The sequence below is a fragment of the Colletotrichum spaethianum genome, assembly GCF_022836535.1.
Source record: "Colletotrichum spaethianum MAFF 239500 DNA, contig01, whole genome shotgun sequence".
NCBI classification, from domain to species: Eukaryota; Fungi; Ascomycota; class Sordariomycetes; order Glomerellales; family Glomerellaceae; genus Colletotrichum; species Colletotrichum spaethianum.
This window is the reverse complement of record NW_026054771.1, coordinates 1-138,028: the sequence shown is the minus strand read 5'-3', so window position 1 is coordinate 138,028 and position 138,028 is coordinate 1. Positions and strand designations below refer to the sequence as shown.

The window sequence follows — 138,028 nt, the reverse complement described above, 5'->3', positions numbered from 1 at the left end:
CAGACCGATCAGTGTCCATGACATCCAAACCATTGCGGTACTAAGAGCCATCTTCCTGGTCACGAAAAGACCCTTGACATGGTCGACCAGCTCGTTCAGCACGAACTTGACTGTGTGTCTGTCTTGCCCTGCGTTCTTCATCTCACCGCATGCCGCGAGCTTTTCTTCCGTAAGCGAGCACTCTCTTCCATACTTTTGCGCTATCTGCTGATAGTTCCGCACGAGATCAGCATCTCGGCCGACACTGAGGAGGTATTTCGGCGTCTCCTTCAACCGCATGATCGTCACTCGCGCGACGGAGGTGACAAAGACTAAAGCGCCGGCCGTGAACGAGACGTATCTCCAACCGGCGTTGTTCGACCAGTTGCAATTTTGTCCTTCGGTGCAGTTCCATCGGGTTTGGGCTATGTCATTATTAGTATCTCACCGGCAAGCGATTGTTGAAAGATGTGTTCTACTCAAGAATCCCCAGGCAATGAATCCTGTCAATGCTTGTCCGAAGCCCCACCAAAGCGCGAGAGCTGTTACCGTCCACTGCTTGCTGCTGGGCAGAAATTCAAGAAAGACCGTCGGGTCGAGCACCAAGTTGCCACCGGCGCCGAATCCTGAGAGCGCGATGAAGAAACTCCACGATACGATATTGGGGCTTGCACCCGACACGATTGTCGCGAGGGAGGTGATCAATAGCGTTACATTGAACGCGATCCTCCTCCCAATGATATCGGCACCGAACCCCCAAAAGATTGCACCGACCAGTAGTCCGACGTACAGCGAGACAGTACCCGCATTGCGATATGTCGAGGACGTCGCTAGCTCCAGGAAAGCTCCTGTATTGGTGACGGACTGGACGAGCGCAATGAGGGAATCGACGGCGTAGCCGAAGCCGTTCAAGACGAAGAGCTTCCAGTGAAATGGCGTCCAGCCGATTTGGTCATTGGCCTTCAATATGTTAGCCCCATTTTTCTTCGTGTCAATAGAGCACACATGAGCGGAGAGGCGCCCGCCATTTTGTGTTCGAGCAACGCTCCCAGAGTTTTCTCATACGTCATTGACGAGGTGCATTTTCCTCGCCAGCACGGGGTCCTCGCCCTCATTTTCCAAGATGTCCTTGGCCGAGCTGATGGAGCTGTCTTCGATGTCGGACACCGGCACCAGCCCGTCGATGTCGACCGGTTTCTTCTGCGTCGTCGGGTCCAACATGGTCGGGTCTGGTTTTTGATGCATTGTATGCAAGTTGATGTTTGAGGAAGAGGAGATGAGATTGCAGCTCGTGTGCCGTACTTGTAGGAAGAACAACTCAGATGAAAGGTCCGAGTAATCCCTCTGTGAACTGTGGGGGGCGAAGATAATGTACCTCAATTAATGTCGCATTCGAGCAGGCATTGGCGCACACGTGCCCACTATCGTACATGTTGGTTTTCGTCACTGATGCTATCTCTTTTGTCCTCTGCTGGGCAGTCTGTCTTAGCCGTCCATAGCGCGATGAAGCTGCATACCAACCACATAGGTTGCCTGTGGTTTCTGGTTCCCGTCCGCCACAGGCTTTACAGCGTTTAATCTCTCCAACTATTATGGAACCAGACACCCAAAAGCCCCACACAAGATACAGGGGAAACGTCTAAATTGCCCTGGAAGTAAGCGGTATCGACGTGGTCTCATTGGACGTTAGATGGGCGAGGCACCGCCAACACCACTTCCGATGAAACGTTTCCGTAATCTGCTTGGACCGAGAATGTTTGCTCACCAATGACGTGCACCCAAGAACAGCCCACGTGCAAGGGGCCAATTTGCGTGAATCGGGGTGGGGATCGGCGGGTGAGTTTGTCGACCGCATTAACGCTCTGGGCGCCGCGCCGCTGCTTGCCAGTCAAACGTACACTACTCGGGACAGGAAAATCCACGGGCCGAATAGATAAGGTTTGAAAATGGATTTAGCGGTGGTGAAGAATCATGTGATTTAGAACGGCTTTCCGGTGCTAGTCCGAGCATTTTTTAAATGTTCGGACGGGCCGATGAGGGTAGGGTTTCGAGCCATAATTCCGGCCTCGGGCCTCGGCTTCCTGTCTCCACTTTTGGTACGGCGCTCCGAATGAAGTCCATCCCGTTCCGTCTCAGATCACTCTAAGTACTTCCGGAATTACCGATGAAGCGCCAGCCGCACCACGAGCAGTAGTTAGCAATCTCCCAACCTAAGTTCAGTTGAATTTTGATGAATGAGGGACTTGTTTAAGCTCTAGCACACGCCATCTTCGTCACCTAGCAGCGTCAAAACGTTGTTTAAACGGCCCAAGTTTGGAGGATGACCAGTCTCAGCGACACAGAAATCTTTCGAACAATTTTTCGCATTCGCACATTCCAGCCTTTTTGTCTTTTGAGAATATCGCTTTTCTCACCTCTAGAGTTTGGTACGTGTGGAGAAATTTTCTAGATGATCCATGAGATTGCAATCTTTGGGGGTTTAGATAAGTATTTGTACGTTCATTAATGTCCTATCTAGTTCTCACAAAACTAAAAGAGGTAGTGTACACAACAATTTCAAATCGTCAATGTCTTGGTTCCGCATCCTATGACACGTCGTCTCGTGACTGCGTTTAGCGCGTCGACCTCGGTTTATCCTGACGGGTACGTAACATCTTATGGCAGTTAGTCACTTGAAGGTGCGAAACACCTTTCATTGAATATGATTAAATTTTTTTTATCTATCGTGAGAAGTCACTCACGGTCATTGATGGTCTCAGACTCGGAGATCGAGCACACTACTTCGACACTGCCGTGCCACGATCCAAATAGGCTGACCCAACAATTCCGTGTCGACGTGTGCTACGCTTCTATCTGATGAGTGTTGGACTAATTTGGACTTTGTGCTTTGAAAAAAAATCGCGCATCAAACATGATTTTTTTGCAGCCGCTGGCTAATGTAGTTAACGTGGCTTGCGTGACGGGGCTTCCGTAACGAAGTTGCTGAGATGTCTCCGCATGCGTCACTGTCTTTGTATCAGCGATTAACGTATGGAAATGGCCGTTGCGACCAAGTCCTAGTACGTGATAAGTCCCAATGGCTAATGAGTTCCTACTTTAAAGACGGCATCCCTCGGGCGACTGTGCTTAGTGTGCGGAGAGGCGTTTGCAGGAATGGCCAAATCCTTTACAACGAGTATTATATCTTATCTTAGACTTCTTCACTAAATAGGGTTAGTGGTAAATGTCCGTTAAAAATAAAGTGTGAAGAGCACAGAACATGGTCTGGTCTTTTCGCCGAAAGAAGGTGTCTCTTGCGTCTACGAAATCGATCGGTTGACTAGGTACAGAGTGTCAGGAGACCAAAGCATTTTCGTAGCCTACGATGGAAAGTATCATGATCTCGCATGCAGCTAATACCACCCTCCCTTTCTTTTAGTCAATAGAACAAGGGCACAACAATGAGCGTACTACCGACTGAAGACTGCGTAGGGTCCACCTATTCCATCACCTTACTTAACACGAGGGTTGCGGGCACGGGAAGCGGCCACCAACACAGATAGCATCAAACCTTCTTTCAATCAACCCAAGAATCGGATACTTCCCAAGCTTGAAAACGCTTTGTGTGTTTCATTTTCATTTCCTAAGCGAAAGGTGCTGCCGCACCGCGCCATAATGTCTTAGTGTTGGTGGTCGCGATCAATGCCACCGGGGATTCGGACACCATGCGGGCAATGCCGGAGGGAAACATCAATGCCAGGATCTAGGCAGCCAGGCAACAGGGCCAGCGATGGTCAGATCCCAATTGTTAAAATCTCAAATGAAGGACGACCTTCCCGGGCTTATTCGGATGAGTAAGACAGCCTGCAGAGACAGCCCCCAACGTCCATGGCTACATATAGTATTGGTCTGTTGTTGTCGGCCTGGCGCTGCACGTAATCTTGCTGCAGACCGCCGTCACAAGAGCGCAAGACAGATGCAGCATCAGGCCACACCGAAATGAAAGCAATGCAACCACAGCACTGATTCAATTTTCGCTGTCCCAACGGGGCTTAGGTAAAGCTCGTGCGCTTTTCGGGGACTGGCGGCATGCGGAGACGGACGGAGTCGACCCAAGTGCCCTGACAGAGAAGAATCTGGCAGGAACCCTGCCTCTACCTATTGGTGGGCTGGGTCAAGGCTGTCTGGACCAATTCTGCCATCCGATGGTGCGGAATTTGAAGGGGGCGCTAGGACGCATGAAGACCAAAGCATTTTGGGTTCGAGCGGAATCGCAAGCGCGCGAGCCAACCTCCAGGGTTGGGTTTAGGCCGAACTCAAGCAAACGCCCTTGGAGGCAGGAAAGCCACAAGAGATTTGCCGAGACAGAGACGCAGACCCCGTTGTGAGCCGTTGAGCAGGGGCTTTGCATCGAGTCAACAGTTATCGATGATCAACGGGTCCATGAAGAGTCGTCTGGATCGAGTCAACGATTCACAAAGATATCCAAATCATTTGGAAAAACAGGAAATCGCGCCTTCTTCGACACTAAACAAGAAGTCAGCTCGACCTTCAACTGGAAAACAAAGCTTTTCATTAAAATACCCATTTCCGCGGTACGAAAGCGAGCTGTGACTGGCGCTTGGCTCCATGGGTCTCCCCATGCATCCCCATGCGGGGAAGTGGGATCTCGACGTCCTGCTTAGAGACCCCGACAGCCCGAGAAGAACTCGTCACAACAGACCGGGCTCCCTTGGCCCTCTTCCCTTGTTGGCTGTTGGGAGGGAGCTTCTTACCGTTCCCCCGGACGATCGCGCGAATCATACATCAGCGTAGACCACAGTCCCGGATCATCAATGACCTTTTTCAAAACTTAGCTGCATGCAGCTCGGCAACCATCATCTTTCAAAAATGCCCATTGCCCGCCCTTCTTTTGCCCGTCTTTCGCGTACTCCTCGCCTCTACTAGTGCTCCCTCTTGCGTCTCCCTGCAGTTGCCCGTCGCTTTGCCAGACCATATAACGCGGTGCACGCAAGCGTTTGAAGGAGAGCTACACTAGAATTAAGGCGTCTTGGCGAAGGCTGGGGGCGGTGGCAGCTGACTCAGAATCCCGTCCCTTCGACCCTTTCTCCCTTTCACTCCTCCTTCCGGCTCTTTCAGCGTCCATTCTTGGATCCTGCGCGCCCTTGCTCTTAAAACTGCTGGCGTTGCCCTGTCCATCAGTTCGTCCCATCTGCGGTTTCTTTTTTCCCCACACCCCGCGACGCCAAACCGTTCAAACGCGCAGAATCCACATTGAACGACAAGTTCGAGGTCCTGGGCCGAGCCGTTTTCAGCCAAGGGGCAGCAGCAGCAAGGTGCTTTCAAAGGCCGCCGAGACTATTTGGAGCCAATACCACAAGCAACAGATTCAAAGAACAGTGCCACATTGGAAGAGGGAGGCAGAGCATCAACAACATACAAGACCACCATGTCGACACCAGCATAACGGCCTTCGTTGCCGCCACTGAGCAGCCCAACAACAACAACACCACTATCAACGAACATCATGTCAGCAGACGTAACCTTCGACATCGTCACGGCCAGCATCTGCGCCGCCATTGTTCTCGTTCGCTGCGGATACCGCCTGTTCTGGCGATGTAGAGTTCACGAATCCTGCCACCGGACATGGCACGTAGACGATGCCTACATGGCCTTTGCTCTCATACCGCTAATCGGCCGCACAACTTGCATCTCGGTTTCCTTCATTCTCAACCCAACACACACATACGGACCCGCCACTGACGAGGCAGCGGCTGCGCGCAATCTCACCATTGAGAAGCTTGCCGAGTATTACGTCATCTCACATAAGTTGCTTATCCCGGCGCGGATATTCTATGCTCTGTTGTACGTTGCTTACGTCTGCACTCATCGGGACTCGCTGCGGCGATTCGTCAATTTCGCGCTCCCCTTTATTTATGCCGTGTGCTGACTCACTTTCCGTCTTAGCCTATGGTCTCTAAAGCTCTGCTTGCTCAACTTCTACTCCCGCTTCGTGGATGTTTTTCATTGGGGCAAAGTCGCCACCACTACTCTCTGGTGGTTTATCGTCGTTACTTTCTTCGTTATCCTGATACCCACTCTCGCGGAATGCCGGCCACTTCATTTGTAGGTTGTTCATTTATCTTGCAGGATGTACTTCTCTAATACCTTCACAGGATGTGGTCTCCCGATCTCTCTGGGACCAGTACGTTGAAGTCGAGATGCTCATACGTTACGTTGAAAACTAACTCAATTAATCAGATACCTGCCATCGAGCGCTCGGGAACCTGATTACTATGGCTGTTTTCAACGCCATCACCGATATTGCACTTATCGCTTTCCCATTTCCTATTCTGCGACACGTCAAGCTTGAGGGCAAAGTGTATGTTAATCCTCATGAAGGGGGGTTCAGCCTGAATACTAACGCGCCCACAGAAAGGCGCAACTCATCCTTTTGTTCAGCATCGCAGGCCTCATTGTTGTTATTACTATCTTACGAATACCCATGATACTGAACCAGGCAGTATCGCAGAGATCCCGCTCTATGGTAGGCAGCACCTAAGTGCCACTACAGCAACCGAGGACTAATGATTCGTTAGTGGGCATCTATTGAAATACTCTGCGCTTGTATCGTCGCAAACACAGCATTTTTTTACGCGTTATTGAAGGATTATCAGCGAGGACACGACACTCGTATCGGGGGCTTGAGCTACGCCCAACAACCCGACTATTATTTGCAAGCGATCCCTTCGCCTGACGCGCGCAGGGTTTCTTCCCGGTCCGACACCCTAGAAGTGCCGGATTATTGGTCGCGAGACAGCAGGTCTAGTAGATCTAGCAGTATACCCATGATTCCATGAATACGAATATCATATGGACTGTGAATTGCCGAGCGTCTCAATATACTCCTCTGGTGATACCATTTAAATAATTGTGTCGGCCTTTCACCTAGCTTTCTCCACTCTTGCAGATTTGTTTATGTTGCGTTTCTTAGTGCTGACGCGGATATTAGCAGCAGGATTACCCCTTGCTTATCCGTTCTTCTGCAAACCACCTTCCGCGCGTTGCTTGTGTGGATCCGCCGCCTTAACTCACACATCGCTGTACGGGTTGCAGTCCGCTGGACATTGCTGACTGATGAAAGTGGACGGTCTTCGGAATCTAAAGCCACTTCGGTGCACTCAGCGAACATAAATGCTAGTCGATCATCATCTGCTGCTCAATACATGTAACATGTAACGAAGCTGCCCGAGAGTCCCAACATCCAACTCGTTGCAAAGCTTGGCTGGGACAGTGGTGCTTCTTCCGAATCGACTAAGACTCGTAGTAGCGTTTCGTTATGCAGACAACCGCTCCAGTCATCGCCCTCAGATTTATCGCGGAACTGATTGTGTTGAGAGAGAGAGTTTTGGTGTGTCCAGAAGTGCGGCTACCATTCTCGAGAGTCATGACTGCCGAGGTTTGAGAGCACATCGAAGTAGAACCAGCTTTTGCCCTTTTATAGTGGATTGATCTTTCTTAGTGCTGTATTTAGTCTGTTAGTAAACATGGAGTCCACGCAACGCTTTGGGTTATCTACATACTTCATATCAGATTAAACCTGGTCCCTTTTCCATAACGAGCTCTTGAAGTTTGCCTGCATAGAAGTGGTTTGATACTGGAACGGGGCAGGGTTTCCTGCTCCCATTGAGATGGTCTTTGCGTTTGGTTTCTATGATTCCTTAGCTAAGCAGGGTCTGATCAGGGGTATAGAAACCTCTATAACAAGGAGAGATATAAGGGACACACCAACAATCAACACACACTTTCAGACTTTTCTGAGCCCAAGGGAGCATCCTTTCTGTCTTTCGTGATGACCAACACCCTGATCACACCTACACAAGAACCTTGGGAGTCTCTACTTTATTCATCGCGCTGTGGCCAAGCCTGATGAGGGCACATCTGACCTGATCAGGACAGCTGATTCGCTACTGGTTAAAGGCATCTTGCGGAGCTATAGGGGAGGTTGTGGTTGTCCACCGCACCGCACCGCTCTCTATAGACCTGATCACCCTGCACGCTTTCAATAGTGAAGCTGTTAGTAAATTCGTAAGTGCTATAGTAAAAGGTATCTTGTTTTTATACGTCCTGCCTTTTGCATCGCTCTGATAGCGTCATCCTTTTCCTTGATCAGCCCGGCAATGCATGACCCAGGATCATGATCCTGATCAATTTATTCCTGCATGTGAGTGTCAATAAGGATAAAGGCGCTGACGACATGAGCCATATGACTCTAGCCCTAGTTGAGTTGGAACTTATAGAACTTGCTCAAAATAACTCATTACTACATCTACCTGAGTCTCTTGTAGAAAATCAGATGGGAATAAATGGGAACCATTGTCCTGAGCTCTAGATAAAGCTGGCTACCGCAGCCTCAGATACACCAGTTTCTGTAGCGTTGAGTTTCCGCACTCATCTTTTCACTAACTTCTTCCATCTCCCCACCTCCATTCATCATGTCAGCACTTGTGTGTGTGCCGGCGACCTTCAGCAATTTGACCTTATTCGGGGCAGAGATTCTATCTTTGGATACAAGCCTCATCACCAACTATAGCAGTTCCGTACCTTCGGCGGTTAGATTCACTCAGCCGTCAGTAGAAGTGCAGAATGTTAGCTTTTGCAACATCACTGTAACTTACACACACCCGGGGCAAAGTGACACCGTTATTGTCGAAGCCTGGCTTCCGGCAGACGGCTGGAACGGACGGCTTCAGGCCGTCGGAGGCGGTGGCTGGGTCGCGGGGCGCTCTGTACCCTTCTACAGTGCTATGAGCGGAGCGATTGGCGATGGCTACGCGACAATAACCACCGACGCCGGGCTCGGTGACGCCCCAGACGCAAGTACTTGGGCGTTGCTTAGCCCCGGAAACGTGAATTTGTACGGGCTACAAAACCTCGCGTCAGTGTCCCTGGAAGACGAGGCGAGTGCCAAGACCTCCTGCCCCCATGAATGACGTCTGTTTCTCATTATCAATACAGGCAGTCATTGGAAAGCTGCTCATTAAGTATTACTACGGCCGCGGACCGGAGTATTCGTACTTCAATGGCTGCTCGCAGGGCGGTCGACAGGGACTTATGCTCGCCCAACGCTATCCGACAGCCTACGACGGAATCGCGGCCGGCGCCCCTGGCATACAATGGACCGATTTCTTCCCTAGCATGCTGTGGCCACAGCAATTCATGAACATGCTGGGCGAGTACCCCCACGCATGCGAGCTGCACGCCATCACGGCAGCTGCAGTCTCGACCTGCGACAGGCTGGACGGCGTGGCTGATGGTGTCATTAGCGAGGTTGATGACTGTCTTGCTAGCTTTAATCCTTTTGGCATGGTCGGCCGGGCTGTCAACTGTTCTCAGGCACCCGAGGTCACCTCAGCGGCAGCAGCCGTAGTTAACGCGACATGGCAGGGGATAAGGGACTCTTTGGGCGTGCAGACGTGGCCGGGTCTGAACCCGGGTACTGACCTTACTGTTGGCGTCGCGACAACGAACTGCACCGCTATATCATGCGAGGGTGTGCCTCTGCCCATCGCCCTCCAGTGGCTATCGCTGTTCGTCGCGAGGGACGCAGACCTGAACCTGTCTGACCTGAGCCATGTTGAGTTCGACTGGCTGGCCCACCAGGGTCGGCAGAGATACAGGTCCATCATCGGGACTGACGACCCCGACCTTTCTGCCTTTAGTGACGCCGGTGGCAAGCTCGTCACCTTTCACGGTCTTGTAAGTTCATTCCTCTTGCTAAGTGTGCTATCATTTTGCGGCGTCCAGCACGATATCTGACGCTTGAACAGGTCGACGAGCTACTCCCCTCGAAGGGCACTGTCAAGTACCACGACGGAGTCTTGGCCCTCATCCCGGATGTCCGTAGCTTCTACCGCCACTTCGAGGTGCCTGGCATGGGTCACTGCGCCGGAGGAGCGAGCGGAGGGCCGACCAGCCTTTTCGACCAGCTGCGCGCATGGGTCGAGAACGGTACCGCGCCTGATCAAACACCGGTCACCGTCACGGATCTGGAGGGGGCCGTGCAAAGTCGTATCTTGTGCCCGTATCCACAAAAGGCTGCTTTCGATCGGGACTGCGGTACCACAGCCGAAGCCCGGTGCTGGTCGTGCAGCGGCTGAACCTGTCTCAATGATGAACGCGTACCAGTAGCCGTTTTTCTCCTACCTAGGTTGAGAGATATGTTCAGTGTACATGGTTATAATACAGACCCTGCCAATGGTCACTTTATTGGAGCCCGTCGCGTTATTAGTACGGACTCAAAGTTGGCCGGCCCCATCGATCCATTCAGCACATGGTGGAAGAGAAACGGGATTCAGTCTCCTAATTTCAATGAGCTTGGCTGTGGCTTGGTAATTGTGCGCGGTATTTTTGAAGTCGAGAAATCCTCTTTGAAACTTGAAATGCTGATGTAGTTAGAAAGATCGAGTGATGACGATTAGTGGGTAGTGAGTAATGAGGGAGAGACGGGAACGAGCTTCAGCATTGAGCGGGGGTTGTCAATGAATATTTAAGTTGTTCCGCCGTACGTGTGTTACTTGGACCAGCAACTATCTTGTCTTCGTTGTCTGTAGCGCCACCTGGGGAATCACGAGCCAGGCGCGCGTTGAAGGGCGGTCGATCTTCCTCTCCACTGCGGCTTTGAGCCTCTGGCGGGTGTGCGTTCTGTCCTACGATGCTGTTCTTGACCAGCTCAATATGATTTTCTCGAAGGCCGTCCCCTTGTCCTCGTGCTGCTCAAGAACCCATCATCTGGGTTGAGAATGATATTCTCTAAGCGAGGTCCCATGAAAGCCCCCTATTTTGAGTGACATGCCTTAACTTAGTTTCAAAACTAGCAAATGCCACGCTGGAAAACTCAGTACTTCCAAGACAGTGCTGGCTTGGTTGGCAGAGATCAGCATCTAATTGCTTTTACGGTTGCGGATGGAGCACGGATGCCTCCATGCAACCACAACGAAATAAACGAAGACAGATCTCTTGATGCACGAGTATCTGGACTTGGCAGTTAGATCATTCCAGTGTGAGAAGAACTTTATGCAGCCAAGAAGTGATTACAAGCTAGGAGATACAGAAACAAGTCTATGCCATGTGGCTCCCATGATGATGGAAGGACGAGCTGCATGATCAGCTTATCAAACACTCCTCAGCTGTCCCCGCTAAGACTACAGTGAGGGAGTTAAGGTTTAGTATCCCGGGAGTCGGTTATACAGTCTAATGACTTTGGCCGTCGATCAGGGTCATCTCGGTAGTTAGGACACCGCCATGCAGCATGCTGGCTGTCTTTGGCTGCCTCGTCGTATGAACAGGGTTATGTCGCAGCGGGTCTAGTCAGACAACATGCCAGCCTACCTCTGAGTCCAGAGCCTTGGGCACAGGGGGGTGTACACAGGCCTGCGAAAAAGCTTGATCTCAAAGGTCCGGTTGATTTCGGAGTGCATATAACAGTCAACCACTTGCACACCTACCTTCCTATCATGACAGGATACTCCGACAACATCTCTATTTGAACCAAACTTGTACACAAACACGATCTTTTGAAAAGATATGGAATATTTTGACATTATGAACCACTTCAGTGACAAAAGTCTAAGGGCGCTCCCAGCATAACGAGGCTCAGTATTTATGTCGAACACTGGACGGAAGTTCGTTCCAGATCCAATACCTCCCAGGTAATTGAGCCAGCAAGTGTCGATGACTCTATCACCAAGTCGACGACTCAGCCTAATGCGAGAGTCTGGTTCCTGGAAGCTTGGAAACCGTGACGTTAGCCTGTGCACTTCCGCGTTCAAGACTGGGATCTCGCGCGTGGGAATAACCGTTTTTCATGGCTCCGGCGGCTAACCAAGGATCTCACCCGAGACTGCAGTCTAGGTGGACCTAATCCAGAGAATTTGGAGAAGAGGAGAAAGCGGGGCAGGGCCCATCCAGGCACGTCTGGATACTTGGTAAAGCAGGCCAGATCTTCGTGCTCGGTCATATTCCGAGTTGAAATAAAAGAGGAGACGCGGGGCGGTGTGGAGGAGACGACTCCAGAACTGCTCCGGAATCTTCCCCCAGGTATCCGTATTATTTCTTATGAGGAGGCGGGCTCTGGATACGCGGGATTGGCCGGGTGAAGAGTGGACATCATTGACATTGCGGTCGGTCTCGTAAGGTAAACGTGGCGGGGATTACGGAAGTACTGACATGGTGTTGGAGAGCCCATAGTCCGGCGTTTGTCACTGTTGTTCTCTTTTTCTCTCTCTATCATTTGTTGTCATTGTTTCAGTTGGGGAAATTTTCCCAATTCCTTTCCCCTTGTCATCCTGCCCCAATAGGAGATCATCGCCGTATTCCCATCAATGACGATGGGATAGTAACATCACGCAACTCATACTACTTACGGGCAAGCAAGTATACATGGACCAACGCTTGAAGGACCGAGTTCATTGTGGCATTAATCGATTCTACTCACATGATCATTGCTAGATCTTTCAACGCGCACGAGTCTCAAATTGTGCGGCTAGTAGGTATCTTTAATTACAAATGTAATACGCTCTTTTCATGGGTATCAAATAACCGCGGAATATCCATTATATATAATTCATAGCACTCAGACAAGGTATCTGAAGCCCTTGCCCATCATGCGAGCAGCCTCAATCTCGTCGCCATTAGTGACATCGGCGGTCTGGTGGGCAACGTCCCCGTGGACCTCCCAGGCGCGCTCGCCAGCCTCGAGCTTCTTGTTTAGGTTATCGAGGATGACCTTGAAGATGTAGCAACCGACGATGGTGGCGCCGAACATGGCGGTGACAATACCGTAACTCTTGCGGAATCCGTTGTCTGAGAGACTCCAAACGTAGGATCCGGCGATATTGCCCAGCTGGGAGAAGGCATTTATCATAGCGATCGCGACGGCACGCTTGGCAGGAGGACGAGGAAAGGAAGAGGATATCCAGGAGTAAAAGACAATAAAGCCGGCGTACGAGCTGGCCTGGAGGAAGAGGGCGACGTAGCGGGCGGCGACGTTCAGGGTTGACATGGAGATGACGAAACCGACGAGACCGACGCAGATGGGGCCGACAATGTGCCAGAACTGAAACAAGTTAGCATTACGTTCTTCAATTTCAGAGGCTTAGAGTAACTTACTCTCTCCTGCTGACGATCAGCATGCCAGGCGTTGATGAGGGAGACGATGCAGGAGAAGGCCCAGGGAGGCGAGCTCATGAGCAGAGTCGGGACATAGCTGAAGCCAAGAGTACCGGTGAGAGTGGGCTTGGAGAAAGTTAGCGAGGCCTGTTTTCAATATTTGGGATAGCAGTACTTACGAAGAAGGCGTTGAATGACAGGCCAACGACGTAAGCAGTAAAGGTAATCATCATAACGTAGATCTTGACATCCTTGACAGCCATGTACAATCCATCCATTGGGCCCATCTCATCCGAGTCAACATCAGCCTCACCGACATCTTCAGTCATACGAAGCTGCGCAACGTATAGCTCCTCCTCAGTAAAACCTTTGGAGTTGGTAGGGAGATCAGGAAGGATGAACGCGGCGGAGATGGCGACGGCCATGGTGATGGCACCCTCGATCCAGAAAAGCCAGCGCCAAGCAGCGTGGCCGAGGACACCCTGCATGTTGGATAGGACACCGGCACCAATCAAGGCTGAGAAGGCGTTGGAGATGAGGTTACCGCAGAACAGGATGGCGTTGCGGGTGCTGAGCTCGCGGCGGGTGTACCACTTGGATAGAATAAGCAGGGCACCGGGCAGGAAGGCGGCCTCGACAAAACCAAGGCAGAAACGCGTAGCGACCATGCCACCGAAGTTGGTGGTGACGCCGGACAGGGTTGAGATGAGACCCCAGACCAGCATAGCAGCGGAGATGTACCAAGACGGACGTGAGATCTTGTTGATGACCATGTTGGAAGGGACCTGCATGAGAATGTAGCCGACATACAGAATACTCAAGCAAGTGGCGTATTGGGTGTTGTTCAAGTTGAGGTCACTTTGCAGACCGCGAAGACGGGCGGCTGCGATGTTGTTTCTGTCGAGGTAGTCTGTAGTTTCTCGTGTTAGTGCATCGGCCGAGCGCAGCAAGGGCGCGAGTGAGCGAAGGCATACTCATGATGTAGATGAGCACGAATAGCGAGCATCGCGTGTCAATCTTGCGTTTCAAGCTCTTCTCAACAGCCACGCGACGCTCTGGACTCATGGTCCGCGGCGCGTTAGGATCCGCAGGAACCTGGTTCTCGACATTGTCAACGTCGGCGCCCTTGCTGTCGAGACCCTGTGTGATTTTCATCTGGTCGTTGAGCTGCGCGGAGTCCATCTTTGCGGTCGTGTCTTGTCGGCTCTCTTGCACAACTACGAGATGGTTGAGAGCTTGAGCTGCGAGACAGGGAGAATGGAGAAGAAAATCAGAGGACGTCTGGATTGTCTCGAGATAGACTCTGGGAGAATTCACAAATGGTGGGAAGTCAAAAGTTATAAAGGGTGGCGGCACGCTTCGGTCAAGTCCCGTGGTTCCCGCGGGGGGAAACAATTAACCACCCCCCTCTCCCAACAACCATTTTTTTATGTGGGGTGAGACCTGATGCACCACATATCGAACAATTCCTACTGCGTGCGCGAGCGTGAGAAGTAAGGGTTTGAGTAAGCCGGGATCCGGAATGAAAGGCTCCAGTCTGTTGCAGTCCTCGTCCGACCCAAGTACGCGACCAACAACAGTTGAGGATTCGCACCTGCAATGGAGCTTCTTCGGCCCCATCAGGATGACGTGGGGAACAAGCCCGCTTATCCACGGGGAAGCAGGACGGGGTTAATCGGGGGTCGGGGTAGAGGAAAAGAGACCTCGAGACCTGTGGTTAGACAAGGCACGGAGCAGTTCAAGCTTGTGCTTGCATCCGCGGCGGGGAACGTCACCTTGCATCCCGGGGGCGATAAACCATCGAACCAGTTTCCGTTGCCCCATTGCCCCAGAGTCGGGGTTTGAAACGACACTGATCGGTCATCGGAGTCCTGGAGGGCCCCTTGACTTCCCAAGTTCAAACTTCCCCGAGGGGATCCCGCAATTCCTGTTAAGACTGAGGAGAAAAACACGCACTACTGGGACAGATGGGGAGAATTTGTCGGTTGGGGATAGGACCAGTGTTTTGACCGGAGTGATCCCACTAGCTGAGCGCCAATCCGCGTCAAGTGCCGGATGGGATCCGTCGTCTTGCATCTAGGTAGTCGCGATGAAAAAGACTCAAGCATCTTTTGTCTCCGCAGGCTTGTGGTGTGGGAACCGGGACAAAAAAACTATAGAGGCCAGCGTGGGGTAGCCAGCCATCCAATAAGCTTCTTACCGAATAGGCGAGGCTTGTCTCATTGGGGATAAGATCAACGGCGCTCATCTCCCAAACCGGGACGTGTCGCCGACATAGGACGGCTTTGACCAACCGCAAGGCGCGGAGTCTTGCGGAGTTTAAACAACTGTGACGTGAATGAACTCGTTTCGAAATCTCCTGCCTTTCCCGAGGATTATCTTCCTAGAGACCGCTGGCCAAGACCAACTGTGCCTACAGGAACGCCAGTAACCACCAGCTCACGTGGCTGTACCATCCTACACACTCTGGGGCGGATGACGTTTCTGTATAGACTTCCGTGACACCACAAAACGTGGCTTTCGACCGATTGCTTGGTTGAGATGCTCGGCGCAGCATCCGGCCATACCGTCTTGCTGGCGTCAGATTTTATGCATATCTTGCATGCCAAGAGTCCGACGTCGCCCAAGGGCTGCGACGAAGTGGACATTGCGCCAAGTTCAGAGTCATTTGAAGACGTCTGTACGTATGGGCTAAAGACATGAAAATCCATGTTCGCCATGCTTGGCGTCCCGCTGTGAGTTTTTTCATCGTAAGGGCCATCCTCACGCTTATAAATCCGCCTGCTTCCTCCAAGAACCTTTAGGCTTGGGTAGGCCTGCTTCTCAGAGCAAGTCAGCCATTGACGCCAGGCCTCTTACTGCATCTGGTCTTCATCCGGACTCTGGTTGGTGGCTTTAGGGTCCGATATAGTTTGGGTCACAACCTTAGACGGTTGCCACGCCGGGGAATACGCCTATGCGGCGGACAGAACTCCTCTTATGATCTATCAAAGAGGCCGTATTCCCCTCTCAACTTGTGTTGCGAGAGGGCTCAGTAAGTACTATTTATGAAGATCTAGAGGCGGGCATCATCAACTTTTGCGAACACATGACCAACGAACTTGCGCAGCAGGAGATGTATCGTTTGTGGAAGTATTCACAAACTACTAGGAGCTAACAAGACATACATCGGTTCCCCAAGCCATGGACCATAAAAGCTCGAGCATGCCCTACATTCAAAGCCGGGTCAAGAACCTTGCTGTTGCAAAACCGCGTCCTCTCTTATCAATCTACAAACGTTTCGAGAAGCGAGAAGTACTTCTAGAGGTCAAGTCCAGCAGGTGTTTCAATCACGGATCACTCTTGCCGAGAAGAAACCGCCAGTTGTGTTCGGTGAAGTGTGCATAGTGGTTTAACGGACGTCCTTGTGTGGTATTCAGGGATCGACGATGCCCATAGCCTTTATTTTCTCGTGCCTCTGAATGATTCGAAAGGGTCCCTTCATATCATAACCGTGGTGCAACAAGATTAGGCCTTGGCTTTAAGGTGCATCATATTGAAGGTTGACAGATAGGATGTCATCCCGACTTCGTCAGACTTCAGCAACGTCGTGCACAGGAGACCGGCGAAGCCATTCTAGATGCTCTCTGCCAACTTGACGGGGTAGGAGACTCTCATGACATCGTTGCTCCTGAGTCTCCGCTCATTAAGAGCTTCTCAGCGGCCGCTTCGTCATCTTCGTCGTCAGTGTCTTCGTCGTCGTCTCCTCCCATCAGGTCGATGACGAGGACTGATCCTGAGCTCAGAGTATCCAGTTGGAAACCTGCTTGTAAGACTTCAGGAGCATCGAATATGCAACCAGCTACATCGAGGCTTATGTCTGCGTCTTTCAACGCCAGGCAGACAAGGCGGAAATGATCATGATGCGCATCAACCGCATCTGCACCGTCCTTTTCTCCATCGAATATCAAGACGACGTTGCGGTGGCTGAAGCAGAAAGTGTCGTTGACCTCAGGACGAGCCGCATCTTTAAGCGCTGCCGCGAGTTTGGATGGCTCGGTCTGAGTGTTAGCCGTGAGTCGTGTAAAGATGCGACCCTTCAGCAGGGCCTCTGCCGTGCTCGGTTTCGCGGGGGAGAAGATGGTGACGTTAGGAGGTAACGCTGGGGCGCTAGAGACTTGCGCGGTTGACGAGCCTTTCGCGTTCATATTGTGGGTTGAAGATGTTTTCTTACAATCCTGATGAGTGACAGTTCAGCTTCCAGAATTCATGGTTGGCACTCCGAGGCGCAAAGTTTTTGTGCTGACTAACACATCGGTGGGGTTTTGCGGAGGTGATCGGGGCCGATGAGGCCCGAAATATGGTCGAGTGGGCCCCAACCACGCCGGGAAAGCACTGAAATGGTAGTTACTGTGATCATTGAGGCCATGGCCGTAAGTTTCAGTCTACTTTTCTCATTTGTTTTGAAGCCTCGCCTTATCATTCGCGAATCTCGAAATTCTGTTGCATGCAACAAGAGGCCTAGGTTTGAGATGGCGTTTAGACTGGCCTTTCGGTAGTCATCAGCGAATGATTGACACTCAGACGATAAGATACTACAATCTTCACGAGCAGAAGAGGCCATCACCCAGATTTCTTTCCGGTTCAGTGCTCATCGCTAGTATGTGAATCTGCTGGCATCAGCTCCGCAGCCATCCTCATTGCTGTCCTTGAAGCGAATCAAAACTGCAATGATTTTCCTTGTCAGCATGTCCTCTTGAGTCTAAGGCAGACTTGGCCTGCATGGTGATGCAAGAAGGGTCCCAAGTAGCTCGGGGTCCGCTGATCCGGCTGATTGAGCAATCGCGATTGGACTGCGCCGTAGGGAGTAAACCCAAGCTTTATGAAGTTCCCACCACTACACTTCGAAAATCTTCTCGTGGAGCGTCATCCAAAGTGGCGCATGATGGCCTAATTCATTCAATGGAGGAAGTTTGGCTACATGCGAGTGAGTTTGATTGTGAACACGAACACCATTGGCGATGGCGATGGTTGATCTTCAATCTGCTGATATTCGGAACTGAACGTGCCTTTTGCGAATATGGCAATGATGGTCACGATAGCCTCATCGAGATGAGCTTGTATGACGTGGATTTATACTACTCTCATTCATCCAAGGTCGAATATATGGCATTTGTGCAAGACGAAACTCAAGGTCGAGGTCTATATAAGCTACCCGAGGCTCCCCTTCGAAAAATGCTGTTACTCTTCACAGCAAACCAAACAGACAACACGCACATCAAACACGCAACCATTTATTTTGGCAAATACCGTAACTCCACATCGTTTTCTCAATTCGACGAAAATAATGGCTCCCAAGTGAGTTTCCCGACTAGAAGAAAACCTTCGAGAGTCCGGGAACAGCCTAATTAACACGAACTCAACCGTCGAAGCTCCAACAGACGTTTCTCATTCACTCTCTCGCCAGCTTCTAAAGCTACGAAGCGTGTGATGGCACAACGAACCGATAATCGTCGCTCCTTTGATTCCCAAGCTAGTTCATCCACGCTTGGCGCTATGCCTGTCGTCGAAGTCGAAAGCTATTTGACAGCCCCGGCAGCCTGTTGGTCGACCGCGAATCGAATCTAGATCCTTTGTGGCATGGATCCCCCTCGCAATGTCATATAAGTAGAGAATGATATCTATTTGCGTTGTAGGAATCAGGTCGCAGCGATACTCTCGTTCTGATTTTCAGTTTAGTGAATACCCTGATCGGAAAGGACGTGCTTTGGATGATGTTTTAATAAAAGCTCATGTCAAATAACAAAACACAAACAATATCATAAATGTATCAAGAAAATGCCATTAAGAAGATATCGTATTGAGAATCACATGGTTTGTGAGGCGGTGTAGCATGTCGCAGAAGATATAACAACCTGGCGCTCCCCATCCAACTAATTGATTGCGAGTTCAAACGCCACTCCAACTTCAGAGAGATACTTTGAAGAACCTGGCAACACAGGGTACTCCAGCCTCATTCATAGAAAAAAGCATATAGTACCCAGGGACTGCGACCCCGTAGTCATTAGGGACATTGACAGTAAACTCTTTGCCATCTCCACTATCTTGTCCCTCCAGGGGAATCCGTCGCTGATCCGTGTTAACTGTGTGCGTAGTGGCGCTGACTCGAATCATGCTAAATTTGTAGGTGCCGGCATCCTGCATGGTGATAGTGATCGGAGCTCCTGCCTTTACAGTGGTTTCTGACAGGCTTTGGATCACTGGTCGCTGGGCTGGAGTCTTCCCATCGGCCTGGAACAGGTATGGCGGTGACCAGAACTGTCCGTCAAAATGGTTCTCCTTGCAGTTCGCGCCACAAAGACCGCCCCCGCCGGACCAGATCGTAGCATCCGCCATCAAAAGCGCTGTGGAGTGGTAGTTACGCGGGACGGTATGCGGCGTCGTGGGAGTAAAGTTGCCTGTCGCTGGGTCAAACAGCTCTGGGGTGAGTTGGGGAGTGTTATCTGAAAAGAGTTGCATTTGTTGCATTCCACCAACGATCCAAATTTTGCCGTCGGGCAACACAACGGCGTTGGAAAAGCCGCGGTTATACTTGCCATTCTGTAGCTTTTGTACCTGCACGGCCTGTCCGGGCTCGCCAAGAGTCAGGATATGGGCGTTGCTGCTCGACGTAACGCCGGTATAAGCCTTGCCACCACCATAACTATGGACACGAGTTAGATCCACCGAAACAGAACAAGGGGCGAGTTGAGCTGTTCCATGGCTTACGTGAAGATTTTCCCTGCCACCGCGTCGTACATCACAGAGACGCCGCACATAGAATCGTCATCAATACCTCGCAAACCGGCGGGCGTGTTTGCGCCGGTACCCTTGGTATCGTACCAGTTCATCTGCTTGGCGGGGCCGGCTTGAAGAACGTATCCATTCTTCCATGACCACAACCAAGCGTGGCTGTCGGGGAACATACCCCTCTGCATAACCAGCGGTTTAACAGGGCATCCGGCCAGCTTCGTCCAAGTGTTGGCTTTGGGATCATAGATCTCGCCATCTCGTTTGCCCGCTCCGGAAAAGGAGCCACCAATCACGAATATCTTACCTTCAGAACTTATAAAGGTTATCATCAGTGTCTCTTCCAATCCTGAATGGGCGCTGCGTAATCTTACGTTGTACAACTCGATTGGTACCCCCTTGAAATTTGCATGTTGGATAACGGCGTCCATGAAGAGGACTCGCCCTTTTTAAAGTCAAGGACGCTAGTTTTTGAGGCGCTGGAGCCTCCCGTTACTATGATGCGTCCATCTGCATCCATAGATGTGCCGGGACAGAACATGTCGTGCTGTGTGTTCTATGCCATAAATCTGTATTAGGATATTGGGTTTTTCTTGAGCGATACGTAGATCTGTAAACTGACCAGCTCAGAGAGAGCTGGTGAAAGGTACTACTAATGTTACTTACCTGGATAAGTGCATCGCTAATCTTGCCAGTTTTAACGTCATAAGTTGATGTGTAGGTTTTTCCATTGCCGGCGGTTGTCCAGCGATTACTATTAGATATTCGATGTCAGAGTTTTATCTCTTTTGCCGTCGACGAAGCATTCCATAACGCCAAATTTCAATTATGGGACATGAGGAAGAAGGGATTGTCTTACGGCCAACCACTGGACCAAACTAGCAGGTTACCCGTCTCGGGCAACAATGCCACAGAGACAGGCACCACCGGAAACTTGACCATGGGCCCCCATTGTCCGAAGTTCTGCGCTTCCGAGGCTGCGGCAAATGCGAGTAGCGCTGCAGGCAAGTTGCGGAGCGCGGAGTAAAACGTAACCATAATGAAAAGGTTCTTGTAATTGAAAACGAGTGATTTACTATAAAGTGTCGGCAGCGGCTGATGATGATCACTCAACAGAGGTATGGGGCGAGTAAACGTACTCGTTCTTATAAGCTACCCCTATGATTGTTCTCCAGAATGTCCACCTGGTGTGAAGGGGCACTTCCTCTTGGCTTCCTTCAAGTGCAAGAGCTATATGTTTCAGGCAGCTCTTGAAGCACAAACTCAATTTTTAACGTCAATCAAGCTACGGTGATTCGACAAGTTTGATAGATCGTTTGGATATGACTGGAGACCTGGAAAGGTTCTAGCCGTCATGTTCCGGTAGGTGGTAGGCAGGACGCGGCGCGGAGTCTAAAACGCGAGGCAAATACCGTTGCGACTTGGAGTGGCTCTCAACTTTCCCCTGAGCTAAGTATGGTGCTGTGACTATTTTTGTGTCATGCTTTACTTTTCGATTGAAGACTAGGGCCACAACACAGGATTTGGTCTCTTGGCGCCAGGAGGGGCTAGCCATTGTAGCGCGCCATTCGCCATTGTTCACCTAAGGTAGAGCCGTGCGTAAATTGACAGTCCTATGCTAGGCCTTCATGGACCCTTACCGCAAAGGGAAGCCGCTCACTGTAACGTTTGCTGTCATCGTATGCCTTTAAGCCTTCAGCGTTCAAGTAGTCACCTCATCCTCATTGATCACTGTTTCGGTCAGAGACACTGCTTAGTGTTTACTTGGCAGTAGTTTAGCACAACCGCCCAGAGAGTTCTTAGCCCTGAAGTAAAGAGTAGCGCGCTGTCCCATGTGTCCGAGCACATGCAAGAGGGCGCTAGGTGTGCTGACCTTTGCGCTTATTTTACCTACCATCGACAAAGTTGTAAAAAGAATGCCAAATACAGTCTCGGGATTTTTGCTGAAAATCTCGGGCAGTGAGCTGTAGTAGAACATGGTCATTATTAAAACCCTCGCATTCCTTCTCTCCAATGACCATCTAAGACTTATCACATTCCCACTTCATCACCATCGGTATCACTAGCACTATGTCATTTTTTCAAAAAGTCACCGTTATACTTGCAGTTCTTCTATTGGTTGCCACAAGATGCAATGCAAGATCCTGCCCCTCAGTCTGGACTAAGGTCGCAGCAGACCTGAAAGGTTCCTTTGCAGGCTGCCCTAGCGAGGCGAGACAGGCAATGCGCGCCGCGTTCCATGATTGTTTTCCAGGATCTTGCGACGGTTCTTTGATCCTGGCTAACGAATGCTTCGACAGAGAAGAAAACATGCAGATTCAGCCCATTTGCGACATACTGAGCCAAAAGGCCGTCGCCTATAATGTCAGCACCGCCGACATGATACAAGCGGCAGCAGGTTAGTGGCGTAATTGTAGCCACTTGAAATAAGAGTGTGCATTGAAATTTGCTAACGCAAAACATAGCATTTGGTGTTGCAGCCTGTGGTGGACCCAAAATTCACTTCCTTGTGGGGAGAAAGGATTCCGCTGTACCCAGCGCCGAGGGCGTCTTGCCCACACAAGACTCCGACGCAGCATCTCAGATCAATGCCTTCAAGAAAAAGGGGTTCACGGCTACAGATCTCGTGGCCCTTGTGGGAGCGCATAGCGCGGGACAGAGTGTACAGGAGCTGTCCTTCGATTCGACTCCTGACAAGCTGGACAGCACCGTCTATTACCCACAGACGCTAGAGGAGACGACGCCAACATCCCTAGGCAGCGATGTTGCTCTCGGAAACGCCAGGGAGACCAAAAACATATGGAAGGGCTTTGGGGCAAGCCAGGCACGTTGGAATTCTGCATTCAAGCTAGCGTAAGTGTTTGGCCACTTCCTTGGACTACCTCTAACGTCTACGCTAACCTTATGGGCAGTATGGGGAAGATGAGCATCATGGGAACTGACCTGGGGACACTTGCAGACTGCTCAAAGTTGGTGACCTAAGTGTTAAAGTAAAAAATATCTATGTTACGTGTTAAGATAACGACAAAGACCGTCCACGTATTGCGCCTACCAAGTGATACTCTAAGAATATTCGGATACGATTTGTTGGATCTGTTAAAAAAGATATGGACACGCTGACGGATTTCAAAGCGAGACCCATACGGCATTCTTTCCTTTAACTTTCTCATATGTGGATGAAGAAGAGTTCCGGCCAAGGCTTCGTGTGTAAGCCGCTAGATGTATGATTACATCTCAGCAACAGTAACAAAGTCTGAGGCTTCAAGCGCCCTTTGATCCAAGATCCTTCCCATGTGAGTCTTGTCTGTTGACTGGCAATTCCTCCTTATCTTCATCATGAGAATTCGGATAAACTGACGTAGATCTGAAGCTTCAGTATCAGTAATTTCTGTATAACACTCGTGATGGTCTGACTCAGAGTTCTCTTGATCAGTAGATCGTAGGCCTAAGAAGCGACTAATGCTTATGTACTTGTCCATAGATTTCATGTATAACTGGCCGGAGAACAAATTAAGCTCATTCTCGAAATTATCTGGCAGAAATCTTGTTGAAGGCTGAATTGGTATTGTGTAAAGGTCCAAGGTGTCCAATGGGCGGTATCCTATGTTTGGACGTGGAGCGTAGAGAAGGAGAGAAACAACTTTGGACTTCTCTATCGCTGGAAAAAGCTCTTGCGCCTCATAGGGACTGACGATTATGGCTGTTTCAACGGAACTTGCGCTTGATGGGCTCGTCAGGATCCATTGTACTGGTCTCTGAAACAGGTCTGATGTGTAGTCTCTGCCCAGTGAGACGATAGTCCGGGTAAAGTCTGCTGTGACTAGGAGAACGGGAGGAAACCTAGTCACGTCATAATGCCGGGCAGCGCTGGTGTCAGCAAGCGCTTGAAAAGCGAACAGTAAGGCGGGAGATCGGGTCGGAGGAACGCCTCGAGAAACAAATGTTCGAACATCGGGATGTACGAGGTGATTGGCAGGGGTTGCTGCAGGAGGCTTTTGCACTTGCCGTTCCTGTTCGACCTCCAGTGATAACTCTCGCTCTTGTTCCTCGCGGAAAGTCGTCGACTCTAGGTTAAGCCCTCCGAACTGTAGCAGTCTTTGTGTAATGCCGTCAAATTCATGTTCGCTGTTCAAGCCAATTTGGGAAGTGTCGGGCTGGCACTCTGGCTTGTGTCTCGTCTCAATAGATTATGCCTCTTCTTCGAAGAACTTCTCAGCCTGTTCGTCGCTCATCTAGGTCACCTCGTCGATGCGAGCCTCACACCGGAGGGCCGCATGACGGTGGTAACGGCGACCTTGGTTTGCCCATAGCCATATACCTCGCTAGAGGTCCGCGAAAGTCCCTGAGATGGACCACTCCAATACATGCGCTATCGTGATGTTGTTGCCCATGGTATGCGATCGTGATGCAATCTTTTGTCGGATTTCATCGGGGACACAAAAGACCACTGACTGACCCTTCCCGAGTTTCCGCATTCGCATGCACGCTTAAGCATGTGTTTAGCAAAATTTTACAAGAAAGGTATTAGTAAACTTACCCTGAATCAATCTGTCTTTGGTCAAGTTAGCCCCCAGTGTTACAGCCACACAATAGCTTTCAGGAAGCTTGAGATCTGTTCCACTTGTGTGCGCCTCGTCTAAGAACACCAAGCAAACATCGGCCTGGTTAGCAAATAAGGACGTCTGAAAGCTCTCAAACCGACCTCCGCAGTCAACAACACAGATTTGATCGTTTTCGTCACAGAAGATGACAACTTGCGTCGTTTCCTGGCCGTCCATAATCTCAAGCCACCGCTTCGCGACTCCAAAGTTGTCAAGCTCCAGAATCTGGGCACCGACATCAAGAATCACACGGACTAGTGGGTCCAACCGTACAACCATTTCCAACAGAGCCTCAGCATCTGAATTGGTGCCTCTTTGGGCCACAGGCATCAAAACAACAGAGTTCTCCTTTTGAAGTAGGTACTCCAAAACCAGGGCATCAGTAAAATTTTGTTCTAAGAGATCAAGTTATGTAACACTTAAAGGCAAAAAGACTCGAGAGTCGTTAGTGCCACTAAAACCAATGGTTACGTTCTTTTTCTGCACCCCAATATCCCAGCCAGAGGCCAGAAGCTTATATGGGAACTCCTTCGTTTCCTTAGGAAAAACAATATCTTAAAGAAAATAGTCAATAGTAGCTTTGGAGTAACAAATATAAGGAAATACTTTTTCAATGCACTGTAAGCGATCCTCGAGATTGATGCCCGACAGTTGTTGGAACGCGACGGGAAGGCGGTCGCTGCCTTGCACCCAGACGAAATACTCCATGTCGGCTTGGTCCAATCACACAAGGTGCTCAAAACTGAGGAAAATCTCAGAGTCATCTAATCCACCAAAATAATAACTCAAAGAAGTCAAAATTATAATCACGTCTAGGTAGCTGAATTCGGATCAGGCGCTTAGGTTAACCTTTGCTCGGTAAGGTACCGCAAGCCGCGTTCTGGGTCATCGTTAGGGATCTAGTCCATAATCCACCCTCCATCGCTTCTGACAGAAAACAAAGCTAAGAATACGGCAAGCAATAAGCCCTCGCAAAAGCAACAACATATCTTTCTTCAAGGTAGAACAGAGTTTGGAGTTCTCAACCGCATCAATCTCAGATTGGGACAGATTAGTCTTAGAGGTGTAAGTGAACACATATTCCCCCACGGTCTTGTTGCAAAGCTTGGAAAGCAGATTCGACAGTTGGTAGTCTTCTTTCTGGCACTTTCTAAATGATTCAAAGTCAAGAATCCAAGCTTCACTCGTAATAGAAGGCGGCAGAGAGTTCCTGAAGATGGCGTCTTCGCTGACAAAACGTGGTCTAAGGAACTGTGCAGCTTCCACCGTCGCCAACAGAGGCTTCGGCAGGGCTTTCGTGTTGATCACAGATGGCATAGAGCCGGTGATATCTCGAATATAAGTCTTTAATTGAAGGTTATCATACCATGTCCCGAACAGCGCTTCGGTTTCAGGTACTATGTCGTCAAGCTTGACATAATTGTGCCACAAGGGCGTGTCGGAATGATTGGGCGGAATCTTGGGAATCCGGCACGGCCACTGGGACTCAAGAGCATTGAGAAGACTGTCTATCGCCCTGTTGCTGTTATTCTGGAACAGCCTTTGTCGGCGTCGATTGAAAGAACGATCGGATTCTGCTTTTTCTTGCTCCAAAGCAGCTTCAGGGCTTTCAGCGAAAGTTGCGGAGCCCTGCTCGAGACACCGACGAATTTCCGTTGCGCTGAAGTAGCCTCCATGCCTTAGATCAAATGGTCTCCCACTGGCGCCGAAATTCTCGCAACGTTCTCGCACGTCTGGAAGCAAGCAAACGTCTGAAGTATAGCCATGTCTAATTTCTCTGTGAAGGCTAGCGTTGCCAGCCAAATCATTAAACGATATTTGTCGACTGAGGTTTTCAAAATTTTCTGTAATCTAATCTAATTGGATTTGATGAAAGCTGAAGAATTCAACAAGAATTCGGCGTTATATGTAATATCTCGGGTAGGGATGGCATAATGACGACCAAAAACTGGAGGGCTGTTGCTCAAAAACATCCATAGACGATTATCCATATTCTTTGGTAAGGGCTCAAATAAAACTGGCTCCTCGCAGAAAATCATACGCGCCAATGCAAAAGCCCGAGAACTGTGTGAAGACTTGGCTCGATCTCTTGCGGCATAAACCACGTCGTGATCCAGGCTGTAACTCTCAGCCCCGAAGTCAGATACTCGGAACATTGCTGACCGGATACTGTCTCGTTTAAGTAGAGAGGAGTCCACTCGGTCCAGTTTTGGTGGACTGACGTATAAGTGCGGGTGGTAGAACTTCGACCTCTCATTCTGTTCGAAAATGGACCTTACATGCTCATGAAATGAGCCATGTTGAGCCGTGAAATTCAACTGTGAGGACCAAATGACTGTCTGCATGACGCGCTCGTTGGCAGGATAGCAGCTTTGACCTGGTGTAAGTTGAGTAAGCTGGCCTAGGAGCTCTATGTTGTCTTACGTCAAGACGTTGGAAGATCTGACTGGGGCCAAGTTAAGTATTGACAGAGCTTGCTCCGTACCGGTTTTCTTCGTAAGAGGGTCCGGGATTACAAAAGACGTCAAACCATGCAGGTAGCTGAGGAAAAGGTTGCTCTGCATACTACCGTTACTGGCGAGTCTTGCCAGCTTCTCGTCTACTTTGTAGACATGCACTCTTAGGGTGTTAACTTTGGTGATGTTGACTTTTACCTAGCTCTTCGACATCGCAAAAGATACCCGACCCTCTAGCACAATTACCTTGCGACATGCAGGGATGATGGAGTCGCAAGGCTGTTCGGCTTTCAAAACCAGTTTGTCTTTCAGACCAACCAATGTGCCAACAGACTGATTTAAATCAACCAACGTACCGCAGTACTACCTTAAGTGAATCGAGGAATGCCCAGGAATGTGACTAAACTCAAGCAGAGCTCGAGGCAGTTCTATAGAGACTGACGGGTTCGACTTTCTGTAAACTAAGTGGATCCAATAAGGGTCTTCGTGCAGCCGAAAAATCTCAGATATAGCCTTTGCAGATCGACTCCGCACATTGATGAGAGTGAAATCATCTCGAACAAGTGACCAGTCGCTGCTGGATACGTCTTTCAATAGTCTCCAATGCGACCACTCGTGTTTCCACGGAGCATTGCTGTCCCAAAACTCAACGCACTTCTTTTAATAGTTCCACCAGTGAACATGTTCATCAACAAACTTTGTTGGTAAATTGCCTCTCAAACATCGCTTAGGTACCAATTTGTAGTCAAGTTCGTTGTCCGATGCCTGCATCAAAAGATCCGATTCAGACTCCCCGGAACTCCGGCCGATATAAGTGAATATTATACCCTGCGTATCGTTCCTTAGATGAGAACTACATCCCTGGGACCGGAGTCGGCATTGTTTCAAGGGATAAGTGACCAAAAAGGCACTGATAAGATGTATGCTTGAGATACTCTTGCGGCAGATGATCCAAAGTAATACCATTGGCCAAAAGTCCTCCTGTAAGGAGATTGAAATGCACCACCATCAGTGAAGCAGTAGTGCTCGTTAACCAGGTTTTTTGTGTCTTTGAGACTTCCACAGACGGCTGGGCTCATATACAGGCCGAGACACAGAGATTGCGTTGTCAAGTGCGGAGCTGCCCCCAGACAATATCCTCCCTCCAAGGAAACTGTAATGCAGGTAGGAAGTCCTTTGCCAGCGAGAATGAAGGTGCTGGATAGACGCACTGAGAGATTCCAACAGAGTCTGAGTGCTCTCTTGAATGGCGATTGAACATTGGAAAAAGACTGAGACACTTGACTCGTCGAAGAAGACAGAATCCTGGAAGGGTTCCTCCACATTGAAAGTGTCCGCACAAATCAGGTAAGCCTGCAGAGCCTTACGCTGAAACTCTAGCTTCTCGGTGTCGTCGGCCGATTTCTGGACCCTGCGTCTCAGGCTATGGGCCCAGAAAATGGTGACTTTTCTTGACTTGGACAAGAAGCGGAGGCACCGCTGCTGAATATCAGAAGAATGAGTGAGGGAAAGAAGACGCCGGGACAAGGTCGTGAAAGTTTCCAGTGCAGCCGATGACTGCCAATTTTCCTTCAAATGTTTCATTGTTTTGAAAAGACCTTCTAACATTCTTAAAGCGAGGCTTTCGTCTTCGCAGATCTTGTGTCCACTTCGAAGCGCACACTTGCCCGGAGGCTCTGCTTGATAGGCGCATTACTGAATGACAAGGCCTGTCTATCTTTTTTTAAAATCTATTGAAGGGGAGAATAACTGAAACAAAATGTTCTTCCATTGAAGTCTGTAGCCGACCGGAACTGAGGCAAGGGCCTTATATTCCTCGATTGTCAAGTCGTCAGGACATTGATGTAGCGTGGCTAACACAGTATTTGGTTAAGGGCCGCTAGGGCTGGATGAAGGGCGGAAAAGAAATTGCTGAATGGCCTTTGACGCCGAAGGCAACCGGTAAGTGCACTTTCAGGGGACCGTATCTGTAGATCCGAAAGCAGTCAAGAAACAGCCTTGGCGACCCTCGTAGTATCTGTAATTCAGCCCATTATCAAGGCAAACTGTGTGTTCTATAGCCGTTGCAACAGAAACCGTTTTACGATGTGTGACAATGTGAGGCTTGTCTTGTGTGAGAAGACCAACGTGTTGTGGACATACACTGGGTCTAAAACACCGAGAGAGACCTTGGTAGTCTTTCAAAGGAAAGTGTGAGCGGGACTTTTCTTGCCGACCAAAACTGGCTTTCAGAACTTCTAACAGAATGTATACAGTGACTTCGCGCCAGTGCCTGAACGCTTCTGGGAGTGAAAGTTCGAAAACCGTTGACTTTAATTCGGTGAGGTTCTTTGGAAGCGGCCACTCGTGAATTGTTATAAATAAATTATTGGCATTTATCAGAAGCGAACACCGCGTGCACCAGCTGCTATGGGTTTCGAAACAGATACCCTTCTTGTCGATAGTTGTATGATAATCGCAAGAACTTGCATGATACCTCTGCATGAGGTCGTCGTAATTGGCTTTCGATTCTGCAATTCTCGCTTCTTGTTATCCCGATCTTGTGTGGCTTTCTTTTCAATCCTGTTTTTGAGAGACTGGTGTTCTAATGATTGATCAAAATAACGGACAGAGAAACACTCCGAAGAACCGTATGTTGTAAAGATGCTCGGAGCTACACTCTTCGACTTGCAATTCCGAAGCCGCTCTATCAGGTATAGTTCAGCGATATGCAACCTCCTCAACTGACTTTTGGTCGGAAGGATTAAATTCTCAAAAAGGCTTAAGGGGACCTCAGGGTCATAATCCTTAAGCAATGGATGAATGCGTATCGTAGCCTTGTCGCAGATGATCCAGAGTTCTAAAATAGTCAATAACATGATTGAGATTGATTCTGGGTTGTCGGCATAGAACGAGCGGGCAGTATTGTGGTAACTTTCGACGAGATTCCGGATCTGAGAACTAATGCTGATGGTTCCTCCATCGGACTGTCCTGCAAACCATGTCTGCGAATGATTGCTAACCCAGGCCTCGAAGACTGCCAAGTGTATAGACAAGTGCTCCCTGTCAGGCATATCTAGCTTTGATGGCAGTACAGACGACTTGTATTTTGTCATCATCCATGAGGGACTGAAGGCAAAGTCTGCAGCTTTGGAATGTCGCTCGGCCAGCGATGCCAGGAAGTCGTCGAGCTCAGGAAGGTGCGCGATTGAATCCTTGTCAAAGTCTAATGTCTTCAGGCTGTTAAGCTTTGAGCCAAGACCAGGTGAATCCTTAAGCTGAATATTGGACCAGCGCTTTGACAGGAATTCGTCCGCTTGGCACATAGCCTGGCGGACATGGTCGATAGTGGCAGGAGCAGGCTCGACTGTAAGCTTAAGTAACCGTCTGGCAAGTTTTGCGACCATCGTAAGAATCAAATCCGATTGGGGTTTAAGGACTAGACCACGAAGGAGGATCTCGGCCACTAGAAAGACCATGAATGATTTTTAAAGACTATTGTTGGGGTTCGTTTGAGTGGCTAATCGGCCGAACACTAACTGCAGGCATACGCGGATGAGAAGCCACGTCGGAGAACGGCGCCACGGATGCAGGCCATGGTCCCAATTGACCTCATCACGGGTATTCTTCCAAAATCTTTTTTCGTTGAGAGGACTTCCCACAACTTGTAAGAAGGGATATAGGAGCTCCATGACCATCTTTGGGCTATTGGTGTCGCGACTCTCATCGTGAAGCTGTCCGGCCTTCTTGGCGCGTGGTTGAGTACCTGGAGCCGGCTGAGAACTCATCTTTGCCATGGTTGCAACGAGAGTCTCTTTGAACTCGGGTTTGTTTAATTCTCCAAGGTCAATGACCACTCAGACTCCGGGGAAGGTCCTGCCAAGGCGACCCATAGTTGTTATCACAGCCTCGTTGGTCGGAGACAGCTCAAATGCCTCCATGTGAACTGAATTATTGGCCTTGGTAATCGGAATCCCGGAATTCTGAACCCTAATGTTCAGGGCTATTATTCCACTTTGTAAGTATTTAGTATGGCGCTATGAGATCGGATATGAAAACGTACCTTTTTTTGGATAGCTCATGTAGCATTTTGAGCAACTCGCCTTCGTCAACAGCGATGGTGTCTCGTAGAGGCTGATGAACGCAAACCATAGCATGCATCATCCTGGCAACTCTTTCGACGGCTTCTCTCATGTCAACCGGAACATAGCTATGAAAGTTGGTGAAAGCTTCTAGAAGGCACTCGAGCAAAATATTCTGATTCTCGATACTAAAGTCATCTTCCTGAGGCAACTGCGGCGTAAGGCTGAAGGAAAATATGGTAAGCAAGGTAAAGAACCGATTGGCAGGACATTTGTTTTCTTTCTTTCTTTGTAGAGTGGCTTTAAGAAGAATCCTGATCATTGATAGAACGATATTGTAGATATGTAGGCTTAGTTTTATTATCAGAATGATTAGTTGCAACTCTAGATGAGGAGGTGCTTTAACACTTCTCTTCATTTTCCAGTGACGGCGATTGATGTGTTAGCTCGTCCTGCGATGCTCGAGACCAAGGTCAACAGTTACATATGCCAATAGGATTTGTCTTACATGTCACAGTATAAAATCTTCTGGGTGCGTCAAGATGAATTGTAGTCCTGAACTATATCTTGTCGGGGACTTCGTGGAAACTATAATTGACTTCAGCGACTTCTTCCGATAGGCCAGGAATTTTCAGATAGGAATAAGCTTTCACCGACATTGAAAGTTCATTTATCTACGTTCAAAAATAGAGTTCTGACAAGCACAGCCATCACTCTAATTCGATCACAGGCTTATTATGTGCATCAGTATTCACGGCCTCCAGCATCTGAATCTACTTTCAGGCAACCTTCTCGGCACTTCTGAATGACATGTTTTGTAGACTTTCACAAGAGAATTGTTGAGAAGTTAACTACAAGCTAAGAGCTGGAGGGGTGTAAGAGGATTTGACTGGTTAAGCAACGATACGGGTCCCAATTGGGTTCATCTTTGCTTACAGAATATGAAGACCAGATTTGCCCAATGAAACGATCATCCTTTCTTTGATAGCCTTCGTATCGTCACAAGCTTGATTTCATCAATGAGACGACGCCGAAGGAATTGAAACTTTATGCAAGGGGCCGTGTAATCTGACGAGCTGGCGAGGTGAAAACTCGCGCGGATGGTATCCCTTGGAATCAAGAGGTCCAAATGATTAGCCGGCGATCTGACTTTGAGGCCCATAGAGTTATGTCCGGCTCGGTTCCGATCAACGTTTAGACTAAACAGTTTGAAATTGCGTTTGACTCCCTCGGCAGCATTTGCACAAGGAAGTAGAACCATATACCGAACCTTCAATCACTGGTGTAAACCAAACATATTAGTAATAATGATAGAATATGGTTTTGGTTTCCCTTTGCACCGACTCCATTAATTCTCCGGCAGTGACGCGTCTCTGTGCGAATCATTCTTCAGCTAATTGGCGATGTCCTCAGGAACGAATTCTGATCCTTGTACTATAGGATCCAGACCAGTCGGCTGTGATATTTGATGAGCAAGCTTTGGACAGCTCGTTTCATGTGCTATATTTGACATCCAAGAAGACTTTTTTGTATTTCTCTACTGGTTAGTCTCCGGTTGTGGAACGAGAGTTTGAGCCAATATCCATACATGACCACACTTCTAACTGACGGTACTTTTCTTGGGAGTTCCACCTTTTGGTACTGTCCTCTCGAGATCAGCTCACAGGGTTTATCAAAGCTTTCACTGGCCTCAGAGATACGAATTTACCAATGAGATGATGCCATTGTCCTGCGCTCGGTTAATAAAATTGGCGTTTAAAAACACACAGCAAGCCTCGATTTGCGCATAATGGCTCATCCGGTTCACACAAAGATTCTGGATAATCTTCACTCTGTTTCATTTTCGATCTCCCTTAGGAGCCTCAAGGGGTATCATAACATCAGCATTATGCACGAGCACATACACCCTTAGAAGTTGGCGAGAAACGACCTGGCAGCTGATTTAAACGTTACTAGCTCTGCAGGGTCGAATGAGCGACTCAAGACGAATGATACACGACAGTTGTCATGCTTTGGTTGTCTCGATGGCGATAAAGACATTGAAAGCTGGTGGGTTGCAATGTAGCTTGTTGCGTGGGCGGTGTAAAAAAGACAGCAAAGCTCTAAGCCTGCCATCAAGTCCTATCAGTGACGATGGAAATTTGCATGTTTCTCAGCTACTCTTCTAGTACGATGAGTGATGAGTATATTCGAGGGATAATTTAGATTGCTATCTAACTGATTGTGCTTTGTAAAGCTTGGCCCAGGAAGTAATCGTTGACCCATGTTGCAATTTGACATGCTGGGGGAGAAATTCGGTGTGACTAGGGGCACCGGATTGGTGTACAACTAGTTGATTGTATATATGAATACACAAATGTGGGACAATACATGTGGAAACGAACCGTTAGCAGATACCCTGGTATAGTGGTAAGTTTCATATGCAAAGCAGTTAAAAATATTAGATCTTCCTGCTTGTGCAAGTACTCTCTGGTCCTCCCATCATGGTCCTAATGAACATGACGCTTTCGTCCATTAACTAGTCCACTGCTTAAAATCCGAAAGACAGCAGAAGTCGCTAACCACACTCACTCATGCAGCTTCGAGCCCACAAGAGTCTGGGAGCCGCATGATCGCAGAGAAATCTTAGTCACTCGAGCTGTTTCATAGGCTTTGTTCAAAGGGTTGGCTTCTCCCGATGTAATTATTGGAATAACGATTCAGGGTGTCCTGCACACGGCGTGACCCAGAGCCAACCAGGAGTTGGTATTTCGGCTTGTTGTCAAGATCTGAGGGGCTCTTCGTTTTGATATGAGTAAAATTTCTCCTAATGTAGATATATACCGGGCAACATGGATATGTACCCAAAGATATGTTCGCGAAAGTTTGTACGCGTCAGTACCACTGCTGTACTGCAAGATGAATTTACATTCCTTCTCCCCTTGCTCCCGGCCTTTCGTACGCCGCTTCGTAGCTCTAGCAACTTAGCAAGTGTTGGCACCATTGCCAGTGAAGGAGCCAGACTGGTAGGCACCGCTGGCGTCGTCAAGGCACTCAGCTGCGCATCGCGTGTTAGATACTAGACCGAACAATGCTTTGTTATCTTTACTCACCGACAGTAACCAGCTTGAGGTTGTTTTGCTTAGCCCAGTTGATCAACCAAGGCGTCAAGGTCTGCACCGTGCTGGCGTAAACCTCGTGCATAAGGGGAATGTGACCGTTGCCACTAGCACCAGCTGACTGGAACTTCTGCTCGCTCTGCGCCGGAGTCTGTCCATTCCAGTCACCGGAGTCGACGTCGTCGGTGATGACCTTGTATCCCAGCGACTTCATGGTCGAAAGCACAGAACCACCGGTAGCAAGGTACGGCGGGCGCATGTAGGCAGGCTTCTTGCCAATGATGTTAACCATCGCCTGCTCAAGGTTCCGCATCTCAGTCGTGAGTTGAGATGAGCTAAGACTCCCAAAGTTCTGGGGGTGCGTCCACGTGTGCGAGGCGATCTGGTGGCCCGAGTCGAAGGCCTTTTTCACGGCGGTGCGCTGGTTGTAGATGCAGCCGTACAACTTTCCGGTCATGAAGAAGGTGGCCTTGGCGCCGCCCTGGTTAAGAATGTCCACAAGCTGCGAGGTGTATTGGTAGGGGCCGTCGTCGTAGGCGAGGGCGAAAACACCAGGCTTGGCGCACTTTTGAATAACGACGCCAGCGCTCGGGGCGCGCTTGATGAGTTCCAACGGGTTCTCGATGGGGATGGCGGCGGCGCTGGCGGCCAGCAGCAGGCCCGCGACGATGGTGTCGAAAAGCATTATGGGCGATTGGGAATGTTAGAAATGGGAGACTATGAGTTGGCGTCGGTTGCGGATGTTGATGTTCTATAACCCAACAACCGACCCGGCTGGGCACTCCGCTATATATGTTTGCTTGATAAGTGCTTTCCCGACTACGATGAGCCCACTTTGAACCACTTAATCTCGTCGTCCCAAAGAATTCAATTGACGGGAACCCTTTTTTGTGGGGCCCTTTGTCTGAATGGCCGGATACGATCCTTTCGGAAGTTCGCTCGATGGCATGAGGCGCATTTTGCTTGTTCCAGGGGTTTGGGAAATCACGTTGCGAGTCCGGCAGTGAGGGGGTCCAGGGGCGGATGCTGCCTGCATCAGGCCAAATGCCCCCGGATGTTTAATCTAGGTGAGATACCCAGAGGAGAGCAGGCGAGAGCGTTGATTGAATAGATCGCATTTAGCCTCATTAGCAGGCCCTGGCGATGCTCAATTCGGAACGGAGGATCCGGTCAAATGGAGGCTCGTCGGGGGGACGGGAGAGCTTAGGAAGCGTCAGGATCGCCCACATGGGCTGGGGTGCATCATGACGGTTGTTATCTAGGTACCTACCATGATGACCTCTTCTCGGCAAGAGTAGCAAACCAATGTGATGCGTTTGAATGTCGGGTAGATGCGATCTTTGGGCGGCTGAATCGGCATGCCGATACCTTGCAGTCAAGGGGAAAATCCTCCGGAAACTGGGGAAGGTCGCTTCTTGGATGGGAAAAGTTGGTGATGTTGCACCGGGATGATAACAGGCTAAATGCCAAACTCGCCACTGGCGACACACTGGAGTCAATGCCGAGTCAAGATATGGGATGAGCATGGGAACAAGGAGCTCCTCAGTGGTTCGAAACCGAGTCTGCTTGCTGACTCATCTCACTTCCGGTCAACATCTCCTGTCATCGTCAACAATGGACGCGAGTGGTGAACATAATAGCTTCATAACTGAGTTAACTCCGGCCAGGTTCATGGGAGGACCATCTCTTGTTCGTTCATCGTTGTGTTCGGGGCCTCTGGCGGATACTTCCAGCGCGATTCTGTCTTAGTCAAGCCAATCAAATGAGATGGCTTATCTCAGCCGATGCGATAATTTGCTGATAGACGGCGCCCTTCGCTTGTCAATGCCGTGAAAGAAGTTGCGCAAGCAGCCGAAAACGCGATCTCGACACTTCAAACCCCCACTCAATTATCGCGTAATAACATCCCGCTTCATATGCTTCGTCTCGAGGCTCGGCTTGTAACACACTGTCAATCGTGCTTAACTCGGTCGGTCGTCACGTTCGAGCATAATGAATGTCGAATGTCAATGCGGAGTCGTCATTTTTAAGACGCCAACACCGGAGCCTCTTGATCTCTACTGTTGCCACTGCACCCAATGCCGCAAGCAGTCTGCATCCGCCTTCGGCACGTCCGCCATCTTCCCTGCCGAAAGCCTGTTCCCTCTCTCCGAGGATCTCGAATCAAAGCTGCAAATCTGGACGCGACCGACAAAGGGCGGCGGACACATGGACTGCTACTTCTGTCGCGTGTGCGGAAGTCGCGTTTTTCACCGCGCACACGACAAGAATGGGACTCCAAAGCAAACTGTCAGCATCAAGGGAGGGCTAATTGCCGGAATTAAAATGAACCGTGCGAAACACATCTGGACGAGCAGCGCGGTCGTGCAGATCCCTGAAACTTTTCAGAGATGCGACGAATCGCCGCCTGCAACTCCTAGCGACAGCGGCAACAAACAATTAATGGGCTGATCTTCCGCCGAGGAGGGACGGGCAGAACCTCAGCTAGATGATGTACTCTATGCGAGTAGTAGGACATGTGGGCAGGCTACCTGATCCAATATTTTTCGCACAGTGGTCAGCGTCTCAAATTAATTGCATGTACCAAACACTCGAGCCTCTCTGCGACACCCCTATTCGCTTCACTAAAACAGAGACTATCTGAGAACAAAATGCACGTGACAAGTAAGCTACAAGGACTTAAGCGTTTTGAAGGGACCTCAGGTCGTCATTTCACTTATATGTAGTTGAGGAACTCCAGTTCTAGTAGTGCGAAGGGCACAAGAGAAGGGGATAAGGTCTACTTGTGGTGCAGTATATTGGTCGTACCCGCTGATAGATGCAATGGAAAACTGGGATCTGGTTCATGGTTTGAATTTAGTACGGTGCAGCTGTTGGGGCCCGACGAGACTGGGAGCGCAGCCCGATGCTGCGCTTGCTGCTCATCACCCTAACACTCTCTTCGTAGTTAGAGGTGCCGTTTTCAGGATCGGCATCCTTCTTCATTGATTGTCAATCTCTAATCGTCAAAGAAATTTCGAGAAAAAAGTTAACTTACTGCGTTCTTGGCACCGCACTTGGAGCCAGCGTTGTACTTCCCGTCAGGACCATCCACGCCAGCAAATTCTCGCTTGCTGTTGGCCTTGAGCATGTTGGCTGCGGCTTCGGGTAACCATCCGTTGATGAAGTCGCCGTGAGAGCAGAACGAGTTCCCGCAGGCGAGCTCGAATGGGTGACTGCCGTTCCATCCGTCGGGGAGGAGCTGGCGGAGGTCATAACGAATTGAGAAGCGCAGCTGCGGCATCCGCTTCATGCCTTCGGGGCAGCGGTTGGCGGGCTTGTATCCTTCTTTCCAGTTCTGGGTGCCCGAATAGGCTGACTTGAGGGTCTGCTCGTTGACGCAGTCGTGGAAGAGCAGAAGGGTCTGTAAGTGCGTCGAGCACGTTTTCGTGGGCCATGCAGCGGCCTCTTTACCCTCCTCGGTTGCATCGCCCTCGCAGAACCACTGGATGCCGGCGAGTTCCTCAACGTCGGACTGCTTTGTGCCCTGGGCATTGCCAGCGACAGTTTTGTAGTCCTGGGGGATGGCGACCTCAGCATTCTCGATAGAGACGTAGTAGGCACTGAAGCGGGAGAAGGGTACAGGGTTCACGCCGGTGTCGTTCTTGACGTAGAGGGTAGGGACCCCTTGGAGTCATGTCAGCAAGTGAACATCAATTTTAGAAACGAGCTGCCCCTTAATAAGGTGCTGCATCTCACAGTAAGACGAGTAGTCATTGGGATTCTCGGCTGTCGAGCAGCCGGCCTGCAGCTCCTGGGAAGAGTTGGTGTTGAGGGTGACGGCATCGGAGCCAAAGAACGTGTGCATGTGGCTCTTGTATTGACCAGGCATAACGACAGGGTCAATGTTCTTGCGCATGAACGGCTCGGCTACGGCAATGGTGTATGCGTTGGCGATGCCAGCACCGGCAACCAAGAGAGAAAGAGTAGTATGCATATGGAAGAATTGAGTTGAAGGAAAGGAACGAATGAATGATGCAAATGTTGCAAGGAGCGACACAGACGTAGAAAAAAGGGTGAGCTCATACACCACGACACAAGAGAGAACTCTTGAGCAAAAAAGGAGGCTGTCAACTTTCTTTAGTATTAATTCAACACTCGAGTTTTCATCTCCATATTCCTCTCATCGTCGTAAGCCCGGAGACACCCGTCGCCTATCTTGTAGATCCCAGCAGCATATCCATGGGCGAATGGGTAGCTTATTAGTGGACTTGGGCGGTTGCTAAAACAGGTTGACCACTCCGTCGACGTGCCATTTGGCGATGAAATGAATGCATTCAAGGTATGTTATCCTAGCTGAAATAGATCTGGTGTAGGACACTGCATGCCCCAGACTGTAATTACGATTTGAAACACTCTTGACAGGGGCACCGGCACCGTCAAGGTCTTTTTACCTCATTAAGCTAACCGTGGGCGGAGCTGTCCACTGTACGTACCAGTGTGCATCAATGGACAAAGTAGAGCGGACCGTCGGACATTGTCATTATTTTCACATTCTTATGCTATGCTTTTTGATGACAACCCTATCATGACTTTCAACTGACGACTTTGACCACGAATTCTATTTTATTTACCTTCTTTCTAATATTCAGTTTCCTCATCCATCACTGATATTATCATGCAACACCATTTCTGAGGCTATCGACGACCGTCATCCTATCCAAAGTTCCCAGCAGGTTTGACGGCCTAAAAGACCGGAATCTTGGGATGATAGCTTGATTTCTTCGCTTTCGGGTATCTCTACGATGGCAATTATAGATTAGCGCCCAGAAAGTCACTACCGCAACCCCCTTTTTGGGACGACAGGGAACAGCCCCTGCATCATGAAGTGGCAACACTGGTCTAGACGTACGTGTGGAGTTAGGCCAAACACACTAGGAAAATCCTATTCTTCCCGTTCCACTTCCTCATCTTAAAACAGGCCGGTATACTAGGTCAACAAGTGCTGCCAAGCCATGCTCTGTCACAGATACTGTGTCTGTTGTTGCAGCAGCCAAGCTGCTCGCCCTTAATGAATGTGATTTAGGTTCAAGCCCTTGCGACCGATCATCTGGAGTTTATGGTCACTCTCCCGCCCAAGATTATCGCCTGTCGCCAGGGTTCTGGTCAACTCAAATAACTGAACCTGCGCACTCAGGTCAAGCATCACAGTCGATAAGGCTGTAGAGAGAGGTCTCGATGTGGGGATTTGCATTGAAAGGATCAATTGATCAACGACAACACTAAATAGCACGGAAGTAATTAGTCATACGGCGGCACTTCTGGTTGCTTCTCTTCTTTTGTTCTTTAGGTCTTTATCGAAACTCAAATCCAGCATTTTAGCTCGTCCGATGTTGAACGGCTGTTTCCCATCTAGTCGGGGCAAGGCGGGTTTAGCCCTGCCGGCTGACAAGATGACACGGACGTCGGCTTCGATGTCCGGTCAGGCCTATATTAACATCTATACGGTGTAGGCCTATAACTATGTTTATTCCAGACTGGTGGACTGGACTGCTTCTTGGAGCCCCTTCGTCCAAGCAAAAGAGTAAACCAAGAGCAATTCCAGTTTGGAACCCGATTAAGTCCGTCAGATCTCCAGCAGTGTCTCGGGACCAGCGGCGCTAACACAGCGGGTTTGTAGTATTTCGTCTGCACCGGCGGAAATCGCATCTCAAGTGACGAAAGAGCAGACTAAAAGCGGAAGAATATCACCGGCCTACCATTTCCAGCATATCTACAGAACTTTAGGAACTCGATCAGCATTTGTGGCGCAATTTAAGACTGCTGCTTGAGTTCTATCATAAGAGATTACCCTCGGAGCAGCGCAATGTCTAATGCTTGAAAGAAAGTAGGTGGCTCACGCAAACCAAGTAAACCAGCTAATCAATCACAGTGCATGCATGGACGGAAATGGTGGACTGGCAGCTTCTTTTCACTTCACTTCTGAAGTAAAGCGCTTCGCCTCTCCAGGTTGTTTTAAGCCAATTCTCGTGGTTTTTCTTGCAGTAAACATGCAATTCTAAGCTTCCAGCTACTGGGTAGCAGGAAACTATCTTGGTCGAAGCTTGATGTTTGAACCTTTCTGTGGCACAAAGCAACCGATGGATTACAATCAACCGAGCGAGAATGGTTACCAAGACGAAAGACTAAGCAGCACTTCTCCTCTAACGCGATGTTTGCATCGGCCAAATCGAAATCGAAATGCAAGAAAAGGATAGGGATGAGCTTCCAAAGTGTCGGTTCCAGGGAGAAAGTATTGCCTGGTGTCTGGATGTCGAACCTTGCCCAATTCTATCCAACTAATGTCTGAGATCACTGTCAGTAAAGCGACCAGATGCTTTGCAGATGGAACCACATACAGTGACCTAGACACACGCGAGCTCCGAAACCGAAAGCAAAAAAGAAACGATCTGAGTCAAAGTTTGTCAGTGCTGGTGAAGTTTAATTTCATGGAAACCTACGCATATCACTGTTGTCGTTTTTAAGTTATCTGTCTGGCTGGAAAGAGTAAATGTCTTGCCAACGGACCTCTTTGCTTCGATGTACAACCCAGGGGTTTGACACCCACAACTAACTGTACCTAGTCAATAACTCTTCACATCCAGAAACAGTTCGTTAGGGCTGAAAAGAAACCTCACCCCAGCCGGCATGTGGTAGCTATCAATTTGGTATCCTCCCCTAGATACGACCCGGGGAAGAGTCATGCCTACCGCCGAACGAACCCGCAGGGCCTCGTACATAACCGCCCGCAAGTACGGCATGTTCTCAGACTCGGTGACAGTAATTGGATTGTTAGCTTTTCCTTTGCGCCAATGCTCATAGATCTTATGAACAAGGCATCTCCTAGCTTCTGGGTCTTACAGAAGGTGGTAAATGATTGATCGAATCGAGTTTGCTGTGGTGTCGCTGCCAGCAAAAATGTTTGAGGTTGCCATTGAAACAATGTCGGAGCTATCAAATTGATCACGCCTCTCATGGTGTACAGCAAGCAACTTGCCTAGGATATCAGGATGGTCGGAGCCACGGTCTTGCCTGGCCGCGACCTCTCGGGCCGCAAATTTGCGGAGACTGCTATGGCGAGATGCGATTCCGAGCCAGGTTCCAATAACGGGAGACAAGAAATCGTGGAGCCAATACAGCCACGGTACTTGTCCAATCCATGCAGCTGATCTTAGAGAAGTTTCAATTTGGCCAAAGGAGCTATCATCAGCGCAAATGTCCATGAAGCCGAATCTTTTTAAGAATGTGACTTCTCCATTTACGTCTGCGATCAGCAATCAAACTACACTTTAGTATACCGGCTTCTATCGAACGGTCAGCAAAAATGACATACCAAAAGCATAGATCTGAACCCAGTTGCCCAGATCGGTTGTCTGTCCCGGCATGCCGCCCAGTTTCTCTAGCAAAACATGGATGGCACTGTCCCCGTATGGCTCGAGTTCTTTCAGCGAAGCCATCGCATATTTTCTACTGACGAGCCGCCGTTGCGCTACATGAATACGGTAATCTCGTTCCGGAAATAATTCAAACTTTCGTCGGTCTTGCCAGACGCTGTTCCGGTTGGATGTACGGAATTTCGACCCCGCACCTAGAGGCCATTAATCCATCTTGATGTGTCAAACCTGCAGTACTAGGTCATTAGTTTTCTGACAGCAATAAGGATAACCGAATCAAAAGTTACAGAGGGTCCCATTAGCTTGGAGTCACTTCACAGTGCACCACCTTAATTCCAGTGTCTCATCACACCACTGTAGTCGTTGATTGGGTTACCCTTATTGCTGTGCAAAAACTGATGAACTAGTACTGTACGTGGCGATCTGCGGGGGATCTGGTGGTAGTTAGATATACTCTCAAACGATAGTGCTGTACTTACTGTTTTGCTGAGTGAGTGAGTGAGGACGCTGCGCAGCCGGCCTTCGATACACTGAACAGGCATAGCAGCAGTATGAGACCCTAACATTCATCACAATAAGATTATTTCTAAACCCTTGACTATACCTATCATATGCTAGCGCCTAGTCGCCACCCAATGTTCAGATCATTTCCGACGGAAAAATTCCCGGAGCCAGAATGTTGAATGCCAGTGCCGTGTAGAGTAGCGACCGGCTTATCGCGACTCACCGCCACGTAAGGTGCCGACACAGCAAACATAGTAGGGACCACTATCGGGTCTATGTAGGGAATCAGCTCCTTGGTGCACGCACCGGCAGTTGCAGCCGTGTAGTGCTGCCAATCGTCATTCTTGTAAAGGTCGTGATAGTCGGAGATGCCGCGAATGATGATACAGGGGAACTCGGCCATTAGCCCGGCCGCCTCCATCTCGAAGCACAGTACGTCGCCCATGTTGCGGAACAATCTCATCTCTGTTAACGGTACTCATAACTACGCGATCGCCAGAAGCGACTAGTCCTAATGAGAAACCAGAAAATCGTCTTCTAGAGGAAGAGCCGCAAGCCGTTGACCAAAGGAGCGGACTGGATGCCTCATGTTGAGCGGCAGCACAACCTGCATATCCCAACACCTCGCATCCACACACACCTACGGTCTGATTGGTCCGCTAGCAGCTGCTCAGCCTGATTTCCTTTTCACGAAGAACGGTCACTACTGCCTGATTGATCGTCAATCATCATTACGCCGGCCCTTTAACGACGGTAGTACCAAACGACGACTATGTATGCTGGCCTCCGACGCGGTTGTGGAAGAGAGACTCCCAAAGTGGCAAATCAAAGAACCTCACCTCTCCATATGGCGGCAGCTGGATCAGGTTCAGGCCAACCAAGCCCCGGTGCGCGGTCAGAGTTCAATGGCACCGGAATTCAACACTTAGGCTTTGCACACTCGGACGTCGGCCGGGATATATATATTGGTAGGAATATACAAGACTTCACTTGGATTATTGCTGACAAACTAAACAGGCGTTCATGATCAATCTGACAGGCGATTCCTGGCTGACCTATATGTCACCGACCCACGCCACGACAAGACGCGCATCCAGCGCATCAAGGGCGGTCTACTCCGAGACTGCTACTATTGGATCTTCGACCACGACGACTTCCTCCGATGGCGCGACGACGGACAGAGCCGCCTACTCTGGATCAGGGGTGATCCAGGTAAAGGAAAGACTATGCTGCTTTGTGGTTTAATTGACGAGCTCGAGAGACGAAGCGACTCGATCTTCTACTTCTTCTGCCAGGCAACCGACGCACGCCAGAATACCGCAACTTTTGTCCTCCGTGGCCTTCTTTACATGATACTCACCCAGAAACCATCGATTCTCCAATTTATTCGCGACAATCATGAACACGCAGGGGCTGGGAAGACATTATTTGAGGACGTCAACAGCTGGGATGGTCTATGCAGAATGATTGTATACGCCGTCAGTCATGAATGCCTGTACAACACTGTACTGGCCATCGACGCTATTGATCAGTGTACCTCAGGTCTGGACCAGCTCATCAGCTTTATTATCGACCTGCCAATGCACGTCAAAGTCATTGTGTCAAGTCGTCCCGAGTCTAGAATCGACATGGGTTTCGCCGCCGTTAGAGAGAATATGAGTGTCTTGTCTCTGGAACTAAACCAGGATGTCATTTCAGCAGCTGTCAACATCTATATCGATCACAAAGTAGACGAATTGACGAATCTGCAAGGCTACAACAGTAAGCTCAGTGCTCAAGTCCGCGAACATCTTACTACTCACGCAAACAACACATTCCTCTGGGCCGCTTCTGTTTGTCAGCAGCTTGCTGGCTCTCGCAGGTCACGCACGCAGAAAGTCCTCGCACAGCTTCCACCTGATTTGAATTCATTATACGAAGAAATCTTGACCAACATCCTTAAATCGTGGGATGCAGATAACTGTAGGCAGGTTTTGGCGATCATGTTCGTTGCGTCTCGCCCGCTTGATTTGGCCGAGCTGGCGACCATTGTTGACGACGCTGAAAATTTGGAAGATATTTTGGAACAGTGCGGTTCCCTTTTGACCATAAGCGGAGGCGCTGTTGACTTCATACACCAATCCGTGAAGGACTTCTTACTCGAGCGACAAGACAGATTTATGCCATCAGGAATCGGTTATTACAATGATTTGGTTCTATCGAAGCTTTTACAAGCCATGTCAATGACGCTGCGGCGCGACGTGTATCGTCTCAATGGACCTGGAGTCCCACTCAAGGATATTTGTGTCCCAAATCCTGATCCGCTGGCAAATGTCCGATATGCATGTGTATACTGGGCTGATCACGTTACCGGCGGCAATTCGGGACAGCTGCAGTTTGAACAAGTTCATGTATTCATCAGTCGAAGCTTTCTCCATTGGCTTGAAGCCTTGAGCCTGTTGCGAAGTATGTCTCGAGGGATGTCTTCCATGTTACAAATTCTACGAATCTTTGAGGTTAGAGGAGCATACATCATCACTGCATCATCACTGCGAGCTTTCACTAATTGCTTACAGACCTCACTAAACCCGTCGGATCGGAAGGTTTCGATAATTCGAGATGCAATTCGATTTATGCAATGTTTCTGGACACCCATAGAGGTTGATCCCATGCAAATCTACACTTCGGCATTGTTGTTCAGCCCAAAAAACAGTATCATAAGGCGACAATTTATGGCCGAAGAACCGAGATGGCCCTTGCAACCTATAGTGCAAGACGACTGGAGTCCATGTTTGCAAACTCTGGAAGGACACGAAGACCGTGTCAATTCAGTGGATTTCTCCCCTGACATGACTATACTGGCTTCCGCATCCTATGATTGCACGGTAAAGGTGTGGGACATTGCAACAGGCTCTTGTCTGAGAACGCTCAGCACCGGCGGTCCGGTCTACTCTGTGGCTTTCTCCATCGATGGGGCCACAATCGCCTCAGCTTCAGACTCCTGTGTTGAGCTGTGGGACACGAGGACCGGCAGTCGCCTACAAAAGCTCTGTACTCGCGGCAGTCCTCTCTCAGTTGCATTTTCAAGTGACCGTAACATATTGGCGTCATGCTCGACCGACAACGTCATTCAGCTATGGAACACTGCCAGCGGTTTCTGCCTTCGTGAAGCTAAAGGCCACAGCAGCTCCGTTTACTCAGTTGCTTTCTTGAAACATGATTCCCTTCTTGTTTCATCGTCCCAAGATAAGACCGTAAAGCTCTGGCAGGGGGATACAGGTGACTGCCTCAAAACCATCAATCAGGGCTCGGTCAAGCTGGTTGCGCTCTCAAATGATGGCAGTCATCTTGCAGCTATCACTAAAACCAAAGTACATATACGCAATGTTCTTACAGGTGATTGCACTGGTCCAATAGAAGATCAGCTCTTCGAGACAGCGGATATTATCGCAGTCGCGCGCGACGGCTCCCATCTTGCAGCTAGCGACTTTTATGGCAGTGTTTATCTATGGGACTTAACCCTAAATCAAAACAAGCGTGTGCTCAAAGGTCACTGTGGACTTGTGACCTCGATGGCATTTTCCAAGGACGGGAGCTTGCTTGCATCTGCTTCTAGGGACGCATCCATCAAGATCTGGGATTGGAAGCTATCAGAACCCTTGGCGTCTTCTAAACTGTCAAATCCCAGATTCAACAGCATGGTACATTCGAGCTCAGATGCCCATAGCGATTCAAAACCCGAAGCGATTGGAGATGGTGCTGTCAATCAACATGACGAACCCATTGGCTCGCTCACTTTCGCATGCGAAGGTAGCCGTCTCATATCTGTCTCTCGTCACAGAACGTGTGTTTGGAACACGGTTACCGGAGAGTGCCTCGATATAATCGACGCAGGTGTCTTCTCACAATGCACTGCAACCCTCTCAAACGGCAATATACACGTGGCGGAGACCTTCGGAAACCAGATTAGGATCACAGATAAAACCACGGGAAGACAGCTAATGACTCTGGAGATATGCAGAAGCGCAGAAGGTCCGACGTATGTCTCGCATGTTGCACCCACATCGGAGCGGATATCAAGACGAGCTTACAGTGGCAACTACCCAAACGTTGCAAGATTACCACCTCCTAAACTTCGCAAGGAATCAGTTCGATTTTCAAGCTCGGGATATCAACTCCACACAAATTTAGGAACTATTGACCTGAACACTGTGGGAACACCAGGTATAATCCCACTGGAGCCTTCTATGCCCTCGGGCATAATTCGAACCCCTAACGACTACTATCTGGAGGAGGGAGATAGGTGGATCATGAAAGATAAGAAAAGGTTCCTTTGGCTTCCTGAGGAGTACCAGTCATACCATAGGGAGATATATGGGTCAACAGTAGCGATAGGTGGCAACTCTGGGAAGGTTCTTATCATACGGTTTTCTTAGCCTGATTTAACATTTAATACCAACAAGGTTAATGTGATCCCTTGTGATAAGGTCCGCAGCTTAATGTTAGTCAATTACAGGCAGTTGCCATTACTCATTTGTCTCAGCAAGGCTACTGTGAAGGTTATCCCATCGAGTGTGAGATGACGTCAGTCCAAGAATAGCCCACTTTTATTCAAATCAGCCCTTAATCATAACTTTTGATTCGCGGAAATAAGTGGAAATAAGTCGGATTGAAACCTCATTCGCACTGCCCCGCATATGCTTGTAGCGACGTCATCTCGCACTCGACGCATCTACATCGTGATGTTGGCAATAGTGTCATGTTTCAGTGAATGCACATGTCAGGAAAAATAGGGTGCCGACCAATCTGCGGCCTCCCATTGGCCAAATTCATTTGAATATAAGACATTAAGTCTGATAATTGAATCGAAGGGTGAAATTGCTTACTTGCGTGGTGGCGATGGCGTCAACTTGCTCTATTTGCTCGTATTGCTTGCCAAATGGCTTGGACTTGCGGCAGCGCTGTCTGGCAGGCTCGATTCCGATTTGATTTCCTGTATTTTTAGAGAGGTCTTCCTTCGCCGGCGGCTCTGTACCCTAATAATTCGGGAGGGTGAGTGCCAAACAAACACACTCGTGTAAGTCGAGACGAAGACCAGACCAAAGTGAACTGCTGAGGAGGGCCTGGACTCATCCGTATCTCTCGACAAAAATGCTCGTGAGTGTTAAGGGTCCGAATTACTCACAAACATTTGAGGGCGTCAATGCTTTCTGGCCAGGGCAGAAGGCATATCCGCGCGCGGCCGGAAACACCGTGATAAGTACAATAAACGCAAATGTTGGGAAAAACCAGACAATTGCTTGGCGAGACCCTGCAGATGATGTCCCAACTTACTCGTGAAGTCGAGACTTCTTCCCATCTATCGTACATATCTGCTGGCCTAGCAGTGTTGCCAATCGGGCTCAAGCAGAACCACTCGCCAGACCGCCCTTACGGTCAACCTCACGCGCCTTCTCGGAGCCGGGTTCAAAGGACCCGGACGACGCCTTGCCACCCTCGGAAGCGGTTTCTTGCTGTGGTAAATAACAAAGTGTCAGCGAAAAGATGCTCAAGAATTGTGATGGCAACCATGACAACCGCACCTGGGAAATTCCGTAGCGACCGGGAGGGGAGGCCAGATAATGACAACATGTACCTGCCTCTCAGGGTCCATGCTGGCGAAACCCCCCACGTGGCTGGCATGACCGCCCTCAGCGGCAATCTCTTGGACTTCCTCCTTGGATCTATTTTGTGGAAGGTTGGACTGTTAGAGTTCATGCATGCAGGCCTAGGTAGAGTTCGAATGCCGGGGGCGGAGGAGCGGGAGCGGGTCGTACCGGTTGCCAAAGTTGGTGGGGTTGCTATGGCCGTGGCTTGTGGCGCCGCCTTTGGCTGCGATCTCGCGGACTTCCTTAGTGGGGCTGCACCGGTGTCAGTTAACCCCGCAAATCACCTAATGCGGTCTTCTCCATTGATGAAGCATGGTCGACTCCGGAAGGACGGAAGGAGTATGCATACCGGTTCTGGAAGTTGCCTGGGTTCGGGCTGCTGGTAGGGGAGATACCCTCCTCGGGGCCATGGCTGGCCTGACCGCCCTTGGATGCGATTTTCTGAACTTCCTCAGCTGGGCTGAAATCTTTAGCTAGAATATCCTCCAGAAAATTCTGATAGAAGTGAGACGGACGAATAGGTTGGCGAAGTTTTCGGGGTTCATACTGGCTATGCTGATGGTTAGATGCGTTGTTGTGAGTGGCTGATGCTTGGTTGTGATTGCGGTCGCAGATCCATGAATGGGTGGATAGGTTGTATGTTGATGGAAGGAAAGAAATCGACATCAACAACACCGAAAAGTCTACACAGGTCTTCAACGCCTTCCCCAACATTGTTTCTCTCAAGGGAGGCAGCGACCATGTGCCCTAAAAACTCAGGCAGTAGCTAGCTGCCTTGCGCTGCAGTTTCTCCAACCCAACCGACCTATGCCGTTGCTGCTACCTAGGTAGGCAAACAACGCAGTCTCAAGCCTCTCTCTCTCCTGTCGATTCCCGAGATGATGACGACGGATTCTCGCCCGCCCAATCATTTCCCAGAAAGCGCGCTGTTATTGGTTCTGTCAAATCAAATCCCTCCGCAGGACATCGCCACTTTTAGTTACACATCTACATTAATCTCAAGTCACTGCAGTTTAAATGTCTTATCCTTGCTGCTTGACGCCTGATTAGGTTGTTCGGCTGTTATCCTCGAATACGGGTTGTAGCAGTTAGGTCTAAGACTGATCACTTTAGCCCTTGAAGACCTGATCTGTTTAGCACACCCAGAACTACGACTCAGACCCACTATATCTGATCTACAGCGTCAAACCCCAGCTTCTGTTAGCAGACCCTATTGTCAGATAGCTGACCGTAACATATAATATTCCAACGGGTAGTAATCCTCTTGGTCTGTTATGTAGCTTAATACATAGCTGGCAAAAGCCAATAAAGCAGCATCCCAGTTATAGTAATTACTATAGCTGCAGAGTAACCAGTGGTTATCCGGAAACATAGATTTAAAATGGATTGTTTCTTGTCAGCCTTGGAAGCGGCGTCTCGTTTATGTGCTTCCTCAAGAAGCTTGAGCACAGCCCACTGACTAGTAGATATCGCCTTAGAGCGAGCAGTCTGACCTTCTCTATCCAAAAGATGGATATCCGCCCCGTGAGAAAGTAGTAGTTTGACTATCTCCCCGTAACCATGGTATGCTGCGTGGTGAAGGGGCGTCTGACCATATTGGTTTGGAATATTCGTGTCTGCGCCGCATACGAGAAGAGTTTGTACCACTACATCTTGTGCACCACGACATGCTGAGTAGAGGGAGGTATCACGGCCAGTGGATTGACTGTCAAGGCTGGCTCCATTGTCAGCAAGCCACCTGACCTCACTATTTTGGCCCATGAAAGCTGCTTGTTGCATGAGGCCATGGCTATCCCAGGCCCGGCAACCAATGCTTGCTCCCTTACTGAGAAGTAGTCTCATTGCTGCGTCTTGGCGATATTTTGCTGCTTCTTCGAGAGCCTTGGCTCCTTTATCGCCTGCGTCGAGAAAAAAGCTTTCATTGTCCACAAGTGTCTCGATAATGTGTCTAAGACCATGGCGCGCAGCTATGATTAACAACGTCCACTGGGTTACTAAGCTCTCATCCACGAAGAAATTTGCAATACGTTTGCTCATCTTATTGGGAGCTGAGAATCCAGGGTCCCCAATGTGTTGAAGACTTCGATTAGGATCTGCTCCCCATGCAAGAAGTCGTCCAATGATCCTTTCGTGGAAGTTTCGGACAGCAAGCAAAAGAGGAGTCGACCCAGTGGAATCTTTGGTGCTGATGTAGTCGAGTCTTCTCTTGAAATAGCGACGTTTGGCCTCTTCGTTGCCCCGTTCTCCAATCTCTGTGGCCGCCCTTCCATAACTCGTCAAATTTTCGGGGCAAGGAACCACCTGTTCGACCAATGCTATCATGAGTGCTTCATGACCGGTGATCGCTACTGAGTGGATAGGACAGCGACCAAGGTTGTCTTTATCTGGGTCGACGAGGTTGAAGTAGCCTGAAGTTATCATCAGGTTGGCGAGCTTTATGTAATCATTCTCAACGGCCCAATGGATCGGATGGGGCACAGTGTCCCGTGAGCATACAGAGCGCTGGGAACGATCATCCAATGGGAACAAGTCTTCGTGCGGTATGTCAAGGACAGACGGTCCAAGGAATGCCTTAGCCACTGTCCAGTGTCCTTTAACTAACGCAGCGAAAAACGGGTAGCCATACTTTTCGTTCCCCTTCGGATGGAAACCGGGTTGGTGACGGATGAGAAAATCAAGAAGGTTTCCGAAGTTGTTGTCCGCAAGTACATACAACAAGGAAACGTTTTCTGAATATTCGTGCAAGCCAAACGTTTTGGAGATGAGGACCCAGTTGGTGATTGAGAAGCTATCGATAAAGTTATCCTGAGGAATATACTTTATTGCCTTATCAGCATGGTAAAGAACATATTCAGCTGCATACTCAAGGAGAGGGCACGTCTCTGACACAGCTGCAAATCTGGCGATTTTCCTTGTTATTAATGAACTGCAGCATTCTTTAAGCTTGTCGTGGCTCAGTGCCTGAAAACTTCCTCTGTGGTCGGACTGGAGTCGTTTAAGACCATTTTCTTTGATGAGGAAGTCTCTCACAGACTCGTGAATGAACTGGACGCTAGGAGTCGCTGAATGAGTAATTTCGGCTAGTCCCTTCGAGGAACCGCTCACCCGGCGGCCTATGGATTTCATCGTAACTTTCCCTACGCCGTTGAGAATTGGCCTGGAAGTATCCTCTTGTAGTCCAGAAAGCAAGGCGAAATGAAACTCCTGTGGGCTCAGAGGCCGCTTCGCAAAGAGTATCCATTGGCAACATAGGAGAAACTCGTCCATATCTTCACCATCTCGTTGAACAATATCTGTGAAGAGCTCACTGAGCCTTGCGGGTATCTCTTGCAGTCTCCGCTTAAGTCTCTCTGGTCTGCCACGAGCGAACTCTTTGTTCAGAATCTGGACTACAAGTATCACCCACATGAAAACGCCACTGGCCTTCTGGAGGATCTCATTCCGGATTGATTCGGCGTCTGTTTCGACTTCATTCGATGCGACACTTGCTTCTCCATTGTAGGACTCCGCGTCTGTTTTATCTTCGTCTACCCAAAGGTGATCTTCAATGTAGCGCTGAAGATCCTGTCTATGGCCAAGCTGATTTTCGAGCGTAAGCTTCAGCCCGTATTTGACACGAACATGGGGATAGTGGCGGCTTGAGAGACAAGTCTTGAGGCGTATCTTATTGGTAAAAGCCACTTCATGAAGCCCTTCGAAGTATGCCACCATTTTTTGAACTTCTGTCTCGTCGCATTCATCAAGTGCATCAATGAAGCAAGTCAACTGACGATTACCCAATGCCATTACAGCTCCTCGGAAGAGCTCTTGGAGCGTGGTGGTAGACGGACACCTATTCAGCGTGAGTGGGATAAGGGTAAGATCGTCGAGAACGATTTGTAGGTCAGGGAATCGTTCAAAGAGTTGGAGAAGAAGAGTTCGATATAACCCGAATGTTGACTTTTCTAGTTCATTGCCTCGGGCATTGAAGAAGAATGACGTAATGGCAGTATGCTCGTTGGCATCTCTCATCGTGTTGTTGGACACGAACTTCATGATCGTTGACTTCCCGGCCCCAGGCTTGCCACTGATCCACAGAAACCCACGGTGCTGTGGTAGTTTTGATGGGTTGAGCCATTCTTGATACATGGTATCATTGAGAATCCATGTACATGTCTTCCGATGCTCCTTCTCAATGGTTTCACGGCGACTATCAATTTGATCAAATCGCAGAAGCTGTAGCAAAGGTTCTCTACGAGCCCGAAACCTTTGTTCCACTGGAAACTTATTAGTCTTGCTCAAATGACTTGACAAGTATTAAAGTTTACTTACAGATATCTGTGTGAATACCTGGTGGACTCGTGATAGGTGTGTTGTTGTATCGACTCGGGGTAAGAATCAAGATAAGCTCTTTTGTATAAGAAGCTGCAGTCGCTGCAGCGTACCTTTGCCATTTTTTGTTCTTGTGCGAGTCTGAGTAGTCACAGATTCCTCGGACGACCATGCAAGGGAAGGCATCTGCCAAACCAATTCCCTCCATCTCAAAGCACAAAACATCGTGCTCCTTTGCCAGTTTGTCTCTCATCCGGCCGGACTTGATTACTTGATTGCCAGACGCGATGCCGCCGTAGTGAATGTGCGGGTCTTTCGTAGCTCGCGGTTTTCGACATCGCACCTCTGATGAGCTGCATTCACTGCAGTCAGGTTTTGCCGTTGGGTGGTCGTATCTGGCGTAAAACAGCTGATCGTCGCTTCGGACTGGGTAGCCGTATCCTTTCTGTTTTAGGCCTTGACACCTCTTGAACATGTCATCGAGTATCCAAGGTATCAGGCTAGGAGATCTTTCGTGACCTGCTCTCAGCTTGGAAATGGCGTTGAGGAGGATCTGGGGCGGCAGTCGTTTAGTTCCCGTTGAACGAAATTTGTCGCCTGCTTCTATCTTCCCGAAGTCGTGCTGAAAAACATGGGTGCCAACCACAACATCGCCGAGTCTGATATCGATGTCTCCAGGAGCGCCACCACCGATACCAACCATGAAACCAAATTGAATGGATCCAAAGCTTCGCTTCATGTTACTCGCGACAATGGCCGCGTTGGTTATGCCGTACTGTCCCTCGGGCAAACATGCCATTACTATGTTGTATGTATCAATGTGTCCCAAAGTATAAGCATTTGAATCATCATTGCACGTCTGGAGGCTTTGGTGAGTTTCGTCCAGCATCGCTTCACTCGCGGCTCGTTCGATTGAAAGCGCGCATATCCAACCCACGGTGTATTCAGCGGCAGAAAGTTTGATCTTTTCGGGCTCATCGAGGTCATCTTTCGGCGTTCTTTGGGCCCCAACAGCAGAAGGCCTAACGCTCTCATCGCCATCGTTATCGTGTACTTCCGTCTTGTGAGAGTTGGATCGATCTGAAGGGATTGCTGACATTGTGGATCGGAGCCTGATCTGCTACGTAGATTAGGTATCAACCTTCAGGGAGTTGGGTTCCAGAACTCGAGAAAACTCGGGAGATCCGGCTCGCAATCGTCTTTTTGAACCTAGATGTCTCCCGCAACTGGACGTCTCTCGCACGAATGGAGCATTGAAGGAAACGTGTCGTAGAGTCACCACTTAGGGTGGAAAAGACATAAGGAAAACGGCTTAGATTTCTATGTGCAGGATTGCCTTGTCTAAAACAAATAAATACGTATCCTGCGTAGTGGATCTGCACAAAGGGACCGGACTAATAGTTAATCTAGGCCTAGCATAAATCTTATAAGGCTACGTGATGCGTATAAAGGCATTATAATATACCCCCCTAGGCGGATTAACGGATTTTAATTATTATATGTTTAATAATAGCTATATATAAAAGAATTATTTTAAAAGAATAAATAAAAATATAAATACTTACTTTTAAAGTAATAAATATAAAAGAAATAGTTATATAATATTATATTTAGTTATTAATAATAAAAAAACTACTTTTTTTTTTTATTACCTTTAAATAATTTAATTAAATTAATAGCTTTTAATTAACTAATTAATTATTAAGTTAAGTATTTATTTTTTTTAATAATATTATTTTCTTTTAGCTTAATAAAAAAGTCTTTTTTTTTTTATTTTTTATTTATAATAATAATAACTATATATTTAAAATACTATTATTTTTATTATATATATATATATTTACTTATATTATAAGTTCTTTATATAATATTAACGTTTAAAAATAAATGCTTTTAAAATCTAATAAAAAGGCTATTATATATACTTATACTGCTATAACGTATATAGCTTAACTTAAAAAGTATAATAAAGCGCATAAAAGTAACAGGGAAAGCAGTGGCTCCCTTAATCCCCCTGGTGACTAGCCTATAGTCCTTCTTCTTCTTATATATCTATTCTTTGTCTAGGTCCTTTATATCTTAAATAGTACTAATATATAAGAGTAGACTTCTCCTATTAGAGGCTATAGTGGTAGGGAGGTTGATACTAAAGAGGATAGCTTATAGCCTCCTCTTTTAGCCGACTTCTCTATAGGTACTATAGGTAAAGATAAAGATAATTCAAAGTTGCCTCCTTCCCTTAGCGCCTAAGCCTGCTTTAATGTAGTCTTAAGGGCTTTTTATAATTAGTAGCTAGCTAGTATATTATACTTTTTTTATTTAACTTAAACTTTTTATTAATTCTATTAAATAAAGATAGTTATTTTTAGGTTTATACTAAAAGAGGAGATAAAGGAGAAGAAGAAGAATAAGGAGGAAAAGGAGAAGGTGTATACTAAGACCTTAGAGCTTACCCTCTAAAGAGACTTTAAGTACCTATAGTATATTTAGAGTACACTATATAATAACTCTTTAAGTTAATATATACTAATAAGTAATAGCTAGACCTTTAAGTACTAGCGCTATATGCTTAATAAGACCCCTTATATTATAATTATTAAGGGTTCTAAGCTTTACTGTTTAGTCTAAGAGTTCTTAGTTATAAAGCATAATAATATAGCTCTAAGCGTATATTTTTATATATAATATTTATTTATTTAGTTTTAACTATTCTTATAAGTCCTTAGCTAAATAATTAATATATTATAAAGCTATATTACGTTTAAGTAAACTTTTTTTTAAGGGGATATTTAGTATAATATATAGAAATATAGTAAAATAGTATTAGTACTATTTAGTAAAAATATACTAATTAGTTTAGCTTTATTTAGTAGTCTTATTTTTAGTATAACTATTACTATTATAAATAAGAGTTAAGTAAATACTATTTAGGCTATAATTAATAGCCTTATTAGTTAGTTAATACTTATATTAACTATATTTATATATTAGCTTTTTATAAACTAGTATATAGTACTTCTAAAAGGTTAATAATACTAAAAAAACTTCTTTCTTAGGCTCTTATTAAAAGTAAAAGCCTATAAGCTATTAATAATAATTTTAAATAGCTTATAAGTATTCTTCTTTTACTAATACCTCTTTTTTAGTATATATAATCTTTATTTATATATCTTATAAGTTAAAGAGTATTTTAAAATACTTAAATTTTGTTTTAGTAAAGTTCTTAGTAAAACTATTTATTAATATATTATCTATTAATATATATATAATATTAAATAAATATTTACTATATTCTTATTAAAGCTATATATTCTAAATATTAATATACTATAAGTAAATTAAAATTTAGTTATTTTTACTTATAATAAGGTAAATAATTTAATTATTATTATAATTAATCTTTTATATATTACTAAGCTTAAGTTATATATCTTAAAAAAGACGCTTAAAAGTAATAGTTTTTTTTATAATATACTTAAGGCTAAAGAGCTTAGCCTTAGTTATTAATGTTATAATAATATTTTACTAAGTAGCTTTTTACTAAATTAGACCTCTAAAAAGTAAAATAATATATTCTTAGGATAATCTTTATGTCTTATTATTATCTATAAATAAAATATTACTTATAATTAGTAGTACTTATATACCCTTTAAGGTATTAAAGTATATTACTAGGTATTAAGTATAATATAAGTATCTAATAACTTGGTTTATTGCTTATTAGTAGACATATAAAAGGTTTATTAAGAATTATAAAAGTAAAGTATATATAAATATAATATTAAGTTAAATTATTATTATAGTATAAAGGATTAATCTAACCTTTTTTTAGAAACGCTTTATATTAACTAAGGTTACTTAAAGGTTATTCTTTTTAAGTATAACTATTAGTAATAAAGTAATTAGTGCCTTTAAGTTAATAAAGTTAAATCTTTTAGTAATTTGCTTAATATATTAGTTATAAGCTAAATAGATCTTTTACTCTAGTTAATTATATAAGATCTATATACCTAGATACTACTTAACTAAACCCTAGTCTTTCACCTTATATATTATTCAGATTCCTTTTATAATCTTTTTTATATCTCTTATATAAGACTTATAATAAAGTATAAAGATATTATTAATATAAAAAAGAAGAAGTACTTTCTTATTTAAGGTTTAAAAAAGATATAAGTCTTTACTTATAGCCTTTATCCTAAGATAATATAAAGTACTTAAGAGTTCCTTATACTAAAGAAAAAATATGTCTTTAAGACTATAAAGTATATACTATAATTTAATAATTTTATCTAGTATTTTAAAGCTATTTAGAAGAAAATATATAATAAGTAGTTTATTTAGTCTTTTCTTAGTATTTAAAAATATATTAACTATATTAAATTAATATATCTTAAGGTTAAATTTAGCTATAATAGCTATTATAACATAAAAAGTCTATACTATAAGTATTACTATATATATCTATTTAAGAGAATACTTTTCTTATATATTACCCCTTATATAGATTTATGCTTTATAATAATTAAAGAGACTATTCTAGTTTATCTTATATAAAAAGACTTACTTTAAAAGAATCAGTTTCTAAGTAACTTTACTCTAGTTTATTACCTTCTAGGTATTTATCTACTTAAGCTTTTAAATCTTAGTTATTACTACTTATAAAAAAAAGTCCTAATACAGCTAAGGAAAGTTCAAAAGCTCTTTCTAGTTCTTTAATAAAAGTAATAGCTCTTCTATCTTTTTTTTATTATATAATTTTAATATCTTTTAAATATACTTTACTTAAATAATTAATATATAAATATAACTATAGATTATTTAGTGTTTAATAGCCTCCTTATTTAGTACTTTCTACCTATTTAGTATAAAAGTATTAAAAAATATATCTTAGCTTTGTTTTAAATATAAGAATATAGAAAGGTAACTAATATTCTTTGTTTTATTAAATAGGCCTATTAGTACTAGTTCTAGTAATAAGCCTTATTAACGTTAGCTTTACTAGGTTAAGGCATTATAATTTAAGCTATTCTAATTACTATTACTTAATCTTTACCCTTAGTTAATATAGCTTATAAATACTAATCCTAAACGTATTATTAGTTCTTTTTTTACCTTATTTTTTTTATTTAAAGACAAATTAATATAAACAATAATCTTATCTTTAATTACCTTAGTTAAGTAATTAACTTCTTTAGATTTTAATATATCTTTATTTACTATAGCTTAATCCTTAATAGTTATTATTATTCTAATCTCTTAATTTAAGATATCTTCTAGTTTAAGTAAAAGATTAAAGGTTAATAGCTATCCTTTTTACTAAATATAGTTTACTTTATAGTTATTTTATTTCTTTTTATTTAAAAATATTATTCTTAGTATAAAAGTAAATAGTAAAAGCTATTATAAAGGGTATTTTTCTTATAGGATTAGAATAATATTAGCTTTTTTTATAATACCTAGAACATAGAATTTAAGGTTATAAGTTATACTTAGGTATTATATATTATTTATAATTACTTATATTTCCTTAACTAAAATTATTACCTTTATATTATTTTTCTTATAGAATTAGCTTTTATTAAATATTATATTTTATATAATTATAACCTATTAAAATAAAAAAATCTATATTTAATATAAGTTATAAGTATTTTAAATATAGCTTACTAAGTATCTAATATAACCCCTTAGTTCTACTTTAAAGCATTATCTTTCTATGTCTCTCTCTTAGTTTCTCTAAATAAGGTATACTTAGTAGCTATATATATAAAGCTATTCCTATTATAGACATAAGTCTTAGCTAAGGGTTACTTAGTATTAAGGTTATTACTAGTAAAAATATTATCTGAATTATTTCTCTTTTTTTTTAATTAAATAAAGCTAAATATTATACTAAAGGGGACTAATGTTATAGAGGTATATATTAGCTATTACTGCTTTAACTTATAGTTTACGTAGAAGGCCTATTCTAGAAAGCAGTTTAATACCTCTAGTTATTACTTCCTAGCTAGCCTTTTTAGCTTTACTATTTAGCTCCTTTATATATAAAAGGGTAGTCTTAACTTTAATCCCCTCTTCTTCTACTTATTATTAAAACTTTATATTACCGTTAATTACTATAATAAAGCAGTCTATATCTTATCTTATTTTATATAAAACAAAGCTATATTACCTTACTACTTATTACTTAAAGATATATAGAACTTTAAATATACTTTTATAGGTTTTTAATACCCTTAGAAATCTAAAAAAATAACTAATATATTTATCCTTAATTACTATAAGCTATAAGTTCTTATTATACTTTTTAAAGTAATTAAAGAGGTCCTAAGTAATTTTATAGTATAAGTAAAGTAACTTTTATTTTAATCTTTATCTTAAGACTATTTTCTTTATATAGGTTATTTAGTAGTAAAAGTATTTTAATCTCTTATAGGCCTTAATCTTTACCTTTTAAGTATTTAAGACTAATTACTTAAGCGCTTAGGGTCTTAGATAGTTACCTTATAGATATTAAAGCTAAGCGAGGTCTAAGTAAGTACTTTTCTTATAGTATAAAAGTTATATAAGAGTATTATAATAAGGTAGTATTATTACGTTAATATTAACTATAGCTATATTATTTATAAGGATTTATATATAAGTAAAATAACTAATAAGAGGCTTATATTTAAGGAAAATAATATTTACTTTTTATATAAGTTACTTAACTATAAAGCCGTCTAAATATCCTTTATATTAAAGGGTATAATTAAGTCCTAAGTACTAAATACTTATTATATAAAGTAAAGCTTTTAATATAACATTTATATAAAAATTCTTTATATATACTATATTCTTAAGCGTAAGGTCCTAGTTTACTCTATTTTAGTTTCTAAAAATCCCTTTAATTATATATTTACCTTTTATATAGATAAGGTATAAAGTAGTACTTAAATTAACCTATTAATTACTTTCTTTAACTACTTAGATGTTACGGTCAGATATCCGACAGTGGTGTTTTCTGCTAATAGGCAGCTGAGGTCGATACTCGGTAACAGTAAGGTAAGTCTTGTTGGTAATCTTGCTGGTCTGTTGGTGTCTGGTGATCAGTCAGGCACGTCTAGGCGTAGATAGCTTTATAGCTTCACAACAGAAGGATAATCTAAGAGTCACTTATGAGAGAGTGAATCACGAAGTTGATTGCTGAAGAGCTATGGAGAGTCTTTGAGCCCCAGGCTCAAGTCCTGTCTATATACTGATGTCTCCCTATCGTGATGCTGTTGATGGTGATCAACTAGAGTGGGTCCGGGGTGAGCTGCTCACTTGGTGATCGCTCCCAGTGATCACCTTATCTCTTGATCACTTTCTTATCATCACGTGATCTGTCCATAGTTCTTCCGTTCCGACCCTTGCCCGTAAGCGCCGTGATCATGCATACATGAGCCCGAATGTCAACACCATCAAAAGCGAGAACGAAATTTTTGAAATCTGAGCAAAAACAGCGCCACAACACACTCTGTAAGGTCAATTGGATAGCCGGGTGCCCGTCGTAAAGCCCAAAGCGACGTAGGCACCATGGCAACCCCATGGCCGTCAGAGCAACTATGGCCAACGCACCACCGAGAGCATGCCACCGAACTTAGCAGACACCTCCAGACAGCAGTCAAGTCTATCGACACCGCAAACGGAAACCCCCTCAACCCACAGGCTGTGAGGTCCACGCTTATCGCGGCCCTCTCCCTGATCATTAAATTGCAGAACCTACCTGAGGTCGGACACCTCCACCAGGCTATCGAGAGCCTGCGAGCGGAAACCAAAACAGCCAACGAGAATACCACCCGCGAAACGAGAACCATCAAGATCGCTCTACAGCAGAACACAGCCGAACTTAAGGAGAACACCAACATAACACGCGCGGCTAACGAAGCCGCGAAGGAGGCTTGGAAAGCCAGCGAGCTGGCGGCTAAGGTCGTAAAGGACATCAAAGCACTGGGACCAATGAATCAGGGGAGCACCGCACAGTCATATGCTAGTGTAGCCGCCCGAGGAGGACTTACAGGAAGCATGCATAACCCCCGTAACCAGAGATCGTCCCAGACCCAGACTCTGCGTGAGATCATTGTGAACATTAGAGATCCCATCACCATTGCCTGCATAAGAGCCATGAACTCCCGTAGCCTTAAGGCGCACGTAGACCGCGCCATCGAAGAAAGCAGTAATGAGCATATCCGCAAACTCAAGGCAGTATCTGCTAATCAGCTCAAGAGCGGCGACCTCAGCATCAAGACAGCCACGACAAAAGACATGGAGGCCCTCCGCCAGTTTGCCGAGGACTGGGAAAACCGCATCGGCAACGGAGCCGCGGTACGGATCCCAACCTATGGAGTGCTAGCGCATGGCATAAGGACCAGCTCAATGGATATGGATCGTTTCAACGAGATTAGAGATGACATGCTGCAGGATAACAAAGCGTTCATTCCTACCGCAGAGATCAAATACATCGGCTGGCTGACCCGATCAGCCAGCAAGAAGACTGCATCAACAATCGTGGTGGAATTCTCAAAAGCGGAAGACGCCAATAAACTCATTGATGAGGGTCTCATCTGGCAAGGCCAGGTATTCCAATGCGAAAGATATGACAGAAAGTGCCGTCTGAGGCAATGCTTCAAGTGCCACACATACGGCCACATAGGAACCCAGTGCAAGGCAACGACAACATGCGGCTACTGCGCGCAAGAACACATGACCCGAGACTGCCCCTCGAAAAGCGACATGGAAACGCCTAGGAAATGCGCTGCATGCCACGGCGAACACGAGGCCTGGAACGGCAGATGCCCTACCAGGATACGCGAAAAGGCCAAGATCAGGACCGCCTACAACCAGCGGTCAAGGTATCACCTGGAACAAGCGGCCCCACAGCCGGCCCTAGGACCGGAAGCCCGGACCCGGCCGAACCCAAGGACGACACGACCAACACTGGACCGTCAATCTCAGGAAGACCGACCAACCCGGAGCCGGTCCCTGACGAAGAAGGTCCAGAAAAGGCCTAACCCGACGGATACCCAGGAATCAGAGGAGACGATTACGGTGGCTGCGGAGAATACGCGCCCGAAGCGCACTATCGTACGGTCGCGAAGAGCGCTTGAGGCGCTCGACCCAAACACACAGATGGCAAACGACAGCACAGCGATGGAGATCGTAGTCGACGATAGCGAATGAACGGACAACACACACTTACAATACTACAGTACAACGTAAGAAAATCAAAGGATACAGTCATGGCAACACTCCTTCGCGACCCGAATATCGACAATTACGATATTATTGCCATCCAGGAACCGTGGAGGAACCCATTCAACGCAACGACACACCACCCAGCTAAAGACCGCTTTCACCTATGCTACCCATCCAACGAGGAAAGAGGGCCGGCTAGGGTGTGCTTCTTTATTAACAAAAAGCTCGACCACTCTCGATGGCAGTTCAAGGAAAGTAGCAGAGATCTCTGCACCGTCAGCATTGGTACAGGCGAGGGCAATGAACCGCCAACGGTCATACACAACATATACAACCCCTCACTCCAGGAGGACAATCGACCACAAGTTCTGCAACAACTGCGGAAATCGCTAGAAACACACCAACACGGCGAGCAAATTGTTGCTGGCGACTTCAACCTTCACCACGAGCTATGGGGAGGCAGTAATATCCGGGCGCGAGACCGCGAAGCAACAGAACTCTTAGACCTCATGGACGACATGAATCTTACGAGCCAACTACAACCGGGAACTGTCACATACGAGGAAGGGAACCGCCGGACGACGATCGACCTATGCCTCGTTACAGTCGGTCTCGTTGACAGGATAATCAGATGCGAAGTAGACCACGACATTAACCACGACTCCGATCACCTACCTATAGTGACGTCCCTGCACCTAGCAGTAGCAGAACTACACCTGGAGAAGAAGCGGAACTGGAAAGCCATCGACGAGAAGACATTTATTCAGACATTCCGGGCCTCACTACCACAACTGCAGAGGCCCAGAACGAAGACAGCACTCGATGGGTATGTAGAGGCAACGGTTGAAGCCATCTCAACCGCTATCGAGGCATCAGTCCCAGCCAAGGCCCCATCGCCGAAATCCAGAACCGGATGGACTGAAGAATGCGCGTATACCCTGGCCGAGGCGAAAAGACTCCGCAGGGTATACAGCGAGCAACAGACGGAAGAAAGCTGGGAAGCGTATAAGGAGGCGAGAAACAGAAAAGGCCGTGTCATACGGAAAGCACTACAACGAGCCCATCGCGAGGCGGTGGAAACAGCGGCTGGCTCTCCCGCATCGCTATGGAGAATCGCTAAATGGGCCCGGTATAGACAGGATCAGTCACCGACCGTCACACCAGAAATCAAGAAACCCAACACGACTCAGGTCGCGACCACCCCCGGAGAGAAAGCGGCGCTATTCAAGGAAACCTTCTTCCCTCCACCTCCAGAGGCAAACCTTGGAGATATCGACAACGCATCATACAGCAACCAGATCATTTTACCGCTGATATCGGAAAGTGAAGTGGAAGAGGCCATTCAAGAAGCAGCGCCGCTAAAGGCTCCAGGCCCCGACGGCGTCACCAACAAGGCACTTCAGATAGCGAGACAGTGGATCACACCACACCTCACCCGCATATTCAATCAGAGCCTCCGAATCGGACACTGCCCGCAACACTTCAGAAAGTCTACCACAGTGGTGCTAAGGAAACCAGGCAAAGATAACTACACAGTACCCAAAGCATACAGACCGATAGCCCTCCTAAACACGATTGGCAAGATCATGGACGCCATCATCGCAAAAAGACTAAGCTACCTCGCTGAAGCACACAGATTACTACCAGAAAGCCACATGGGAGGAAGAAAACAACGATCCACGGAAAATGCACTGCACCGAATAGTCGACCAGATATACGATGCCTGGGGTTCAGGAAAGGGAAAGGTAGCGAGCTTACTCCTCCTGGATGTGTCGGGTGCCTTCGACAATGTTTCACATCGCCGACTCCTGCACAACCTAAGAAAAAGACGAATAGACGAAGCAACGGTACGATGGATCGCAAGCTTCCTTGAATCACGAGAAACAGAGATCCACGTGGACGGATTTCGATCCGAAGTATACAGAATCAACACCGGCATCCCCCAAGGATCGCCCCTGTCGCCCATACTCTATCTCTTCTACAATGCGGACCTCCTAGACAGCTGCAACGAAGCTGAAGGCACAACAGCCACCGGCTTCATTGATGACGTGGCGATCCTAGCAGTAGGGGACAACACCGAGGACACCTGCCAGAAACTCCAAGAAGCGCTCCGGAAGGCCGAAAGGTGGGCCTTCACTCACGCGTCCGTCTTCGCACCCGAAAAGTTCCAGCTCACCCACTTCACACGAGCGAAAACCAGAATCAACACAGACACAACGCTTCAGAGCCAATGGGGAGAAATCAGGCCCAAGACAACCTGTAAATACCTCGGCCTCATCATGGACTCATCCCTCAAGTGGAAGCAGCACATCGACGAGACAGAACGCAAGGTAACCAACACCATCACAGCACTCAGCAGCCTAGGCAACTCCACATGGGGCGTAAGGACTAGAGAGATGAGAACAATCTACAAGGGAGTCGCCATACCACAGATGATGTACGCGTGCTCGCTGTGGTCGAACAGTGGATGGGGAGAGAAGGGGTACACCAAAAGGACACTTCACAGATTGCGAAGACTCCAAGCCAGAGCAGCCAGAGCAATGAGCGGGGCGTACAAAGCAACCTCGTTTCCAGCGCTAGACGTAGAGATGCATCTCCTGCCAGTTGAACAACAGATATGGAAACACAATATCGACACCGTCAGCAGGGTAGGCACAGCTGAAGCCCCCGCACGCAGAGGAACGAAAAGGAGCCCGAGACAAAGAATAACGAAACGACTGCTTGACGGACAAGAGGCAACCAACGAGGAGACTGAGCATATACCGCCCTTTGTTACACCCCCATGGTGGCAGGGCCCGCGCATCCTTATCGCTGGAGGAGCAGAGCAGGCCGAAAAAGCACACCAACGATGTCTAGAACAGAACACCAATGCAGTCCACATCTATACCGATGGCAGCGGCATTAACGGCCAAGTCGGAGCCGCCGCAGTCTGCACAACTACAGAGCAAACCAGAAAATCATATATGGGAGACGACACAACATCAACGGTCTATGCGGGAGAGTTGCAAGGGATCGTCCTAGCCCTCGAAATGGCCCAGGCAGACAAGGAAAACGGAAACCACAGGAGCAAAGTCTTTATCCACACCGACAACCAAGCCGCAATCAGGTCGTCAGCCAAACCGAAAGGGAAGTCTGGCGCATATCTCCTCGAGATCATCGCAGACAAGACACAAGCCCTCCGCGAACAAGGACTCGACGTCGAGCTCCGATGGGTCCCCGCCCACATCGGCATCCAGGGCAACGAAGCAGCAGACGCCGCAGCTAAAGAAGCCACAGGATGGAGACAGAACGGACAGACGGGCGCCAAGGCAGACAAGCCGAGAGCCCTGTTCAAGCTTAGGTCCACAATCAGGACCTGGTCACACAAGCAGTCGCACCAAAAATGGCAAACCGACTGGCAAGCTGAGACGCGAGGAAGAACGTCGTTCCGTCTCACGCCGAAGCCGACAAAGAAGGTCCTTCAAGCTCACGAAGGGCTCAGCAAACGACAGAGCGCGCTTCTGGTCCAGATGCGCACCGAAAAGATCGGACTCCAGGATTTCCTCTTCAGCCGAAGAGTACCGGGCATCACCAACGCCAACTGCCCGTGCCGGGAAGGACGACAAACGGTATCGCATATCCTGCTGCGATGCCGCAAGTATCGACAGCTCCGACGTCAGGAACTCGGAGCCCTCCCAGGACGACACAATCTCCGGGTCATACTGAACGAGCGCAAAGCAGCCGCCAAGGCAATCAGGTTCATAGAACAGACCGAGATCCTTGGGCAATATGGGATCGAGTCGCAACCCAGACAAAGCTGAGCATTGGGGGGAGACTGTAGGTAAACGGAACCATCGCAAGAGGCATAAAACCTCGACAGAGCCTAGGCATATATGTACGTTAGTAGAGAACCGCGAACTACACTTGGTGGGGGCCAGGAGTAGATGAGGTTGGAGAGCAAAGTGGGAAATTTGGAGACAGCTGGTCGATGTTTTGCATTGGCGAAGTGGGGCGCGACGGATTAATACCCGGAGCGCGTCGGCTGTTAGCCAAACCCCGCTATCCGGGCATAGCTGCTGACTAAAGCGGCCAAAACCGAGTAGGAAATCAAGTCAAGTCAAGTGAGCCCGAATGTCCCCTGGTCCCTCGTGGGTTCGTTCCAGGTGGTTACGTTAACCAACGCTTTCCTGGGTCGTAACATCAGGTCTCCCCTCCAAAGGTCTAGCCCCTTAGACCTATATAGGTAAGTGGGTTCCCGCCGCGGGCTGTCCCTGGGTTTATCTCATTCTCATCTTTCTTCCACCATGTCGTTGGTGACTAATGCGGCAGAGTCAGACACTCTTAAATCTGGCAAGGCTTCTTCCACCAAGCGCCGTCTCGCGGATTCCTTGAGGATTCGTGAACACGGAATTGAAATCGAAATGCCGTGTAGTTGGTGTCGTTCCAAGGGGATCCGTTGCAAGATGCTTGCGGGTTTCCAGAAGTGTCAAGAGTGTACTCGCCGGGGTCGCTCTTGTGATGGGGATGATAATGCGATTTGCGAATGTGAGTGTTTTTCGTGGTTCCGAGGTGTGTGGCTTTCTAATGATCGTAGTGGATCGTTTGCTGAATGAAGCCGATCGTCTGGATAAGGCTGAAGAGCAGGAGGAAGAGTTGCTTCGTCAGAAGGCGGAGTTACTGCGAAAGCAAGCAGAACTGTTCCGTCTTGCGCAGGCGGAGATGGATGCGTCTCTTGCCCGGCTCGATCGTTTACGTAAAGAGAAACGGATGATTTTCAAGAGGGGTCGTGAGGCCGCTGCTGAGTGGCCTGCGGATTCGCCCGTCGATCCGGTGGTTGAGGCGGTTCACGAGGTACAGGCTAGTGGTGGTTTTGGTGCAATTGACCTGTCCTTCCTTGAGTCTTTTGATCCTAGCGATCCGTCCTGGCAGTCCTTCGGTGAGCTGCCTGTTGAGGGTTTCGTGGCTGAGGGTTCTGGGACTCGCGATAGTCCTGAAGGAGTTGCTGGGAGTGTTGGAGGTTCTTGACTGGCTCCCATGAATTGTCCTCGTGTCCGTATCCTTTCCATTTAATAAGATATTGTGTTTCTCCGTTTTCCTCTCGCTCGTCAATGATTCGTTCGACTTCGTACTCCGGTTCGTTTGGTTCCACGATGATGCAGTCGTTGGTGTTTGATCCTCGCGGTGCTGGTTCAAGCAGTGCGATATGAAAAACTGGATGTATCTTCATTGTGTCTGGTAAGTCGAGTTTGAAGTTGACGTCTGAGATTTTCTGAATGATTTTGAAAGGTCCAAGTTTTTTGTAGTCCAATTTGTCACTTGGTCTTTTCGTTTTGATGTTGCGTCGCAGAAGATACGCGCTATCTTCCTCTTCAAAGGTTGGTCCCTCAACCCTTGATGTGTTGGCGTATTTCTTCATTCGTGCCCTGACAAATTCGAGATCTTTGGTGGCATTCTCTTGGATTTCTCGTAATTTGTTGTAATCTGCCACAGCCTTTAGTGCTCGTGGTCCCTGTCGAGGTTCTCCATATGCCGTAGGCTCGAATCCGTAATTCAGGTAGAATGGGGAGTTCAGTGTGCTTTCTCCTATAGCACTGTTATAGGCGAATTGGGCCATTGGAAGCAATGGTACCCAATTGTCTTGGTCGTAGTTGACATAACATCGTAGATACTGTTCCAGTATCTGGTTGATTCGTTCGGTTTGTCCATCGGTTTGTGGGTGAAAAGCGGTCGATAGCTTGTGATCAGCTCCTAGTTGCGAAATCAGGGATTTCCAAAACTTGGATGTGAACAGTTTGTCTCTATCGGATACGATTTCCTTGGGCAATCCGTGGTTGCTGACGATGTATTTCAAAAACGCGTACGCTAGGTCTTCTGCCGTGCTTGACTCTAAGTACGGGATGAAGTATGCGTATTTCGTGAGTCGGTCGACAATGACCAATATGCTGTCATAGTAGGTTTTCGTGAGTGGTTCTTTTGACTTGGGGAGTTTGACGATAAAGTCCAAAGAGATTGAGTGCCACGCTTCTGGTGGCGCTGGTAGTGGTTGCAATTGTCCGTATGGTTTGTGTGGACTATTTTTGCTTTTCTTGCACATGTCGCAATCCTTGATTGCTGAAGCCACTTCTGCTCGAGTGACTCGTGCGTCGTAATGTTGTCGAATTCGTTTAAATGTTTTGGTAACTCCTTGGTGTCCGTGGGCCCTAGCACTATGAATCTCCATGATCTGTTCAGGTGTCATCCTGCCAGTCGTGCTGGTATTGACACGGGTACCGATCATAATGAGTTTCTGTGCTGGGACAAGGTCACCGTTCTTGTCCTCCTTGAGGATGACTTGGGTTTCTTCTGGTACCGGGGTTTCGTGGTCCGGTCTTCGGCTTAGGGCATCAGCTCTTCCGTTCTCAGATCCTTTGACGTAGATGATTCTGAAGTTGAATTCTGACAGGAATTCAGACCATCTGATCTGTCGTTTGTTGAGGACTTTAGAGGTGGTGAAGTGAGTGAGGTTCTTATGGTCGGTGTAGACCTTGACTTCATGTTTGGTCCCGGATAACTGAGGTTTCCATTCTTGGAAAGCTTCGATAATTGCCATGAGTTCCTTGTCGTGGATTTGGTAATTGAGCTCGGCTCCGCTAAGTTTTCGAGAGAAGAAAGCGCAAGGGTGTAGCTTTCCTTCATCGTCGCGTTGGCCGAGTTGTCCACCGATGGCGTAGTCTGAAGCGTCGGTTTCCAGTTCGAAGGGTTTTCTTGGGTCTGGGATTATCAGAACTGGTTCGGAACAAACTTGTTGCTTGACTTCTTCGAAGGCTTTTTCTTGTTCTTCGGTCCATTCGAAGGGTACGTCCTTTCTGGTGAGCTTGATGAGGGGGTTGATTTTGGCGGAATATCCTTTGAGGAATCGTCGGTAAAAGTTGACGAATCCCAAAAAGGATTGGATGTCCTTGACATTTTGAGGTCGGGGCCAGTCCTTGACGGCCGCGATTTTTCCATTTTCCATCCGGATCTTTCCTGGTGTGATGGTGAATCCTAAGAAGTCGACTCGTTGACTGTGGAATACGCTCTTTTCGGGTTCGACTAGTAGTTTGGCTTCTTGTAGTCGTTGGAGTACGGTGTGAACGTGCTTCTCGTGTTCCTCGGGGGTACGAGAGTAGATGAGTATATCGTCTAGGTAGACGACAACGAACACATCTATAAATTCTCTCAGGACGTGGTTGATCATTGTCTGGAAGGTGGCGGGTGCATTGGTGAGTCCGAAAGGCATGACTAGATACTCGAAGTTGCCTTTCCTGGTGCGGAAGCAAGTCTTCCACTCCTCGCCTTCCTTCATCCTGATCAGGTTGTAGGCTCCTTTGAGGTCGATGGCTGTGAACCATTTGGCGTGGTACAGCTGGTCTCGTAATTCTGAGATAAGAGGTAGCGGGTAGCAGTTCTTGATTGTAATATCGTTGAGTTGTCGGTAATCCACGCAGAGTCGTAGTTTGCCATTTTTCTTTGGTACAAACAATATTGGGTATCCTGCAGGGGATGTCGATGGTCGGATGTAACCTTTGCGTAGGTTTTCTTCGAGGTATTTGTCAAGTGCCTCGCGTTCCGTTTCATTCAGTCCGTAGATTTTGTGAAACTTCGGGTGTGCTCCTTCTTTGAGCGGGATCTCGTGATCGTACGAGCTATGTTCAGGCAAGCCGGTTTCCAATTCTTCAGCAAAGAGTTTGGTGTACTTGCGGTATTGTTCTGGGATCGGAGAGAGGCGTTCTTCCTCTCGTTGATCGTTGATGAATTGTTCGAATTGTTCGTCCTTCGTGGGCTCGATTCTTTTGACGTATGCGACGTATCTGTGTCGCTTTGATTCACTCGGGGGTTGCGGCTTGCAACGCTGCCTCGCAGTCGAATCTCTCCATTGGAGTTGGCCTGTTCTCCAATCTATGCTCGGGTTGTGTTGTCGTAACCATGGGATTCCAAGGATGACATCCATGTCTCCTATTTGTGCTATGTCGAAGATCAGATGTTCTTGACGGTCATGGGTAACCATAGAGAGTTGCGCGGTTTCTCTGTCAATGGTGCCTCCACCGTACTCAACTGTTTCTCCTTCCACGTTTTGCAGGGTGTATGGTTCCTCCTTGAATCTCCATGTGATTCCTCGTTGATTCACCAGTCGTGGTGACATCAGGTTTGCTTGTGCTCCACTGTCAATTACGACCTGAGTGGGCTGTCCTTCGATGTAGACGCTCAGAACCAGGTGTGAGGCGTCTGTCGTCGTGGCGAGGTATAGGGACTTCCTCAGTGTCGCCTTCTGCTGTCCCTGTGCAGTTGGCGTCCCTAGTTTTTTGAGTAGTGTCGGTGGGCTTGCTTCCCCTTCATGTCCACCGGTTTTATCTCGGGGGGGTTTGTTCCCTAATCTGGGTTCTCCAGGTTTTGGCTTTGCCTACGTAATGCATCATACATTCGTCGTGCATGCATTTGGACCAGTGTTTGATCAGTCCGTTGTAGCACAGAACCGGGTGTTCCGGACTGGGTTGCATGTGTAACCAGCTCGCTTTGAATTCCTTGACTATCCATGTGCCGAGTTGGTGGTGGAGGTAGATCATGGGAATCGGCTGCTGCTTCCTTCGTCGAGGGAAGAAGTCGTTAAGTTCCTTGTCCTGGAGGTGGAACTGGCATTCGTCGTAGATGCAATCGGCCCAGAATACTTCGGTGTGGCGTGCGTGTTTTTGGTCGAGGTACTCGTGGTCTCCGAATATAGGTTCCTCTAGGACGGATACTACTGGTTTCCCGTCGATTCCGGTATCGTCTGTTCCATAGAACCAGACTTCTTGATCGTCCTCATTCTTTTCGTACTGTGGTCGGTACTCAGGGTAGTCCTTTTTGGTGGGCCAAGCCCTTTTGACCATCGGGTCGTCGCTGAAGTCGACATTCGCTTGCGCAGCTATTGGTTCGTCCGGGTCGTAATGAGTTGGGCTTTGGTTGGCCTCGTAGAGCTGTGCTTCCCTTTCACGGAAGACTTCTCGTCCAGGGTCCGATTCGTCAGAGGATTCTTCTTCTTCTGAGAATGGTGTGAATGTAATCGTCCTGGTTTTCTTCTCAATATCCTTGTAGGATGTCGATTGCGTAGAGGTTTGGCTTGATCTTCTGAGATCCATGAGTTGCTTGGCAGCCTTTCTTTCGAGCTTGCTCGAGGGTTCGAACTCATCAAGCGATTCCTCATGTTCTTCTTCAGAGCTTGTTTTCTCGCCAAGTACTTCAATCGACTCCTGGGGTGTGGGTTCCCTGAACCCGAGTTTTGGAGGAGAAAATCTGGGTCGTCGTGGTTGCTTCCGTCCCACGGCTACTATCTTAGTGGGCTTCCCAGGTTTGATGCTCCTTTCCTCCTTGAGAGCGTTCTCGAGGTCCTCCTCGAGTGCCCATTGTTTCTGGAAGTTCCCTTGGGCTTGTATGCGTAGTTGGAGTCGTTCCTCGATGACTTTCAGGGTGTCGGGCATACAGGGGTTGTCTTCCTTGCTTTGTGCAGCTTCCTTGGCTCGGATGAGCTTGGTGATTAGCTGTTGGTTTCGTTGCTCCAGTTGCTGAACCGTGGTTTGTTCTGGGTGGCCTCCTTTCTGGGTTCGTCGGGAGATTGCCACAGTTCTGGGTTTGGGCTGTTGTGGGTACCATCCGGCTTGCTCTTTCAGTTCTTGATGAACTAAACAGTTGTCGTCGAAGCAGGTGGTCCAGTTCCTTTGTTCGTGGGGAACTTCCCTTCTTGCTACGTTGGCTTTCCTAGTGCCTTCAGGTACGGGTCGGTTCTGGAGTCGCTTAGGTTGTTTGCAGTCTCTAGCTATGTGGCCGGGCTTCTCGCAGTTGTAGCATTTGAAGTCCTTCGGATCCCGGTGGTTCTGGTGAGGCTTCCTGGTTGCAGCACCAACGTCCATGGGTCCGCTGTGTTGCCCATAGGAGGTGCTCGGCTTACTGTGTTGTTGGTTGTTCTGCCAGTACGAGTTGGGTTGCGAGTTCCTAGGTCCCTGCGGCACATACTTTTTGCTGGTATTCGGCTGAGGGCGGCGTGCTTCTCCTTTTTCCTTTCGCCGTTCGTACAGCCTGGTATCGATTCTGACTGCGATTTCCACGTATTGTAGGAAGTCGTTGGGTCGGTCGAGCTTGGATAGCTCGTCTTTTACTTCTTCCTTAAGTCCTTGGTAGAACATGAAGATCTTGGTGTCGTCGGTGTAATCAAGTCGTGCGCAGATTCTTCGGAACTCTGCAGCGTAGTTGGTGGCTGACTTGGTTTGTTTGAGATTTGCCAAGTCTCGCTCGGCTTGTCGTTTCTCGTCTGGGTCCTGGAATAAGGATTTCAAGGCGTACTCGAATCCTGCGAAGCTCCCAAAGATTTGCTGGGTCTCTAGGTTGCAGTGCTCCAGCGTCTCACTGTCCAGGTAGTCTTCTAGGTAGGGTTCGAACCAAGAGAGGACTCGTCCTCTGAAGAAGGTGCCTGCATGGATGATTCTCTCCGTTTCCGTACGGAAGTTGCCAGAGTGAAACGTCTGGTAGGTCCTGACCTGTATCAAGAATCCTTTAAGCGTTCCAGGGGTCCCGTCGTAGGTGGTGGGGGAGTTGAGCTTGAGTTTTTCCCGCCCATCCACTGGGGTCGAGATGATGTTGGCAGCAGCTCGGAGAGTGCGAACTTCTTCCCTGAGATTGTTGGTTTGCTGGACCTCAGCCCGAAGTTGGTCAAGGAGTGCCGCGTTGTTGTTGAACATCTGTTGCATGTCCGCGATGTCCTTGTGGGCCTTCTTGAGTTGCTTGGCCATTTCAGCATTGTCGTCCTCGTCGCTAGAGGATTCGGCGCCCTTCATTTCCTGGTCCAAGCTCATGGGTTTAGGGGGTGCGACCGCCTTTCCCTTGGATCCGCTAGATGAAGTCGGGGTGGCTTTGGAGGACATCGTTACTGTTTGGTGAGTATCAAGGTCAACTTACTAAACAGGAGCAATCAAAGTGTTACGGTCAGATATCCGACAGTGGTGTTTTCTGCTAATAGGCAGCTGAGGTCGATACTCGGTAACAGTAAGGTAAGTCTTGTTGGTAATCTTGCTGGTCTGTTGGTGTCTGGTGATCAGTCAGGCACGTCTAGGCGTAGATAGCTTTATAGCTTCACAACAGAAGGATAATCTAAGAGTCACTTATGAGAGAGTGAATCACGAAGTTGATTGCTGAAGAGCTATGGAGAGTCTTTGAGCCCCAGGCTCAAGTCCTGTCTATATACTGATGTCTCCCTATCGTGATGCTGTTGATGGTGATCAACTAGAGTGGGTCCGGGGTGAGCTGCTCACTTGGTGATCGCTCCCAGTGATCACCTTATCTCTTGATCACTTTCTTATCATCACGTGATCTGTCCATAGTTCTTCCGTTCCGACCCTTGCCCGTAAGCGCCGTGATCATGCATACATGAGCCCGAATGTCCCCTGGTCCCTCGTGGGTTCGTTCCAGGTGGTTACGTTAACCAACGCTTTCCTGGGTCGTAACATTAGACTATACCTAGCTCTAGGAGAAATACGTTATTTACTAGGTAAATAGCTTTATAGTTATTTAATATAGTATTATATAAAAGAATATATAAGCTAAAATATAAAGTAATAAAAATACTATAAACTTCCTTTTTCTAAATAGCTTTATTTAGGTTTAGTTAAAATAAAATAAAGTTAATAATATATATAATAACCTTTAATAGTAAGTTATTATTAGATCTATTATTATTATTTTTATTATTATTAGCCTTATTATTATATCTTTTAAGATCTTTTCTTTAAAACAAAGAGATTACTTAAAGCTACCCTTTCTAAGTAAGTTTAGCTTAGAGGTCTATATTCTAAGGGTTATTAATTTAATTATAGATTTATTATATGTTATTATTAGTAATTAAGGCTAGTCTAAGTAAATAGCTAGTAAAGGCTTTCTTTATATAAGTATATTTAAGTAAAGGCTAATAGTATAAATAGCTATAAATATATATTTTATTTAAGTTCTTTAGTAAAAAATAATATATATTATTCTTAGTTAATATAATAGAATAACTTATTAAGGTTATATAAACACTAGGTCTTTTCTTATAGTATTTTATTATTAATAAGTCTTCTTATAAGATACTAATTAAAATTATTATATAGTTATCTAGGTTTTTAACTAAAAGGCTTATTATTTTATTTTAGATAATTTCTATAAGTTTATAAATTACCTAAAATAAAGTAATTCTATATAATACTACTCTTAGAAAAGTTCTTAAAGTAAAAGTACCTTAGACTTTTAGTAGGTTTAAGATTTTTATATAAAAATAAGAATTTTATTATTCTATTAACTAAATAAATAAATTAATACTTAAGGCTACTTAATCTAATAAAGCTAAATATTTTTCTTAAATAATAGTTTAGCTAAATAAGTTATTTAGTATATATTATTACTTAAAAATCTTAAATATTAAATAAAATATTATTTAGTTTTATATTAAAGCTTTTATTTAAGTTAACTTAAAAAGTAATTTAATAATTAATATTTTTACTTATATATTAATTATATTAAATACCTTTTTTTATTATTTTTAAATAACCTTTTTTATATTAATATTTAAAATATATATTTAGTATATAACTTTAATATTTAAATTAGTTATTATTAAAAAAAGTTTATTATTAGTTTATTTAAGATTTATATTAATAATAAATTTATTAAAAGTAAAAATCTTTAAAGTATTTAGGATTTTATTAAGATATTTAAGTTTATTTTTTTTTATTTATTTAAGTCTATTTAGGTTAATAAATTCCTAGATATACTTTAACTTTACTTTAAGCTAAAGGGTTATATATTATAAGGGCTAATTATTTTATGTCTTAAGCTTTCTTATAGCTTTAATAGAAATAGATATATTAAAGATATTAGTTTAAGAGAATAAAGATAATTCGTTTAAAAGAGATTTTTTAGCTTATAGTATACTCCAGACATAGTAGTTTAAGGGTATAATATAAGCTAGGCTTATAACTATTATAGAGTTACTACTTAGGGTAAAAAAGATATAAGGAAAATAGCTTAGATTTCTATATATAGGATTACCTTATCCAAAATAAATAAATACATATTCTACGTGGTGGATCTGCACGAAGGGACCGGACTAATAGTTAATCCGGGCCCGGCGCAAATCTCACAAGGCTACGCGATGCGTGTGAGGGCATCGCGACAAAACGCAAAAGCGATGTTTGGTGTTTGACGAGAGTGTCTTGCGGGTTCCCATAGGAAATGGGTCGTGACCTCTCAGGTGGAAGCGCCTAGCCTGATTCTCATGCGTCAGCACCGAATCGGTATCCGCTGGTGATCCAGCCAACCATTCTTTTTTCTCCTACCGCCTGCAGCAGCCAATTGCGCTCTCTCACCGCAGGAAGGGGGTTACTTCATATCAGTTCTGCCGGAGTTGCGTGGGTCGCCACCGTCCTCCAGTCAATATATCATTGAGGATGGTTTAATAGACTTTAAATCTGCCGAATTTTGTTAGGTCTTTTGCGTTCTCATTTATTTCCTACCCGTTCTCTGGAGGTCCCCTTCCGTCATTTTGCATGCTACCCATACGGCAGTGGATCTTTTGAGTCCATCATGCCCTGAAATTTGTGACCTCTTGTCGCCTCCCCCAGTATTAGCCTAAGGCCACCGAAGCAAAAAGCCCGTGAGATCAATGGAATCTCTCGTGGCTGATCATGCAATATCCGATCCATTGCATAGACTATATGTACTTTGGGCCCCCAAAATCGTGACTTCCATTCAATCGTTGTGCGTAAACAACAACATGATCGGCTCCATGAACAATTGATCGACGATATCCGCTAGGATCAATCTGCATGGCATGGACAATGGGACCTTTCACCTCGAATCCATCCCATAGAGCGTCCTGACCATCTCTGTGGTTTCGCATTCCATCTTCCTGACACCCTTGAAGGTCCTTGCCTGCTAAACGCAGGATTCGTCTCCATCGTACCCGAAATATGCCTCCTCAACGCCGCCCACCGCCCGGCCGTCGCACTCGTCTCCTCCGCGCCGGCTGCTCCGATGGCGACGTTATCACCACGGTCAACTTAGCCGCAGCAGCAGAAGCTGGCACCGGCGCAGCCGGCACAGGTGAAGAGCGAAAGTGCTCGTGGTAGCGAGCATTGTGAATTTGTGCTGGCTTCTCTCTGGGTTTCGTGGTGATCCGAACGATTGAATTGGATAGAGTGGGGAGTTATGTCCCCCGGTTAGTGTTTTCCTGTCGGAAGCAAAAGTGACGAAGCTGCTACCCAAAAGCACCTACTTCGGTATGTTGCTACAAGCTTCTGATGTATACAAATCACACTTTAGCGATACTATAGTAGCCATAACATCTCCAAGATCTCGGCCCAGTCGGATGAAGAGTTTCAAGGCACCACCTCGTCTTCCTCAACTGTAGCATCAACGCCCTCTCCTTATGAGAGGGTCCACCTCGCCAGCGTCAGCATCCCAAAGGCCAAAAGATCATAAAAATGAGAGATCTCTGCGTTGCCTCAATCGTCTCCGCTGATCTTCCGTTCACCCACTTCGAGAATAGCTTCCTTCAGCAGATCTTTCAGTACCATAATATGGAGGTCGCTGGCGAGATCCCGTGTGGCTGGATCTCGATTTGGGACTGTCTCGGAGACTTCTTTTGACGTGGAGAGGACACAATGACAGGAGGGCTCTATTCAGCAGCGTCAAAGATATATCTATCATTCGATCTATAGTCATCACCGAATATATACGCCTTTATAGCAGTCACTGGTCACTTAGTTGATGTCAACGGTAATAGACAGTCTTACCTCCTGGCCTGAATACAGCATCGTGGAAGTCATAGTGGCGAAAGTCTCTTAGAGACCCTTGTCGGCGTCGTTGACTGGTATCAGATTTGGGATCTAGTTGGAGTGACGATCTTTGATAACGCTACGAACAACGATACTTGCCTCTGGGCTTTCTCCCAGCCCATTTGCCTGGAGATCACGGAGACGGACGTGTATGGCCCGGCGTATGCGGTGCTATGGGCATATCCTTAATCTTGCGGCCTGGGCCTTCCTTTTCGGCGCCGACAAAGAGATTTTTGAGGCCAAGTTGGATCACTACCAGTTTATGAACCGTCATGCTGGTGATCTAGAGCTCTGGTGCCGGAGTCGACCGCCTCTGGAACATCGTCAAGTTCGTGCGGGTCTTTCTGCAATGGACAGAATGGTACTAGAAGGCGGCGGTGGAGGTTCACAACAGCTCTGACTTCCGGCTCTTCTTTGAATCACACCGGGAGGCCTAAGTTATACTAAACAGCGGAACTTGATGGAGAAGTAGATTCTTATGATTAAAGGGGCTGTAAAGAAGAAGACGGAGATCTAAGCTTTTATATTAGCAACTAACAATAACAATACTGTTAACAAGTATATCCCAGAGTCAGACCTCCTCTCTGCTAACTACTGGAGGACTCTTGCAGAGATTGCGATGATTCTTGAACCCATTTATCGCTAGACGAAGCGTTGTGAGGGCTGGGCTGTCAGCGACGGGTATAGTTGACTCTGGGAGGTTACGATGGTATGGAGGACATTCTTTCGCATCTTTTCGACTGGAAAGTATAATACAACGCCAGTATATCTTCCGGTGTCTGGAGCTGGGGACGGAGACGGCGCCTACTTCTGGCAATCGGTCAACAGCCGGCGCCGTCACACGCCGCCCTGGACGGATGACCTTGATTTCTACCTTTGTCAGCCTCTGGAGACTACCTCTGACCCGATCTGGTAATTAAAGGACTATGCGGAGACCATCCTGGAGCTTTCCCGGCTTGCTATCGACGTCTTTGCTATTCAGGCAATGGCAGCCGACCTGCGAGAGGGCATTCAGTACTGTCAAGTTGACCCTCTTGTTGCAGAGGCTCTTGATGATGCCGAGAACTATAGATAGTCTCCAGCTCAGTAAAACCTGGCTAAACAAGAATTGAATGACCTCTTAGAATGGGTTCGGGCTGCTACTTAACATCGTGATGTAAATATATTACCCGATTAGGAAGAAGTGATGACGCCGTTTATTATAGTGTTTGATTTGAACTACTTGCAATTTGACTAAGTAAGCAAAAACACTAAAAAGAATAGCCAATGTTGTAATTCTGGGGGTTAAATTTGCCTCGATTGCACTTACGGCGGCAGCGCTGACGTACAGCGCGATTATGTCTACAAGTAGTAACTTAATGCTGCCTACACGTATATATTCGATTTCTTCTGTGTTTTCACCATCACCCAAGTCTTCTTTAAGTTGTGCTCCTGCTTAAAAAGGCACTAACAAGAGTTAGCTCGGTCCGGCATATTTCAACCTAAGTATTATTATTCACAATCTTGCGGTTGTGTGACCAAATGCGGTATGCATCCACAGCGGCCTTAATCTGATCGTAGGAGGAGTACACTTTTAGGCCATTGCACGACGTTAACATGAGATTCTGCACTGTAAAGTTTTCAAAAGCTTTCATTGGTTCTATAATCTTATAGGACCTGCCCCTTGAAGAAAGCAAATGCTGTCCTTACTGATCCTGTAGGGTAGGTTGTATTTTAGCCGCCGCCTTGCGTCTGTCGCGGTCGCTGGGTCAGGTAAGGGTATGTGTGACTTGCGAATGGACAGGTGGATGGATGGATGGATGGATGGATGGATGAGGGGGGGGCGGCCCGAACCAGACCATGCAGGTGTCAGTGGCTGGAGTCGTACAGAGTAACGAGGTCGACGATGGGCACAGGTAGGGGTGGGTGTTGACTGTTATTTCAATCTGCCTTTCCCCTAGGTCTGCTGCAGCTGCTCCTTATATGCCCTCCTACGTCCCCTCCCCCTTGGCTGAGCCCAGTTCCCCTGGCTATAACACTAATACAGCGGCGTTGTGCTATTGCCTTTCTTTAACGTTGGTCTTGATAGCTAGCCTTTATTGTTAAAGTCTATGTTAGACGCTTAGCTAGGATCCCTTTGTACTCCCTTAACTATTTGCTGGTACGGCCCTAGCTACCCCGCCGACGACCCCACTAGTGCCGCGCCGGTGCCCCCCCTCTAGGCGCCTGACAGCAGGCCACCAATCTAGCGTATACTGTCTAACTGCTTTCTGTAAACATCTTCGCGGTAACAGACACTAACATAACCTAGTCTGTAAGCTGTAGTCATGTAGCAATTCACCTTGCCTTGCCTGCTCACTTTGCTCGCGCTTCTAATTACTATCTTAAGGCGTCGGGTGATCTAGCCACACCTGAGTGACATAGTGGCACTAAGTTGACGATCAAGATCTCCTAGGCTGCCCGGCAAATTAGGTTGGGAACCACACGGCCCCACTAGCGATTGCAGGCCCCACCCCTCCTCGGTCGTGAGAACTCTCAGGACCGATTGTTGTGAATGGTGCAACCTTGCTAGTGATCAAGTATACGAACTATCGTTATATGGCTAAATCAGCTATGAAGTTGGGAGGTATATTCTACCGAGGGCAAATGAAAGGCGAATCTTGTAAGGTTAGAGATACTTGCTCGGTCAAGCTACCCATGTACTAAGTGGCCCAAGAAGATTAAGAACATATCTGCTTTCTCTTAGGCCTAGCCTAGAGGAAGTTAAACTTAGATGTATGTAATATCAAAAGTAGTCTTCTGGTCTATAGTCCTTGCCCTAATGACGTCAAATGCCTGTAAAAACACTGTAATTATGCGATAGATCGTCGTACTCTCTGACGAACAAGATCCTCGAAGACATCTGTTAGCAGAAACGTCATTGTCCAACATCTAACCGTAATGCCTCATTTCAAAACAGGAAAAGATAATCCTCTTCTTCAGAACAGCGTATTGATGATTTTTCGGATGATAGGTTATCACTGAAAACGGCATCGTACCAGCGCCTAAGCGTCCCGCACCCTTAGAAGAAACTAGCGTCACGATTGACCGCTAGGGCCAGATTAACTACCTATGGCCAGACCAACGCCACCACTGTCTTTTAAGGAGCTAGTCTTCTGAACCCCGCAGCCGTGTGCTGCCCGTTTTTGTTTAGCCTGAAGACGTTGGCATGTCATCCTCCTTTTCAATGACGCCTATATTGATGTTGATCAGGCTGTGGTGGAATTACAAGGTCGAGACCTGTCATCGAGCAGCAGGTCGTCGACATTGGACTCATCTCAGTGAAAGTAATAGCTTTGAAGGCCTTGCCAGCAGCAGAGCTCGGAGGTAACTGTTTTCCGAAGTGAAACGCGAACGAGGATGACGAGTGGTACTATCAGATACTGCCATGGAAGCCCTCGTCTCTAAATTGGGAGTCACATAGTCCTAAGTGAGGTCTGAATCTTACTACGTGCACTTGGCCCCGTGAGTGGCCTAGATGGGAGTTAGTATGTCATGTTGGTTAATTAAAGTTAGAGTAAACAAATAGTAAATCTGAAGAATTGTGAGCGTGAAATAGAAGATTTTCGGCGGAGGTGCCTGACATTCCTCAGGGGAGAAGTGTAGTGAAAGCGGATAGAAATATGGGAGCAGGCACACTAAAAGAGGGATCACATCCAATAATGGCCACCTATCTCACTCAGCGTTGAGACATGGTATCTCATTATATGACGCCACCGCGGTCTCGCCTTGGGCCTTCAGCTTACACGGTAGTCCAGGCCCATGGGACCGACTTCGAATTCCGTCGACAAAACTGTGGAGGGATTACAGATAGATACGATGGCGTTAGAGAGACAAAATATCCCGAGGGGAATGCCATGCGGCCGTCACCAAACGGGCAAGGTCCTCAAGGTCGAGGAAAGTCAACGAAAATAAGAATCCGCGTCCAACAATAATCCCTAAGATAAGTGAACAAGCGATGAACAAGCAACTAAAGTGCAGCAGTTGGATTATTGTAGAGGAAAAAAGCCACATGAGTCGGTTGGGCAGGTGCGCGGAAGATGCGTGTCTTGGGAACAGTCGACAGGAGAAGGCACGATAAAAGCATACCTTCAGGAGAGCAAAGGGATTGGGAGATGCATATCTAACCCGTTTACATTGTATCACAGCAGCTCTCCCATGTCTTTAGGCGTTTCTGGATCATTTGGTCAAATAGTTCATTGCATTGGTGTGACCATTATCGGCCCAATGTGGTACCACCTAATATACAGCCTTTCCTGGGATATTGCTATGCTAATATGATTGTAACAGAAGCTTAGACTTCGATAGAACGAATTGACAACTCCTAAATCTATACAAAGTAAGAAACGAAGTCATTATGAAGAACATTCAAAAAGCCTAAGACGTCTCGTTACTGACGTTTCTTGGCGCAGTGACCTCTCTTGGAATACTCAATAATTTGACATTCCTCTTGACTTAAATCCTGGCGGCACTGGTAATCTCCCTACCCTTTGATGCTAATGCATCGCTTAACCACTTGGCCATTCTTACGGACGACTTGTCTACGAATCTCCAGTGCAGGTCCGCGATCCAGATGCAGAACGGTAAAGCCATCATGAATCCAACCAGCCAGGCAACAAAGTTTGACCAGCTCGCCCAAAAGCTCATCCATCCCGGCGCAGTCATCAGCGAGACAATATTCCCCTTGGTTAACCGATTCATCCATACCATCCAGTGAACGAGATAGAGTCCGTAACTGATCTCGCCTAGGTAGAGTACCCATTGGGCATTCAGCCACGACTGGAGCTTCCCTCCTGGCATGTTCTCTAGAGACACGACTAACATGATGGCCGAGACACTATACCAGAACCACTGCTGCGGTATATTTCCTGTAGGCACCCAGTTGAAGTAACTGAAACCCAGCGTGACCCCACCATTGCCCTGGAGTGGCCATCCGCCAAGGAAAAGAGACATAAATAGCATGAACCAGTTCGCAGCGCCTGCGACATACTTGGTGCGCTTGCCTAGGGTAGGGAGCTTCGGCCTTAGTTCTCGTAGGTCCGCGATTATCATGCCCGCCAGGAAGAGCCCGAGCGCCCAATGGCCGAGACTCCATTGCCACCAAAAGAGGGCAGCCATAATAAGGAACCTCTGCACCGTTGCTACGGGCGCCAAGGCTTGGCAGCAGAGGAAGACGAGAAGAGAGCCCTGGTATTCGACACTGAGGGTCCAGATCTGAGGCATGGTGGCTGGCGAATTGCGCGACACGACGGTCTGGCGAAACTCAGCCCAAATGTGCTGTAGCTCGGCCCAGAAAGATGCCTGCGGCGGTAGTATGTTCATCGAGCCGAGCTGGTAGAAGGCGCCGAACCATCTTATCAAAACGATGTTGGAGAAGAGCAGCACGGGCACGATGGGCAGGAAGAGCCTGAAGGGCCGGCGTAAAATGCTCGACGAAAGTGCGTCAACTGCCTCGGTTCTCGTTCGACGATGGATCTTCTTCAAGGGTCCGTACGACAGCGCGAAGCCGCTGATGACGAAGAATAGGGCGACCGAGAAGCTTCCGTGAATTATGAGGCGGACAAAAGGGAGTTGGATGATGTGTTTGTCACTGGGCTGGTCGCCCCATCCTCTGTGTATCAAAGTAAAGTATTCTTGGATGTTGTGTTGTGTGGCGACTATGAGGGATGCGATGCCACGGAGGCCATTGAGGTAAGATGTCGAGTTCGGATGGGGGATGGCGCCGTCTGTGCCATCGTAGTCTTCGTTGTAGCTACAGTCGTATCTGCGGCGAATTGGTCTCGAGACAAACGAAGGCAAAAGAGACCAGAGAGCGCTTCGGATTCGGCCGTTGATACGGGTACCACTCTTCTCTGAGTGCTCGCCCGTAAAACCACTGCTGCCATCCTCATTGTCGGGCAAAACCATGTATGACTTATCTGAGAGAGCTGCCCATCGGAGAAAGCGTTTCAACTCCATCGTCAATTGCCCCTGCAATCAAAGCTCAAGAAATGCAAGATGACGGTGACGTGGGGAAAGAACATCGGTTCGACGTAAAGCAGATTGGGCAGGACAGAATTTATATAATTCTAGTTGCAGTGTTACTTTTGGTCTTCCATCCGGCCCCGTCTTTGGTTGCAACTATCTCCTCGGCCCTCCTGTTTCTGCCCATCTAAGTCTGGAAACAGAGTTAACAGCAGACAACGATTTCTATGATATCAGTATTGAGGATAGAATGGGGCGGTTGCCAGAAATCATACTGCCTCCGGCTTGTCTCAGCCACTGACTCAAAAACGGGACATCGGTTACTAGTAACTTTGGCTTCCCGGATCCGGGAGCATGAGCGGCGGCCCGAAAAGAGGCAAGTGTTCAGGAGTAGCGTTCTTGTGACATAATAAAATTTGGAATAGAAGTATAGCGAAACCGTGTAGGGTGATCAGGACGATGGTAGTGCGATGTTGTGCAATAGTATACACTGCACGCAAACATAACAATATCTAAAGTAACACAGGATTTCTTGCTCAAAGACTGACCAAGGACGTCTGACCAGGGCACTAGCAGGCAAAGATGTGAGGTTACGGCTCCCAAGAAGTCCTGCGTTGCCATGATCAGACTGCAAATCGTCATGGAAGGCTCTGTAGTAGTTTAAAGAAAGACACGCGCGCGGGTGTTGATTGATCCGCTGAAGGTCGCGCGCCACGCTTGAACTAGTCTATGGCTCGATCAGAGTTGCCTATCTAATCGCAAAGTGCAAGAGGCTAAAAGAAAACCCAGGTGACTTAGCGTGGGCCCTGATCACCCCATTCTATTTCAATGGTTTTGGACTGACAATCCCATCCCTACATGCGCCTAGGAATTCAGTTGAGCTTTTTGTGTCCATTCTGGCCAGGGTGCTGATGCATGTACCTTTCGCCTCACTCATTTGGACCTTTCTTTGAAATAACATTTCAATCTGGAACCGGTTTATTGAAGTCATCAGCTGGATAATGGATATAGAAGTTGAAGTCGTACGGTTCGGTTTTATCGGTTTGCTGGGGTGAGCCTTGGATGTGATGATGGACAATTTTTCAGTTAGAATGAGTTGCATTGTATACCATTTTATTACGTGTGTGTGACAAACAGAAATTTTAAAAGGAACGATAATGATTCACATAGCAGAAAGACCGAAAGCGTGTTGGATAACTCCTTTTTTTTATGCCGACAAGCGTGACTCCATCGCTCAAAGCGTTGCTTGTTAGCTTCGACCTATGGGAGAGCGAGCTATGGAACGTTAATCGCAGCCAAAGCCTTTATTGTTTGACTTTTGAAGTACTGATACAATGCTCTTTGCGTCGTCAGGGAGAACTACGCCGTACAGCCACTGCCTGGCGTCAGAACCACCGGATCAACATGTCCGGATCACAGGATCCGAACATACGGACCTAAAATGTATCTCTGAGAGCCTGCCGTACGCAGGAGGGTTACAAGGTTGAAAGTGGCTTGTATTGTCTGAGTGTATTTCACCGCGAGGCCGCTCATAAAGTCAGGGGTCGCTGATAAAGCTAGACGAGATCACTTGGAAAGCGAAGGCGGTCTATCAGGCAGAATCGACTTGAACCGCGAGTATATCATGACAAAATGGTATTAGCAGGGGTGCTTTATGAATTGAACGCCTCGATAGGAGTTTCTAATGGAAAAAGGCGAGTACCAAGCACGTGGCTTGGGCAATGGAATCATAGTCCCCTTGGATCACGGTAGCATCTGCACAGCTGACCAAAAACATAGCGCCTGCGTCTTCGCTGCCTTCCGTCTTGTCGTGACCATCCAATACGTCGAAGCGGCAGGTTTCACCTACTCCGTCGGCCCCATTTGTTTCTAGGCCTATGCAGAGATTTTTTGCGGTTTTATTATCAATTGATTCCCTTGCGTGCCCAAAATCCTATCAGATAGCGGCCTCTGGCGCAAGATACAGAAGGGGCAAGACATGAGCGTCACGGCTGTCACCGAGTTGAAGACCTTCCAATCCAAGTCGACAGAGCACCTCCGCGGCGCCCAAGACCTTGGCGGCAGGCTGGACAAGGAGATCGTTTGGATCATCCATGTCACGGTTACGCAGAACTCAGAAAGATCCAGCAGCAAGGAGAAATACACGATCATCAGACGTAGTGTAGGTCGAGATTTCTCTGGGTCTAGAATCATATTGTATTACAGCACGGACGGGTTCCTGCCACTGCCATGTCAGTGATACTACCTATGTATCGGTGACCTTAGGTTGGACCATCATGATCAGACATGCTTACGACCAGTTTTTCCTGTGCCATATAGCGTTGTATTCAACTTTGCTTACTTTTTACCAACGCCCTGTGTTCCACAGGGGGCAAGTGAGCGTCAGAAAAGTCGCCGCCACGCATGCAAGGAAACCTCTGCTTCGCTACCATTTCCGCTTTCCGCCATGTCCCCCGTTCCGCAGTTAACCGTGGCTGAAATCATATCTGAGGCGCCCTTGTCCAATCTGGCAAGCTACTCGCGCCAAATGACGAATGGAGTCACAGGAGAGATGCTGGCCAGCGCGCGGCAGATGCTCGCGCCCATCCGCAACAAGGGAGACCTGTCCATCCGTGTCAACTCCTTCCCGCCCATATCCTTGGTTTTGACCGACTGGCGTGATGCCGATGTATGCACGGCGGATTTCGGCTTCGCCAAGCCCACCACCTTCCGGCACCTGTTCGATACTGTGACCGAGGGAATGACCATCGTTTACCCGACGCATAACGGGCCAGCTGGAAGCGATGAGGGAATTGGATTACAGGTAACTTTTGAGAAAGAGCCACTACAGCAGCTCGTGGACGATCCAGAATGGAATTAACATTTTGAGTTCAGGGGCGTTGATGCGGAGTGGGCTGTCCCCCGAGACTAAGCCTTTGCTAGTGACATCAGAGCTGTTTTTCAGCATTCAGCTTAGGAAGGAGTAATGATCCTGCAGTGTTGTATCGTCATCTGGAACCACGGGTTTGTCCGGTGACACCTTGGCGGGAAACTCAAGAACAGAACTGTTAAATGCGAACACATATGTGAAATCAACTGTGAACAAGCCGAGTTGGATCCATGAGTTGATCAATGATTTGATTTCTTAAATCTGGCTGAGGATGTGACTTACATGGTATGTGTGCCTTGAGTACTCGATTTCGCTATACCGAGTCTGCTACATTATGTTGTATCTAGATGTCTCTTGATATGATCTATGATTTCCGATGCAGAAGTTTCAGGGCCCAAGCACTCAAGTATATGCTGGTCAGGTCTCACAATAATGGCGCCCCCTTGAGAAAGACCGCCCTCGTGATCATAAAGTCTACGGTGGCCCTTGGTGCAAAAAGCAAAATCTTCATCAGCACCCCATAGCCGTACAGTGATGGCTTCACCCAACGCGACCGCAGTGTCGATTAACCTTTGACTCCAAGCTGAGCGATGTCCGGTGATGAGATTGAAGGTCCCCGGCACCACAAGATCTAGGGTAGAAAACTTTTGAGCTGCAACCTGCGCTTCAGATAATTCTTCGACGTACGATGTATCAATTGGCTGTTGCGGAAGTCCATTATACCGGCCTAGGAGCTTGATCCAAGCGTGGGGGAGCCGAGCTCCAGCTTTGAACTTTGGTATAAAACTCGAAGCATTAGTAGGTGGCTTCTCGTCGCCATAAACATAACCGATGTGTAATCCAAGCTGTTCACAATCAAGTCAGCAATCGAATCCAACATTGACGTGGCCATGGTGTGAACACTTGGAGCACCTGGCCCATAGGGTTACGAACATTATCGAAATGCTCTCGCTGCCCCTCAACATTGTCTGATATCAATGCTTGCTTGGCTGGGTCATGTATTGTTTGGTACATTCGCTTCCGTGCCTCAACCAGATCCTCGCTCTCAGCTGCACCAACAGCTTTAAGAAATGAGAAAATCGACTTCCCATTCTTAACACTTTGTGCAGCAGCAACAGCGGCAACCTGTTTCCTTTCAGGCTCATATGTATCGAGAAGTCTGGGGCCAGCACATCCCTGGTGCACAGCGGCGATCTTGTAAACAAGGTTGTGCGCGTCTGCTAGCCCAGAGTTAAGCCCGAGGCCACCAGTTGGAGGGAAAGAATGTGCTGCGTCGCCGACTCTGTCTTGTGTTAGTCCACCGTAAATCTAAGAGTACAGGTGGAGTATACTACAGAAAGACGTTTCCCCGGCGGTACTGTTTTGCGACTTTTCGACTCAAAACCCATGGTCGATGGCTCAAAATCTTTAGTGGTATATCTTCCCCTATTGCGGCAGACACAGTGGCGTGGACACGCTTTTCGTTCCATGTCTCTATCGGTTGTTTTTTCGGCTAGAAAGTACCATGAGTTCTAGTCTTTATAAAACTTGCAAGAAATCTCACATCAAAATTGCTAATAAGAACTTGGTTTCCACTGAGATCATATGCTATGATAAACCCGGAACAGGCGGGGTCGACTATCCAGTGTAGCATGCCGACGCGATCTTTTACCACTGGTCGGAGGTCTGCGTTGAAGTGTATTGTCATCATTGTCTCGTCTGGAAGTTGTCAGCGCCCTGGAAATCTGAAGACGGGTTGTTATTACGATTGACTACTCACATCCATCCTCTCCCTCAGTTCCAATTCCAAGCGAATGGCGGACTTGGCTCTTCGCTCCATCACAACCAATGACATGTTTTGATGTGACAATAAAACGCTTCTTGGTAGCGAGCTCTTCAGTCACAGTAAATACTATGTCGCCTCTCTACACCTCTGTAAGTCTTTACTCACATTATTTCTTCTCAAAGTGTTTTTACGCCCACACTCACCTGTTCGCAAGACACAAAACCAACACCTTTGCAAATTTCGACATTTGGGTCACCAAGTAGCTGATTGGAAATGAACTTCTCAAAATCAGGTTGAGGAATGTTATGTATCATCTGCGAGCAGACATACCCTGTCAGCGGTTTGTTTCGTGCCCAGTGGAATAGAAAACGCCACGGATGGGTTTACGTGCTTCAGGTGTGCTCTCCAACACTTCAGCATCCATACGCTCGTACGGAAGTGATCCAATTTTCTCACCGCTCAGATTTGTCAGGAAATTGACCCAGCAGGCGTCTCTCCGTGGTGATCCAAGACGGCGAATCTTGTCCGTATCAAGCCCATACTGCCTGCATATTTCAAGAGTTCTAGGACAAAGCGCATGCGCTTTGGGTGCAGCGAGCCTCTCCAAGTACTTCTCGATGAGCAGCGACTTTACTGAAATGTTGTTAGCGACCTTTGCCATCAAAGTTAGAGCCGTCTGAATTGCACTGGCTGACCTACCACCGTGTCTGGATAGCATGTATGCGGTGAACAGACCTGTCGGACCGCCACCAGCAATCAGAACCGGTACTTCGTGTGAAACATCTTCCATCTGAAATTTTCTTGGTCCTAAATCGCTTGTTAACAAGTTAGGCAGGTGTGTGCCATCAGAGCGAAGCGGCGAGGCGATTTCGAGCATCATCCAAATTGTTTGGTCAAAGTGTATATGAACAGTCAACGGCTTCCTCCCAACACTTCAAAGACTCGGCTAAGAGACGAGATATAACCGTTTTTATTGCAGGAGACGGTCGGCAGCATTTGATTAGAAGTCACGATGCAGAGCTGGGATGGTTTCCGACACACGGTTTCTCATTTGCCGAGCCGGAAAGCCTTGATCCGATTCGTCGGTTTTGTTTCTACTGCATTGTCAAAGCTGCAACGACATTAAGTGTGCTTATGACGCTATGTGCTCCATGCCAGAAACTCTACTTGAGATTCCTTGTCTCACATCGCCCTCGAAATTGGCAGTCTGTGGCTAAGTTCGGATGACCTGCCAATGGTGAGCAACAAAGCTCATATTTCCGAATCCCCGCCCATAATTCGCGTCTTCATTTTGTAGCCTTTCTCTTAAGCAACAGTCCTAAGTGATTTTCTTTACGCTTTACCTTCCAAATATGGAGACGGAAAATCCCCCACCGAGCGTTGGCTCTTCGGATAACCCGAAATCTACAGGCCTCAAGAGAAAGCGGAGACCTCGGGCGCCAATTGCTTGTGGAACATGTCGGGCTCGTAAAGTAAAGGTTGGTGTCGCTCTATTGATGACGAAGCCGATAGAGAAAAACAAATGTTGACGATATGATCTCCAGTGTGACGGCAGTTCACCTTGCTCGAACTGTGTCCGTGAGTGACGGAGAATCTACGGGCTCGACATCACTGACTTTCCTGACCGTTAATTCAGGACACGAGTTCTCATGCTCGTATAAAGAAGGGCTGGACGAGATGTACGTGGGTAGATGTTCTCTCTCCATCTATCGATGTGTCTGACTGTCTCCTTAGGTCAAAGAGGACTCCCTCCATTGACTCTCCCGGAAGGGCGCAAAAGCGTTTACAGCCTCAGCCAATGCCTCAGACGCAGTCTATGTCCCAATCTCAGTCTATGCTTCAGTCACAAGCGATACTGCCTGAATACCTGCATCCGTCGCCAGTCAGCCTAGATGAACCCATCAAGCATGAACAAGCAACTCAGTCGAACTCGCACGAGTATGGACGTGAAAGACACTCATCTTTTTCATCAGAGCATGAAGTGGATGGTCTCGGCCAGGTCAATGAACACACCGAAGGAGCCGAATTCTATGGCCCGACGGGAACTTTCTACTTTTTGGCACGACTACGTTCCCGGGCCAATACGCAGAAGAAGCCTCAAGTCGGCACTCATGGGAAGCAGAGTTCCATCGTAAATCTTTTGCATAGCTCAGATTACTCTACACCCCCGGACTCGCGGGTTCTTGGCCAAAACCCGTATGGAAAGGGAAGCCCGCAGAGCACTATAGCGAGGCGAGACTCGTGTCAACAGGGCATCAGTCCGGACGTGATCCTAAGTGCGGCAGACGCATCTTTAGCAACAGATATCGAGCGCGAGTGTGCCCGCCTCTACTTTCAGAATCTTCACAACATACACCCTATCCTGGAACAGATGGGGTTTCTCAAACGGTGTGAGGAGGAGATCTGGTCGAGGGCGTCAAGACCAGAAATTCTGATATGTTCTCAAATGCGTCGAGAAGCCAGATTCCTCGCTTTGTATAATGTGGTCATTGCTATCGGGGCCATCACGGCTGGGGAGACATCACTGCTCATGGAAGATCATACCCGGGAGTTTCTGGATCGGACAGGGCAATCAGGTGAGGATGATTCATTGTATCCCCCGATTCGTCTGGCAAGAAGATTCTTCGAAAGATCAAGACTTCATTTGGAAGATATTTGCGAATCTAGTTCGCTCGAAACTGCTCAGACGTTGTTCCTCATGGTAAGTTGGATGCATCTGAATATCCTCAGTGGGGTACCTTCTAAGGCTTGAATCTGTCTTTTGACTAATACGAGACGCAATAGTCTGTCTTCGGTCAAAACGCCTTGAAACCACACAGCTGTTACATGTATAGTGGCATGGCTATCAGAACAGCATCTGCCATGGGAATTCCAACAAATGTTCGCTCCGAGACAAGCCCGGAAAGCTTACTATGGTGGTGAGCATGCTACGCCCGTCTGTAGCGTTTTGCCCGCTAACCATTCAAGGTCATTATACTCACACGAAATGTAGGTAACTGATGCAGCCTTGAGGAATTAGTGCTGACAGTCCAGTGAAATGTGCTTCTCGGCAGGTCGCCAATCAGGGTTGCGGGCACCAAGCTCCTATTCGATTCCATTTCCGAAAACTTCAGTTAGTCAAAACCTCAACGATGGGTGCTTTCACACTGCTGACAACAGAACCAGCATTTCCCTAACTCAGCCTACTGTCTCATCAACCCCATGGTTGATTTGGCCAAGATCCTGATGTGGATGACGGACAACCTGAGTTTACACAGCAACCACACGTCACTTCAGCGGCTTTCCCAGACAGCTTTGAACTTGGATCGGGAACTAGATGACTGGAAATCCGGCCTCCCACGGCAGTTGCGCTTTGATTTGTCGTCATTGGAAGACAGCGAGTTTGCCATGAAGCAAAAGACTGTTCTCAAACTACGTAAAAAGACACCGAAGCAGTAAACTGCAAGGATCTCTTGCTAACGAGAAGTACAGGATTTCTAAATGCAAGAATTCTACTGCATCGACAATTCATTATCTCCAAAACCCTAGAAGCAGACCGAAAGACGGTTTCACGGCACGTCACGGCATGCGTTAAAGCTGCTACAGAAACCATCAAGTTCATGCACACAAGCTACCTTCACAGGCCATATTTTAGGACATGGTATGTGGTCCAGTCCAGCGGCAAACACTAATAAGATAGATTAACCCAGGCTCAGGTGGTACAACTGCATGTATCTGTTGGATGCCTGCATGGTACTCCTTCATGTTCTCATTTCTAATATCTGCCCTTTCCCTGCGGAAGAGGTAATGGAAAACATCGAGCTCAGTCTCGACATCTTCAAGGCGATGAAGATGCTGGCTGTAGCAAGGAGATGCGCCGATATCGTGAAGGAACTTCTCCACGTGGCTGCAAAGACTCACTCGGGAGAACCGCGGAAGAACAGCGTAACTACAGAAACCGAGCCTGCAATGAAGGCTTTGGATGGCAGCAGTCAGCCTAATTTTACGTCACCCACTTTCACATCGGAAGGCACGGGTACGCATGCGGGTGATATGGAGCTTGGTGTTTCCATGATTCCGGGAGATTTCGACGCCAACCTCGTCGACCCAAATGTTGTGTGGAACTTTTTGAACTTTGAGCATTGGAACGCATGGTCGGATGCAGCTTTTAAGTAGTTGTCTTGGTAGAAGAATTAACACCACTTGATTCCCATCGACTTCAGTTCTGTATGGTACAATTGAACGCTGGATTACTCCTAGATCTGCGTGTTGAAATTGCAGGGCTTAGCCTTGTACGTCTATCCATGAACTACCCTGAAGTTTGGATCATCAATATCTAAAAGCAAATACCAAACGAATCTTTCGTGGCCTTCGTCGGTTGCGGCATGTAAAATGGTGACTTTTCCTCAGGCGCTCATCTGTAGCATAACAAGTTGCATATCTAGGACGTTCGATGGTGCGTACTGATGAAGGATCTAGTGATATCTAGAGCGAGTGTTTGAGATGAGCACTTACCATGGCCTTCTAATGAGTGGGCGAGAACGAAATAACAAGTATCCAACACTAGTGAGCGTGCAAAATCTGTGAAATCCTCCGTTGTGGCAATTAAGATGAGAAGCATGAAGGGCGCAGGCTGCCAACATGTAGATTGACTCATAAAGGCATAGGTATTGCGAATTCGAGTTTTGACTTAGTTATTGCCTTCCTCTTTTCTCTTTCTTTTTCATCTAAGTCCACAAATGAGAACCTTTGGTTCTCTTCCTAATCTTCTCGGTCGAGAAAACTTGGTCGTAACAACCGTGTTTCCCTTTCTTTGTCCTTCCCCTACCGCCCTTCACAGTTTATTTTCCCACCAATCACCTGCCTTTAGTTTTCTCACCATTTGGTATTTACCAAATCCTAAGAATCCAATTATAACAACAAAATTATTGATGATTTACTCACCCGAGCCACCCAATTATTCTACAACATAGGCGCCATGATGGATCCCCTTACCCGTTTTCCCAAGCTCACGTCTTAGATCTCCGCTAAGTGCATGGATTGAAATGAGTAACAGGCTGTAATGTGTCGCCCAAATATACCTAGCATATTCTTAAGAATGCAGATATCTCCCTCGATAGACTAACGAAAGGGACTTATAATGTCACTCTGCCTCCTATTGGCCACATTTACCTACAGCTGAGTCGCACGTTGCCTAAACTATTTCAACCATAAGGTCAGGCAGCAATCCCTTTCGACGTTCATAACAAGCTCGCTACCCTAACGCCTGCCACTTTCGCTCATTACCATGGAAATCATCGAAACGAGTGAACTCTTCAAAAGAGTCGATGGCAAGATACAGTTTTACCGCATGCAAGGTATTGTCAAGGAAAATGGCATCACCTACATCGCGCAATGGACGGACCGAAGGAAAGGACCGGTCATGTTCTCAGACCTCAAAAGCGCGCCAAAACTGGAGCTGGAGGATCGAGGGCCTCTGGTGAGGCCTACTTGGACACTCGCGCCACAGCATGACTGTTATGTCAAACAGCTGAGCCTCTCTGCTTACGCAGGGCCGGTGGAAAACCTGATACTGAGGGAAATTGAAACTTGCGAGATACTGAAGAGAAACCCTCATCCAGATATTGCCTGCTACTACGGATATCGCGAAACGTGTGGGCGAGTGTCGGGCCTCTGTTTCGAGCGATATGGGCCAAATTTGGCTGAAAAGGTCAATCCTCGCTGGTTGAACAAGTAGGAGTTTATTTCGAGTGGGCGATCACTGGTGGACAACACTATGCAGTTGGACGGCATTCAAAGTGCCATTGACCATCTCCACTCTCTCGGCCTAATTCATAACGACATCACGCCTTCTAACATCATGATAGCTGAAGATGGCAGACTGGTTCTTGGAGACTTCGACAGCTGCCTTCCCGTCGGGGAGGATCTAAGAAATGGGTCCATGGACACCAAGAGAACACATGGGTGGCACAACCCAGATGTCTTGATCGCGTTGGCGCAAAACGACTTGGATGCTCTCAGGGAACTGCAGACTTGGTTGTTTGGGTCGTCAGCCGATGAGTACATCTTCGGTCAACCCTACATTACCTCAAGCTAACCATGGGGAGAAGAAGATGAAGAAGGAAAAGATGGTGTTTCTCTTAAGAGTTTGACTGTTATGATCAGGATGAGGCAGCAGAAGCGCGCATAGATCACTGGTAATGTAGACGGGACACTGGGAGATGAGATAATATACGCAATGCTAATTATCTGAGGCATCAACGATGCTAACGAGAAATCTCGAGATGATATCCCATAATGCCCCTATGGGCTAAGAGTGTACATAACATTATTCCCGGGTACACGCGGGTAAAATTCGAACGTAAATGTTGTCGTCTTTCCAGAGGCGATGACGGCCTGGACGGTGGCCGCAGGCAAAATCACTTTGGCGCCATCGTAATTCCATTGTCCGTTGAAAGTCTACCATCCGCGTTGTTAGTAATGGTCTTTACTCGAGTAGTCTCATAGCCCCTTCGGGGTAAGAACATGTAGTAACTCACAATACGCGCTTGTTGAAGCGGTCCAAGATACTGCGTCCAATCATCAAAAAGATACACCCCGTCGCTGCTCAATGCCTTCACGGCGGCGGGTATCTTTACCCCCTTGTATGTGATTGGGATATTCAGATCAGCGCCCGCAACGGCCTTGGAACTCGTCGAAGCTAGCGTCGGCACGTCCCACTGGACAATCTCGATCTGGGACGTCGCGCCGGCCGAGAAGGTGAGCGTCAGATTCGCCTTGCTCCCAGGTGCAGCTGTGGGCGTGAGATACTGCGCCAGGAATAAGGCCTTAATCGTGACGGCCGACGAGGAGACGGTGTAGTCCTTGTCGACTACCAGCGTGGCACCCGAGTTGGACTTGATCGTCTTGAGAGTGTTGCCGTTGAACAGCCAAGGGAGGGCCTGGTCCCCGGGAGTGCTCCCAACTTTGTTGAAAACGTACGCCGAAGAGGACTGCGTCGTCGCCGAAGCGTCGACGGTGCTATCTGGAAGCGAGTTTTTGGTCCCCTTGGCGGCGTTGTTAAGAATGCTGATCGACGTTGGGTCGCGCCAGACATGCGCGTCACGGTCGAGGTGGTCCAGCCCGTTGTCCCAAATCACAACGGCGGTATTCAGTCCCGCCGCCGTGCGGACCAAGTAATCCGTCCACTTCCATCGAGCAGCGAGCTCCGTGTTCAAGGGGCTCGCGTCAAACTCTCCAATAATCAACGGTACATCCGTGTAGTTTCCCCTCACAATGCCCAGCTCGGTTGCCATGGCCGACTTATCCGCGTCAGAGCCCCAAATCGTTTTGCCCCACGCCGAGAAGATAAAGTCATAGGGGCTGTAGACGTGGTACTGCAGCGCCCAAGGGTTTTTGATAATCGCCGGGGGTTTGAACCACTGCGTTGTCTTGGCTGCATCCATGCCTCCTCCGACGAGGTTCACGACTCGGCGGGTGTTATAACCACCGCTGTCGGACAAGGCGTTTAAAAAGAGCTGGTTGAGGGTGTTTATGCGGGCGCCATGCTCGGCGGTAGTGGCAGGGGGCTCGTTGATGGATTCGAAGGAAACAAGGTTAGATTTACAGGCAAGCTTGCGGCCGATTTGGAGCCAGAGGTTGTAGAACTTGTCATTCAAAATTTTGAGGTCCGCGTCAGTGTTTGCTTTGGTGACATCGGCCCAGTTCCAGGAGTCTGATGGATGTGTGAGTACACGTATGATGAAGGATAGGTGGAATGGACAAGCATGATATACCGTGATGTACGTTGGTCAGAACATAGAGCCCCCGGGCAGTTGCCATGTCGACTACATCGGACACACGTTGAAGCCAAGTTGCATCAACCGTGTAGTTAGGAGCATCGCTGGTGAAGTGGTCGCTGTACGACACTACCTTACGTCAATACCCATTACGACCCAGTCTCGCATGTTATGTCTGCTTACCCGGTATGCGAACGCTCTTGAAGCCTGCAGCCTTCACATCATCAAAAGTCTTGTCAACTACAGGTGGGTTATTCCACGACCCCTCGTTGGGAATAGCATCGAGCGTGTTTCCCAGGTTCCATCCCGGGTTCATGGCCTTGACGTAGTCCGCTGCGGAGATGTCTGTGAATGTACCGGAGCAACCTGTCGGGACGGCGCTGACGGAAGAAGACCTGGAAGAAGTGGTTAATTGGGACGAACTGGACAAACGGCCTGTGCTTGATGTGATGGCCACTGGGGGCTTTGAGGTGGTTGTCAACAGAGTGGTGGGGGAAGGCGAGCCGGCTCCCTCAAGACACTGCGAATACCCTATCATCGGTTAGAAGAATTCCGTCGTAGAGCATTTCAATGCTTACACTCATTGGACTTCTCGCAATGCCATCCCGCTACGCAAGTTGTTGGTCCTGTCCATCCAGCACCGCCGCATTGGCCCCATGGCGCCTGCTGAGCCGAGACTCCTTGCGCCAGTGCAAGCAGCACAGCGATGCTAACGTCGGTTCTCATGGCAAGTATCCAGATAGTTGAAGGCGACGTTAAGGAAGCTTAGAGGTAGGCGATAGATAACTTGCGCGGTAGCTCGAAGGAACCGTCTGCTTATACACAGAAGCACTCGCTTCGTCCACGAAAATATCCTATTCGGGAACGCAGGCAATGCGCCGCAGCTAGGATGCGAGTTATCAACCACATCACTTACAAGGCTAGACCAGTTGCTAGAAAGCGCAGCATTGCGCTTGGTGGAAAATCATGTGAGAACATGGCGTCGACGTGAGAAAGCGAGCGGAACGAGCTGAGCAGCTGACTTTTGATGGGAAACAGGCGGAGGGCACTCCGAAACTAGACGATACGGGCAGTGAAGCGGTTCGAAGGCCGGTAGTTCGGCGAGGCCATTCTCTTTTGAGGACGGAGTGTCTATGCTAATGGCCTGGAAGGGTGGTATTAGGACATGAGCGAGGGTTGCATCACGTAGATTGGGGTTCCCGAAAGGGGCAACTTTCGCATCTGGTTCCGTCCTCCATTTTCCGCTTACCCCTCAATCGGCTCGGCGTCAGGAGCATAACCTAGTAGGAGCTGGGGTCAATTTACGCTTCTTTGAAAGTGAGCGCACGGAGTGGTTCTCACGTGTGTCGCGCCGACCCTTGACCGTGGACCGAATGTTTATTAGGGTGTGGGAGAGATTTACGGGATTTGCCTATGAAAGCTTGTTTTATTGTATCGGAATGCTACTCGCTCCTGCGGACAAACCCGTCGGGTTTGGGGCACCTTAATAGGCGAGAGATACTTTCTCTTCAGTGACTTTCGAGTCATGCTTCAAGCCTTTTCATTCGTGCCGGCGGACGAGCCTGACGTTTCTGATGATTGACGAGCATGGGTTTTGCAAAATGCTTGCCGGGCCGAGACTCCGCTTTCCGAAGGCATCGGACGTCCCGAACGTCGGTGAGTTACCGAGTGATACCGAACCTCATATGACGCTGCGGTCCTCTACGGCAGGACTATCTCCTCCACGAATTATATGAACTAAGCCTCCAGCGCGAACCCGGAAAGGCCGCGTGAACCATCCCCGAGTTCTCGTATCCAAACCTCAGTTGCCCATAGTACTCCAGACATCAATGACGTGCGGTGGCGCAAAAGGCAGTTACGAATGTATCGCGAAAGAGAGCCTCGAGGTACGAGAACACCAACGCAGACTGGATCGTTTGTTGGTGGTTCCGCATGCCTTGTCCTGCCTGTTACCCATCAACTGTTGACATGGGTGCTGATTGTGTCGGTTGTTCGAAGCCCCTAGACTAAGCCTCCACTGCAAATAGTTCATGTCCAGGTTTATACTCCAACTCTTTTAAGCTTGCGGAAATGCTCCGTGTCTCGTTCGAAAGTCGCGTCGAGTTCATCATCGCTTCGGCGGCCCAGGCGGTGGATTCGATGGCGTTCCTCGGAATTGGTTCTTCAGCTCCTCAAAGAAGTACTGTACGAAGCCTCGATCCTCTGGATTCGCTGCAGAAACAGCGTTAGCCCTTCTCGCAGTTATTGTTCAAACAACTCCCAGATTAAACGTACCAGACGCCTGGCCCTGGCGCAACGGCTCATGCGGCAAGGGCCCGTTGCGCTTCTCGTCGACATATCGATGGATCCGGCCAACGCCGCGGTGGAAGCCGGGACTCCTCAGGATCTGTGACCAACTATACGTCAGCGCGTGTCATACTACTACGAGACCCCCAGGCGCAGGCGCAAACATGATGCATGAAGCTGCTTACCTGGCGGATAATCACGTCCTCGAAGGCCACGAGAGCACGGATCAATAAGTTTAAAGGCGGTGCCATGTTCGAATCGTGACTACTGTACGAACTTCATGTAAAGACGCAAAGGGACGGGGCCCTGGTTATCGTTGGAGTGAAAGGGTTGAAGATGCATTAAAGCTCCCAGTGATCCCGCGTTGGTGGCGACCGGAGCTTCGGCAGTTTAATGGGGTCTACGGAGTTGATGCTTAGTAATCAAATCGAGGCATCATGCATTTGGTCGCTCATTGGTAGGGAATCATCACAGCACAGGTTCAGAGTAAGCACTTAGGCTCTTTCAGTTTTAGGATTCTTGACAGTTTGAAGAGCTTTGAATTTGGTCTCTAATGTAGGCAACAAAGCAGTAGACATTAGAAGATCAAGATTTATGTTTTGATGAAAGCAGGAACATGACTTTGCCCCATCACCTTTCTTTGCACCCTTCAAAAGCACAAGTAAATACTTCTTACATCTGAATGCCCTCATAGACCCAGCCGTGGTACTTTGGCCCCTCAAAAATGAGGATGTGCTGTTGTTGTGTTGAACAAATCGCCACGATTTTGATCCCAAGCCTCGGTAAGGGCCGTGGCGATGCAACAACCGACAGGGCGACTCCTCGCGAATGATCCGTTCCCACTCTGTCTAGGTGGTGCACCGGTTAGTAAAGCGGAAGAAGGTAGACAGTGTCTAGATCTTGCTATGAATGCCATGATTTTGGCAGGAGTCATTCAAGACTCTGTTCTTCAAGCGGAGCCGCTAGTCTGTAGAATGAAGATGCGCCCTCTTCTTCGTCTTCGCAAAAGCATATTGCTGCGATTGACGCATGGTGCTCAATGTGAAGCCGCATGACTTGGAGGAGGTTTGTGGTCTCCCAGGTCTCATTTCACCATCTCAGGTCGTGAGATTCGTGCTCAGCCAGCAAAGTGATCCCATTCGCCCCAGTTCAAAGGTAGCCCGATGTCAAGGTTGGCTTCTAAGGCATTGTCGACTGCCGGAAGGTTGAAGCTCGGATCAAAATGACCAAACACGTCCAGATGAGGCATGGCATCAACGACAGAAAAGTCGATAGCATCAAGGGGCGGGAACTCGGTGGTTGAAGTGGTGGTTGCCGGTGCTGTCGCCGCCTGCGGAGCTGCATCCGTTGCCGCAGGCATTGCGGCAGGCTCCTCCGCCCTTCCATTCGTGGGGATATCGGTGATAGATGAAGGCAAAGGTGCTGCCGTTGCTCCTTGGGCAATAGAGTTGGCTGCTCGCTCCATTTCTCTCAGAATGCGCTCTCCCAATCCGGCAACCACCCTTGCGCTCCAGAACACGTCGCCAAAGCGTTTCATCAGCTCCGAGTTGGATTTAAAGGCACTGCGGGCGCGAGCGCGAAACATGGGTAGAGCACTGTGTCGCATCTTCCTGTACTCAACGCTGAGAGCGAGGGAGAGGGCGTAAGGGACGAGTGGTACGGGACTAAGATGATCTCGACGAATGGCTGAAGATATGCGCTCGGCTGCAAGGGAGCGACGGGCATTTGCTGAAGCAGGTGGTATGGACGAGGCGTATTGCGCTGGGGGGCCTGGTCTAGAAAGGCGGCAAGATAGAATAATCACGGCGTGATAGAATACTTCTATGGTCGCTGCAAGCCTGTTAGAATCCCTGAACCAAGATGGATAAATGGCAAAGTCTGACATACCAAGCAGCGGCGTGGAAACTTGTAAGGCCTCGGCTTCCAGTATCATGGGCTCAAGAACAGGCAGGTCAATGAACGGCTTGCTCTCAAGAGAGTGAGCGATAACGCCTGGCCTGTAAAGTTCAATAACCTTATCCAGCCACTGCACAACCGATAGGAAGAGTCGGAAACACGGCTTTTGTCTACGGAAGCAGTCGGCGAGGCCGGGCCCAATATCTCCCTCGTGCAGAACGCAGGGTCTTCCATATGCGGCGGCGTTGATGCGGTCGAGGGCCCAGACGGCACAAAACAGTGTATCCAGCGCGTCATCGCTAGAGTGGAAAAGATGCAAGCCAAGAGTCTGGGAGTGGTGGGCCGCCCGCGCACCCAACTGAGCAGGCAAATCTGCTTCATCGGCACTTGAAGGTTGAACGTACAGCGACAGCATACATAGGGCACGAATATGTACTGTCCGGTCTGAAATCAAGCTCGTCTCCAGGATGGTTCGGACAGAGCCGGACAACGTCTGTGAAAAGTCTTGGTAGGATAGCTTCTTGTTTCCTTGGTTAGCGAGACGTAAATGGCTCTTCATCTCGGGATCGGTAGCGGCAGCCAAAGATACGACTTGGCGCATGACAATGGCTGTGGGAGAATCGCCATCATCCAAGACGTCCTCGGGGATTAAAGCGAAGATGGGGTGGATCTTCTCCCGATACACGCGGTGCAGGTGTTTGAAATCCTTTTCGGGCGGCATACACTTGAGGCAAGTTTCCCTTACGAAAGGCAATAGAGCCCTATCGGTCATTGCGGATGGACGCGATGCGACACTGGCAGTCGACTGGGCGGCTGCCGTATTGACCGACGGAAGCCATACGCCTACCTCGGCCTTTTGAGTCGGGTTCGCCGCCGCTCCTGGGTCGGCGGCCTCGGCAAACATGCCCTCGGGGTTGAGATCACCCACAAACCGTGTCTGGGGGTTTGCGCATGTTCCGGCTGCCCTGACGTGGCCGAGTCGCGGCGAGAGGGTGACTTAGACAGCGCATCGGAAGCTGCAGCCGTTGAGTTGCGATGCTTGGTGGGCGAGACGGTGCCCGAGACCAGATGTCTTGAATGAGGGTCAGCTTAGATCCAGATTTTGCCTGATTGGGAAACCAACACGTCTTTGGCCGGCGAGGAACCCGCAGGCCCATCATGCCCGTTGGCATGCGCAGGCTCGGCCAGCGAGGACTCAGCATGAACGCAGCGTTTCTAAAAACTAGATCAGATACATGCCTGAATTGCCAGAGGTGTGCATCCAACAAACCTTCTTCTTTCGACATGACTCACATGCTTGTTGGACCTGCTTCCGCTTGAGAGGAAGCCCTGAAGCGTCGGACCCGACAAACTTGACGCCTTTGGCGGAGTTGTTCATCGTTCTGAGGCCTGGGCGACTCCGAACAGAACAAATGGTAGGGAAGCGTCGCGCAAATGAAGCATGATCACCGCATATGTCCGTCCGGCGAGTCGAGTGAGGCAGGACACAAGCGAGAATGAGACGGTGTAGCAGCTTTGGTATATGGCCCGGTGGTTCGGCAGTGGGATCTACCGGTACAGGGCACTAAAGGCAGGTGAAGGAACCCCACCATAGACAGGTGTGACTCGACATGAACTTAGTCATCTGCTCATTTTCTCGGTGTATTCTCGGTGTGGCTTGCTCGCCCGGCTCACCTGGCTGTCCTAGCATTCACTTTGTTAGACGGCCCAGGCTTCACGACTACATTAAATATTCGGCTTTGATGAAGAGAGACGTAGGGCAGCGGTTTATATAAGAATCATCAACATTGTAAACTTTTCATTTCCCGCCGAGCATCAAACACGACTAGATCGAGCTGAGCCCGCTGAGCTTCTTGCTCATCCCTTGATCAAAATATGGGTAAAAGCCACCAGTCCAAACGCCAACGCTATGCCAAAGACACGTCTTCATCCCAGTACTGACCGTGACCTGAAGATTATTTCCCGGTGGACATACTGTTACTCCGCGCGCCCACCCAGCCCACTCTTGACGCCTTCCAAGACCACTCCCCATCTCCCTCCCAGATTCTTATCCTTGATAGCTTCGCTCAACAGACCCGTGACAAGCTTTCGCATGAGTAGAGCGTCGCGTGCCTTCTTCAGCTTCTTGCCATCTTCCTGCGAGAGAAACTCCTCAAACCAAGTCTCCTCTGTTGCATCAAAAGGTAGGCCGACAAGTTCTGTGGCGCGGGCAGCAGTCTCCTCGCTTGCAGGTGCACCAATCACTGTCGAGATCAACTGGCGGAAGAGCTGTGCTCTCACAGCATCGGCGTATGTCCTCGAGAAATAGAGTGCCTCGGTGACGCTAGTACGTGACATGGCATCAAACAGCAGTTCTAGCGCCGCAGAGGTCTTTAAAATAGGTTGAACGGTGTGGAAGTAAGACAGAGGCAAGGTATAGTCCCCGTCAGGTGCATGCCGCACAAGGGCCGTCATGATCTCGTCGGCGAAGTCTGTGGTAAGCGATGGATGCGCGATGTATTCGAGTGCTTTCTATTGAGGAGATGTTAGCAAGTGGACGAGCGTAGCGAACTCTGACAGGCGCACCTCAAATTGCTGATGGTCCAACAGCCATAGGCCCTTCATAAAGATCTGGTAGTTCTTAGGAACGCCCGAAGTGACTGCAAACTTGGACGACGCCTGAGCTCTAGTCTGGCTAGTGTCAAAGTCAAGCAGAATATAGTAGAAGATCGAGAGGCGGTGGTGTGTCGACATGGTGGCTTCGCAGAGTTGCTGGTGAAGGGTGCGCAGAGCATTCTCGGACTTGGGAGGGTAGGTCTTGGCTATGGCCCTGCGTCAGTCATGCTCTTGAGGCCGCTTGGAGGAGCATCGTACCCTTGGTGAGACCCAAAGCCTTCAGAACCCGGTCAATGAACAGGGCGCCATCGAGACTCTTGCGGAACGTGTCGATCTCTTGGATGGACTTGCGGTCGTAAGGAAATTGTTGCGCTCCGAAGACGTGATCAAAGTTAGTGTAGTCGAACATGATGATGTCTTGTAGGCGATAAACTTGGTCGGGTCTACAGGTAGTTGTAAAGGTAGTCAAGGACGGTAACACAAGCTTTGGATATACAAGCCTAGAGTTGAGCCCAGTGCCTGGATGTTTTTCGGTAGGTTGAATGCGACCGGCCAATTGCTCTCTTTCGCGACCGGGAATCTCCAGCCACACCACGTCAAATCATTGAGCTCCAGCCACAGTCGCGACTTGACGTGACTCCGCCAAAGTTGTGGCGTGTGGGGGTGGGCGGTGTGGCTTGTTTGTTTACAATCGGCCTAATCGGTGACCAATTCAAACAGATCAAAGTGGGGGAACCAAACAACACAGGTGCATTTTCCCTTTCGCATCCCGACATCACTCAAAAAAACACGAATTTGCTAGGGCGGCATCGTTGCGCTTGCTGCTTTTCTTCTTTCGTCCCTACTCGATTTCTTGTCACTTATCGATTGAGATACCCTCGCGTTCTACATCTTTGCCACGCAACTTGTCTCTGACGACTAACCAGCACCGAACGCTAAACCAGCATAATGTCGTCTCGCCCGCGCCGTGCGACGCGCCGCCAGGCCATCGTTGACTCGTCGGATGATGATGATGAGATCGCCAACGTCACCAAGAGGGAATCGAGTGAGGAAGACTTCGCTCCAGAGCCCTCAAAGAGCCCAGTGCGCCGACCAACACGCGCTCGAAAGAGCGCTGCACCCAAGTCTGCGCCCACCACAACTGCACCCACCCCGACTGCCCCGCGCCGTCGTGGCAGACCGAAAAAGAATGCCGAGCCTACGCCGTCAGAAGCCCCTTCGACGCTTGAGGCCTCTTCAATCCTCGAGGATCCTTCGGCAGTAGACGAGCCGTCTGTAGCAGAGACGTCAGTGGCAGAGGAACCTTCGGCTGTCGAAGAACCATCGACTCTAGAGACGCCCACAACACTTGACGTTGCCCCCTCAATAGAGCCCAGCGAAATTTTCGATCCCGACCAGACCGTTACCAAGAACGAGCCGCTATCTTCTCCGAGAAAGGCCTCACCTGGAAAGCCCAGGAAGAGTGCCGCGCCTCGTGGATCCACCAAGTCCTCAACACCCTCATCCAGACCGACGCCCAAACCATCCGCCACACCCGAGCCTTCCCGGCCGCAGGTTGAGCCTCTTGCCGATATTACATCTGCCACCATCAACGAGCAAAGGCCCGCCCCTGATGACACACAGGCCACCTTTAAGCCTGTCCGCGCCATGGACACTGTTTTGGAGAAGCCGATGGACATCGTCCTGAAGTCGCGGAACCTTACAATTCCTGTCGTCGAGGACACGACTCCCAAGCCTCGTCTTGTCATTTCCTACTTGATCCTTACCAACTTTAAGAGTTATGCGGGAAGACAGGAGGTCGGCCCCTTCCACGGTTCCTTCTCTTCCGTTGTTGGACCCAATGGTTCCGGAAAATCCAATGTCATCGACTCCCTACTCTTCGTGTTTGGTTTCCGTGCCAGCAAGATGCGTCAGGGCAAGCTCTCTGCTCTTATCCACAACTCCGCGCAGCACCCCAACCTGGACTACTGCGAAGTTTCTGTGCATTTCCGAGAGGTCATGGATCAGGTTTGTAACTCTCAGCCCTTTTTGTAGACGAATATTAACAGGGGTGCAGCCCGGTGGCGGTCATGAAGTGATTCCTGATTCCGACCTCATCATTTCTCGTAAAGCCTTCAAGAACAACTCTAGCTCTTACTACATCAACGGCAAAACCTCGAACTTCACTACGGTCACCACTCTCCTCCGCGATCGCGGCATCGACCTCGATCATAAGCGTTTCCTCATCTTGCAGGGTGAGGTTGAGTCTATCGCGCAGATGAAGCCTAAGGCTGCCAACGAGCACGATGACGGTCTCCTCGAATACCTGGAGGATATCATTGGCACCTCTAAGTATAAGACGCCGATCGAGGAGTCCGCGACTGAGGTCGAAACTCTCAACGAAATTTGTATGGAGAAAAGCGGCCGTGTCCAGCATGTTGAGAAGGAGAAAAATAGTCTCGAAGATAAGAAGAACAAAGCGCTGGCATACATTCGCGACGAGAATGAGCTTACAATCAAGAAGTCCGCCCTCTACCAACTGTACATTGGAGAATGCAACGACAACGTCGCCGTTACCGAAGAGGCGATCAGCCAAATGCAGGCTCAGCTAGACGAAGAGCTGGAAAAACACCACGGCAGCGAAAAGATTATCAAGGAACTGCAAAAGTCTTACTCTCGCGGCAGCAAAGAATTTGAGACGCAAGCAAAGGACACTGAGGCCCTCGTCAAGGAGATGGCCAAGTTTGAGCAAGAACGTGTCAAGTTTGACGAGAAGAAGAAGTTTCTCAACGACAAGCAGAAGAAGCTGGAAAAGACTATCGCCAATGCCGAGAAATCTGCCGTTGAAGCTGAAGAGACCATCGCCCAGTGCACCGAGGAGATCGAGGACCGCGCCAAGGAGATTGCTTCGCTCGAGATCAGAGTACAGGAAGAAGAGGCTGAGCTCGCAACTATCCGTGAGAGCCTCAAGGGCAAGACGCAGAAGTTCTCCGATCAGATTGCAATCAAGCAGAAGTCTTTGGAGCCTTGGAAGGAGAAGATCAACCAGAAGCAGTCCGCAATTGCTGTCGCGCAGAGCGAGATGAACATCCTTGAAGAGAAGGCCAACGCCGGTGCAGTAGCGATTTCTGAGACGGAGGCCAAGATAGCCGCCATCGAGGATGCCAGAACCGCCAAGGCCGAGGAGCTCAAGCAGTGCCAGGCCGAGAAGGCCAAGTTGGAGGAGGAGGCAAAGGAAGTCGAGAATGAATTGGCTCGTTTCAACGCCCACGAGCCCAAGATTCGCGCAAAGGTATCAAATGCCCGACAGAAAGCCGACGAAGCGCGCTCTAGTCTGTCTAAGACACAGACCCAGGGCAATGTGCTTACGGCTCTGATGCGCATGCGCGAGTCTGGCCGTATCGACGGGTTTCATGGAAGACTTGGTAACCTTGGCGCTATCGATCAGAAGTACGATGTCGCCATCTCCACGGCGTGTGGGGCTCTTGACAACTTCGTCACTGACACCGTCGAGGCTGGTCAACAGTGCATTGAGTACCTGCGCAAGACCAACCTTGGCCGCGGCAACTTCATGTGTTTGGACAAACTCAGAGTACGGGACATGAAGCCAATCCAGACCCCGGAGAACGCCCCTCGTCTGTTCGACCTTGTCACTCCCAAGGAAGAAAGATTCAGGCCTGCCTTCTACCATGCCCTCCAGGACACTCTGGTGGCCAACGACCTTGCTCAAGCTAACAGAATCGCCTACGGCGCTAAGAGATGGCGTGTTGTTACCCTAGCTGGCGAGCTGATCGACAAGTCTGGTACTATGTCTGGTGGTGGCTCGACTGTCAAGAGAGGCCTGATGTCATCGAAGCTTGTTGCCGAGACCTCTAAGGAGCAAGTCACCAAACTCGAAGAGGATCGTGACGTTCTGGAAGAGAAGTACAACGACTTCCAAGAACAGCAGCGAGAGCTCGAGACAAGGCTGCGCGAGCTCAACGAACAGATCCCTATGCTCGATACCAAAATGCAGAAGATCACTCTGGAAATTGAGAGTGCCGCCCGGAATCTCGCTGATGCTCACCGCCGCATCAAGGAGTTGAGCAAAGAACACCAGCCTTCGGCCTCGGACGACAACCGCATTGCGGCTCTTCGCAAGGAGATTGCCAAGCTCAACAAGGAGGTAGAGAAGCTTCACGACGAGACATCTGGTGTCGAGGAAGAGATCAAGGCCCTTCAAGACAAGATTATGGAAGTTGGTGGTGAAAAACTCCGCCTGCAGAGAGCCAATGTCGATTCCCTGAAAGAGGAGATTGTGTCTCAGAACGAGGAGACATCCAACGCCGAGGTCCGCAAGGTCAAGGCCGAGAAGCATAAGACGAAGCTCGAGAGAGATCACGCCAAGGCAACTAAGGAGATTGAGGCGGCGATCCGAGATCTTGAGAAGCTCGATCACGAGATCGAGAACCAGGGCGAGAAGGCCGAGTCACTTCAGAGCCAGGTCGATGAGGCCGAGGAGGGCTTGGCGGCAAAGAAGCGGGAGTTGTCATCCCTCAAGGCCGAACTCGACGAGAAGACTTCTGAGCTGAACACTACTCGTGCCACCGAGATTGAGATGCGCAACAAACTCGAAGAGAACCAGAAGGTTCTAGCCGAGAACCAGAAGAGGCTCATGTACTGGAACGACAAGCTGTCTAAATTGACGCTCCAGAACGTTGAGGACCTCACCGGTACCTCCAACTCCGCACCCAAGCGTACTTCTGCACCAGCACCTGTCGAGGGAGAGGAAGGCGAAGAAGCTGAGGGCGATGGTGACAGAACCGTCACTCAGGATGCAGTGAACGGCAACGAATCCCAGCACTCCGAAGAGAATGACGAAGAAGCCGAACAGCCTGAGCGGCCTTCAAGCCAGCCTCAAGAGCTGCCTGTGTACACCCCTGACGAACTAGCCGATATGAGCAAAGAGAAGCTCAAGGGAGAGATCGCCGCCTTGGAGGAAAAAACCCAGAACGTCAACGTTGATCTCGGTGTGCTCGCCGAGTACCGTCGCCGTGTTGAGGAGCACGCTGCTCGCTCATCAGACCTGCAGAGCGCCGTCGGCCAACGCGACGCTGCCAAGAAGCGCTGCGACGAGCTCCGGCGTTTGCGGCTCGAAGGCTTCATGGAGGGCTTCAGCACCATCTCCTTGCGCCTGAAGGAGATGTATCAAATGATCACCATGGGTGGTAACGCCGAACTTGAGCTGGTCGACTCTCTTGACCCCTTCAGCGAAGGTATTCTGTTCAGTGTCATGCCTCCAAAGAAGTCATGGAAGAACATCAGCAACTTGTCCGGTGGCGAGAAAACGCTCAGTAGTTTGGCGCTTGTCTTTGCCCTCCATCACTACAAGCCGACGCCTCTGTACGTCATGGACGAGATTGACGCTGCCTTGGACTTCAGAAACGTAAGCCGTTCTCGCCCCTATTCTCGCTAATTCACCCGTGCTAACCTTGCCTTCCAGGTTTCAATTGTCGCCAACTACATTAAAGAGCGCACCAAAAACGCCCAATTCATTGTCATCTCACTCCGAAACAACATGTTTGAGCTGGCCGCCCGGCTTGTTGGTGTTTACAAGGTGAATCACATGACAAAGAGTGTGACAATCGAGAACCAAGATTACATTGTGAGAAGGGGCCAGCAGGGCCAGACTCAGACGGCCACGCAGCAGACGACGATGGCGCGGTGAGGCCATAATGGATGAGGAAGTGTAACGAATGATGGCTGGTTTTGTGTTTTTTTGCGCGTTGTTTCTGGTTGACATAGCCTGGTACATTTGCGCCCGTTTATGGCTGGGTCGGTTATCTGTGTCATGGGTATAATGACTGTACGAGGGGCGCTGGGTAGAAGTAATGATGAAAAATTGGTGGCTTCTTGGCTTTTTTACGTGTTCGTCAAACGAAGGGTTCCTCGGCCCGCGGTATTTCATATGTTATCTGTCTGATGCTTGTTCGACCTCGCCTTTTGGACCTGTTCCTGGAGTATGGAGTGCGTGATCTTGTACCCTTCCTCTCGTGTGTTCCGTCTGACAGGGAAGAGCACAAGGTCTTGATTGAATCTCGCCATCTCGCCAACTTTCAAGAAATGAGTCAACTACCGTGGTCTGAACGAATGGTAGCGTGTTGGTAAGGTGACGAGCTTCCCACAAGGTGGCGTTTGCCGACATGGCCGTGATGGCTGAAGCAAGCTTTGGACATGGGTATATGGGCTGAAGACTTCAGATTGATGTCGACGGCGATTTGTCGCATATGAGGGTCCCCGGTTGATGTCATGTACCTGCAGTTGAGCGCTGTCAGTCAATTAACTGCATGATCTCAACTGTGCACGGCTGCGGTCTCGGATGCGCGCATACGAGCTGAGTGTACGATGTCGAGTCCTGTGTCCCTGGACTAGCTGGGCTTCATGGCTGACGGTATACATCCCAAATGTGAAACAGAATATACGGGGTTAATAAGAACAATTCTTCGTTCCCAATATTTGCGTCTCTCTAATGAGAGAATTGTCTGTACCGAGGGCATAGCCGGGATCCTCAACGGTTCCTTGAGCGAGAAGCCCAAGGGAACGTGCCACGACTCAAGCCACAACTTATTGGATGTCTCGGGGCTGTGATTCCTTCTCGTAATATCAGCACAGGAAACACGACTGTAGGCAAGACATACGGTTGAGCAATCGACCGGGGTCACTTGTTCTTGTATAAAGGTATCGGTAAATGGGCTGTAGAGTTGTGGATCTCCTCACTGAGCCCAGCGGTCGACGAAGCCGATCCTCTTCCACCCTTGACGCTCGCTGAACTGTTCCGACTTTCTGTTTTTCTGTTCTCTCACTGGCAGGCTTTCTCACGCCGTATTTGCTACAATGTACCTCTCATCCTTCGTTATCTTCGTGGGCAGCGCGGCCATCACTGTGGCAGAGGGATGCCATGGCGATAACCTTCTCCGGGCGATGGAGCGTCACAATGGGACTGCATACTGTTCCTCGTTCTTAGGTATTTCTTACAACGAAACATTGCCGAGTTTCCCCGCCGGCGTGCCGACGACGTACGATCGTGGACCTGTCTCATCTGCTGTAAGTAACGCGACCGCCAAACCGCGATTATCGCGTTCAGGGTTGCTGACGAGACGAAGTGTTCTTGTCTTCTGGGTCTCAACTCAACATCCCGGGCGCCATGCCATTCACTTCCGGCAACGGCAAGCTCAACTATTGACTCCTCAGAGTACATTAGCGTAGACACCACCACTGTTGTTGCATCCTCGTCGACTGCGCTCTCGAATATACTTGGCCTATCTACGACGCCCCATGCAACCTTTGACGGTGGCTACACCTACTCCTTTCCCGAATCCGTTCTTTCGCCTTCCGCGGCTTCCACCTGTGGTTGGGGCGAGGCAACAAAGACGGTCCAAGTCACTGAAACCATGATCAGCACGATCTATGTCGACGTTTCTGCTGTTTTTGGCAGCACCAGCACCAGCACCAACATTAGTACGCCAGTTTTCCCATTCCCAAGTGATGGCGACAGCGGAGGTCGTCCTGCACCGCCGTCTAGTACTACCACCATCACAGTCGGACTCAGTGGGACGGCTTCGAGATCGGCTTCAATCGCCACGCTGATTGGGAACTATACGGCATCGCCGACGTCTTTGGGGACAGGAGTTGGCGCAACAACGGGAGTGACTACCCTCAGTAACAATAACTCGACCTTCATCAGCATCATCTCAGGGGTTGCCTCAGACTCCTCTGTACTCAAGCCATCGACACCATCTACTATGGTTGTGAATGGGACTACGACCACCGTCACTAACGGTCTACTTTCTACGTTATCTGGCAGGGTGATCACCTCTCAGGTGGGCAGCCTGACGAATACTGGCACAGATGGTGCGTCCTCGTGGATTCTCTCCTGGATTTCCAGCTCATCTACGGTACCTAATGAGACCACCGCCACTTCGTCAGCACAATCCCCTGCTGTGGCAACCACAGTCACCAGCGACGTAGGCAATGTTGGTTCGACATGGATAGTCACCACGCACCCCACGACTAGATCGGAAACTTTCGCCAATAGTACTTCGATCACCCACTCTGTCACGCCTTCTGAGACTGCTTCAGAAGTATTGAGTGTCATTACAAGTTCTGTTGGCGGTGTTGGGTCGACGTGGACGATGATCGGGGCTTCGACCGTTACCGGCTCGTCGAGCTCGATGTCATCCGCATCATCTGAAGCCCCTGCGCAGACTATGACGGGTGGTTTCACTATCATCACGAGCGTTATAGGAGGCGTGGAGTCAACCTGGACGGTAACAGGGGGTTCAAATGGCACTCCTCAGTCCGCTGAAATGACAAGTGTTCAAACTTCTTCGGCGACTTCTTCCGAAACTGCCGGCGGTGCTCTTAATACCATCACAAGTGTTATCGGAGGTGTGGGTTCAACTTGGACGATGATAGGAGCCTCGACTCTTTTCCTTTCTTTGAATGAATCAGCAAGAACTCCGACCTCGTCTATGGTTTCCTCCGAGACAGTTATTGGCGTGAGCTTGACATGGACTGTCAGTGGAGGTTCAACTCTTGTCGGCTCTTCCAAAACGTCAACTGAAGCTACAGCATACAGCTCATCTGAGACTGCTAGTGGCGCAATCAGCGTCATCACAAGCATCGTTGGTGGCGTTGCATCAACTTGGACACTGATTCAAGGCTCAAATGTTCCCAGATCCTCGGATTCCACAGCCTCTACCTCCGTCTTGGTCCCTTCCATCACGAGCGCAATCAGCGGGCTTGCTTCATCATGGACTGCGACCGGACCTCCAACTGGCTCTATGATTTTCAATGGGACGATGCCAACTCCGACTCAGAGCGCCGCAATCTCAGTCTTCACAAGTGTCATTGACGGCGTCGGGTCTACTTGGACCATCACCGGAGGATCTACCATTATTGGCTCATCCGACATATCGAAATCGGCGATCCTTACATTACCCCCTGGTGCTTCCGTCGTTACCAGCATCATTGATGGCGCTGCTTCCTCATGGATGGTTACCGGAGGCTCAACTATCTTCGAAACTTTTGGTGTAAGTTCAGTGAATTCGACGGAAACCAGTCAGCCCACGGTCATAACCAGTTTGGTCGGAGGTGTCGTTTCATCTTGGACTATAATCGGAGGTTCAACCATTTTCGGGTCTCTGAACAACACCACGGCAGCTCCCACAGCCTCTGCTATCCCTACAGTGTTCACGACTGTCATCGATGGTATCGCCTCAACTTGGACCGTAATTGGCAGTTCGACTGTCTTTGACACCTTGACGCAACGTTTGGCGAGTACAGGGAGTGCAACCAAGTCAGCTGCTACCGTGAGTGGCGGCGGCGTTTCTAGCTGGACTGCCTCAGGAGGCGCCACGTTTTTAAGCACACTCAATAGGACCATCCCAAAGACAACAGAAAGCGCGTCGAGAACTGTCTCTTCTGCTTCATCTGTCGCAACAAGCAGTTCAGCAACACCTACCTCGGGCTACAACTCGACTTTCACTGGGATCTCCATCACCGTGGCTCAGAACGGAAGCACATGCTACACTCTGCCAATCCCTACTGCCTCGCTCCACGAATCCCTCCTGGACAACACTGGCCGTGAGCCGCCGTACATCGACGCATTTTATCTGAACGCCACAACTAACTTGGTAAAATATCTGCGCCTGAGGGACAACAACACCAATTCAATCCTAGTCGACGTCTCTGATCCTTCAAATTTGGCAATCATTGATAAAGATGGCAATATCCTCTCTATTGACAGGGAAGGTCTGCACTTCACCTCGGCCAATTGCTCTCCCAAGATCGACATCTTCATATCAGGCTTTTTCGAACAGCTGAACACGTTAACAAACTCAATTTGTGGGGACGTTAACAATATTCCTGTCAATGGCACGAACACACCTGTTTCTCTTCCAATATTCAAAGGAACACTGGATAAGAGACAGGAACAGGCCTTTGATGTGGTCCTCTATCTCACTGATCAATGCGGTGATCCCGCTCGCGCTGATTTGTCCGTCTCTGTTTCTCTCGGTGACACGGACTGTGTCGTTCTCCCTGAGGCAACCGGAAAGTTCGTCGCGAAATGCGCGTTCCCCAACGGTGAAAGCAACTCAATAGCCTGCGAGACTTCAGTACAGCAGACACTGAGCCACCTCACGCAAGGCTCCTTCGCCGGGACTTGTGCGCCATTTACCTCGGTGTGGAGCCTCATATTCCAGGAACTCAGTAGCGTCATCAATGTCGACGCCCTCCTAAAACCGTTTCTTGATGCGGGGCTTGATGTCGGAACTGATTTGAGCCGGGACATTCTTTCAGTTATCGACAGCTTCATCGAGGTATACGACTTCTCGACCTCAACTTTCAGAAACTCCACCTCGGAGGCTGATTCAGGTCTAGGAGACATGATCGAAGGATACGGCGTGACAGCCATCAAGACAGATGTCTGTCGCTCTCTTCTTTCCTCAGAGACTCTGAACTTGAACTTCAAGGCGGGTTCGTCCACGATACCTGTTCCTCTGGCGAACATCTCCAGTGTGCCCTCGCCACCGCCAGAGTATGAGCGTAACGTGACGGATTCCATGGCCCTCGCATGCTGTCCGAATCCGAGCAAGTGCATAGTAAAAGACGGCAAGGAGTCTTATCCTCCCGAAGCGTCAGTCAAGGGTTCCGACTGTCTCTGTGGCACAACACTAGAGGGTAGAGGAGTTGCGTTCCGGACGGGACGATGTGTAGGGTATAACCAGTGCAATGCAACATCACCATGTGCTGGGGGCGCGGTTTGTTTGGTTAACAGCTGTTGTGGGTTTAATGTTTGCATAAACGGGACCGAGTGTTCTGTGCCGAGGGCTGGAAGACGATGGGTGAATCTCTTCGATGCAGAGTCATCTAGTGGCGGGTAACTGTGTTTTCCAAGTGTAAGAGGCGTAGTCCCATTATCAACAAAAATAAGGTGCAGATGAACCTGATCATAACGCCATTCGATGTCTGGGGAGTTCCCCAACGCCAAACCGTTTCAGCGGATAAGCGCTATAACACCATTTTCGGGTATCATTCCGTGGTCCGTTGCGAAAGAGCCTATTGAGTGTCTGTGGAGACCCATTTACGGCTGCCCAGGTGAACTCTTCTCACTAAAACATCTCCCTCTGTACCTTCAAGTAGGCAGAACATTTTCTCGTATGAGTCGATGGCAACGCGTGAGATTTTATCCCATATGAGATCATTATTGGATCATGTCAGAAGAGTTTTTAAAGATCAGTGACCTGTTCTGGACTGTCATAAAGAGTTGGGGGTTCATAGCCTGTGTGAATGATCTCTTCACAATTCCCTTCGTTTCACCTGTCGTGAATCACTTCATGTTTCTACAATATGAAACATGGTGATTATTTGGACTGAAAAAGCATGGCTCTAAAAGCTTCCTGTAACCCAAATGGGGGTTCGACTTCGACAGCACCATTCTCCTTCCTATTGTCACAGTTGAGTAGGTCAGAAGCTACTGTGACAGTATGTATCCATGCATTGTCAATGATTTCCGGAGGCAAAATCGAGGATGTTCCGCAAGCTGCAACTCCACATATAAAACAGTTGGTCTTATGGTCATGGTATCATTTCTTGACGTGCGCAACAAGCAAACGCTATCTGGAGATTGCTCCACTATCGTACAATATCTCGTTGGCTGCCCCAAAGCTCTTCTCAATATGTACCGTCCATCCATATGTTCTTGAAAAGAAATGGTCCAGCATTCTCGCTATAATTAAGATGCGGCTGAAATTGCTCGGGCCCCTTTTTATTTCTCGCCTCCCTCCCACGTTCGCAAATCGCCCTTCACTTCCCGGAAGATACCTCTCCAGTTGCCGATCTCGCTCTCAGTACGCTTGCGCCTGCTGAACGCCGTGCGTCTGAAGCTGACGAACCAGACCAAGAACCAGTACGTGGAGGCAGCCATCGAAGCCACAGCCGCGACCCAAGCCATGGCGACAAAAGGCCCACCTGTCTGGATCTGCATGCCAAACGCTTTCATGGATTGGTTCAGCATGCTCTTGCCGCCGTAAATGATGCCGGTTGTGACCGCAGCGAACGCGGGGAGAACGAGAGCGCCGAGTAAGGAGAAGACGAGTGATACGAGAACGAGGATGCGGAGAAATCCAAATAAGAGGATGGGCAAAGTTGCCAAGAGGACAATACCTGTGCATGCGGTGCCGATTGCAAGGAGAGCGGTCATGGCCTTTGCGCCGCCGCTGGCTAGGTTGACGACTTGATCGAAGGTTCCGGCCATCGCAGCAACGAGCGGGACAGAAACGTTGGCAGTGCCGACGACGAAGTAAGACGGGATGGAATCGGTGATGTTTCTCAGGCCTATACATTTAGATTAGCGGATGAAACAATTTCTTTCTGGTGAGAAAGCAATCATACCGGCACCCTTGTCATCGTAGCTCTCGCAGTTGTTGACAGTGACCTTGCTGTTGGGGTTGTTTTCGTCGGCGTAGGTGGCTTCGCACATTTTTGTCAAATAGAGGCGGTAGTTATCTTTGACACCGAGAATCTGGGTCAGGTTTCCAATAAGTTGGCCCTGAACATCTTGTACGCCATCGCCGATGGCGTTGGTGAGATTCCCGAGTAGCCCGCCCAAGGCATTACCAATGCCCTGAGATATGCCCGTTGGGTCTCCGGGAATGCCGTTGAGCAGACCGCCACCTCCGTTACCATTTCCATTGGTGTTGTTTGCCGCCTCGATTTTGATTATGTTTTGGCCAACTTTCGACGTGTTTAGCTGCGGATTCGCGCGTCAGTGAAGATCTCGTTAGTGCAACTTCGTTGAACTTACCGATAAGTAGTAATTGTTGCCTGCATTGCCTGTGCTAGTTCCAGCTGCCAACAAGACGATGGAGAGTGCGAGGGCGACAGCCGAAGCGATGATGGGAATGATCGCAGATAGCCGGCCACCGATACCGAGCATTGTGTTGATATGTTTATTTTTGAGATTTAGATTATAGTATTGATGTTTGTGTTTGGTTTGACATGAGAAGTGGGCTCAGTCGCAGGAGTCGAAGACGCTTATGAAGCTTTTGAACTACTCTGCCTCCATTGTGACTCGGGGCTCTTTCTCACCCTTAATATGCTCTCGGCGGGCATTGTGCAGAGAAACTTTCTATCGCGGAACCTGTCAGTACGTCATAAAACGTCCCGACAGGCACCGCATTGGGATGAAACGCTGGGATGAATCTTGAAAGGCCCCCTCTCTATATAACGGTTGTCAAAGGGTGGGCATCCAGGCAAAGCGTGCAAAGCCGTTCAACGGTGCTCACATGCTGGTTCTGGACGCTGCATATAACAACTGGCGCTGAGTTGTCTGGGAGTTACAGGGTTGTAGCATGTTTGCGACGACGAGGGTCTTACCACAACGGGCATTTGATGAGAAACTAGCGTCATGCCCGCGCCGGGGCAGGACGCATAAACATCCAATGGAATTTTAGAAAGATAAAGACAGTGCTTTTTTTCTTTTTTCTTTTTCGCTATGCGCTTTCCATCGAGGGTAGTCCAAGCTTACGATACCTCACAACGGTCACCAGGTCGAGGCAGGGATTGGGCTGTCTTTGAAACTCTGCGCGTCTTCGGACGTTGAACGGGGTCGAATCATTTCTCGCCTGCCCGTCCTCGTACCCGTATCACGGAACAGAGCCAGTGGATGTGCTGGCCTCTTTGCTGGCCCATTCACTGACTTAAGTTGCAGATCTTACCCAAGGGTTACACCGCATTGCCCGCATTGCAAAGGTAAACTACTTCCATATTTCAACGTCGCTCCAATGAAAGTATCGCCAATAAGCTTCTGGAGGCATGCACGTTTTCCATGCCCATCTCCTCCCTCTCTGTGGCTGCTAAGCGAGTATTCAAGTAGGTTCTAGGGCCGCGACAGAAAATTCTAGTCCGGGTATAACCTTTCCTCGAAAGGTTATTGCTGCCGCCAAATTCTGCGATGATCGTCCGGAATGACCAATTCCATCACGAACGACCGAGCATCGTCAACGGTGTGGTGTTCGATATATCAGGGCACCACATTCTGGTGGTCATCGTGATGTTTTCTCGGCATTCGTATCGCTGTTCGAGTTTGCCCTTGGTTTTTTCCCGAATCGATGTCGAGTTGTGTTATCGCCACTGTATCAGGGTGATTCGTGCGGCATCCACTTCGCCAGAATATGACGATGTGGTCAATGCAGCTGTTTGCAAAACAACGATCCTATCTCCCTTGGGTAGGCTTGATGACACAAATTTTCAACGGCCATTCATGTTAAAAAGCCTTGTTTAGTAAGTGATAGAGTTGCATTGGGTCAAGCCTTAATGAAGTTGTGTGTTATGAGATGTCAGATGCGTGAGCTGTTTCGAAAATATTGCCGACATGATATTGTAGCTGTGATCAAGACCCAACGCTTAGATTGTGTTTGAAAACTACTAAGCATTCGTCCAGACGATTTCGTAGTTGGATAGTGAGGCCAACACCAGACATTACAAGATCATGTTGCATCCACTTCAAGAGACCTTTGCTGAGCCACGGCTACACGGGTACCGATATGATATTCACTTAGGCGGGCAATTGCGGCACAGCCAAGATATATTATCCTCTCAATAATGTTCCGAAGACGGACATCCCCACCTCACCTACTGAACAAGCTCGCCAGCATGCTCTGGACTCAGTGCTCGACTCTCACGGGGTACGTGACGTGAGTTCAAACCTCTCAAGATTTTGTTTCGTAGGGGTCTAGATCAAACATGTCAAACACAAACAGTATATGTGCCTCCCTCCTTCTGAGTGTGTGCACAGGTTGAAGATCTCTTGAGCCTTGTCATTGCCCCTGAATTTGACGTTTTCTGGGTCCGAATACGCGATGACGCTCATGCAACATGATGAAATCATTCCGTGTTTCTCTTATAGCCGCTATCTTGATATCAATGCTCATTTTGAGGCGATATGAGAATAAATCTGCCAGATGAGGCAATGCGAGCGACCGCAATCTCCCTGGCCAGGACTCTCCTGGATAAGACCCGACCGAGATTTGCATCAGTCGTTAGCTCCAATAACTGCGAAATCGTTGTCATCGAGATCTTACAATCAAATCCTTCTGGTTTGGCCATGCCATCTACGGTAGCATCCTTCTGGTTTGCCTACAATTGAAACGAACGGTTGTGGTGAGTCGTGAGGTCAAACTGGGCGTCATGGTAAGCAACGTCATTTTGTTAAATTGATGCACCAAATAACTTGCGCGGATTTTCTGATTTGTCGACTTTTGGCCTGTCGATACGAAGGCATCTCGTCAACTAGTCGCTCACAGGGTTTAGACGTCTACAGACCCGTAGGTCGTCTTAGACTACAAGCAACATGGACCCCTAGGCTACATCATTTGCCAATAGAAAATCATAAATGGGAAAGGTTTACCTGTATAGGCGTTAAATTCGTCGATCATCCTATTGTCATTTTCTCAGCGCACACCACAACTGAAATCGACTCGTACAAGTTGTGGGTAAGGTGAGATACGCTACTAAGGATTCGATCCCCAGCCAGTCCGTCCATATCGGGAATGACAGGCCTCTCCAGTACCCAGCATTTGTCACCCGCAAAAACCTTTGATAAGGGGGCCCGGTTGACCAGCATCTCCCTGTCTATCAGTCATACCGAACCTCCCCTTTCCGCCAGTCATACCGAGCTTACCCTCTCTGTCAGTCATACCGAACTTCCCCTCTCTGTCAGTCATACCGAACCTCCTAAGCTGGTGACATAAAAAAGTGGTACACATAGCCAACCTCCCTAACCCACGGCCTGTATAACAGCACCAACGATTTCCTCAATATTCATCTTTTTCTGGTATTTAGAAGCCACCTGGACTGGAAAACGATTAATCTTGACATACTCTAACACTGGATAGAAGAAAGGGATTCTTCGTAGAGGTATCGCTAAGCGAAGCAGGGGTTTCCATAGCAGTTGAGGCGGTGTGTGTATCACTTCCGTTGTCACCGGCTTATCTCCCCTCCCGCTTCTCCACCACATCACCGAGCCAAGCCCAACGTTAAACCCCGCACACGCGTTCCGCAATCCCGCACCAACCGTCCGGTTTCCATCGCCAAGCTCTTCCGCATCATGGCCTCCGCTTCCGCCGACCACACAACCCCGATAGCTGTCGTCCGGCCCGCAAAAGCCGACGTAGCCCTCCGCCTCGCTACTCAGGACGATGTCGCCATCCTCGCCTCCATCGCCGACGCCGCGTTCCTGATGGACGCGCACACGCAGCTCAAAGCTGCCTTCCGCGGCGCGGACAACTTCACAGAGGGGATGAAACAGGCGCTAGAGATTTGGGTGGACCACCCAAAGGTAGATGTCGTCGTTGCTGAAGACAAAAAAAGCGGTAGGCTTGTGGGATGGGTGGGGTGGATTCGCCGGGGGTTTGTGGGGGATACGGATCTACCCTTGGATGGCCCGTCAGAGGAGCCGACGGCTGAGACTCATTTTGCTGCAAGAGGCAAGAGAACGATCCAGGACTTGGAGGATCTGACGAACGCGTCGATGGATTATTGGGTAAAAAGGTTTACGCCCAAGGGTTCGAAGTGCAGGTCCCTGTGTAGCTACGTCGTACACCCGGATTTCCAGTCACGGGGCGTCGGATCGCGGTTGATGAAGTGGGGCACTGACAAGGCGGACGCCGAGCCTGGTGTGTATTGCTCGGTGCAGTCGTCCATGGGTGGACAGGCTGCGTTTGAGAGGCAGGGCTTCCAGGAGGTGGGTAGGCTGGAGGCGGATTTGGATGATTTTGCGGAGGGGAAGAAGCCGGGCGAGGAATATGAACACGTCACGGGGAGTAAGGATTCCTGGGGGAAGTATGTTTGGGTGTATATGAGGAGAGACGCGAGGGCGTGAGCATGCGCTAATCAATGCTTTCGCTCGTAAGTGTACCACGTATCCCATCCAATTTTCTGTCCACTTTGAACATGTCCTCATGAACTGGATCCATCTACAGCCCAACGAGCTTGCAAATCGCCACAAGACCCCATGCCCCCGCCAGCGGGTTCATCATGTCCTGCACCATCATCGTGTCCGAGATGGCCTCATTGAAGTCGGTCATCATCGGCACCTTGGGCTTCGAGGCCCAAAACTTGCGCATGTACTGGTGTCCATACGTCAAACCCGCAGCGAGCAGGGCGGGCCAGCCCACGGCTACGGTACCCAGGCCGTTGGGTACGAAGAACGAGAAGGCGATGCCGCTGACGGCAGAGAGGAGGCACTGGTATAATGTCAGTAAGTCTCAAGACATCTTCAAGATCACGGCCTCAAGATGCTCCTCGCTGTGAAACTCAGAAGAGAAAATGACATACGCCAATGAAGCCCGTCGCCACGGTATACCGAACCTCCCAGAGCTGCTTCTCCGCCGTCCTGCTCCACTCTGCCGCCTTCTTGACCTTGTCCTCGTACTTGAGCAGTCGTGGGATTGAGTCCGCCGAGTGGACGAGCGCGTAGCCGCTGACGATAGCAATGAGAATGCCCAGCATGTTTGTTGGGAAGGCCATGGTTTTGGAGGAGTCTCTGTGCTTTCCTTGGCTGGAGGTATAATCCGTTCCGAATATGGAGTGGGTTTTTTTTTCGTCTTCTCGAGTATAGTGTATACTCAAAATCATATCTTTACTCCAGCTTGAGATCCAGGCCGATTGCTATTTATAAGGAACGGAGCTTTATGAGCTTTACATACAAGAAGGAAAGCCATAGGTTCCTAGTAATGACGTCATAACTCTTAGCTTCGCACATGCGGACGCGGGCTAGAACCAATCGGCCTTGGTCCCCCGGCGTGTCGTGCGCTCACAGCTCAACCATGAGATGGACAACGCAGGACACGCTCTGGCCCTGTTCGAATACAAAGAGTCCGTCCTTGCGAGAAACTCTGCGGGACTCCGCGGCCAACGAGCCTCGTTGAACCCGCCGACTATTTTCGTCATTAAGACGTTTTGTTCGGGGCTAATCGACATTACGAACAAGAAATCGTGAAAAGGGCGAAGAACCACGACGAGTGCGTAGATAGATTTTCAGCCGTGCCTTCGTAAGGTCCTCCTTGCGTGCAAAGTTTCTCGGATCCCCGACATTTATTCGTCCGTACTAGGTAAGACACTCATCAACGAGCATCTCCCAAACCTGCAGCATCCGTCCGTTGAACGCCCTCGCCATGCAACAAGCAAAATCACGGCTCAATCCTCATTCTTGAGCTACAGATCCTCATGAACCTCGTCCTGTTCAACCTCATCATTGGCGCATAGCCCATAAGTCATGGCGGCCAATCCCGTCTTCAAGCGCGACCTGCGCCTCTGCCGCCGTTGTACCTCTTCCAGCTACTACCGGTTTGGCCGCAGATCCTTCACATAAAAGTCGAGCTTGTCGGAGTGGTAGACGTGACCGGGAGGGTTCTGCGCCTTCGTGTAGAGATTGTCGATGGAGTGTTGGTGGAACGTTTCCGACTTTGTGCACTGCAGAATGTGAGTAAGTCCGGGAGGGTTTGTGAGGCGGAAGATTCCATATCTGCACGTCTGTTAGCTGAATCCATTCGACGAACAATACACGTTACATACGAGGGCTGGTGCCGCGGAGAGCAAACGATGGCAATACTCTCCGGCATCATGACCTGGTACCCGGCCTGGGTGTGAAGGTCGCGTGAACTCATGAAGCAAGTCTGCGTGGGGTGCGTGTGAATCCATCCGACCATTAAAAGATCCTCGTTGATGCAGTAGTCCAGCATCGAAGACTCATTCTCGGTCTCGCAAGTATCAGGGGTGCTCTTCTGCTCTGGAATAAGGAGGCAGCTAATGAACAGCGCATTGTTAACGGGCCGGCCACAGAGAATGCCGCACATTTCCAGACCCTTGCGGGTGTTGTCCGAAGCGATGCTGAGGAACCTGTCCCTGAGCTGCGTCGGGAGGAACACAGGTCGGATGGGGTCACCATTCTCAAGGTAGGCTGCAGGACGGAAAGTAAGACGCTCCTTTGCCGAAGGCGCGACAACCTCTTCCTTGGCCGGCAACTCGGGGACGTCCTGTTGCGCCGTGCCGGTTGATATTGACTCGTAAGAAGGCAAAGGTTCCTTGCCAGGTCGCATCGGGGGCGCTGCATCAAGTTCCTGCCGTAGTGTCGTGACCTCCTCTTTCGGTGGCTTCGGAGGCTGGGGTGGCTGTGGTGTGTATGCGCGCTGCGGTTCCAACGGGGTCGCCTCCCATTCCAGCGCTCTCGGTCTTGAAATGGACGGGTAGTTGTACGAGTAGCTGGGCGGCGGTCTCGGCGGCGGTACTGGACTTTGGTAGCTAGGCGCCTGCGAGTGTCTGAAACTGCCGTCATCTCGTCCTCCGTCTGTGCCGTCGAGTCGTCGTCGCGTTGCTTCGATCTGCTTCCTTATCTCGTCGTCCTCCGTCGCTGCTGTTGTTGGGCTGCCAAAATGCTCCCAATCCTCCCAGCGGCCACCCTTCCGACGCTCTTGCTCCTCTTCTTCGGTGACACCGGCCTGTCGCGTTGCTCTTCTCGCAGCATCTCGTCGTTTGAAGTCCCGCTGTGCCAGGGACACGGCTAGCTCCTGGTTGTCGGCGGCGTCCAGGATCTTTGCATTGCCAGATAAGGTGGGGTCGCGGGCGGCGAACTCGTCATAGCTCGAGGGCCTCTTTACGGCTTCGTCATCTTCCTTTCTCTTGGTCACATTCATCAACTTCCACTCATTGTAGTCGCGGTCAATTTGCGGCTTCAGCTCTTCCAACAGCCCAAACACCTCCTTCTGCTGGCGGTTGAAGAGTGGCTTCGTGAGAGCCTTATTCTCGGGAAGTTTGGCGTCGGGGTGTGTTTTGAGGTGTTGTAGTACGAGAATCGAGTGTCGCCATAGCATCTGGTACGCCTTTCGAATGTCGCGATCTTGGAGCGCAAACGTGGCCTGGGTCGCATGTCAACGGTTGCCGCGAATGGATCAGAAAGGAACTGCACACAAACCTCTTGAAACAAGGTATCGGCGGAGCGCGCCCAATACTTGAAAGGGATCGTCGTCCTAAACTCGAAGTCCTCCGCTGCGTTGGTGATCTCCTTGATACTCATGGGCCGCGCAGGCCGCGGACTTGGAGGTCCATTCATCTTTGGGGGAGTTCTGGCGTGTCGGAAGCTCTCTGATGGGCGGTTCGTGGTGGTTCAAGACTCAGTTACGGTCGTAGTTGGTGACGTCCACCGTTTAGGTTGACGTTCGCATGTTTCCCAAGTTCCGGAGGCCCAAAGTGGCAGCCTTGAGGTGGCAGATGCTCGTTCATTCGGTCAAGACGTCTTGCGGGTTTCGTCCCAGGGACCGTATGACGAAGCGCTAGACCAGCCACGGGTGGCTGAAGCACCCCGCCATGGCACCTGGGGACCGACCGGGAGACCGACAAGGTCCGCAAACATGGAGGGGCAGGCGCAGAGCTCGGACCTCGTTGCTGCAAGAGCACGTGACACCAGTCTGGCTTAGTCTTATCTAAGCCTTTTCCTTATGTCATCAAGGTGAGGGATGAAGTCGAGACCGGCTGGACAAAAACATCCCAAGCATTCCAAGGTAAACAAAGGTGAACGAAGGTCTGGGCTCTGAGCTGTCATCCGACGGGAGGATCCGGGCCAATGTATCGACTCCACTTTCGGAATGTCACAGAGGATCAATGGGCATGAAGACTTCCTTACTCTATACTTAGGTAGCATCTAATTGTCGTTGCCACGGCGGAAAAATTTCAATCCATCAGTCGGCGCCTCATCGGGGCGCCTAGAGCAAAACGTCACCTCGCCCGTATTTCCGTTCGATCTACGAGAGGCCCATCTCGTTTTCCCGGACGACGTCTCCAGGGGATGTGCTCGCCTCACTCAAACGTCGGGAAATGTCGGGACCAGTGTAATTTTCGCAAATGATGCTCCCAACCACTGCCAGCAGCAATCCCAAAGCAACCAAGCAACCGCAGGCGCCTAGACGGACCGGGGAGTCCGTCCGTCCAACCTCCGTTCCTGGTTTCATCGCACTGATCCTCTTGCGGCTCGAGTCTCGACATGGCATCATGCTTGGGTGCTTCCACCGCCTGCTTGAACCGGATCAGATGTTTCCTGACGTGCATGCTCTTCTTGCTCCCAGTTGAGTCGCACACTGCGTGTTGGGCCCCCACGCTTCCGCTGGTTGCCGGCGAGCGGAACACCAATTTAGACCCTATTATCTCAGGGCGGTCTGGAGAATTGTCGTGTTTTTTCCAACCAGCCCGTGTCTCAAGCTGATGGCGTGGCGGTGCCGGATCGTCAGGTCATCAGCCTTCACATCTTGCCATGCCTGCAAAATCTGACGGCGAGGTGGCTTAATATTTTTGTGGGAATGTGGAGGTGCGATACTACCTCGTGCTTCAAGTGAACCTATTCCAGCTTTCTCCTGTGTAGTGACAACGGGCGGACGGGACTACCGCCGGGCATCTCCCACGAAGACATGGGTACCGGGTACGGAGTACAAACTAGTTACGGGGATTATTCTGAGGACCTTGCCATGTGTTCGTCTGGGCATGGCAGATTCAGGGATGGTCAACATCGCGTCCCGCATGGCTGGGCCATCCTGGAAGAATCCCCCGATGAGGCCACAAGGCTACAATCCCATTGAGGTTAAAGGAAAGCTTTTCCGCTGCTGTTGATGTCGATGTCCCTATACTCACGCTGTCATCAATTTATACTCAACGTACAATCTGTGTCAATTCCATTGAGATTCCTGGTGTCTAATCAACATCAACAAGCATACCACCAAGCACTCCAAGCTCTCACATCATCACCATGTCTTCCGCCGTTTGCAAAAGTGAGTTTGTCATTTCGAGGCACAACCATTCAACAACTGACCGCCGGATAGAAAGCATTGACAGCACCATGTCACACTTCACAGTCAGCATGGGCAAGGCATCCGTCCAGAACACCGTCTCCCTCTGGACAACCCTCTCCCAATGCTACAATGAGATTGCCCAGAGCTTCAACATCCAAGACCCCGAAGGCATCCTCACCACTTCAGACAGCATCTCCAAGGTTGTCCATGCGACCTTTGACCACGACGAGCACGGCCTGATCGAGCAGAACTCGTCCTCCATGGCCAACCACCTCGACGATACCACCAAGGCTCACATGCTCGCTCAAGCCATCGCCGGCATGGTTGCCTTCTTCCAGAAGCTCGCCTCGCACCATCTTGGCCCCGTCACGCAGGTCAGTTTCGACCGTGAGGTTCACCACTTCGCCGAGTGCGAGCTGCGCTCCGCCATGATCCGCAATATCGAGGAGAGCCGCCTCTTCGGCCGCTGCTACACCAAGAGCCAGATCGCCGACCTCATCATGAGCGTCGTCGAGGGCAAGGTGAACGACGCCGAGTTCACATCCGAGGACGAATACCAGAACGCCATCGGTTGGGCGACAGAGCTGCCTGCGCGCAACATGGGCTTGCCGTGGGGATTCTCCATCATGGCTCTGAACTGAAGGGGGGGGGTTGGGATCGGGCACGTATTATGACCGGGCTTTGCGATGAAACTGGGTAATTCGATGTGGTGAGGGCATTCACCATCGGGAAATTGGCGCATTAGCATGGCGTTTTTGGAAGGAATATCGGAGCATTGCTGGGTATAACTCATAGTCCTAGTAGTTTCGTTATTGTAACACCACTCTGGCCAGATCTCATTTTGTTTTGCTTTCCCCCATTGTCGTGACTGTCGCTGTGATCATGCCTGCTTCGCCTGACCCGCCGCAGCCTGCGCGCTGGTCTGAAGCTGGATGATGTCGCCCTTCTTCTTCTCAAGCTTGCCCTGAACGTCCTTGATCTGGTCCTCATGTCTCTCACTGTTGACGAATTAGTACTCCAATAACCGATAGAAGAGAGCGAGGAGATATGCACTCACATCTCCTTGGTGATGAAGTCCAGACGGCCCTTTACCGTGCTCTCGGCCTCTATCTTGTCCTGCTTCAGCAACACAGGGCCGACGAGTTTGTAGATCTGCTCGCCATCCTTGAGCTTATCGAATTCCTTACAGCTCATTAGTTGTCTGGATATTAGACTGCTGATCTAGAACTCACTTCTTTCACGCCAAGGTTCTCCTGCTTTTGTGCCTCGAGTTTTTGCCGCGACTGGACGGTGTTCTGGAGTTCTGTCGATGTGTCAGTGACGGTTTGAGTGAGTGTAATGCAGGTGGTCCAAAGTACCTTGTTGCAACGCAGTGTATTCCTCCGAAAGCTTTTGCAGCTTGGCCTGGATCTCGGCCATGGTAGAGTGAGTATGAAGGGTTCAGTAAGAATCCGAAGTGAGAAAACCCAGAATTCGAAGTCCTAGCTGAGTAAACGGCGGTAAGAATCCTGAAGTCCGGCTCAGCGATTGAGATCTGAGACGTTGCTATGAGTCAGGCGTTCCCAGATGTCAAGGTTCTTTGGGATTAATCGTTTGTTTCGACTTTTGGAGAGGTGGTGATCTGGAGGAGGATACTTGGTACATCGACTCAGCGTTCATTGCTGCGGTGGTGACAGACTGTCGGAATACTGTTTAAATGAATTGAAACCACCCACTTTGCGGATAAGCAGGTATCGGGAAAAGCGAATCTAGAACCAGTGGAGGGGACATTTTGAAGCGAAAGGTTCTTCAATATTCTGTATGTTTCATTCATGTATGTCAAATTTGCTTTTGAATATTATAAATTCATACTGACAGTTAGCAAAGGTGAGCGCAAATATCGCACCACCCATCAGATTCCAGCTTTTTGGTATTTGCTAATAATGCATAAGCACCCTGATTGCACTTAGTAAGGCATATCCTAATAAGCATCACAAGTCCCCCACCCCCACCACTTCAAGGCACCTCGATTGGCGCAGTGTCCATCACGAACTGCCCAGGCAACGTCACAGAATCCACGCCCGCAACCGCCTCTTCAAGGCCCCCAACCCGTCCAACTTCCCAACCTCTCAACCGTCTGCGCCAACAAACGACGCCATCCTCGGGATCTCGTTGTCTATTCTGTCTTCCAACGTTCGTTCCGAAACGAATTACCCGACCGCCGACGACAACGAGCAAACGACGACAGCGGAAGCGAGCTTTCCCCGCTCTTTGCATCTTATCACGAACTCCCTTCTCCTCCTCGCCGGAAAACCAGCTAGAACGAGACTACAACCCCAGAAAAAACACAGCCACGATGTCGGGAATCACCGACTTCCTCGGCCGTGCCATCAGCACGGTCAAGCAGGCCATCGACGCCGATAACGCCGCCGAATACGAAAAGGCCTTTCAACTATACACAAAGTCGCTCGAGCTCTTCGTCCTGGCTGTCAAGTGGGAGAAGAACTCCAAGTCCAAGGAGCTCATCCGCCAGAAGACGGCCGAGTATATGGACCGCGCCGAGAAGCTAAAGACGTATCTAAACGAGGCCGAGGCCAAAAAGAGCGGCGGAGGGGGCGGCGGCGGCGGAAACAAACCCGGCGCCATGAGCGTCAATGGCGGCGGCAAGGGCAAGGCGAACGACGACGTTGACGAGGACAACAAGAAGCTGCGCAACGCTCTCAGCGGCGCCATCCTGCAGGAGCGGCCCAACGTGCGGTGGGACGACGTCGCCGGTCTTGAAGGTGCCAAGGATACGCTGAAGGAGGCCGTCGTGTTGCCCATCAAGTTTCCGTCGCTTTTCCAGGGCAAGCGCCAGGCGTGGAAGGGTATCCTGCTGTACGGCCCCCAGGAACGGGTAAGAGTTATCTGGCCAAGGCGGTCGCGACGGAGGCGAACAGCACGTTCTTCAGTGTCAGCAGTTCCGACCTGGTGAGCAAGTGGATGGGAGAGAGTGAAAGGTCAGTCAATCGTGGACACAAGATATGACAGTATGCTGATTTTACGATAATAGGCTCGTCAAGGCGCTTTTCAGCATGGCGAGAGAAAACAAGCCCTCGGTTCTCTTCATCGACGAGATCGACGCCCTCTGCGGCCCTCGCGGCGAAGGCGAGTCCGAGGCCTCGAGACGTATCAAGACGGAGCTTCTGGTGCAGATGGACGGTGTCGGAAACGACAGCAAGGGCATTTTGGTCCTCGGCGCGACGAACATCCCCTGGCAGCTCGATGCCGCCATCCGCAGACGTTTCCAGCGCCGCGTACACATTGGTCTGCCCGACGTCAATGGCCGCGCGCGCATGTTTAAGCTCGCCATCGGGGACACGGAAACAAACCTGCAGCAGGACGATTACCGGGTCCTGGCCGAGATGTCGGAGGGATTCTCTGGTAGTGATATCTCCAACGTGGTGCAGCAAGCATTGATGGGCCCCGTGCGCAAGATTATCCAGGCCACACACTTCAAGCCAGTACGTGACCCGCCAATGGCTCCTTTTCCCCTTCATGACGGGTTCGCTTCTGCGTAACATGAAATTTCTTACTGACTCACTCTAGGTCATGCACGACGGCGTCAAGAAACTGACACCTTGCTCGCCTGGCGATCCGGACGCCAAGGAGATGACGTACCACGATGTCGACTCGGAGGAGCTCATGGCGCCCACCCTCGAGCTCAAGGACTTCAAGCAGGCCCTCAGGGACTCGCATCCCACCGTATCCGAGGACGACGCGGCGAAGCAAATAGAGTGGACAAACGAATTTGGTAGCGAGGGCGCATGAGCTGAACTACCGAAGCCTGCGTTGAACAGCACAGTGTTACGAGTTCTGGAGACGAGACCACGTGTCCAACAGGCACGAGACAAGGCAAGCAAGAACAGACGACGGCAGATGATGAGGCACTGGGAAAGTTGTGTGGAAAGGATGGGTGTGTTTTTAACCTAAATCTTTGATTCTCGGTTTGTTGCGACGAGAGAGAGTGGAAAGAAACGAGACTATTTGGGACGATCAAATAAGGTTGTGTGTCCGAGAGAGAGTTGGCGGCGTCCTCTGGCGTTTGAAACGGCCGGCATTGGGTGGGGAAATATCACGTCGTTTTGTTCCTCATGTTCGTTTTACTATTCTACTGCATTGCAACCTCGTTTATTTTCTACTTTCAGTAAAGCGTATAATACAAAAAGTTGCAACAACCGTGGAGTGGCTTCTTTTTCCTGCTTGAGAGAGGAATCTAGGAACGTCCACAGGAGGGAATCGTCTGAATAGGCAGGGGTTTTTTTTGGTTTCTTTTTACCTTGGAGCGGAACGTTATGAACGCTAACATGTAACTCAAACCATCTCAAAAGCGGCCACTCATCCCATGGTCAAATTATATGAAGCAGAGACACTGTTCCGATAAGAATCACAACACATGCTGCTCGCCTTGTCGACATCAGCCCCTACCACCGGCTCTACCATACTACCGCGCAAAGACATACTGCACAATCACTCGACCACGCGAGGATAAAGGGGACACAAACGCAGGTTTGGGTATGGGTGGTTGTTCTTCAACTTGTACATACACACATGGGATATGATGATGCATTAACATTTTTGCAGCCCAAACTCCGATAAGCCCGGTTTCATTTCCCCATAAAAACTCCCAGACAGCAAGAAAACGAAGAAGAAAAAAAAGATGGGAAAAAAAAGACAAGACATCCTAGAACAGACAAGAGGGAGCCCGATGCCAGAGACCCGCCGTGTGCCGCCGACCTACGCAGTAGACATGGAAAAATGGGAAGATTTTGGAACAGAAGCCTTGGTCAGACAAGAGCGAAGGGCGGTGTTGGGGAGGGCCCTCCGTTTACTCGTCCTTGGACTTCTTCTTCTTCTTCTTCTTTTCCCCGTCGGCCTTTTCGGGCTCGGCGGCGCCGACCTCGGAATCGCGCTTGCGCTTCTTCTCCTTGTCCTTCTTGTCCTTCTTCTCCTTCTTGTCCTTGGACTTTTCCTTCTTCTCCTTCTTGACCTCGGGAGCGACGGCGTCGACCATCTCGGCGTCGTCGAGCGTGATGTCGCCCTCGACCTGCTCCAGAACGGAGGCCTTGGAAAGTTTGTTAGTTTTGTTTCGTCCGTAGCACACAAAGTAAACAGGGGACACAAAAGACATACCATGACGTCGGCGTTCTTAGCGGGCTTCTTGCCAGTGGCGTAGAACTCGAGACGGTCCTCGACCTGCTGGCGCAGGGCCTCACCGAACTTGGTGGTGGGGTTCTCGGTGTAGTTGTCGATGCGGGAGGCGATGGAGCACTTGTTGGCCAGGTAGCGGGAGATACGACCCTTGTTCTTGACGGCGGCCTTGCCGATGAAGCTGGAGTGGTAGATGAGACCGTACTTAGGGGTGTTGCTCTTGGTCTTGAGGGCGCGGAAGAGAGCCTTCTCGGCGCCCAGAATCTGCAGCGTCGAGGCCGGGTACTTTGACAGGTTGGTCAGGGAGCCGGCGTGGGAGATGAGCTTGGCGGCGACGGGGGTGCCGATGAGGGTCTGCAGGTTGGGCGCAACAATAGACATCTTCTTGTCGAGGTAGTTGGCGGTGGAGCGACGGGCCTCGGCCTGCGCGACGACGGCCTCGGCGAAGCCCTTGACGATCTCAAGGTCGGCGGGCATGATGGTCAGGCCCATGGACACCTTGGCAGCGTCGATGATAGCCTGGGCCTTCTCGCCGTCCTCCTCGACGATGGCGGCAATGTCGTGGAGGCGGTCGTCGGTGAGGGTGGCCTTGTCGCCAATGGCGAGCACCAGCTTGGCGTAGGTCAGGTTGTCCGAGACAATCTTGACAAGCTCGGGGAAGTGCCAGCCGTACCACTCGCGGACGCGCATGAAGAACTGGTTGACGCCCTTGTCCTGGAACTCGACGGTGGCACTGGCCTGGATGACGTGGTTGTCGTTCTTGGTGGTGCTGAACTTCACCTTGGCACGGGAGTAGGAGTGGCCCAAACCCAGACCGGCGGCGGTCGAGTCGCCCGTCTGCAGGCCCTTGAGGAGGCGGTCGGCGTGCAGGCGGACGCCGCGGAGGAGGTCGCCGGCGACCTCGGAGGTCTCTGAGGTTTCGCAGTCAACGCCGGGGAAGGTGGACTTGATCACGGAGGCCAGGTTCTTCTCGGCCACGGCGACGGTGATTTTGCTCTTCTTGCCGCTCGTCTGGGGGAGGTTGAGCTCGAGGACCGACTTGAGGTGGTCCGACATGAGACCCTCGGAGATGTGGTTGATCTCATCCAGAGCCTGCTTTCCGGTACTATGAGAGAGTGTATGTTAGCCTTTGTGCTTCTTCCCATCTTGCATGCCATCTTCTCCACCAGTTCCCCCCCTCCTCATTCAATCCTCCAGACGCGCTTTTGGGAAGCCGTCGCGCACCTGCCACCATCACGGCCACCACCGGCACAATCATTCGCGGAACGGGTAGGCCTACTCAAAGGGGGTGAAGTTGACGAGCTTCACCATCTTGCCGAAGCGGGCGAGGTCAGCAATGGACTCCTGAGCCTCCTTCTGGCGCAGGCCAATGCTGTCGGGCTGGTGCTCGATGTGGAACACACCGTAGCCCATGGGGGCCTCGTAGAGGAGGTAGTTGATCGCGGCCATTTTGAAAGTCGGCTTCTTGTCTCGGACTGGGGAGAAGGGGTCTGTTCCGACAATCAAGCCTCGCGCGGGTGGTTTTGGTGGGCTGGGGGGGTTTCGAGGGTGTCTCGAGACGGCAGAGCGAAAAAATGTCAAAAGTTCGAGTGTTCGGATTTTTTTTCTTCAATTTTTCCTCTCCCCCCACTGGTGTCAATTGGAAATTTTTCTGGAGCTCCAAAAGCTGACGCTCGGGCCAGCTCCTCCTCGCTCTGGCTGTGTGTGGGAGGTGGAAGGGTCACGTGAGTGGGACTCGGCCTGGAGCGAGGCCGGCTGCCGATGGTGGGGCAGACGGGGGCGTGTGGCGCGCCGAGTGGCTGATGGTCTTCTTTGCAACTAGGCTCAGCCCAGCTGTATGCGGCAGCGGATACAAGCTATTGATGCCTCGAGATCTCCCTACTGCGACACCCGGCAGTAGACACGGTTGAGAACATTTTAGACTGTCATGAGCGTATGATGTTTCGATCTAGAGGGTCGTTCGTTGTCGCTGGCCTGGGGACGTCGGCGTTGACTGCGCCCAGGCCGGTCCTCACTGAGCGTGTAAGTAAGCAAATCTTGCTACAACTCAAGCATGAAGGCCATTGAATGGGTAAAACTGTTTTGAATAAATATTTGATACAATAGAACCCGATAAATTTAATTCTTGGTATACCAGAATTTGTTGTGGTGACATTATGATTTTCAAGATTCTTTAAACGTTTCTTTTAGAATGAACCACCGCAGCTCACTTTTCATGACAAGTTCGCTTCACGCCCCAAGGCACTCACCCCATGGGCCCAGGATTGTACATTAATCCATCCGAAGATATCAATAATCGTCGATTTCTTACTCGCTGGGCCTCAATATGACACTCAAAGCCACCAGCTTATGGTAAGATTTTGGCATCGCTGCGAGTACAACACAACCATTGGGCTCCGACCTATTAAAACAAACTACGTCGGCAAGGTCGGCGACCGCGGATCCTGTCATGCAACAGACCGAATCATTTGACACTGTGGTAGGCCGCATGCCCCCGGAACCTCCGACGATTTGAACAGGTCGTTAAACCGGACGCGGCATTCTTTGTCCCGTCGCTCCCGGCATCTGGCGGATAGACCCAGCCGCTCAGAAACCTAACGTCCAATGACATCATGATCTCAAGGCCGGCCTCATGGTCAATTGCACAACGGCGCACAGTCGCACGATGAGAGTTTCACGTGAAAGGAAGCCAGATCAGTCTTCAGCGTGTTCATGGTCATTACACATTAGGCATTATTAGATATACTACATATACAATGTCCGACGCCAACGAGCCCAAGGCCAGGCCGGGCTAGTAAACAAATAGGTTGGACTATTGGCAATTTCTCAACCACCTTTTTACGCGGCGCGTCGGCTCCGGGTCCGTGATGCAACACTGCCGCCAGCCGCCTTGGTAACGCCGTTCGCAACGGCCTGCGCGGTCTTCGCGGCCTCCCCGCTCACAATCGGCGCAGCGTCAACCTTGGACACCTGGTCGATTGTCTCCATGGGCTCCGCCTCGGACTCCTCCGCCTCGGAGCGGTCATCCTGCTTGACGTCGTGGAAGACGAAGCGGTACCCGATGCGGACAAGGAAAAACAGCCAGAAGAGGTTGAGGGACTGCAGGAGGCCGAGAAGAGTGAAGGTGATGACCTTAGCGATCCAGCACTTGTACTGCTCCGTCTCCCAGTTCAGCTCGTAGGGGCCGACAGTGGAGAACTCGGTGAGGATGGACCAAAGGATCTTAAGGTTGATGACGTGGCGGAGGTAGATCCAGGAGGCTAGGGAAACGCAGTACCACGGCCCGGTGATGGGGTTGTCGACGTAGTTGAGGGATTTGGACATCTGTTGAAGGGGAATTAGCCTCAGTCTCGGTAGAAATGCGTGTCGTTCGGCTAACTTACAGCCATGAAGAAGTCACTGATATCGTGGGTCAGGTAGACGGCAATGCCCATGTAGGTGAAGTGAAAGCGGTAGCTCAGGCCAATGAGCGACAGGGTCACAATGTGGTGCGCGACGAGCTCGTAGTAGTCCTTACGAGGCTTCTCGAGACCGAGGAGCATGACCAGCGCCTGCTGCGCCCAGTAGGCGGCCTCGAACAAGTAGTAGAACTTGACGACGGCCTCGTGGGTCTTGTGCGGGAACGACTCGTACATGCCCGTGGTGTTGAAGTACCACACGGGGGTGCGGCTCATGACGTAAATGCCAAAGGGGCCGAGGATGCCAAAGTAGATGGCCGTGTAGGCCTGCTCCATGAAGCGAAGCTGCTTGCCGCGGGAGCGGATGCCGTAGAACTTGGCCAGCGGGCGGAGGAGTTCCAGCATGATAAACTCGCGCGTGAAGGACAGGACAGTGGCATAGAAGCAGACGAAGGCAATGTCCCAAAGCCCCTTGCCGTACTGCGCGGGCGCATCGCTGTCAGCGGCAGCGCCGGCGGCGGCATCAAGACCCTGCTGGGGGATCTTGTAGGAAAGGAAGATGAAGTGGTGGATGACGTTGGACTCGGTCGGGTTGACGGCGTAGAGGGAGAGGAAGGCGAGGATGAGGACTAGCGGGGTGGTCCAGGTGTGCTTGACGGCGATGTGCTTGCAGCGGCGGAGGATGACACGAGCGCGGCTGCGCTTGGAGAGCATGTCGAGCTGGTCCTGCTTGGAGGACTGACGCGACGAGGGATCGTGGGTGTGACCGTGGCCTCGCACGCTCGACTTTCTGCGTCGGCGTGTCGCGATCTGGTCCTTGCCAGTAGAGGCCGGGACAGCGGAGGACTGAGCCATGGGGGACTCGGGGGCGGTCATTGATGCGGCGGATGCGGCGGCAGGCACGAAATGCCTTGTTGATGAGGCCCGACAAGAAAAAAAGGGGGGTTGCGTGAGGATGTTGTTGGGAGGCAACGAAGCGGAAGACGATGGTCGCGTGCGTCTATCGCGATGGGATTGATATGGAACACAGACACGGACAAGAGTCGGTCAAGACCTGTCGAGCATGGGGTGGGAAAAGGAAAGGAAAGGAGAGAAAAACCGACGGGCGTTTGGATCTTTAGGAGGAGTAGTTTAAAGAGGCGGTCGTCGGGGGTTTTTTCTTGTGAACCAATTTCCCCCCCCCGGTGGCTTGAACACCAGCGTCGAGGGCGGGAATTAGAGTGGGTAGTATCAGTGATCAATTTCCAAGCCAAACATGGGGGCCGCGATTCGCACCCGTAGCGAGGAGTGACAGTGAGACGAGCGGGCGAATCGCGTCGACGGACAATACGCGGGTGACCTCGTGCTGGCGTTGGACTTTGCCGTTTTCTGTGTTTTTGGGCTGCCCCGCCCTGTAGGGATCTTTCGGGCTTGTCCAGAGTGGGCAGCGATTAAATTGTGCCTTTATGGGGGGCTCCTGTGCGACGGGAGGGCCGCCGCCAACAACCAGTTGCTGGGGAAGGCAGATTTTTTTCTGATTAGAGGACGATCTTCTCTGAGAATAAGCACACTCGCTAACCGACAGCCCTTTTTTTTCCTTTCCTTTTTTCTTTCTTTTTTTTGCCGCAGGCCTAGGCCTCTCATTGATGCAACATTTCCATGCTTGCAACTCTGCCGTTGTGGGACGTGTTTAGGAAGTTTAGGAGAGAGCCATCGGAGACTCGCTGGAAACGACTCCCCGACCCACTGTCGCGGCATGGCATAAGGTAGCCCTGAACCTACCTTACTGCACGACAATCGACCCTTTGACTCGATCGCTCGATCGTGCCTCTACTGTGTAACCATGAAGCGAGGCCCCAAAGACGGAGGACCTCAATTGGAGCCATGGTTGGCGTCTTCATGGTGTCCTGCTGGTTAATTGCCATTCAAACCATTGCAAGACCCCTAAACAAATCGGGGTCCATGATCAGAGTCTGCTCGGACTCTCAACATTTTTTCCATCCCATGTCACCGCACTTGGGTCCGTCCCATGACGCTGCAGGCGGTCTGTCACCGTCCCCGAAGTCCCGTTGGCCGCAAACCCCAGCCCACCCCAGCCCACCTCAGAACGCGGAAGTGCCGGTGCTCAACGGCCAGACATGTGCCTCCACATGCAATAATCCAGAGGTACGTGGTTGCCATGTGCTTTCCTTACGTAAGGCTACTCGCTTGCAAAAACGACACCGTACCGAATGCGAGTAAGTACCTAAGTATCGTCTTGACCTTGCCAGCCTTACCTAAGCACAAGCCACTCAAAGACGGGGAGACAGGGGAGACGGGAGGTAGCCAACCTACCCTCGCAAGTATCTCTGCATTGCAATTGCGCCGGCTTGGTACCTTTTTCGTCCGCTGCCGATCACCCGCCCGCGCCACGCGTAACCCTGCTTGCCAGGCCAGTTCCAGCTGTGCCATCCGCCCACCCAGCACCAGCCGCGGCGGGACAACTGTAGGTAGGTAAATCGCCCCGGGGCTGACGACAACTCGCGCCTCATCGAGCTCCAAGCTCCAGTAACAGCACGCAGCCATGCGGCGCATCCCAGCGTTCGAGACGCGCAGATCCATACAGCGGCACTGCTCACAGAGAAAGAGAGGGGGAGGGGCAGTGTTGTACCTCGCATGTAATTGTTTGCGGCTGTCCATTCGTCCACCGCAGGGCTATCCATTTTCCAAGTTCCTGGAGCTGTATTACCGCCTTAGCCTGCTTTGCATTACCTTACATCGACTGAACTTGAGCAAAACAAAACTGCACACACCTCGGCTTCCTCGTTGGCAATAAGAGCCGTCATCCTTCCTCCAGCTGGCCTGCGTTGCTCTCTCATTCTGCATCTCTCCCTCGTTGTGACCTCTTGGCATTGCGGAACTCACCCGTATGCATCTCCCACGCACGACGACCATCGTCACATCTGTAGTAGTCCTCTTGACCACAGTTTTCCTGGCGCGCACCTACACGAACCTCTTCACACGTCTGCCAATCCCTTTCTTCAAGTCCAACTTCACAGATACAGACACCATGGGTGGCGGTCCAGGTCAAGGCTTCCGGTCGGTGGCCTACTTTGTCAATTGGTACGTCACAGCTCTGCCATGTTCGAAGCCCCGGTCAAAACGACCCAGCTAACAAACATCGTCTGCAGGGCAATCTACGCCCGCAAGCATCGTCCCCAGGACCTGCCCGTCGAAAACCTCACACACATCCTATACGCCTTCGCCAACGTCCGCGCCGACTCTGGCGAGGTCCACCTCACGGATGGCTGGGCCGACACCGACATCCACTGGGAGGGCGACAGCTGGAATGACTCCGGCACGAACCTCTACGGCTGCATGAAGCAGCTCAACCTCCTCAAGCGCCGTAACCGCAACCTCAAGATCCTGTTGTCGGTCGGCGGCTGGACCTACTCGTCCAACTTCAAGGGCCCCGCGAGCACGCCCCAGGGTCGCGAAACCTTTGCGCGCAGCTGTGTTGACCTCATCAAGAACCTCGGCTTTGATGGGTACGTTGGCCTCCAATCATGTCACCTGCTCCTCTTGCGATAGGATACTAACAGAACCAGCATCGACATCGACTGGGAGTACCCCCAAACACCCGAAGAAGCCTCCGACTTCGTCGCCCTCCTGCAGGCCGTCCGCTCCGCCATGGACCAGTACGCCTCGACCCTGCCGGAGTGGTACCACTTCGAGCTCACCGTCGCCTGCCCCGCCGGCGCGCAGAACTACCAGAAGCTCAACCTGCCCGCCATGGACGCCCTGCTCGACTTCTGGAACCTAATGGCCTACGACTACGCCGGCTCGTGGGACAGCCTCGCCGGCCATCAGGCAAACCTACAGCCGTGCCAGAGGAACCCGAACTCGACGCCCTTCAGTACCGCCGCCGCGCTGGCGCACTACACCTCCCACGGCGTGGCGCCCGACAAGATCGTGCTGGCATGCCGCTCTACGGTCGCGCCTTTGAGAACACGGACGGGCCCGGCACGCCGTTCTCAGGGGTCGGCGAGGGGAGCTGGGAGAACGGCGTGTTCGACTACAAGGCGCTGCCGCTGCCGGGGTCGCAGGAGTACCATGATGAGGAGTCGGGGGCGAGTTACTCGTACGACGCTGGGCAGAGGAAGATGGTGTCATACGACACGGTGCACATGGCGCGAAAGAAGGCAGAGTACATTAGGGGATGGGGTCTTGGAGGGGCCATGTGGTGGGAGAGCAGTGCTGACAAGCCGGGACCGGAGTCTCTCATCGGGAACGTCGTCCACACGCTCGGAGGGCCGCATGCGTTGATGAGGGGTGACAACTGCATCACGTACCCCGAGACAAAGTACGATAATCTGCGAAACGGGTTTGAGGGTCAGTGACTATGATGGTTGGTAGACTAGAAATCAAAAAGCCTCCATTACGATGCAGGAATCACGGTGCAGTTGGGAATCAGATGTAGGAGAATCAAGTGTCGTAAAATTTGCTTCGTCATTGCCAGCCAGTGATGCGGTATTTGCTACATCAACGCCCCTTTTGTTGCGGCTTCCTGCCGACTAGAATGCTAACCCTGAACCGATCCCCCCAAAAGTGTCATTTTTTGTTCCGTCCCATCGCACCCGCGAATCCTTTGGATAAGTTTATTCCTTCTTGTCGAAGACGTAGGTGAGGTGGCAGCGGCCGCAGTACTGGCGGTCGTTCATGGCGGCCATGAAAACACCGGCACCGCACTGGAGGTCAGGTTAGTATCTGGCAATTCGATGACAACGAGGGGGGAGAAACGTACGGTGTCGGAGGGGCACTCGCGGCGGAGACGCTCGATCTTGCCGTCAGAGTCGACCTTGTAGTACTTGAGGACGGCCAACTTGGTCTTCTTGCGCTTGTGCTTGATCTTCTTGGGGGTGGTGTAGACCTTCTTCTTGCGCTTCTTGGCCATACCACCACGCAGGCGCAGGACCAAGTGAAGGGTGGACTCCTTCTGGATGTTGTAGTCGGAGAGGGTGCGGCCGTCCTCGAGCTGCTTTCCAGCGAAGATCAGGCGCTGCTGGTCGGGGGGGATGCCCTCCTTGTCCTGGATCTTGGACTTGACATTGTCGATGGTGTCGGAAGACTCCACCTCAAGGGTGATAGTCTTACCCGTGAGGGTCTTGACGAAGATCTGCATGATTGCCTACTTGTCAAAAGGTTAGAAACGGCTCCAGAAGAGTAGGGTAGATAGCAAGAATGCTGTCTGGACCCCTCAATGTTCCCTCTTCCCGTCCCGGCATATTTGGAAGGGGGAGAGGATGTCGGCGGTGACGGTTGAGCGAGGGCGACGAATTTTACAACGCCGCCACTCGCCTGCACACGCACACACGCTGGATATTGACAAAATCTGATGCGCCTCGACCGGAACCCTCAAGGCGCTCTCGATTTCGCGATTGCGCCGTGCGGTGGTCGAGGGCTACATGAGTGCAGAAACAAAATGCCGGAAACGGGAGAGAGGGTGACAGGCACATCGGCCTAACAAAGAGGGAGCAGAAGCATCTTCAGACGTACCTCGACAATATGTCTATTGCCTTCCTAAGCAGATCCTCAGATGGGTTGGGTTGGATGGGAATGAGAAAATTAAAAAGGCGTTCTGTCGCAACGCACGGGATAAACTGCCAGGCCGCTGGGGCGGCGACTCGAGTGGGCCAGTAGAGGGGCTTGACCTGGACCTTAGCGAGAGCACGTGACTTAGACAGTATCTGATTGGTCGAGACGGGCTTTGAAATTTCACTTTGTGCCTGCGAAAAAGCTGCCGCGCCCGTGAGAAAAAGACGCTGGCCCGCCACGCTCGCCTAAAGTGCCAAAAGTGGGAATCCTCTCTTTTTTCTCGCTCCCAGTCCTCCTCCAGCGAGTCCCCACACAAGCGTCACTCAAGCCCTGGACCAGCCCTCCCTCCCTCCTAGGTTTCTCAATTGACCTGTCGACGCGCGCACCCACCGAATTGGAACCTCTTTTTTGACTCAGCAAGCCAGAAAAGATCAAGTACGTCTGCCTCGAAATTCAAGATCCTCTCCTTTTTCTCTTCTTCACGGATCTACTAACACACAGTCAGACGTCGCCAAAATGGTCAAGAAGAGAAAGAACAAGTACGACGATGCCCTTTTCCCTCCGCCTCCCCGTCCCTCAGTCGACGTCGTCTTCGAAGTCACTCGCGATCACGATCCGACTCTCGACTCGACGTTGCCAGCGACTGATGGATGCATGATGCCCCCTTAGCGAACGCGATTGCTGACCTGACTCCTTTCTACAGCGGACGCAACAAGAAGGGCCGCGGCCACGTCAAGCCCATCCGCTGCAGCAACTGCTCGCGATGCACGCCCAAGGACAAGGCGATCAAGCGCTTCACCATCCGCAACATGGTCGAGTCTGCTGCTATCCGTATGCTCCGCCCACATACACTCTTAACATGGCACACTTATTAACAGTCGA

At 49.4% G+C, this 138,028-nt stretch overlaps 32 protein-coding genes across 32 annotated transcripts in view; 11 read left to right on the top strand and 21 right to left on the bottom strand.

The window, feature by feature from the left end:
* ColSpa_00032 (MFS siderochrome iron transporter 1) overlaps positions 1-1,200 on the bottom strand; it is a gene marked incomplete at both ends in the record, with an annotated part of 1,843 nt that extends 643 nt beyond the window's left edge. The window contains 3 exons of the mRNA XM_049266244.1: positions 1-404; positions 459-939; positions 1,045-1,200. The exon at positions 1-404 is cut by the window's left edge and continues 29 nt beyond it. Of these exons, the coding sequence (XP_049122201.1) occupies positions 1-404; positions 459-939; positions 1,045-1,200 (1,041 nt within the window). The remainder of the gene's footprint in view (positions 405-458; positions 940-1,044) is intronic.
* A 4,116-nt stretch (positions 1,201-5,316) lies between these two features.
* Positions 5,317-5,538, bottom strand: ColSpa_00031 (uncharacterized protein; the record flags this gene model as incomplete). The annotated part of the gene is made up of 1 exon (XM_049266243.1): positions 5,317-5,538. One exon carries the CDS (start codon positions 5,536-5,538, stop codon positions 5,317-5,319), a length of 222 nt encoding a protein of 73 aa, XP_049122200.1.
* A 3,405-nt stretch (positions 5,539-8,943) lies between these two features.
* ColSpa_00030 (putative feruloyl esterase) lies at positions 8,944-10,118 on the top strand (the record flags this gene model as incomplete). The annotated part of the gene is made up of 2 exons (XM_049266242.1): positions 8,944-9,717; positions 9,789-10,118. 2 exons carry the CDS (start codon positions 8,944-8,946, stop codon positions 10,116-10,118), a joined length of 1,104 nt encoding a protein of 367 aa, XP_049122199.1.
* Positions 10,119-12,592: 2,474 nt separating this feature from the next.
* ColSpa_00029 (putative transporter) lies at positions 12,593-14,310 on the bottom strand (the record flags this gene model as incomplete). Its single annotated transcript, XM_049266241.1, has 4 exons — positions 12,593-13,075; positions 13,129-13,254; positions 13,308-14,038; positions 14,103-14,310. The coding sequence occupies 4 exons, from the start codon at positions 14,308-14,310 to the stop codon at positions 12,593-12,595; spliced, it is 1,548 nt and encodes a 515-aa protein (XP_049122198.1).
* Positions 14,311-16,781: 2,471 nt separating this feature from the next.
* ColSpa_00028 (uncharacterized protein) lies at positions 16,782-17,315 on the bottom strand (the record flags this gene model as incomplete). Its single annotated transcript, XM_049266240.1, has 1 exon — positions 16,782-17,315. The coding sequence occupies one exon, from the start codon at positions 17,313-17,315 to the stop codon at positions 16,782-16,784; it is 534 nt and encodes a 177-aa protein (XP_049122197.1).
* A 1,759-nt stretch (positions 17,316-19,074) lies between these two features.
* On the bottom strand, positions 19,075-20,437 carry ColSpa_00027 (galactose oxidase; the record flags this gene model as incomplete). The annotated part of the gene is made up of 3 exons (XM_049266239.1): positions 19,075-19,810; positions 19,876-20,211; positions 20,271-20,437. 3 exons carry the CDS (start codon positions 20,435-20,437, stop codon positions 19,075-19,077), a joined length of 1,239 nt encoding a protein of 412 aa, XP_049122196.1.
* Positions 20,438-22,206: 1,769 nt separating this feature from the next.
* Positions 22,207-22,878, top strand: ColSpa_00026 (manganese peroxidase 1; the record flags this gene model as incomplete). The annotated part of the gene is made up of 3 exons (XM_049266238.1): positions 22,207-22,294; positions 22,377-22,749; positions 22,809-22,878. The coding sequence occupies 3 exons, from the start codon at positions 22,207-22,209 to the stop codon at positions 22,876-22,878; spliced, it is 531 nt and encodes a 176-aa protein (XP_049122195.1).
* Positions 22,879-33,977: 11,099 nt separating this feature from the next.
* ColSpa_00025 (putative peptidoglycan-N-acetylglucosamine deacetylase) lies at positions 33,978-34,797 on the bottom strand (the record flags this gene model as incomplete). The annotated part of the gene is made up of 2 exons (XM_049266237.1): positions 33,978-34,051; positions 34,107-34,797. 2 exons carry the CDS (start codon positions 34,795-34,797, stop codon positions 33,978-33,980), a joined length of 765 nt encoding a protein of 254 aa, XP_049122194.1.
* A 2,171-nt stretch (positions 34,798-36,968) lies between these two features.
* On the bottom strand, positions 36,969-38,088 carry ColSpa_00024 (uncharacterized protein; the record flags this gene model as incomplete). The annotated part of the gene is made up of 3 exons (XM_049266236.1): positions 36,969-37,088; positions 37,150-37,778; positions 37,851-38,088. The coding sequence occupies 3 exons, from the start codon at positions 38,086-38,088 to the stop codon at positions 36,969-36,971; spliced, it is 987 nt and encodes a 328-aa protein (XP_049122193.1).
* Positions 38,089-42,131: 4,043 nt separating this feature from the next.
* On the bottom strand, positions 42,132-42,473 carry ColSpa_00023 (uncharacterized protein; the record flags this gene model as incomplete). Its single annotated transcript, XM_049266235.1, has 1 exon — positions 42,132-42,473. One exon carries the CDS (start codon positions 42,471-42,473, stop codon positions 42,132-42,134), a length of 342 nt encoding a protein of 113 aa, XP_049122192.1.
* Positions 42,474-47,409: 4,936 nt separating this feature from the next.
* ColSpa_00022 (conidiation-specific protein 10) lies at positions 47,410-48,200 on the bottom strand (the record flags this gene model as incomplete). The annotated part of the gene is made up of 5 exons (XM_049266234.1): positions 47,410-47,520; positions 47,643-47,730; positions 47,824-47,907; positions 48,005-48,150; positions 48,171-48,200. 5 exons carry the CDS (start codon positions 48,198-48,200, stop codon positions 47,410-47,412), a joined length of 459 nt encoding a protein of 152 aa, XP_049122191.1.
* A 3,686-nt stretch (positions 48,201-51,886) lies between these two features.
* On the bottom strand, positions 51,887-52,765 carry ColSpa_00021 (uncharacterized protein; the record flags this gene model as incomplete). The annotated part of the gene is made up of 2 exons (XM_049266233.1): positions 51,887-51,911; positions 52,080-52,765. The coding sequence occupies 2 exons, from the start codon at positions 52,763-52,765 to the stop codon at positions 51,887-51,889; spliced, it is 711 nt and encodes a 236-aa protein (XP_049122190.1).
* Positions 52,766-59,526: 6,761 nt separating this feature from the next.
* Positions 59,527-61,170, top strand: ColSpa_00020 (nucleic-acid-binding protein from mobile element jockey; the record flags this gene model as incomplete). Its single annotated transcript, XM_049266232.1, has 1 exon — positions 59,527-61,170. One exon carries the CDS (start codon positions 59,527-59,529, stop codon positions 61,168-61,170), a length of 1,644 nt encoding a protein of 547 aa, XP_049122189.1.
* Positions 61,171-61,229: 59 nt separating this feature from the next.
* ColSpa_00019 (Rpb7-binding protein seb1) lies at positions 61,230-63,577 on the top strand (the record flags this gene model as incomplete). The annotated part of the gene is made up of 3 exons (XM_049266231.1): positions 61,230-62,599; positions 63,110-63,515; positions 63,545-63,577. The coding sequence occupies 3 exons, from the start codon at positions 61,230-61,232 to the stop codon at positions 63,575-63,577; spliced, it is 1,809 nt and encodes a 602-aa protein (XP_049122188.1).
* A 637-nt stretch (positions 63,578-64,214) lies between these two features.
* ColSpa_00018 (uncharacterized protein) lies at positions 64,215-64,985 on the top strand (the record flags this gene model as incomplete). The annotated part of the gene is made up of 1 exon (XM_049266230.1): positions 64,215-64,985. The coding sequence occupies one exon, from the start codon at positions 64,215-64,217 to the stop codon at positions 64,983-64,985; it is 771 nt and encodes a 256-aa protein (XP_049122187.1).
* A 4,545-nt stretch (positions 64,986-69,530) lies between these two features.
* On the bottom strand, positions 69,531-70,637 carry ColSpa_00017 (uncharacterized protein; the record flags this gene model as incomplete). The annotated part of the gene is made up of 1 exon (XM_049266229.1): positions 69,531-70,637. One exon carries the CDS (start codon positions 70,635-70,637, stop codon positions 69,531-69,533), a length of 1,107 nt encoding a protein of 368 aa, XP_049122186.1.
* Positions 70,638-80,492: 9,855 nt separating this feature from the next.
* Positions 80,493-81,944, bottom strand: ColSpa_00016 (uncharacterized protein; the record flags this gene model as incomplete). The annotated part of the gene is made up of 1 exon (XM_049266228.1): positions 80,493-81,944. One exon carries the CDS (start codon positions 81,942-81,944, stop codon positions 80,493-80,495), a length of 1,452 nt encoding a protein of 483 aa, XP_049122185.1.
* Positions 81,945-83,979: 2,035 nt separating this feature from the next.
* ColSpa_00015 (uncharacterized protein) lies at positions 83,980-84,861 on the top strand (the record flags this gene model as incomplete). Its single annotated transcript, XM_049266227.1, has 2 exons — positions 83,980-84,162; positions 84,466-84,861. 2 exons carry the CDS (start codon positions 83,980-83,982, stop codon positions 84,859-84,861), a joined length of 579 nt encoding a protein of 192 aa, XP_049122184.1.
* Positions 84,862-89,513: 4,652 nt separating this feature from the next.
* Positions 89,514-90,073, top strand: ColSpa_00014 (uncharacterized protein; the record flags this gene model as incomplete). The annotated part of the gene is made up of 2 exons (XM_049266226.1): positions 89,514-89,553; positions 89,817-90,073. 2 exons carry the CDS (start codon positions 89,514-89,516, stop codon positions 90,071-90,073), a joined length of 297 nt encoding a protein of 98 aa, XP_049122183.1.
* Positions 90,074-90,421: 348 nt separating this feature from the next.
* Positions 90,422-90,790, top strand: ColSpa_00013 (uncharacterized protein; the record flags this gene model as incomplete). The annotated part of the gene is made up of 1 exon (XM_049266225.1): positions 90,422-90,790. The coding sequence occupies one exon, from the start codon at positions 90,422-90,424 to the stop codon at positions 90,788-90,790; it is 369 nt and encodes a 122-aa protein (XP_049122182.1).
* A 2,127-nt stretch (positions 90,791-92,917) lies between these two features.
* On the bottom strand, positions 92,918-95,118 carry ColSpa_00012 (endoglucanase B; the record flags this gene model as incomplete). The annotated part of the gene is made up of 5 exons (XM_049266224.1): positions 92,918-93,073; positions 93,154-94,328; positions 94,390-94,521; positions 94,576-94,737; positions 94,971-95,118. The coding sequence occupies 5 exons, from the start codon at positions 95,116-95,118 to the stop codon at positions 92,918-92,920; spliced, it is 1,773 nt and encodes a 590-aa protein (XP_049122181.1).
* A 1,381-nt stretch (positions 95,119-96,499) lies between these two features.
* ColSpa_00011 (uncharacterized protein) lies at positions 96,500-96,929 on the bottom strand (the record flags this gene model as incomplete). The annotated part of the gene is made up of 3 exons (XM_049266223.1): positions 96,500-96,603; positions 96,667-96,778; positions 96,864-96,929. 3 exons carry the CDS (start codon positions 96,927-96,929, stop codon positions 96,500-96,502), a joined length of 282 nt encoding a protein of 93 aa, XP_049122180.1.
* Positions 96,930-97,795: 866 nt separating this feature from the next.
* On the bottom strand, positions 97,796-99,478 carry ColSpa_00010 (uncharacterized protein; the record flags this gene model as incomplete). The annotated part of the gene is made up of 2 exons (XM_049266222.1): positions 97,796-98,439; positions 98,566-99,478. The coding sequence occupies 2 exons, from the start codon at positions 99,476-99,478 to the stop codon at positions 97,796-97,798; spliced, it is 1,557 nt and encodes a 518-aa protein (XP_049122179.1).
* Positions 99,479-100,551: 1,073 nt separating this feature from the next.
* Positions 100,552-101,578, bottom strand: ColSpa_00009 (protein ELYS; the record flags this gene model as incomplete). The annotated part of the gene is made up of 3 exons (XM_049266221.1): positions 100,552-101,085; positions 101,140-101,375; positions 101,440-101,578. 3 exons carry the CDS (start codon positions 101,576-101,578, stop codon positions 100,552-100,554), a joined length of 909 nt encoding a protein of 302 aa, XP_049122178.1.
* A 539-nt stretch (positions 101,579-102,117) lies between these two features.
* On the top strand, positions 102,118-106,855 carry ColSpa_00008 (structural maintenance of chromosomes protein 5; the record flags this gene model as incomplete). Its single annotated transcript, XM_049266220.1, has 3 exons — positions 102,118-102,912; positions 103,583-106,573; positions 106,631-106,855. 3 exons carry the CDS (start codon positions 102,118-102,120, stop codon positions 106,853-106,855), a joined length of 4,011 nt encoding a protein of 1,336 aa, XP_049122177.1.
* A 6,102-nt stretch (positions 106,856-112,957) lies between these two features.
* ColSpa_00007 (uncharacterized protein) lies at positions 112,958-114,127 on the bottom strand (the record flags this gene model as incomplete). The annotated part of the gene is made up of 3 exons (XM_049266219.1): positions 112,958-113,526; positions 113,584-113,941; positions 113,996-114,127. The coding sequence occupies 3 exons, from the start codon at positions 114,125-114,127 to the stop codon at positions 112,958-112,960; spliced, it is 1,059 nt and encodes a 352-aa protein (XP_049122176.1).
* A 3,171-nt stretch (positions 114,128-117,298) lies between these two features.
* Positions 117,299-118,669, top strand: ColSpa_00006 (uncharacterized protein; the record flags this gene model as incomplete). The annotated part of the gene is made up of 3 exons (XM_049266218.1): positions 117,299-118,032; positions 118,173-118,446; positions 118,538-118,669. 3 exons carry the CDS (start codon positions 117,299-117,301, stop codon positions 118,667-118,669), a joined length of 1,140 nt encoding a protein of 379 aa, XP_049122175.1.
* Positions 118,670-119,532: 863 nt separating this feature from the next.
* ColSpa_00005 (AMSH-like protease sst2) lies at positions 119,533-121,300 on the bottom strand (the record flags this gene model as incomplete). Its single annotated transcript, XM_049266217.1, has 3 exons — positions 119,533-119,716; positions 119,767-121,106; positions 121,163-121,300. The coding sequence occupies 3 exons, from the start codon at positions 121,298-121,300 to the stop codon at positions 119,533-119,535; spliced, it is 1,662 nt and encodes a 553-aa protein (XP_049122174.1).
* A 1,683-nt stretch (positions 121,301-122,983) lies between these two features.
* On the top strand, positions 122,984-123,667 carry ColSpa_00004 (uncharacterized protein; the record flags this gene model as incomplete). The annotated part of the gene is made up of 2 exons (XM_049266216.1): positions 122,984-123,005; positions 123,090-123,667. The coding sequence occupies 2 exons, from the start codon at positions 122,984-122,986 to the stop codon at positions 123,665-123,667; spliced, it is 600 nt and encodes a 199-aa protein (XP_049122173.1).
* A 239-nt stretch (positions 123,668-123,906) lies between these two features.
* ColSpa_00003 (prefoldin subunit 6) lies at positions 123,907-124,445 on the bottom strand (the record flags this gene model as incomplete). The annotated part of the gene is made up of 4 exons (XM_049266215.1): positions 123,907-124,024; positions 124,084-124,208; positions 124,259-124,329; positions 124,385-124,445. The coding sequence occupies 4 exons, from the start codon at positions 124,443-124,445 to the stop codon at positions 123,907-123,909; spliced, it is 375 nt and encodes a 124-aa protein (XP_049122172.1).
* Positions 124,446-127,872: 3,427 nt separating this feature from the next.
* On the bottom strand, positions 127,873-129,644 carry ColSpa_00002 (nucleolar protein 56; the record flags this gene model as incomplete). The annotated part of the gene is made up of 3 exons (XM_049266214.1): positions 127,873-128,109; positions 128,178-129,300; positions 129,475-129,644. 3 exons carry the CDS (start codon positions 129,642-129,644, stop codon positions 127,873-127,875), a joined length of 1,530 nt encoding a protein of 509 aa, XP_049122171.1.
* A 1,389-nt stretch (positions 129,645-131,033) lies between these two features.
* ColSpa_00001 (sphingosine N-acyltransferase-like protein fum17) lies at positions 131,034-132,469 on the bottom strand (the record flags this gene model as incomplete). Its single annotated transcript, XM_049266213.1, has 2 exons — positions 131,034-131,519; positions 131,579-132,469. 2 exons carry the CDS (start codon positions 132,467-132,469, stop codon positions 131,034-131,036), a joined length of 1,377 nt encoding a protein of 458 aa, XP_049122170.1.
* Positions 132,470-138,028: the final 5,559 nt, after the last annotated feature.